Raw genomic sequence first — 144179 nt, forward strand, 5'->3', positions numbered from 1 at the left:
CGTTTGTATTAGTAAAAGTCCCATGGAGCTTGTTGCAGGGAGCTGTTATGATTTCCATTCAGACAGTGGTGGCTGTTGGGTTTTATAAGCTTTGCTGAGGAACAGGGACCCGTGGGACCCCTCAGCATCAAGCCCATTGGTAAGTGGTGTACATTACAAGAAAATGCAGAATTACAGTATTGTGCAATGAGAGGAGAACTGTGCACGGGGAAAGGAAAGACCTTGTGCTTCAGGGCATAACGCTCACTTCAACCTGTGAAAAACAGAAACTTTATAGCTCTCTCCAGTCTTGCAAGGAAAAATTGAAAGGAAATTTTCTGTGAAATGGTTGGTGTTGACAATGGCCTAACACAGCAGAGAGAAACTGAGAGGCTGCTTTTTACGTAGGTGCTCACACTTCAGACTCTTCTAAGCCACTTCTAAATTGTGCTAGACAGATTGAAATTATACGATGGAATGGAAAGCGATGATTTCCAAAGTACAAACACCAACATTTCAAGAAATTTGACCATTTTGGAACACTTTGCCTTAAGATATATTTAATTGACTAAAAAACCTAACACAACAGTAGATAGCATCTGGAGTTCCCAGCATGCTTGCATGTAAAGAACTAGTTGCTTTATTATAAATAGGAGTCCTAAAATATTCCTGATAGAGAGGACAGTGTGGCTGCCATCAATAATAGTATCAGACGCCGACACAATGTGACCTGTGCTTCTGCCAGCTCTGGTGACTAACAAAAACTTTCTATGGATGGAAGTGAAATCCTCTACTTGTGTTATCTAGCGTGGCATATCTCTGTATAGCTGATATTTTGTTTTTTAACTTATCTGATTAGCACTTGTGATATCCCATCATTTGTTACCTAGCGCAGCATGTACACCATGTTACAGTGTATTGTCTCTGGATTTTATCTCACACATTTTACTAAAATAGTCAATAAAATGTTATTGCAGTTTATTCTGCTACATTTGGTCTTGCAAAAAAAAAATAATCTGTCAACTTTTAAAAAATTAAGACTGCTTGGATTATTCTTTAATTTAATTTTTCTATCTGAAAATTCACTGAAAGGAAGGTGTTACTCAAAATTCCTTGAGCAACTGCCTGTGCAGTCGGTGTTTGACTTCTGCCTACTCCAGGTCCTTTAGGTCACCAGACTACCAGGCTACCAGTTAAACTCTGTTTACTGATAAGTTTATGAAAAGTGTGCATCTAAGTAATTCATAAATGTTTCCTTTCTTAACTTTCCCTTTCTCTTAAAGTCTCTCCGATGATCATGCAGCACAGATTACCGGTGTACAAAGCCGGTGGTGCCCTGGTAGGCTGCTGCAGGGAACTGATGTGAGGGCTGAGGTGTGAAGTCATGTGGAATTTGAAATCTGCTTTTTCTGACAGGCTGTCTCCAATCCAGCTATTGCAGAGACAGCCTAAAGGGTTTGCCTTAGGTTGGGTGAATGGAGCAGGAATTGCAGAGATGGAGGTTGAGCATCCTAAAATGACAATATACTCTTAAACTCAAGGTGCAATGGTCTTTTAGATTGTAGTTGCAGCGTTGTATTTATTTTTTTTTTAACATGACCTTAAAAGTGGAGTAATATTTACTAAGAGGCTATGCATTCACATCTACGACTCTGAAAAGGCACATGCAGAGTAATATCAAAAGATAATTTTTAATTTTTTTCAATTTTTTTTTAATTTCTATTAAAAAAATAAAATAGAAAAACACTGCCTGTTGTCAAATTTTTATAGACGTTCTGCTAGGACTTCCTTTTCCCCCAAAAGAAGACATGCACTTGAAAGCATTAGTCTTCCTGACATGGCTTCCACACCACATAGACCATAAATCTACAGACTTTATGCTTTTGCTAAGCACTTAGAAGAAAAGAAAAAAATAAATCCATTTACTGAGCTAGTACTTGAGCAGATAGTTTGTCTATCCCTACTTAGCAAAGGGAAGGTATGCTTAATACCTGCAGCAGCTATTTAATTAAAAGTTTCCCCCATAGGTAAACTACCAGACCTCCTTTGTTTTAAAAAAAGTATTCTACCACTGATGAAAAAACACACTATATTTTTTTCAGTTTAGGACTTGTTTTTGAGATGTGCAGTGAGTTAATTTGGAAGTGGATTGCAATGACAGTGGCAGCACGCTCTGTGCTGATCTCACCCAACACACTCTGAAGCCAAAGCAGCAATCTGACCTTGCTGAAATGAACCTATTTTACCCTTGATGCTTCAAAGGGATTCAGTTTCTCTGCATATATCTTCCAGAGCAACCTTTATATGAACAAAGCTGTTCTGTAAAAAGTAGCTTTCATGGAAATGGCAAATACATATAAAATAAAGGCGATGCATAAATTAAAATAATTGTTAAACCTATTGTGCCAAGCTTTAACTGAGCTCTTAAAAAGATAATCATCGACATTTTCAGTGCTACCACATCACCCCAGTTAACTCTCAGTTAACTAACAGTTTGTCATGGTTTAACCCCAGATTGCAACTGAGCCCTATGCAGCCTCTCGCTCACTCCCCTGCAGTGGGATAAGGGAGAGAACTGGAAGAGTAAAAGTGAAAAAAACTTGTGGGCTGAGATAAAAACAGTGTAATAAGTAAAGCAAAAGCTGTATGTGCAAGCAAAGTAAATCAAGGAATTCATTCACCGCTTCCCATGGGCGGACAGGAGTTCTGCCACCCCCAGGAAAGCCGGGCTCCATTACTGGGGAAGACAAACACCACCGCTCTGAACATCCCCATCCTCCTTCCCCCAGCTGTATATGCTGACCCCGATGCCGTCTGGGATGAGATGTCCCTTGGGTCATCTGGGGTCAGCTGTCCCGGCTGTGTCCCCTCCCAGCTCCCTGTGCAGCCCCAGCCCCCTCGCTGGTGGGGTGGGTGAGGGGCAGAAAAGCCCTGGGCTCTGGGTGAGCGCTGCTCAGCAGCAACGGAACAGCCCTGGATTAGCAACACTTCCCAGCATCAAGCCAAAACAGAGCCCCAAAATAGTACGAGCTATTGTGAAGAAAATTAACCAGTAAAAGTTCACAGTATTCAAGATCCCATCAGACACAAGTCTGAGTCTTTGTGGGTCTTCTCATAATAGTTTACTTTTCTAAACTTTGTTTTGTCACTCAGTACATAAAAGTGTCAGCTATGAGCACTGTAGTGATCAATGTTTCAAGAGGAAGAGTGAGTGGGAGTTAAAGTATCTGGTTTATTTTCTTTGCACCTGTAGTAAGTCAGAATTAGAGCTTCTCTGTGCCTCTGTTCAATGAAAAAGGAACGGATAAACTCCTGGCTCTTGAAAAGCACTTGGAGACTCAGGGGTGGTAAACGGAAAAAAGTAAGTTACTGTGGTTATTTGTTGATATAAAGAACAGTGCAATAGAAGCACATCCCCCAAAAGTGCATATGCATAACTATTTGGCTCTAATAAACTATAATGATTATATTGCTAGGCTAAATTAAGTTTTATATTGGCACAAGGAAACCCTAATTTTAATTATAGTGCCTTTTGGTAACAGATCCCCTTAAATGTAGTGCTTTGAATTATACACAGCTCATGTTTGCATCTGTTTCTGCAGTATATTTGTCCAAAAAGCTTTTGGAAACTCTACAGATAAGATTTGTGAAAAAGACCTGGAGGGATATTATTTATGAGTTGTTTTTCCTCTTCAGCTTTTCCAAAATATAAATACTGAAGAACTACTCGATATTACTGTTTCTGCAACTGGTGAGCAAATATTGGTTGGCTCCCCCAGGATCTGTAGTCTGTATTCTCATTAACGTTCACCTCAAAATGAATGAACTACATTTTCAGGCAATTTCAGGGGGTCACGTTGACTTCTATGCTGTGTTAGAATTTAAGTAGAAAGCCAGTTTCTTTCTTGAACATGCCTTCATTCACAGCTTCCAGAAACATTAACAGCAAAAGTTCAGGGCAGTTTCTGCTTCCTTAGCTAGGTGGGTTTTGTGTGCAAGTAGTAAACAAAAGCACATATCGAATAATTTCCTTTTGCAAGTTAGATTCTGTAGGGTATAATATTGCAATATTGTAGCAAGGCTTTAATGCAAGATGTTATGAGAGAGGAAGGTGATTTAATTTAAAGACAAATATAATCTTACTCACATTCACCCTGTCATGTGTATATACTTTTAAGCACCAAGACGTGTGTAGAAGGAGCCTAAGCACCAGAACATGTATCTGGGGGATCTGAGCAGGATTTTTGCAGTGAAAGAGATGACAAAGGATTCTGCTCAGCAAATCTGTGTTGTATCTCCTAGGTTCTTAGTTTGATGACCGTGTGTTTATTTTGGATACATCTTTCTCTACCTATTAGGAGCTGACAGCAGTTGTGATCTTCTGCTTCCCCATCTTCTCCCTTCATGAACTAGAAAACCTTCCTTGACCAAACCACAATGCAACATGTGGTTTTTTCCTTTTCCTTAAATTCCATCCAAGCAACAACAGAACAGCTTTAAGGCACTAGCACAATGCAAGCAGACAAAGGAACAGCAGGATGGTGCAGTCGACCTCCAGAACCATGGATGCTCTCTGGTCCCTCAAAAGATAGGCAACAACCTTGGCCTAGAGCAAGAAACAGAGGCATCCTCTTCCCCATCACTCTTTGAGTGATCAGGATTTACTCAGTCCTTTGCCTCCTGGTTCTCATGTCCCAGGAGGCTGCGCATCCTCCTGAGAGCTGGGTTCTGGATTACCTGTTAATCCAGGAGCCATCAGCACCTGCCCCTCCTATAGCTGCATTTCTGCTGTTGCTCCCATTTCTTCAACATTTGTATCAATTCTGCAGGGGGCAGCATCGCTGGCATGATGTCCCTTCTAACCTAAATGATCCTGTGATTCTGTGCTACCATACGCAGAGAGGTGGTTCCCAGCCAGCTGACCCACCTTGGGCACGACACCCTCCACTGCTCACATATTCACACTGCTTAGTCTGTTTGCACCAAAACAGGAGGATCCCAAAGTTGTTTTAACATTTATTCCACTAATTAAATTTACTTTAGAAAGTTTTTCAGATAGAAGGAAGTTTCTAGAGAAATGAAACAAAATCATAACTGCAAAGTTTTTAAAATCTGCGTGTTTAAAAAGCAGATTAAAGGATAGTCAGTCTATTCTTTAGTGCAGACAGTAGTATTCTTTATCTTTCCCATGCATTTGGTAGGTAGCCCAGCTCCCACACAGCAGCATTGCCCAGCTTCTGTGTGCTACATTGCTGTGTGAGCCACCTGTATATGTAGTCTTCTGTGAGAAAAGTAGGGGCATTTTGTGACCTCACCTCATTTACTCTCATTTACATTGTATGATAATTTATTCACATCTCACAAGTGCCCTTTCATTTAAATGTTTTTAAGTATTGATATCACATAAATGTATGAAAAAACATGAGCATCATTCAGGCGACCTTATTATTGAGGCGGTAGGGCACAATAATTCCCACTCCCGCTGCAAGCAGGTGAAAAGAGATGAAGTTTATCAGTAAGGCCTTGTACTGCTACTGTGATCAAGCAGCATTTTGTGCATCTCAGAATTTATCTTCCTATCTGGTCTGTTAGCCTTCAAAATAGCTAGTACCAAAATGTTACCATCTTTATTTTGTTTCTCCTGCATGTAGTGGCAGTATCTTAATCTAGCTGATCAGTTGCCCTCGGGGCAAAGGAGGGCAAGTATTAGAGTTTTCATATCTGTACTGATTTAAAGAAAGGAACCAGCACTTGGATAATTAAGACGATCTAATTAAGTGAATCTGAGAAATCACTGGGATACTCACTTCTAGTTGTAAAAGCAGAGTAAGTCTCTAGACATTTGCCTGACTTCAAGACAAAGAAAACTGGCCCAATAAAAATCAACCTTTGACCTGCAGCATCTATTTCTGTTATAGTTTTTTTGGGGTGGGAGGCAGGAGGAAGAGGAGGAACCTTTTCTTCAACAAAATGATGGTATCATTTTCTAAATGCTCTATAAGACAAAATATGTTTCTTGGCAGATCTCCCTTACTTTCACATATGATCCAGACTGAAAAAAGAGCGCCATTAATTTCATGAGCCACAGATGATTGTTTTGCTACAAGTGCCAGCCTCTGATCTTGGGTTCTGTTCCTGGGTCTGGCAATGTTCTTGCTGGTATTTCTACAATTCTTTTTGAAATAACGAGCAAATTAAAAGAGAAGCCGAGGTGGACTGAAAACCACAGGATAAAAAAAGATCTTCTGTAAGGAAGAATGTGTTTATTCTCTTTTCCTTTGAGATTCTATCTGATTATCCTCTCATTCTTAACCCCCGGGAAGTACCTGTTCCGAGTGCTACATACTGGGCAACAAATATTGGTAAACAAATATCAGGATAGCACCATGAGAAAGATGCATGAACTCAATCCTTACATTATTAATGGGCAACTTGGCATTCAGAATTCAGGGTGTATCTCTGGAGATATGGAGGTGGTTGTGTTTTATTTTTATTTCCTTAGTCCCGACTCTCTTTGTTGTCAAAAGCAAGTTTCTGTTCTTCAGCTCACTTTAGATATTCAGCAGCACTGTGTAATAATTCAGTTTACCTGAAGCTGGGACTAAAATAAAGAAATACAAGTGAATGCAACTGCACGGAACTTGTGTGTTCTGGCTTTTATTGTACCTTTCAGCACTGTAAAGGAGCTGTTAGCTCAAAACCTTGTTTGTAGGGAATGAGAAAATACACCTTACGTATATAGTCAAGGATTTGTCATAAGGACAGTTGAAAACTTAATAGTTTAAATCAAGAATCATGCTCATTTTCATGCTTTCTTCTTCCTTGCTTTAGGAACCATTTGGGATCATTTTAATGTTTGCTATTGAAATTTTCCAACTATTTTATTCTACATTGACCTGCAGCTCCATGTAATTTCCAAATGAAGTTACTGCACATGGTTCCTTGTACATGCATTTGATAATTTTCTCTGTTTTCTGTTACCTCCAAACCCCGTTTTGTCTAGTTCCAGGTCTGCGTGGCTGTGTATAGCCGTGGGGTCTCCATTGCCAGCCTGGGCCCCGTTCTCTATCACCCCATGCCCTCTCTCCATGGCACCACATTGTGTGTCTCCCCTTCTCTGAGCCCCATCTCTCCTACCAGCTTGGTTTCTCTATGCTGTGTTGTGGCGTTAGCTCTAAATAACTCATTCTGCATACAACAACTGCTCAGTAGTGCTGTCTGTACCAAACCAGGGTTGTAGCTCACAATGATAAACAAAAGTAAAACAAATTACCCACAGATGTCTGGTCAGTTAGGGAAATTGCTGTTGTTCAACAGCAATTAACAACATGCTATTTAACTAAGTAAAGTGAAGTTGCAGGCAGGACAAGACCCACTCAGGGCAAGCCTGATGAGCCTCTGTCCTGAGGTCTTGCAAACTCAGTCCGTAGCTTATGGCCTGTTACTAGCAATGGTAATACTGTATTATGGCTTTGGAGGATACTGTGAAGAAGGAAAGCAACAGTAAGCCCATGGCATAAGATCACTGGTTTCATCTTAGAAGTATAGAGCTTAAAATACTTGTTTTTACTTAAACATAGCCATACAAAACATGAAAACTTTAGGAAATTTGTTCCTCATACAAAAATCCATGGTTTCTTTAGATAGACATTCACAGATATAAAGCATATTATAAAGCAGGAAAGGCTGATAGCATTCACAGAGGCTGATGAAATCAAACCAACCAGTCATCGTAACAAGTCAAATACTGAACTGGACCCAGCTACAGCTAAATTCATATAACTACAAAATTTCAGTTCAAAAGAGTTGAAACGGAAGTTTAAGATACCTGAACAACTATAAACCTACTTGCACAAAATATTACTTATGGTATATTTCAGTGCTTGCAGTGCAGGACTAGCAGCAAGTGATCTTTCCGTGCATGGTACGTTACATTTTTATCTTTGATCTGAACCTGACACGTGAGTCAGGCAGGCAGCAGGGGCTTGGCACATATGCATTGAAGGACTGATAAGGCAAACTCAAAATCTCTGTCAGCCAGAGCTTCCCCCTAGCGTGACAGAGCCGTGGTGTTGCTACAGGTTATATACGTGTTTTAACAGGGCACCCATTATACAGAAGCATTCACCCAATATCGAGTTCACCTACAACTTCAGGTGAGCTCAAACTTAATAAACGGTTAAGTTTTTTGAAATGTCAGAGTTTATGGACAGAAAGAAAGAGGAATGAATGAAGAAGAGCAGCGAGCGTATTGCTTCCTTTGCTGCGGCTGGAGAGTTAACTGTGGAGTTCCTGCATAAGAGGAAGAAACAAAGGTTCAGTAATATTGCAACAAACTTTTGAGAGAAATGGATGAGTATAGATTAAATGACAGCTTAATGACTACTCATGATAGGGGAAGAAATCTGGTAATACTCGCTCCAGCTGTACTGAGCACTTATTAGATTTATTAAAATATATGTACTTCCATTAAAGTTATATGGAGAAAAGTAGTTTTTCTGTTCAGAATTTTGGCAAAAGAGATAATTGTACAATGTCTTCCATATTTCTTTAGTCTGTCTGATACTATGGTATCAAGAATGATTATGGTGTCCAAATAGATAGGAAGTTTATTTTCTTCCATGTTAAAGAGAGAAATAATTTCTTAAGACTTGACTCCTCTTTCTGATCTCTGTTGAAAACACTTGTCTTGATGGTTTATCCAAGTAATAACGTATCTTTCAGGAAACTTAATTGTGAAGTGTCCTACATTAGTCAGCAAGGAAAGATAGCCCAAAGTTTGAATTACTAAGGTGGGTCTCCTGAAAGGTTGCATCAGTTCCTTCCGTTGTCCCAAGTTCTCTTTTTGGCTTGGACCATTTAGTTTCTCAGTGGCACAATGGCCATCTATGGAGTGTGAACAAAAATAACAAAACCCATCACAAGACGACTGTGAGGCACTGATATGATAACATGCTTTTTCTTTCCACCTACAGTTAGGGTAAAAGGTGCATATGCATATATAGGAGTTATAAAAGTAGCTCAAAATGAATCCTCAGCTTGTTTTATTCTACTGTAAGATACTGTAAAGTGGCATCAGCTATTTCAAGTAACCCATAATCTACAAAAGAAGCATGGGGATAAGGCATGGATGGCTGACTGCAAACAGTAGTGATGAGGATTGAGTAAGAAAGAGAACAAATGTCTCCTGTTTTCCAGCTCTGTCTGTTCTGGTTGACAGGAGACCCCCAGAGGCTCCTGAGGTGCATCCCAGGGACGCTCACTAGCTCTCCAACCGGTGATGTTTTGAAAATCTCCTACTCTTCGTCCAACCTTGAGCAAGCTACCACAATGGGATAAAGACCAAATGAAGGCGTCCAGGTCAGAAACACAGTGGAAGCTTTCTATTTACCAGCCCCCTAGCTAGGCTTGCTCAGAAATTCCACAGGATGATTTCTGTTGCTATCAGCCTCTTCCCTCTGACAGGAAAAAAGCAGGAATAGAGCTCATTTCATTAAAAGACACACTATAATTGATGACTGTCAAAAGTATTTTGATAACTAATAATAGAAAAGTCAGAGTTGAAAATGCAGTAGCTAATACATCATATTTTCCAGAAACTAAGTAGTAGCTATAGGTTATCATGGACATTTGTAATAGTTTCAGTCTAGAAATTGTGGGGAGTTTAAGGGCAGACTCTTGTCATTTAGGTCTTTCTGTGATCTATTTACTCATCCCTCTGGTAAAGCAATAAAAATTCTTCTTCTCTGGTAGTCATATAGAAAATAACAAATATGAGAGTAATGATGTGACATTCTGTCATAACCTGTGATTTGTTAGGTAGCCTTTCTGTGGACCTTTTTTGGAAGATGATATTAAATAAACATATTTGCAAAAGGAAGCTTTACTCTCCTTAAGCAGTTTTCCAATAAATCATATGCAGTCTTTGGATTTTGTCTGCAGAATGTTTTCCTGTAACAGTGATGTTCCATGTCATTTACAATCATGATAAAAAACTGTTATAGAAATTGTAGTTAGCTGTTAACTCAACTCTGGATAGCACTGACAAAGATACCTAGAATATCTGGTTTGGTCATCAAAAAGACATAGTGAAAGGCAAGTAATTAACAATACATTGTGTCTAGTGAGGAGCTGCAGGAGCAACTCTCCCTCCTTTGTGACAAAAACTTCACAAGTGCTGAAAATCTTTGGGCTTGACCCAAAGGATGTGGAGAAAGTTCAAGGCTGACTTCTCAAGAAGGGGGTTCTGAATAGGCTTAGACGAGAAAATGACTCGCCTCAGGAGAGAAAACTTGACTTCAGCATGACTGAAATCGCACTGTTTGGACTGCGGGAGCACAGAGCTCCTTTTCTTTTGTCTGCATTTGAAGAAGTGAGGACATGACAATGTCCTTAAAGTGTCTTTAGCTTCCTTCTATTATGGACAAGGAGCTAAGGCCAATCTGTACTTATTTATAAAATATCTTTAAAACATAGCTTCTTCATACTACACTATGCAGATATTTGCTAGGCATTTCATGTAAGTTTAAATTACTTTTTCCCATAAAAAGGACAGTCAGTTTTTTACTTTTCTGTATTTATAATCTAGAGATGTAGAGACAGCATGTCATGGGTTGTATGCTGCTTTGTCTTCCTTGCTGCACAAAATTTGAGATGATGAAACCCAGGAAAACTGAAGCCCTTCTTAATATAATGCCTTCTGAATGACCAGTTTAGATTTATGTTAGAAGCTTTCTCTTGGAATGAGTTACAACATGTCATTGTAATGATGTCATAAAATCATAAAAAATTGAGGGTATTACAGTTCTGCTTTTACTTCTATCAAAACGTTTAGTTGCAAAAGTGGTGATTTGAGGAGGAACTGGGAAATCAGAGGTTGATACCGCAGCACCTTTAAAGTAGCTTTGTTCCAGAAACTGAGAGTTCAGCGTTTTCCAAAGAAAGTTGTCAAGTTGGCCACCAGAAACACAGGTATCTAAATCACTGCTCATTTTGTCATTAATCTAATCTTGTGCACTTCAATTAAAATTTAATCTTTCTTTATATTGTTACCAAATGCTTCTCTTAATGTGGTTATTTTTCAGCCCACTGAATTATTTCAGTTTTCTGTAGCTTTGATAATTTTGTTTGTCTGAAATGCGCAAAGGTGGTTTCAATTTTATTACAGATAGCAATAGGCAGGGAACTGGGGTTAGATTTGATGGCAAGGATTTGAAAGGAATCCTGAAAACGCTGATATTTGAGAAAGCCCCTTGTATACGTTTTGGAATGCAAAACATCGTACCAGACTTCTATCAAATGTAAAACTGATTAGAAAAAATGAAAATTTTATCCCATGGGAAATTTCTTAGAACAGATGTAGAATTCCTGCTAAACTAAGGATTTATTCTGTCTGCCCTTTCCTCAATAGCATACTCGCTCCATGTCATTAGGGCAAAGAGGGAGAATAACCTGAGGGTTATTCATGTGTGAAGCTTTCCCTTGATGGGGCTCTGCAGGAAATTCCACATTAGTGTGCATTGGCAAGTTCATGAATGATACCAGGGAAATGACTAACCTCCAGGAGTCTACATCTGTCATGAGGAAGATGGAAGAGTTGAACTCTTCTTACTGAAGAGATAACATACTGCCGAACGGCTCATGGCCAGCTGCCAGCAGCTGCCCAGGAATGCAGCCGTCGTGGAAAACTCTGTATGAGGTTAGATCTACCAGCTGGGCATCTTGGAAAGCTAAATGTCCATCCAAGGCATTAGATCTGTTTTCTTTTAAATGTTTTGGTGTTGAATGAATACTCTGCTTTTTTAAGGCTGACTGGTCATTAGTCATCATTACCTTTTGCCCTAGGAGAGGAGCATCACAGGCACAGAAGCTGTCAGGACACCTGAGCTAACCGTGGCTGTCCACAGCAGAGGGTAGCTCAGAGCCCTGCTGATGAGATAGAAAATCATGTCAATTAGCCTCGGGAAAAAGTGCAAGGTTCAAGGTCTGTAAGAGATTATCTCAAGGAAAGCAGAAAGGAAGAGAAATGTCATTAGCCTAGAGATGGTGGCATGGGTTTTCTGGCACACAGCTTCATCCCACGCAGGGGCAAAAACTGGCACAGTTGCTTTAAAAATGTTCTCCTCATTGCCTCCAAAAGGTGAAACACTTCAGATTGCCTAAGCCATCCACTTCGCCTCTCCATGTAGTGGTTGTTTTTTCGTGACCCCTTCCCCTCTCAGTTAGACCTCCCTTCCAAAACAGACGAACAACTGTGGTATGTTGGTACGCCTCCCTGCACCTGGCAATGTGCACCTGTGTGCACAGGCCATGTAGAGAAAATGCTGTTGGTGCAAAATTACCTAGTGGAACTAAAAATACTTATATTTTTTATATATACTGTCCTTATTATACTTGGATAGCTTTATATTCTCCTACGTAAGGCTTCCTTGCTGCTACAAGTTTGTTGTGTAAACATCTATTTTACCTGCACAGAGACAGTATATATAAATATCTCCAGTTTTCCAGCAGGACTTCTTCAGAGGAACCCCAGAAAACCAAAAACATCTTTTAAAACTGTGGGGTTTTTTTTTCACGTGTTACAGTGGACAAAAATAAAGACGAGAGCCTGTAATTTACTATCCTAGTAAGCACATTTTCACATTGTACGTTTCTAGAGGAATATAGTTTTAAAAAGTGCCAGTGTTCTACACTGCGCTTATTTTCATTGTTTCTATAAATGTCTGATGTCTTAAGAGAGTAATAAACCAAATAAGAAAAACACGTCTTACATTCACCTTTCTGGAACCACACTTATATTGCTTTTGGATTAAAAAATATTTTAATGTCGCACCATCTTAATACCTGTTATTAATGTATTTAAAGCCACTCAGTTTTTAAAGAACGATTTTAACATCATAAGATGTATATGTAATTGGAAAACTAATAATTTCTAGCTATACAGGGATTGCTGAGTGATTATTGATTTTTAATTGATAGTGAAACGCTCTGCAACATTCACATGTTGATATTCCCTGTCAGTAGCAACTTGTTAGTAGAATCATTTAGGTTGAGATCAAGTCCAACCATTAATTGAGGGCTGCCAAGCCCATCACTACACCATGTCCCTAAGCACCACAGCTACGCAGTTTTTAAACACCTCCAGGGATGGTGCGACAGAACCGCCTCCCCGGGCAGCCTGTCCCAGGGCTTGGTCACCCTTTCGGGGAAGAAATTTTTTTTCCAACCTCAACCTCCCCTGGGGCAACCCGAGGCCGGTCCCCCCTGCCCTGTGGCTCGTTCCCTGGGAGAAGAGCCCGACCCCCCCTGCCCACAGCCCCTGCCGGGCAGTCGAGGGGGCGATAAGGTCTCCCCTCAGCCTCCCCCTCTCCGGGCCAACATCCCCCGGCTCCCCCAGCCGCTCCTCACCAGCCTCGTGCCCCAGCCCCTTCCCCAGCCCCCTGCCCGGCTCTGGGCACGCTCCAGCACCTGGCACAGGGGCCGAGGGGTGGCCACACCAGGGGACAGTCCCTGCCCTGGCCCTGCTGGCCACGCTGCTGCTTCGTGTACCAGCCAGGGTGCTGCTGGCCTCCTTGGGCACACAGCGGGGGTCCCGTTCAGCCAGCTGTCATGTAATAATTTATGTGAAAATATAACATGTATAGTAATACTCTTTGTGAGTTGTGTAGGGATATAAAGATTTTTTTATTCTTTATATTTCTTCCTATTATTATATTACTTCCTACCCCATCTTGTTGCAAGGTACAAGCCAGCACTTGCGTAGGCCTGTTCAAACTCAGTCTTTAAGTGCAAACAAAGAATTTGGATAGCTAGTGACTTCAGGGGGTGATTTGTGCAATATTAGAACAGGTTTTTAGAAAAACAGTATTTTGTGTTGCCTACTCTGGTGTTCTTTAAGGACAGCAAGACATCAGTGGCCATAAGCAGGATCTTGATGTTGGGTGCTTCCAAATGGGTGTACTACTGGTGCTAACTGCCTGCGTCTTAAACGCAGAAACTCTGCAATAAAACAAAAGAGTATAGCACTTTCAGCAAACCCTTCAGTGTTTGCTCAAATTTTTCTCTGTTGCAGTCAAGATACAAAATAGCTCAATTAAAGATCTTGTCAAAGCAGAAATTGGGATGGTACCTGGCCCAAATTTTAACTGCGATGACCATAAGATGTGTCACTCTTTTAGACCCATTCTTCGCTGGTTGACACAGCAAAAGCTCCAGGGTGGTTTGTTTTTTTTTTAACTGGAATCTTGTAAATACATGCTTTGTGATGTGTGTTGGGTTTTTTTTTTTTGTTTACTGGTTTATGTTTTCCCTTAAGACTTGATGTCATGAGGTGTTGGGGTCAAGAACTCATAAACAGGTGGAAGGATGCTGGAACTGTAAAGAGCTTTGAATCAGACACATATTTAGCAAATACTAGATGTATAAAATGCCAAATGTAATCTAAACAACTTTAGAGGAATTAGGGCAAGACTAAAGAGGATGAATAAGAAACACAATGTTTAAGATCTTCAAGAGAAAGTGATAGATTTCTGATGTAGGAAAAGTTTTTCAGAGAGCTGAAAAGAGAGATCTTGGGATGATAGTTTCCTTTACCTCAATGGCTAGAATGGGGTTTGACCAGAGGTTAAGGCAATATGGGAATTATTTTCAACATCTATAGTGAGGTGTCGCACAAAGGCGAATTCGTAAGTGCTCAGCCTGGTAGTCAGGTGCTCTATGAGAATTGTGCAACTACTAATGGGAAAGGCACCAGTAGATGGTGCTCCAGAATATCAGACTTGTTTCTGGTTCTGCAGGACCAGCTAATCTATGGACACAGTTATGTGTGAGCAGCTTTCTCCATAACTTGCAGAGTACCTTGAAAAAAAGCCAGATCTCAAGAGAAAACCTATGCATCCTGTACATCCTAAATAATGTCTGGAACCTTCTGGGTCATGATCTCCCCAAAAGAAGGGTCAGTGTAATTCTTTCTTCTTTGTCAGGTCTAAGATAAATCAGTAGCAAGTCATGATTGGTGCTGTCAAGCTGTGCTGACATATTTGACAGTGAGGGCACTGCTGATCACCCTAAAACCATATTTTTATCTAAAAAATTGTATTGCTTGGCTTATTCATAGCATTACTTTCCTGGCGAATTGTCAGTGTCAGTAAAAGGTCTCTAGGTTTTTTAGGATATGTTGCCTGTGCTGAAATGCAACTGCTTTCTCACTTCATTTTCACTGTGGCTTTGATATCAGCCAGTCTCTCTGTAAAAGACTCCTCAGTGTTACAGACAGGTTTAAAAATATGTAGGAAAAAAATAGTTACATTTCATGCATTTTTTTAAGGCATTTTACTGCGTATGTTACTATTCTGCCATTGTTTTCATCAGAGTATAGAGAAAGGCTCAGTCTCCACTGAACACAGATTTCCACTCAGGGACTGTCTAGGGAGCAGCACTGTTACAAGCAATTAGAAAAATTATATTTTTTTCCTTTGTTTTTAGAATTTGGGTCTTTTTGTCACTATTTACATTTATTAGTTCTATGAATAGCATGGCATGGCACTGTTTGCACAGAATTATCTTCCAGGATTTTTCATTTCCTACGTCCTTAGGACCCACCAAAATGGGCTTTCTATATATGTTGGGTACATACACGTATATTTAACACCAAGTGAAGGACTTCTGCTGATGTGGGTTCTTTCCTTAGTTTTTCTCTTTATGACTGCCTAAACCCCTTGGACATTTTGGGCTTGTACCAGATCATAAAATAATAAACATGCAAGTGTAGCGTTAACATTTCAGTGTGCACGCTGCTGCTTTGTTATCTTTATTTTTTCACTGTAATTACTGGTATGATGCTGGGTTTGGTATCATTTATAATAAATGGGTTGCCTGAAGCCCAATGTATTGCCAGAGAACTGTGCAAAATAGTTTAGGAAGCTATTGGAGAGACTAAATTTTTTTTAATACTAAGCACTTTATTGTGCGAGTTGCAGAAACATTTCTGGGTTTTCAGAAGCCTTAATGGCCTGCTATTTGAAAATATGTATTTTCAGGCATTCTCTGTCCAAACATCTAGTCTGAAAGTTACTGCCTGTAACACTTGCATAAAGTGTTTTCACAAGAAAATTTATCACAGCTCTTGCTGGTACAGCATGTACAATAGATTGTCTGAAGCACATCCCTAGGCTTGCCATTGAGATGCTTGTCCCTGCTTCACCATGAAGAGTTTTCTTTGAATACATCTGTGAATCTAAAAATGGGTGATAGAAAGATCATGTACTTTTCAGATACCTTCTGAATGATAATAGGAAAAAATAAAGTTGTAAATGGAAAATATCCATAGAAATAACTGCTGAGTGCAAGACTGGAAAAGGCTAGTCTTCTGCAATGTTAGATAGTTCTGTAAAACTATATTAGAGGTAGGTTCACAGCATGTCTACTGCTCTTATTCTATGAATAAAAAACCCCATGTTTAAGCCATGAAACATTTCTTCATTTCATGGTAACAGGTTATGCTCGGTGGTTAAAATCTCATTATATTAAGTATTAAAACAGCATGTTCATCTTTTTGACAGCTGAATCTTCTTCTGCATCAGTTTTGTAGGAAAATGTTACATCTATTTCATGCATTCTTTTAGGGCAACAATGAGGAATAGCTTTTTTTCTTGATCATCTCTAATCAGTGTTTAAAGGAGTACTGTCTTATTCTATGCAATATTCTGGCTGAATACCTGTGAGAAAGCATGTGAACAGGGTATTGCAATGTAGTACAGTTTCTCTGTGTTATTATATCATTTGAAAAGTTTTTAGTAACTACTGGAATAGTCATTTTTTTTGTCTTTCACCACACATTTGCAAAATGCTCAATAAAACATGTTTTTGTGCAAACTGACAACTAGAAGACACAGTTCTATGAATCAGTTTAATTTCACAGTCTTGTTAAATTTTGAAAAGATGGCACTTCTCATCTGTGAAAGATAATCCATATTAGATGCTGTATGTTTAATACTATACTCAGAGGTATAGACTGGATCTTGTTTTTAAAGGTACATATGCAGTAACAATTCTTTGACACTGTGGGTTATGACTAGGGGTGGGCAGAGGCAATTCAGTTGGATGTAAAGGCTGATCCTACTAAAAAGCCATTAAGCATATATTGCAATTTTGATTTGCATAGATGCTAATAAATACAAGATGACTAAACCAAACAGTGACCAGGGCAAGGCTTGGCAGAAGCTAAGCACACAGGAACACAAGGCTTTAAGCTGTTGGCCTGTCAGCTCAATGCATCTGCTTTCTGACTGTTGTGTTCTCTTTTCCCAGTGAGGAGACAAGTTTGTCTGTTTGAATCTTCTCACTGTTTGAGCACCTGTGTGCAACATATTTGATACTCATATTTTTGTGAGAATCTAAGATCACGACTAAGTGACTTACTGCAGGTCTTGGGCTTTTTTGTATTTGAGATCAATTTAAAACAAGTCCTAGCCCCGTAAGCTATTCTATAAACCAGTGTCTCTGTCTCAGTCCTTTTAGCTTATGCTTCCTTCCATACTTTATTTCATAACTCTAATAATTTTCATAATTTACTAGTAGGGCATGTCTCAGAGCAGTCAGCATTACACCATCACCTTTGCCCAGAGAGTTTGCCCTTTCAATAAACAGAACAGAGTTTTTAGAATGTTCATGAAGCAGAAAAAACTTGCTATTTTATTCATATTTTCACCATACCAATCAAGTATATACCATCAAGTCCAGAACCCTCTGGAAATTCATGTTGTACCACTGATGAGCAGTATCCTGAACTCTCTTCTCAAGTTTTAGAGCTTTGGTTCAGATGGGCATTTAATTGACACTCCTGCAGTCTTTTCAAAATCTTTTTTTTTTTTTCTTCCCCCTCCCCCGTAAGTTAAAGTAGGAAGTACAGCAGGACCTTATTAGACTTGGGGGTTTTGTTTCCTCATATAAAAGTTCAATTATATCCCCATCTGCAATGCTTTTCTAAGTTGGATCAGGATATTAACTATTCAAGCTAACCTTGTCATCCCATAGAAACTGGAAGAAAAAAAAAAGAAGAGGAATAAACTGAAAAAATTCTCTTTATTTCAAAGAGAACTTGGAATTTTGGATAAAAGTTTTATCTGACTTCTTTTGATTATAACATCATGGTCTGATATGATAAGGAGCTTTATTCTCCTTGTTTAAAAAGCAAACTTGAAACAGACCTTGCATTCTAAACATAACAGATCAGAACCAGATTGACTAGTAGATGAGCTTGAGAACAGGTAAGCTTCAGAGAGTCCTTCCAGGGGAAGAAAGATTAATCACCTGCCCTTGTTTTAAAAGCAATAGCAGTGTTTAAGGATTGGAGCCAAAGGCTGTGATTGCTCATTACCATCCCAAAAGCATCTCTCTCCTACTTACCATGGGGTAGAATTATGGATGAAGGCAAATCACAGGGGTAAAGCTTCTTCCCTAAACTGAAACTAGGTGCAAGTCAAAGTCATTGGAATAAAATATGCTGAACTTGAACCATTGAAAGGCTGACCCAAGGCACATGGAAGCTGGTAGGAACCTTTCAGCTAATGTTATTAGATTTTGCAGTAGAAGTTTGCAGCTACTTGGTTGATACTGAAGATGGCAAAGGCAACCATCTGAAAGTAATCAGGGACCAGTCTCTTTTTTTCTATTTTCCAAAGTAGGAAAATTGCCCAATTCTAACTGTTGGAACCAAAGTGTGTTGAGATCAATAGTAGTCTAAGTGAGGGCTGGTGAATAGCGTAATGGCAACAAATAGCAGCTGCATGATGTACCTTGCTCCAGGTCCTTCTGGAATGAAAGCCACTAAAAATAGAAATGGCACTGTGCTAAAAGTCAGCCCAGTGAGCGTATCCCAGTTTTACCATTGTAAAATTGCTTTCTTACCAGTGGGGGAATTTGATTCCTTGTCTGTGTCAGAGGAATGAAAACAAACAAACAAACTTCATTATAATTTCTAGATTCTCTTGGGTTTTGGTTTGGTTTGGTTTTTTTACTTGAGCCAAGGAACGGTTAAAAACAGAGTAGTTTTTGTATTCTAAAAATATCTGATGCATCAGAAAAATTACAATATCCAGCAAAAAAAAAAATTGGGGAAATAAGTTAAATAGCAAGATAGCCATCCTCTTTTTTCTCCTCCTTTTAATTAAATCCAAATACCAGCTGACACCAGCAGGTACCTGAAAGACATCACAAAGCCTCAGAAACTTGAACAAAAGCTAGACTGTGCAGGGGAAGTTCATACATCATTTGATTGCATTAAGTTGACTCCACCAAGTTTGTCTCCTCTAAACAAAGCTGACAGAAACAAACAAAAAGAAACCTTTTGATACTGTAAAATATACAGCAGAGATTTATCAGATATGTCTTTTTTTGCAATATAGCCACTTTAAAAACACTGCTGTTGATTCTTATGCAGATAAGGCAATTAAAAAAATATGTTTCAGCAATTTATGATTCTCAGAGTTAATAAAGTTATCTTATTAGTAGAAAAAAATCTCCATGCTGGACTTCAGAGCCTATTGATTTTGTTTGGGTAACGCAGTGGCAGATTGCTAAAGGTATGAGTTCAGGAGAGCTGATGCAGCAAAAAGAAAGGTAGCATCTCTTACAAAAATTTAATTATCTTGACACTAAAACAGTATCTTATTTTAAAAATTAATCTCCATTAAAAAAAAAAAGGCAATGTCTAAAAGTGAAATGCCTGTCATGTGTTATTGGCAAATCTGAAATGAAACTGCAGGCAAGAATGATTGATTATACCTAAAGTAAAGAGCCATTATATGGTAATAAAAGTGGTTTGACAGAAAAGTCTGTGACTGAGAGAGAAACTGAAGTTTGGACTCCAGAAGTGAATGTTCTCATCAGAATACAAGTAGAAGTGTGAAGCTCACATTAAACCTGAAGATTTTTGGTGCTGTATCTTCTGCTGGATGGTAAAAAAAACAACCAACCAAAAAAAAAAAACGCAGGAGAAACGTTGGTGAAATCAACCTGGATCATTACCACGATCATCAATGCTTTTTAACATCTTTGGTTTTCCATCATGGGAAGGAAGCAGAGCTTTAAGTGAGTAGCCTCATCTCTCAGCCATGCAAAGATGCTTTCAGTTTTTCCCAAGCAGGATTTTTGGTTGAGTTGTCCCAGAGTCTATGCTCTGCTCTTTGCCACAGTTTGATACCAGTGTGTATAAAAGTGTAGTTTCCCGGTGCTTATAACGTATTGCTTATTCTCTAGTATGCTATAACATAGAGAGACTCTGTGTGTGCATGCATAACATACATAGACACATGTATATTATTTTATCATACATAACCACATATAAATTCAGTACCCTATATAAAGAAATACACTTTCTATGCAAAAAGCTATATTAGTAGTAAAATATGCACAGTGTATTTGATATTCTCCTTTCCCTTTGGTATTCCAAGGGTCCAAGGTTGTAGTGATGGTCCCTGCTTCTGCAGGAACAGCAGATCTGTGTGCTGAAGTGATACTCTGGCATGATATGCCTGCATTGCCAGTGTCTGGGAATCATCATTTCTCCCTGACCGCCGGTGTGTTTTGAAGCGCAGCCAGATCCTACAGCTGCCATTCACACACAACTCGTACTTCTGCAGGCCAGCCTTGACCTAGAGATTTTAGAGGTAGGACTATGGGTGTTGTAGCAAAGCATGCAATTAGGAAACTTGGGATGAAAGTATAAGAGACTCACCCAGAATGACATGAGCATCTTAAAATAAGAGAGTCTTATTGAAACATTATTAGCAACCACCTATTTTCTTCTACTGTCATGATAATACAAACTCTTTTTAGTGCCAGGAGTGTGTTGCTGTTGCATTCCCACCAAACAAATTCAGAGCCTATTTAATCTTCTGTCTAGGAGGTGTTTAATCTTCAGCTTTTTTCCAGTTCACATATGACTTTGAAAATCTTCAAAAAAATATCAAAAGATAAAGTAAAACTGAACCTGATGAGTTTTGCTGATCAGTAAAGATGAGTAAAAAAGAAAACCAGAGCTCTTGCTAGATTAAATCTTCACATATAGATCCATGTGACTGAAAGAATGGCAATGCTTATCTGCATAGAACAGTAACAAAAGCAAAGACCTGGAAGCCCTATGGTTGGGAGAACAATATGGCCAAGTAGGAGATGCAGAAGCTGAACCGTCTCTTGAACAGTGATGATGAAAATCTTTTCTATCAGATTGAAGCTTACTGACATACTAATTTTCTTGGGCAGCAATGAAAATGGGCATTCTTTGTGCATACAGAGTATGAGCTCTCTTTAAACAGTAAAACACAAAAGACTTTTGCTTATTTGTAAGGTTCGGTGCCGTGCGATGTCCAGGCTTACGCGTAGCTGCCCCTTAGCTTCAGCTTGTGCCGGTGCTCCCCTGAACACCCTCCCACCTTCCTGGTCCATCCAGTGCTTGGGCTAGAGCAGCTCTGGTGGGGAGAGGGCAAAGCGCATAAGCCGTACCTGGGTAGTATGTCTTCCTGAGCGGGGAGGAGAAAGGTTGAGTATTTGTGAGCTGCCTAATTTTTGCCTGTATTTTGGAAGCCTTTCTCAGGGTGACAAAGTCTGGGGATATTTGTCTGCATGCCCATAGAGACAGAGACTTTCCTACAAGGAAAAGACTTTTCTTCAAGGAAAGATCTTAGCCATAGAGCTTGAAGAAGAAAGGACTTTCCCCTGGAGCTGGTTTCAGGTTTTTCCTCCTCGAGAATATGGACTAAGTGGGCCTGAAGCAAAGACCTGTTTACTGTGTGCTGTCTTAGTGACATTGAAAACTCACACTGTTTTGTGTTTGCATTAATAAAACAGCTATAAATTAAATTGATTTCTACATTTTTTGTTTTATGCAGCTCAGTAACAAGATACAGTGGCTGAACGGTCTGGCATTTGTGGTTAGGTGTATTTATAGACGTAGAGAAGGTAAAAAGATGAAGATATGTTATTGGAGATATTTTATCTTGTTTAAGGGCAAAGGAGAGCATAACAGTCCTAGATTTGGATGAAGTCTGTGGATCACATCTTGCTGTTGAAGTTATTCATCATATATATAGTTAGAATATGAAAACAGAATTTTCTGGGCTACGATATTGCAATTAAAACTGATTTATGGACAGAGAGCCTTCAGAGTGATATCCCACTGCAATTTCAGTGCCAAAGATCTTGCCACCAACAGACAGACTAGTGCTACTAATACGTTAACATCAGAGAAGTGTAAATCAAACACCAAAAATATGATTACAAGTTTCACTGCTAAGTTTGAATGTATGGCATGGACCCCCACCCTCCCTGGCAAATAAAGCCCTGCAGCTGTCACTAACACAGAATCCAAAATATAATGTAATTATTAGGGGAAAGGTTATTTATTAGGGAACCTCTAATATAAATTTATCATAATGTCTACTGTCTAAAAAGTTGAAAGAACCTTACTTTTCACTATGGAGGTCATTCAGAAAGTTCTGTGCATATTTTGTCTGTGATCAGGCGAGTATCATCATTCACACAAACACATATCCATACATCAACTTTATAGCACTGAGATTTTCTACAGGCCAAATCAAATTAATATATCCTATTTGAAAGAGACACATTACAGCTAAAATACTATAACCACTTTTTAAAAACACATTAGGAAAAATTATCCTTCTGAATCTGTATTTCTGAGCTGAAGATCCAACTCTGTTCTTATTTGATTTTTATTCTAAATGAAAGCTGAATACCTCAGTTTTCCATGGAGAGCTGTAGGCACTCAGCATGCTTTGAAATTGATCAAGAATTATTTACATGCAAGATTTGAATTTAAGAACTGTGGTACCTAAATGCTTTTTATAATCTGAGCCCAGGGATTCAACCTGATGAAGGACATTGATTCCTACTCCTTGTGTGCTTTGCCACCAAGGGGAATCCACACACCCACTAATGTCTGGGGAACGTTTCCCATATGGAGACCCCCTCTAAGCTATGCAGTGTGCAGTAGCTGCGTGAGAGCTGAATATCTAACACAGGTTGAGGAGATACCTTCCACCTGTCACACAAAAAATATGTTCATTTTACAAATTACATATAGCAGCGGTTCTACCCCTTTCTTTTATCCACAACTTTTATGGGGTCCAGAAACATATCCAAAAGATGCCATCTCTTGCGTTTCACAAAAATGAGTGAACCGTTGGTCTGACAGAGCTCAGGATATCTCAAATACTCCTTTGAACCTGTTGTAGTCAGGAGTGGTTGAATTAGTATTTCTGGACATCTGTTGTGAAATCATGTAGTGTAGTGGTTAAGGCATCCTCCAGAAGCAGAAAGGAAGGAGGGGTGGAAAAAGGAACCTTTTTTTATTTGTTTGTTTTTTTTAATCTGAATGTTATATGTTGTACAAGGTAAAATAGCCTACAGCCTTGTAGCATAGGAGATGGAAAAAGCCTAAGGCATTTGAAGTGCCTGAATAATTTTGTTGGATTTTGGTATTCACGTAATATTTAGAAAAAGACATCTATTTATATTATGTTTTCACTACTTAGTGGCTTGGCACTGTTTGGTAATGGTTTGGGTGCTATTTTCTGTAATTTGTGTTTGCTTTTGTTCTTCCAAAAGATGACACGAAGTTCCTGTTCATAAATTTCACTGTAATTCCCTGACAAACTACTGAGAGGTGGAAGAAAAGTGTACAGCCTTTGTCACTGCATCTCTCACCTTTTCCCTTCTTGATTTATTTGTTCTTCATCTTTCCCCTCTATGGCTGAGTACACTGATGGCTGGAAGACACAGAACAGATAGAATGGTTTCTCTCTTTTCATTATCTTTATTCTGTGATATAAAGTATTTCCTGAAATTTATAAAATAGCATGTGAAGGAGGATATATTTTTAAAGACCTGACTCACGATTTCTATCATAACCTACCAAGGAAACACACCAGGCATTTTCCTAGCAAGAGTTTTGAGGATATGTTCTCCACTGTGCGAAGGAAAGGAGGCGGGGGGGGGGAGAAATAGCAGTAATATCAGTGCTTGCCTCAAGTAATTCTGTTGGCAATAGGGGGTAATTAACAAAATTAACCATGTGTTTTATGCATTTTTAAGTAAACATAGAATATTAGTTCCACAAGAAATAGCGCGCTCATTTGTAAGCACGTAAGGACCATGGGGGTTACGCCAAAGATCCATTTAGCCAAGTGCAGTGTTTCTTCACTTGACAGCAAGAGGTGCTACAGAGAAATCAGAAACTGAGCCTGCCCAGAGGGAGCCTTCCCCCCAGCTCACAGAATGGGGTGTAAGCTCAGGGGAAAGGAACGAGAAACTGGGTTTGAACACTGTCCCATCCTTAGCATTTCTAGTCGGTAGGTTCAGGATCCCCAGATGTCAGATGCAAGATCAGCTCCTGGATCCCTGATTTGCTTTTGTTTCACCCTTTTGCCTCACAGCTCCCCTGAAACTTTGTATTGTAAGCCTAGGCACCTAACTATGGGCTCATGTCTGGCTTTAAATCCTGTATTGAATACAGCCTCTCAGCAGTAAATAACTGCTCGCATGTTTTGAGCCCGGGATGACAGTAATGCTTCTCTATATTTCTTTTCTATTTTCCTATCAGTTGCTATTAGAAGGAACCAGATTCTTGTCTGATACATAATTTAAATGACCCAACTTGATTTTCTTCTCCTGTATTATTCCGTCAAGCTTAGAACAGAATAAATGGACTTTATCAGTAGTCCCCAAAATCCAACTGTGAAAAGGAAACGAGGGAGTTCTCTACCCTCCCACCATCTCTTATCCCATTGCCAGGGTGCAGGAAGAAAACATTTCAAGATAACGCTGGGTGCAGAGCATCAGGAAATCACAGGCATTTTGAAGTCTTGGTCTAAAACATTGCCTACAGGTGTTAACTGCTCATTCATTATTGGATTAGTTTTAAAAAGCATTAGAAATATTGTACCAGGTGGTTGTTGGATACTGCTGAGTGAATATTTCATTTCTTCCCCTCTTTTCTCTGTGGCTCCTGATGACAACTAGATGGCCACGTGGGCAAACTTTCACCGTCCCACTTTTCAGCCATCTTCCCACTCTCCCTCTGTAGGTGCTGCACACCCTCCTTAAGTGCTTGTGTTGATTTTGCTGTCCTTTTGTATGGAATTCTAGTTTCTTATTATCTCTGCTTTATTTTGGGGCATAATACAAGTTCTACTTAATTTTCAAAGCATTATGTAAGGGAATGGGGCACCTTTTCGGAGATCAGCAGGAGGACACCTGTCTTCCTGGAGGCTGTATCTGGCTCTGCAGTCGCGGGGTCATTTTTTCCTGCTGAGAGTCTAATATCAATGACTGGTTTTCCTGAGAGCTTAGCACAGACACATGCTCAAGTCAGGTTGGTATGATGGATTCATATAATTGATTTGGCGCATTCAATATATGTTTGAAAAGTCAGAAGGGTAAAACCAAGAACACGGATGAAATGGTTGCTTTTAGTGGCAATACGCTGTTGCTTTGGTGACAGTCTGTTGAGTCCTGGACCAGCTCTTGATTTCTACAAGCTCAGTGTATTAATATGATTTTGGCAGGCCAAGGAAATGGCAAAGCAGAAATAGAATTTTATACAAAGGCAGTATGTTGGATTTGGGGTTGTTTTTTTATACAAGACTGGTACGAATCAAGGATGTTTTAAGCATTATAGAGCATCATATTTCTAATGATCTACTTTCATTTTCTGTAAATCCTCAAACCAAATGATTTAGATCCAGATTTAAGTTTTCTTTAATGACAGTTTGTCGGGGTGTCATGGTTTAACCCCAGCCAGCAACGAGAGTACCATGCAGATGCTCTCCCACTCTCCCTCTCGCCCCTTTGGGATGGGGAGGAGAATCAGAAAAAGATAAAACATGTGGGTTGAGATAAGAAAACTTTAATAATTGAAATAAAAGAAAACAAAAACCCAACAAAAATAATTGTAATAAAGAGGAGAGGGTGAGAGAGGAAAAAAACCCAGAAAAAACAGGTGATACACAATGCAGTCGCTCACCACCCGCTGACTGATGCCCAGACAGTCCCCCAGCAGCGATCGGCAGCCCTCGGCCAGCTTCCCCCCAGTTTATACTGGGCAGGATGTTCTGGGGTATGGAATATCCCTCTGGCTGGTTCGGGGCAGCTGTCCTGGCTCTGCTCCCTCCCGGCTCCTTGTGCCCCTCCTCGCTGGCAGAGCATGGGACACTGAAAAGCCCTTGACTTGGAGTAAGCGCCACTCAGCAACAACTAAACCATCAGTGTGTCACCAACATTGTTCTCACACTAAATCCAAAACACAGCACTGTACCAGCTCCTAGGAAGAAAACTAATTCTCTTCCAGCTGAAACCAGGACACAGGGTTTGAGAGGAAGAGAAATGAATACTCTGAACTGCTACTGATGCTCTTCAGAGATTCAACATCTTTGAACCCCGATGCTGAAGCAGAATAGTACCAGCCATGTCTTTCCCATTAAATGAGAGCTCCCCACTGGTGTGCTGCTGCTGCATTGTTGCCTTACCCAGCCCAGAAAAGTGGGGAGACTGTGGACGCCTTCTTCACGATATTCTGATGTTCTTTTAATAGAAGGCAACATGCAGAGATTTAAAGGGAGATCGGCTTTTAAATACTGGGTTTAAATACTGAATTGGTCATACTGGTTGAGAATGTTTTGTCACTGTTTTCCCCATAAAGGAAAAGGTACTTGTTTGAAGCCTGCAGTGTGTGAAGCATGAGCCATTTTTTTCCATCTACGCCTCACATGGTGTGAAGAATAGGACCCTCATGCAGCCTTTCAGGTCTCACGGTAAACAGCAGCTGTGCTTGCACCGTCACGTTAGATGAAGATAGGGTTATTCAGCAGGTGAAATGCGGCTTCCTGGGACTCTGGCTGAAGCCACCACACAGAGCACGAGCCGCTGCTGGCTGAGAAAAGACCTAATGGTAACTGCTGCACCTGAACAGGGCTGTTCAAATAAGAGAGCAGCTATTTTCTCCTGATTATTCTCATCACTTTCCTTTTCAGAGGGTTCGCAACAGAAGGGCCACAGTGGCACTGCAGGGCTACAAGTTCAGATCCTCTTCTTTCTTTCCAGTCACTAGAGCTTTGCAGAAGTCACTGGTTCAGAGATTTAGAGATCTGGTTGTTGGGTTTTTTTACGTTTATATATAAGTATATGCACACACACGCTCTTCAGAGTGAATGAGGAACAGCAGCTGAAAGTGATAAGAACTTAAGTGAAACAAGAAGTCAGTCAGGACCAGGATCGTGGTACCAGATGAGGTCCTGGAGCTCTTGGCAGGACCCTCCCTGGCCAGCAGTCTTTGCTGTCAGACAGTATTGCCTTCTCCGCATGCAATGTGCTGGGATGCGTAGCCTGAAAACTATGAAGTAGAGAAGAGGGCGCCAATTTGGGCTGAGCTTGGAGCTAACCTGTGCCAAATCTGGCTGTCCCTTGCAACCCTATGAAAATGTGCTCTACAGTACAGACTGGTGTCTGCAAACACTGAAGATCTAGGCTCTGTCTTGCCGAAGTTTTGTCAAAGCCTTTTTCTTTAAACATGGAAGTCAGAATTTTAAAATGCTCTGCAGAAAGCTGCTTTTATTTCGTTTAGTCTAAAGGAAAACAGAAAGGCTTAGATTTTATTTGAATGAATAATTTTAGGGCTCAGAATCAAGAACAACTCAACATGAGATCCTGATAAATAAATAAATATGTACACACAGATGAAAGAAGTGGGTTATCTTTGGGAACATAAGCAGCAGTATGGTATATGGATTTAAGACATGATTTTTACCTGATTATCCAGCATTGCTGAGACAGATGAAACAATACTTCATACATTTATAGTATCAACATATTTTATAAGCTGCTGAAACACTTAAATTGGTACAGAAAGAACCACAGAAGAGATTTTAGGAGCTGAAAAAATATAGTGCTGTGAAAGACTTAAAGAACTCAAATCTGTTTAGCTTCTCAGAAAAATAGAAGATGATTTGATTCCAGTTTATGTTTTCATGTGGAGAAAATAATGGGTACAAAATGAACCTTTATTCTCACTAAGACAAGTAGGTCAGAATTATGTCTAGAATCTGATCTAGAGAAATTCAAATGATAACTTGTGCAAATAGTTTTAAGTGTGAAGATGATTAATTTTCAGATTATAAAGAAACAGCAAGGAAAACAGTGGATTGTCTACCTCTTGACCTCAAATGAAGACTGGTGCTTTAGGAAAAAGATGGTTGGTACTTTAGGAAAAAGATGGTTATGCTTTATTGAGCTTAATAGAGGAGTAACTGGATGTAATAGGTTGTGGTATACTGGCAATTGAAGGTGATGATCCAGTGGTTCTCCTAGCCTTAAACTTTATGAATCCCTTGAAAATCCATGCAGACAGAATCACGAAAGAGAAGGGTTTACTTTGGCCCCTGAGTGCTGCTACTGATAAAATGTGCTTACCTCTGTTCTCTGCACAAATGGAGTGGCAAACACCATGCCAAGTCTCCTTCTCTGGAGATACTCAAAACCTGCTGGATGCAATCCCGTGCAAGCTGCTCTAGGTGAACCTGCTTTAGCAGGGGGTTGGACTGGATGATCTCCAGAGGTCCCTTCCAGCCCTGACTGTTCTGTGTGATTCTGTGTGAAACTGGCTGGCCAGCAGAAACATACACATCCCGATGTTCTGGTCATCCTTATGTGTGGAACACACCCTGATTGACAGAAAACCCATTTCAAAAGCATGAACAGAGAAGTTCCTGCCAGGTTTATTTGTTGATGAATATGTTGATACGACATTGCTTTCTGAACTAATGGACGCTGGTAACTAATTGGGTGAAGTAAAATGTACTGTCACTTTGAGCGTCCTATGTGATGATCATCAGAGCTTAGGTAGCAGCCTTCAGTTTAGGTCTGATGTTCATTGTCGTATCAGACACACACCAGTCAGTTTATATGCACTTCTGGGACATCATAATTTCATTTTTAAGGCTGGGAATGAACATGGCAGTGCTAGCTTGGACTTGATGATCTCAAAGGTCTTTTCCAACCTAAATGATTCTGCGGTTCTATGGAGCTGATGCAAAGTCTATTATTACTCCATCTCAAATCCTTCCATAACAGGGATTTTTGTGGTGTGACCCAGAGGGGGCCAGTAGCTATTATCTGCTGCTATATTATAAAACAAGCTTTACTTCATATCATTTCCTTGTTAATTAGGCAGGTTTTTAGATTACCACAGGTTATGTATGATTGTGCCCTTCTGAATTATAAAAAAACCCGCCTAACTGGTTTTGCCTTTAGCAATTCACTACTTTATTTAAAATTATTTGAGGAGAAGAAACAGAAAGACTCTGACCAGCAGAGGAATATTTCAGCACTCAGAGTGATCCCACAGTTGGGCTAGAAGTTAGAAGAGTTCATCTCAGCCACATCCTTAGGTGTTTCGTTCTCCAAGTGAACTGTGGTAAGCCCATCTCTTCCTGTGTTCACAGTTTCTTAAAATTCTGTGATACCGCTAGAATTTAAAGGCTCTGCTGAATTTCTTAAGTTCCAGTGCCAGCCCTTGAACTCCACATTGATTTTCCTTAAGAGCGCCCTCAAATAAAATGTATAAAATAGGCCCATGTCTGAAATTCATGTTCCTGCCAGACACAGTTCTTATGATGTATTGCAACAATACGTCAGAGAAAAGCAGCCCTAGTGATCTATTACCATGATACTATATATCCTTGTAGGAGTGAAGAGGAACGCTAAGCTTAAACTTGAACATCTTTTTGAAGTTATCTTCTGGCAAAGGTACTAACACCTATTGTGTTTGTCAAAAGATCAAATGTTAAATTTAACCCTTCTGTACTACTGGTACACCGGTGATTGTTAAATGGGATTCTGCTTTCTGTCTGCAGGAATGAATTACAAATATTCAAGCTTTTTTTCAGAGGTATATTCTGTAATTAAGGGCTAAATACACCCTGGTATTGTAAATGGGCTTTACATTTAGAAAGAGAGAAGTAAAATTTTCTTTTAACTTCATTCTCTGTGACGTCATTTCAGTCGAGCGAATAGTGTTACCCCATCAAGGGTGTAATAAAAACTTTGCCATTAACTTCTGAAATTTGTAGCATCATGAGGAAAAGCTTCTGCAGCTTATTCTATTTTTCTAGAGAGCAAAGGGACCTATAATTCACTGTTACTCTTATAGGCTCAACAGTCCCAGAAATATTTCTCTTGAGTGATCTTTTACCTGGACCTTTTTCAATAACAATGGGATAATATCTTCCCTTGAAGCCACCTTTTCTCAATGCTTTTAGCTTTTTGATATCTTGTTCCACTAACCTGAAAAATCTGGAGCTTTGCCTTAGAGTCCTCCCAGTTTGCCTCCTTGGCTCATATCAGCTGGATTTTGGGAGGTGGCTCCTGCTGAGATCGCTTGTGTTGTTGTCATGGCCCTTTTAGTTTGCATCCTCAGATGCTGGTAACTAACCAACAGTATACCTAAATTTTACTGAATTCACTCAGCCTGAAACTCCTGTCTTCAAACTATGTTCCTCCTTTATTAGAACATCAAATATTCCTGCTATACACTGGACTTTCTTACAGTAAAGGAATATTTCTCATAATATCACCACACTGCAGTCATTACTGATGGTTATTCTGCCTGAATAGTTGTGTCAATATGGTATCAATCGTGGCTGTATACGGGAAGGCTTAGTACTCACTTATAGTCCTCTGCCTCTGCTTATTGAATAAGTGACTTTCCTGAATCATCTAGAAAATGACGTTTTCTTTTGAGGCATCTTTGCTATAGACAGATTTTGTACAGTTTGCTTTCCATCTGGAGCTCAGCTCTGCTTCCTTCAGGCCGAAGACGTGACTTGGTGCTCCACGTCCCGAGTACTTGTTCTGGCATACAGATATGTAAAGGGGATCTCTTCCTAATTTTGACCAGAAGTTGTATGACAGAGCCAAGAAAACATTTCTGGATATAAGCTCAGCTGAAACTTGCATGCTTTCATATGGTTCTGAACTACTCCATCAGCCCTTTTTCAGAGAAAATGTTTTTCCAGTGCTGTTTGAAGACATTTTGGCCACAGTGCTTTGGATTATTTGACCTGCCAACACAGCTATATTGCACTGGAAATGTGTGAAGCTGGGAATGAGATCAGGGGAAAACTCCCGGTCTGGCCTTTTCTATGTCTTAAGGCTGTTTTTCTTCTACAATGAGTTTTAAGCCCGTTTCCCAAGTTCAGTGGGCAAAGGCACGCATCGGATTTCTTTGTACTTTCTGCCTCTCTTTCAAAAAATAAAGGAGAAAAGAAAGGGAGAGGAAAGCTACTTCTAAATTGAAAATAACATAGAAGGCAATATCTAAAAGTAATAGGCCATTTTGGTTTTCTTAATTTCATTTTTCCTTCACAGCCACCTTGCCTGCTTCTCTTCCAATTTCTCTGTCTGTCTTAGTACAAGATGTTGCACAGTGTGTTAACGTTCAGAGCAAAAGGCTGGAGAAGTGCAGACTATTTCAATTTGATTCTTTTACACCATTTCACATTTTATGACACAACTTTCACTTTTGATGGAAGAAAACTTTGGTGGACATACTTTTAGTGCCCCCCCCCTTTTTTTTTTTGTAAAACAATTTCAACTGCTTTACAAATATAAATTTGGTCTTTTTTTAAATAATGTTTTGTTTAATATTGTGGTTTTTTGCTCAGTTGCAAGGACACTCTTTTTTATATCTTCTCAGATGATAAGAAATGAGTCTCAATTTATTGTGTTTGGAAGATGCATAATCAAATTTGACAGTTTATCTGAATTGATGAATTCATTGTACTTCCAGTTTTATCACAAATGTTCTTGAATTGACGCTCGTCCATTTCAGGAAATTCCTAATGGTTGTATATTGTTTCTCTTGAGAGAATATGTACATCTTTAATTAGCATATGTAATACAGTATGCAAACTAAGTGCATGAAGCAGTTGAAAAATAACTGAATATAACTGCTACAAGAATGCAAATACCTAAAGATGGGGAAAGGAACTAAGATGTTCACTATTGTTATAGCTAGAAATTTTAAAACAGCTGATGGTTATTTTCTCAGAGACAGCCTATCTGGCAGCTTGAAATTAACTGCAAGATTTTAATAAGCCTGCAATAGCGAGGTCAGGCAGGTGCTGTAGCCTCTGCTACAGGGACTGCAGAATCAGGAAGAGTCAGTTTGTCACTTCATGAGAGCAGACTGGCTGGCATCAACACTGGCTAGGAGCAGTTGGAGGAAGACTTGACTTCCAGTTGCCACCTAGCTAGCAGGTTCCTCATGGGAAAAATTGCCCAGGTGTAGACTGTGTTGCCTTGGCCTGTTCTAGCTAATTTTGAAATAAGCTGAGACACATTTGCGTGCGTTTAGGCAGGTATTGTCTGATTTGATTTACAGTGCGCTCATTCTTGACAATGGGGAAGTGTTCAGCCCTGGGATCAGTTCTGCATTACAAGAAATAGCTCTGCTGGCAGCGGCGATCACTCTGTAGCTAGGGCAGCTCCCAAACAAGTGTGGCCGGGCAACTGCCCATCAGCAGGAGCGAAACGCAGCAAGAAATGTTGATAGGAGCCTATCTACCTCCGATCTTTTTGTCCTGGCCTTTTTCTGACTGAATTCCTGGATGTGGCCCTGAGACTGCCCTGCTGGGTCTGATCAGTGAATATGGATCAATCTTCCTTAACCATGCTTGGCTTCTCCTTAGCTACTTATATGATTCCTGGTAGGAGAGAGATATTTTTGTATAATTCATTCTTCAGTGCCTCCTCTCTCTGCTGAAGGCCTTAGTTTATGTGGCTCTCTGGGGTAAAAAGGGCAGAGGGAAGCAAATACAAATAAAGAAATCCCATCTGTGTAAAGTATTAGATACTTTCTTACACCTCCTTGCTCCAAGCAGTTAATGTACATGTTGCAAACTTGCCTGAGTCACAAGTTGAACGGGGAGTGCTGGGCACAGACCTCTGTGATGAAGCAATTAGTGATGGAGCTCTTGTTCTGCAGGAGGCAGGCATCCTGGGTAGGAGACTGACACACAACAGTTGAAAATTGCGCAGCACTAAAGGGGTCATTCCTGAAATTATTTCTGAGGGGCTTCAAAAGACACCAGGATCACGTGGCTCTGTGATGGTCTGGTGAATAGCTGAGTAAATTGCAGCCGTAACACTAAATGCTCTTTACTTTCCCTAACAATACAAATGAAATGAGATTTATGTTTCCTCATCATGTCTTGGAGCACATACCCACTTTATTTTTGCATAGTAATTTCCACCGATGTGTGATTTTGCCTTTTTATTCATCTCTTTTTTTTTTTTTTGTTTGGAAGTGCTTCAGAATTAATATATTTAGAAGAATATCTCAGATAAGAAAGATTTTTAGATTAAAACCTACAGGCAAAATCTTTGTTCATTTTTGCTTCAGGCCCTCAGTAAAAATGGAGCATCACCATAATAGCAATTATGGGTGGTTGTTACTCTTGATTAAAATTAAATTAAATTGCAGTTGTCAACCAAAAAAATTTAATTATCACGTAAAAACTGTCAGCCTTTCATTTTAAACATCTGCTGTACAAGCACGCCAGTAGCCGTGATGTGGAGTATTTACTGGATACCTCGTCAACTACCCCCTTTGTGTCACCAGATAATGGAGGCAATATGGTCTGAAATGCTTCGTGGTTCAAATCTGACACTACATAGATCTTAGAAGTCTTTCTTCAGGTCAGATGTAAACAAATCCAATATTTTAGGATTATTTAATTCTTTAGATAAAGTGTTCTCTAGTGATACATTGAAAGTATTGTTGGATCATATCAGTATCCGATGTATTGATATTTGGGGTCTGAAGGATCTATCTGGCTACTCTTCTCCTGGCCCAGGTTTTCAATGTCTGTAAATCTCTACAATCCTACCGACATCAGTTCAACAGCCTGCTTTCTCAGGCTGGCATTTTCAAGGGTATTTAGATGTTTACACATCCCTGAGGACCTCAGACTAACACGAGCCGCTATCTGAACTTCTGCCTGTGCCGCCTCTGCACCAGAGAGGAGGGTCATATTCTGATCATGATTCTGGCATGAAAGGGACATGTCAGCATGTCCAGACACCTGCCTGGAGGAACTGCTGGTTACAGAGACCCCCTCTCTGTGTCCTGCTGTAAGAGAACGGCATTCTGAAACTGTCAGTGTGCTCGGGAGGACTCTGTTATGAGAAGAAAAATTCCACTGCTCAGCTGTTGCAATATTTAGACGGTGATTTTGGTCTCTTGGAGCTACTTGTAAAGAAGGTCACACATATTCATGAAGTGCAAATTTAGAAACTTTCTGATGCACAAAAGCAGAAATAAAAAATGCTTCCAGTTTTAACTAACATGCATTGTTAATTTAAACCAGAGAAGCAGTCCTCAGTATTACTGCAACATCTGAATGTGTTACGAAGACTAGATTTTTTTTTATTCTGAGGGCAATGCAGAAATGCTGTTTCTGATGAAACTGTGAGTGTCTAAACTCTCACACGCACCATTCTGTAGAGGTGTGGGGGTGATCTTTGCTGGGTGGAGGGGCACTGCAACGCTGTGCCCACCTCACTGGGCAGTGTTACTCCTGCTCAATTGATAGTACCACTCCTTACACCAAGTGCTTCTTAAAATTAATTCTTTATTCAGAAATATCTTACCTACTATCACTGGGCTTATCAGTTGTGCTGAATTCACAGCTCAGATGGGGCTTCTGGGTAATAAATATATGAATATTGGGACAATCTTAATAAGCTAGTGGGTTTAGCAGGAAAACTATTGGTACTGTAACACTGAGAACAGAAAGAAACTTAATCAACCTTCCAACATTATAGGTTTTAAAAGTCGATGCAGCATTGGCTTCTTTGCTTATTACCAACATGCAAAGAAAGAACAAAGGAAAATAATTAAAGAAGAAATCGTTGAACAGTCAGTAGAAATTACAGCACTTCACTATTGAGCTTTTTTGTCAATGCTCAGCAAGAGCTGACTGTTCCTCCTCAGTCTGCAGGATTGTGGTCAAGTGGAAATGGTGCTTTTGGATGTTTTCTGAAAGTAATTTGCTATTCCTACTGCTTCTGAAGTTGTGTTTCACATTCCATCTGCTATACTTCCCTTAAGAAATCAAGTCTATAACATACAAAAATTTATATTATTTTTTTTTTAACAAAAGAATCCAGGGCAGCTGACAGAATAATTGTATTTAATAATTTGTTTTTTTAAAAAATCATAGGAAAATCTTGGCTCATCTGTTGCAACCCTTTGCTATCTTCTGTAACATGGAAAGCTAGCTACCTTTACTTATGCGGGATTCTGCCACACATTCTTACTCCCAGTGAAGCAATCTGCCAGCAAATGAGCCTCCCTATTTTAGTGCTTGACAGTCAAGTTAATGCCTTTGATTAAGTTTGGAATGTTCAGACAGAATTTGTAATGTGATACATGATTGGATTATTTATTGATGTACAGAGTGCCTATTCAAACTTCATGGTGTATCATTATTATTATTATACGTTTTATTTATTGACTGTTTTCAGTAGGCCTGACATTTAAAGACTTACAAATCTCTTCACTAAAAGGTTCGACCTAAAAACAGCCCGTATGGGCTGTCAGTGGCGTACCACCCCTCAGGGGAGAAAAAGCCTCTGCTTTTCTAAATGCAGCAAGGTGACTCAGACATCCAGATCAGCGAAGTAATCTCTGTCTGTGACTTGTATTTTATCAGTCAACAGAAATTTCTTCGAATTTGCTTCCATAATCTTGAAAAAAAGGACAAATAACTGAGGATCCTGTACTGCTTCTTGAGCTGGCAAATAGAAGGGTTTAAAAAGTGGGAGGGTGGAGGGTGGGTGAGACATGTTTTTTCGTCTGAGACTGATCTTTCAGATTATGAGTGAGGGCTGACCCTTCCGTCTTCTGTCTGACATAGAATGATCATCCTCTTCTGTCTTGAGCTTCCCTTGCAAGTTTCAGGGCTGTTCGTTCCCATGCCAGATTTCCATCTGGTGCCACGCTTTATAATTCACCTGCTGGTGTTACCTCACCCTTCCATGTTGAAAAAAAAAAATATTTTCAGTGGACTAGGAGTCCAGTGGACTTCCAGTGACCCATTCTCATCTTTTCCCTGTCAGCTTCTGCTCTCTGGACTGTTATGTGTCTCATACCTCTTGGCTGTATGATCATGATATGGATTTTGTACAGTAGGGAATGTTCACCACTCCTGGTTTTATGTACAGCTCTGTGAAATCTAGGTGACTTCACCTAAGGAACTCAGAATTAGGCTTTATAGGTTGTTTTGCAGCTGAAACTCTCACATCTCAATTTTCAACCTAGGCAGACATTGCTTTATATTATTTATGGTTTTTAACACCTTTTAAATGAGAAACTTAAAATCGTTATTCTTTTCTCTTTAAATGAAAATGTGGAGTGAAGCACTGCCTCCTGTGTTAACCCAAAGCTCACATGACTCCATCTGTATCATCAGGTGGTTTTAGTTCAGTTCAAAAGTAGATATTTTTCCTAATCTCTCTTCCAATTGGCTCTACTAGGTTACTTGTTGCAGATCCTTACATAGAGGGGGAGGAAAAAACCCTGAACAAATTGCACAAAGATCGCTTTCATGTCTCCAAATTCTATTTTATGGAAAAAATTCTTTCTTATGCTTACTTACCAGAGGAGTGTTGTAGTACACTCCATGTTTAATCCGAGCTCTCAGTTCTTGGCAAGTGTGTTGCATGAATTTTGTTGCTGCTTTCCAAGGAAAGACAGTACCTTGCTGAATATGCTTTAAAACAGTCCAGGTCTTTCCTATCTGTCCTCATAGCGATATTAAATATGCTACTTAAAAAAAACTTAGGGGCTTCACTAGTGTAAGGCCAACGTGTCTATTAAATTGTTCTTTGCAATATGAGAACTAAAAAAATGCAGTTAGTTAGATATAAAATTATGATTACATCTGGTGTGGGAGTGAAGTGCACTTCCAAAGCAGGAAGGAAATGGTCAGAATACATACAATATCTTAAACTTTAAAATTAACATATTGTACTAAACCAAAATTAGGCATAATTGTAGCACTTAATATAACCTGTCAAGAGACATATTTAATGAGCCTAGTTGAAATATTTCTGCTAAAGGACTGGAATTTTTTTCTTCTATTTCAAAATGTAATTTCAAGCTTTAAAACCTTACTTTTGAATGCTAGTATTTTGGAGTTGGAAGCTGATGTTTTTTGGTCTAACATGATTGTTTTTTCACATCTTTATCTGCATGGAGGCAGATTCTGACCCAACCAAATAAGAGAGGTTTTGTAGGGCATAAAAAGTGTTTTTACTTTTCCTACCTTTTGCTGTAAAAAACTAAATAAGCACACCTGACATATTAAAACCAATAGATTTTGAAATACTAATTGCTTAATAGCTTAACTTTTAACATGTTAGGTGGCACATAAAGTTTTTAAAATCTGGATAAAAGTGCCTGGACAAGTAGTCTATTGATCCATTTTTATTAGGAAAGCTTAATTAGTACAAAACCCAAGCCAACTTCATAAATGACTTAACACATATTTTTTTCAGTTTTTAATTAAAAAGATATTATGATTAACACAATTATGATTTCTTATCTTTATTCTGGTTTTGACTTTTCTTCCTGATAAATTTAAACCCTTAAATCTACTGTTAGTTCCTTGCTGGATTGATACATACCAGTATATACCTTGCTCCTCTGTCATGTCCAAACAATTCTCTTTAATTCTGTAATTCAAATGTACTCTTAAAACCGTTGTACAGGGTGGTCTTGACTGCTGAATCATTTGCACAGCTGGATTTAATAGCCCACCTTTTCATCATGAGAATAACCAAAGAACATCTTTATCTTGAAAACCAATTTGGTCTTGGGAAAAGCAGAAAAGAACCATAGTGAGGTTTTTGTGAGAGATTAAATGCCATTTCTGTCTTTTCTGTTGCAAGTTGTATATCTGTGCAGATAAATCTGCAATACAGTGGAAAGAAACCAGATGCTTTTGTGCAAATACCAGCTTTCCTTAAAAAAGCATTATAGCAGAATAGAACAATATGAGATTCCAATTGAGTGGACTAGTGGTAAACTCCCTCATGCAAACTAAGTCTATAAAACTGCATAAGGTCAAATAGAAGAATCCATTTAGGAGGTTATTTAATTAAAGTTTCATCACTGAGGTCCGCAAGTACCAGTAAATAATAAGTAAAGTTGTGCACTCTCAGGAGTGCAACACACACCTTCAGCAGTCAACTTTACAGTAGAAATAATCTCCACACAAATTACTTTCTAGATATCATTAGCAGAATATTGGAGGGTACATTTGTTATTCTGTGTGAGTCTGCATATCTCCAAGGACAGGAGTTCTTTCTAAACAATGGATATTTATATGCAAACAATCCAATATGTCTTATAGTCAGGAGATTTTGTGCCGTAGTTACAGGAAGCTTCTCTTTCTTAAAAGCCAATCTAATGCACAAACACTTTGGTAGGTTTGTTTCTCAACTAAAGGTATTTCCAACAAAATATACAGGTATTTCTGGGCTTGTAATATTTATGTATTTATTACGAAGATGAATGTAAGAAATTATTAAGGAACTTCTATTTCAAGTTAGAAAGCCTTTAGTTAAGTATCATAGATATATCAAAGGCTTTTTGAGCATCAAAGAATAGCTACAGTAACATTTTTATCCTGTGCTCTTTGATGTCTTTGCTAGATTTTGGTATTTTCAGTGGCTGACAGTTCCCATCAAAAACCAGCCTGATAGATTTCCAAAGACCTTTTGCTTTCATTATACCTTTGCAGATGGATACTCCTGAAGAAGTTTACTCAAAATTACCTTATGACCACAGTCAGGAGCTTAATGTATCTGTGATTAGGAATCCTGTGATCTTCAGCTGTTTCCATCATCACAGTTACTAACTATGCAGCTACATGAAAACATGGAGAAATGTTTCTGTTGTTGGTTGTGGGTTTTAATATTTGAAAATGGAAGTTCAGAGTTTGCAATGTAATTTGTTAGTTTTGTATGATAGTCTCTTATTTTCATTTTTCTGAAGTAACTAAAAATTTACAAATTCTTTCGTACCACAATATCCAAAGCTTTCAGTCATGACAAGCTTGGTAGATACTGCAGAGGAGCTCAGGGACCCTGTGCTGAGGTCTAACAGGCGTCTACAAAGGGCAGACAGGCAGGTGTCCCATCTCACCAGACTGATGCACTTGATGGTGTGTACGTGGAGATTGTTGTCACACAGTCTGGTGTGCATGTGTGTCCTTGTTACATGGCGTGATGTGTGACACTTGCATAGCAGGCATCTGTCCACCATGGACTAGATGCATTTTTCTAGCAGGCTACAGTCCAACATATCAAAAGTTGGATATATTAAGTGATCAGATGAATCAGTGTTAACAGAAATGAAAACCGACATATCAGAATTATTTCCAGTTCAGGGAGAATTAGCTTCAATTTGAGAGTTAGCATTTAGAAAAGTGGATCAGAATAAAAAGAGGGAAAGTAATAGTACAATCAGCACTGCATTTAGACATCAGCTATCAGACTCCTTAATAATCCTGAGAAGGGCTCTGACAATGACTAAATTAAATATTTAAAGTAAGCTTCCAGAAAGTGAGGAGGTGTTAACTGGTGATGAGAAGGCAGTGATTTTTTTGCTTTAAAGTCCTTACAAAAAAAGTAACATGAGATCTGAGAATCTGAAAGAAGTGTTAGTAAGGAAGAAAAGTGTGAACTTCAAAAATGTTCTAATACTATCACTTTTTTAGTAGATTTAGGAAGTGATTATGTCTTTAAAATACCATACAAAGAATACTGAAATAAAAGCAGAAGGCACCGTATCAGAATGCATGAAATTCTTGTAAGAAAATGTTACATTTTTGGTGAAGCTTGGTATAACTTAAGGATCTAAACCCAGTTTAAGGTAGATGTGCTTGATCTCTCCACCTACAACTTCCATGTTTTAATTTCTCCACATGCTTCTCCCCCCACCAGCCAACGGGAATCATTGGCAGGTTAGGGAACTTGTGAGGCAATTTTTAAGGGTTTTGCTGCGTTGGGAGAGAGGAATCATGGAACAGAATCATTTAAGGTTGGAAAGGACCTTTAAGATCATTGAGTCCAGCTGTTAACCTAACGCTGCCAAGCCCACCAATAAATCCAGTTCCTAAGTGCCACGTCTACCCATCTTTGGAATACCTCCAGCAAGGTATTTAAATACTTCCCTGGGCATCCTGTCCCAGTACTTGATAAACCTTTTGAGGAAGAAATTTTTTTCCCAATCTCCAACCTCAGCCTCCCCTGGGGCAACCCGAGGCCGGTCCCCCCTGCCCTGTGGCTCGTTCCCTGGGAGAAGAGCCCGACCCCCCCTGCCCACAGCCCCTGCCGGGCAGTCGAGGGGGCGATAAGGTCTCCCCTCAGCCTCCCCCTCTCCGGGCCAACCCCCCCCGGCTCCCCCAGCCACTCCTCACCAGCCTCGTGCCCCAGCCCCTTCCCCAGCCCCCTGCCCGGCTCTGGGCACGCTCCAGCCCCCCACGTCCCCCCCGCGCTGAGGGGCCCGCACCTGGCACAGGACCAGAACAGGAGGGTGCCCGTGCTCCTACCCAGCCCGCAGGAGCAGGGCATTTGCAAATGAAGGCGCATCGTTCCTTCAAGGAAAACATCACATACTGATGGCCTAGTTCCTTCCCAGCTTCCGAGACCAATACTATCATGGGCTGAAGTATTTATCCCAGTCATGATTCATCAATACAGCATAGTACACACAAACCCTGTCATCTAAGCTACGTTTCAGAAAAAATCCTATCTTAAATCATGCTGTTCTTTAGATAGAAAATCAATTTTTAAACTTAAAACCATGGGAATATTACTAAAGAGAATTGCTAGGGTTAGTCTGCTTATACAGAGAGGTTAAGCCAAATGAAAATGATCATACTGCAGTACAGCAAATGGTGAAATGCCCATTTTTTACTCTTCATTTATCCTGTCTGCCTCTGTTAAGATCATAGTTTTACTCAATAAAATTATTTTTAGGTGATTCCTAATCGATTGTAGATATAGCTCTAGTTAATGGAAAGAGTGATCGAAGTTCTTAAACATTTCTGAAGATTTTGTCACAGGTGATGAGATACTACATTAAACTTAATCACACTTTAATCAGATGTATTTAGTCAAAATAGCATCAAGTTTTTGTGATTGGTACTGTTCCTTATGCATTTTAGACTGAACACTGCCTGACAAATAAAGCAATAATTAAATGTTTATCCAGCTGTTTCAAGTGAATATGTACAAGCCACACAAGCTATTCTATAGCATGTATGGGTGTAACGTATTTCAAAGGGACTGTTAGTTACTACTTCTGCTTTTTGTTTTACTCATGAACATAGTGGTAAGGTGATTTTTTTTGATGCTGTAAAAGAAATATTTTACCTGATCTTTCTTCTGAATTTTCCAAGATCCCTTGCATCCACAGGTTCAGATCATAGCAGGATGTGTATTAGGCTTTTACTCCTCACACAGAGGTAATAAAAATTAACGGATTTGTGTTATAATGAGGTTTTTTTCAGTAGAACTTATGTAGGTGCTTGTTCTTCTGTGACCTTTTCCCTATTTTTATGTAATGCAATTTTAAATAATACAACAATATTTCAGGAGGTACTTTCCAACAGTCTGCTCCTGTGTGACATAAATTAGAATAACTCTACAACTGCTCTGAAATTTTGCTGAATGCCGCTCAACTCATGGGCTGTGCTAAGATTTTTATTTTTCTTTTATTTCACTTTCTACTGAGGCCAAACAAGGACAATGTGCAGGAGATTTTCACTGAAACTCTGTACATAAACCTGAACTCTGTTTTGTACTTCATGCAAGGAATATTTATATGGCACTTGGCCCCAGGTGGAGGACACTTTTGTTTACCCTTTCACACAAAAAAGTAGATTCTGGTATTCAGAACCTGTATATCCTACTAGCTCATGGCACCACAGGTCCTGAAATAGACTCAGAAAAATACACCACAAAAGCATTTTATTGTTAGCAGAGAAACTAGCGCTGAGTAGGCCAAAGGGCTGGGTTATTCTTTATCTGTTGTGACAAGAATAGGATGATGGAATTTAAGCAGAGATCCACATTTGACCTCTCAGCTAGTGCTGTGCTGCAGGAATCTCTGCCAAGGAAAATGTGTAAATGCATAGGGGAAATTATAGTGCAGTTTTTTCCTGATCTGTGCCAGGGAATTAGATACCCAAGAGCTGGAGAAGCATGATTGTCTCATGTCAAGAGATGTGAGGTCAGTTATTACACTGATTCCGTTGGAACGATGTGAGTTTATAAACTCATGGCAATTTGTCTAATTTTATACAGAGTAGATTGCTTTCTGCCCTGTTCTTTCCACTTATGATGAAGGTTGATAATAATGGGAAGCAAGATGGTAGGAGCATGTGGGTATGTGGCAGTGTTAATAAAATGATATTACACGTCATCATTTTTCATTGCTTATCCCAGCTGAGAACCAGACCTTAAAATGAAATACATGTTTAAACTGATGGAACCGTATCTTTTGACAAATAGCAACCCAAAGGATGTCATACTGGATATTTATCAGACCTCATCAATGATGTCACAGGCAAAACAAATATGGCAGCTCAACAGTTTCAGCTTCTGAGGGAGCACTTGTGTGCAGTACTAGGGAGCAGAAGACAATACAAATAAAAGTTAGACTTAAACACAAATTTAATATAATAATGTTGGGTTTTTTTAAGGTTGTCTAATACTAGATCAGGTTGGGAATTCGGACAGCTGTCGCTTGTTGCAAACATTTCAGCTTCCACCCATAAACTGATAAATAGATTTGCGAGGCTTGAGACAAGCCTAGATTTCCAAGGAGTACCTGGAGTTCTCTCTGGTTTTTTTAAGTAACGCCTTCTATTGCTGTTACATTTGCTCGGATGGGGAAATTTCTGGTGCTAAAAACTGATCTTAATAAGTCTTCATACTCAGGTTTCTACTGTCTGAATAGTCAACATATGTATACCAAGAAATAGTATCAAGAGGGGCATATAAATTTCTAACTGGATTTGTATGGTCCTGTGTACAGCTTTTTTTTTTTAGTACTGAAGTCATAGTATTTGTTTCTTACAGATACAAATTGTATTTAAAATTACTAATTCTAATGGGATTGATGAGGAAAGGTTCTTTTAAATTTAGTGACTACAGCATCCAATTTGAATTTTCTTTTTGTTTTAAATAAATGTAGTAAATCGTTTCACATAAACATCAACAGTCTTGTTTTCTACACAAATGAATGAGGACTTGTGTTAACAGGTTAATTAGTTCCAAGTCTATAATTTTTATTCACACTAATGAAAAAAGACTGCATTTGAATACAGCTACTTACTTGTTGCTGGTGCTATATTGAGATTCCAGAAACTTCTCTTCTGTTTGGTCAATGATCTTAGGAAGCAACGTTTTGCACAATGTTATTATTAAATTTGAGTATGTGTTCAGAGCATAATAGTTTTTAGCTTGTGGATTGCAAAGTCTCTTCTTTCATGATAGTAAAACACTTTCATGTTTTTATTTCTCAAAAATTATAGATTAATTCACACCATTTTTGGAAATACTTATCTTAAACATAGCCCTAGCCGTTATAGTTAAAAAAATAAGCAGAATAATAAAGCAGTTCTGTTGCAATATAGAAGAAAATTCCATTTGATTTCATTTCAGCTACATATTTCATTGAAGATCTTGAGGTTTTCCCACAATAGCCTTGGCTTGTCTTTACCTAATCTTAATATAAGTTTGATTCACTTACAAAAATTCTGCTTTGCTTAGAAATGCATTTCTCTCTTTTCAGTAACATCCACTGTCTGCTCTGTCCCATTCTGAAATTTTAAATGACCTTTAGCTGTGTTGTTCCTTACTGTTTGCAACTATTTCCTGAATTACTGTCATTTGCCAAACTACAAGTTTTTCTGTAGTTATTCTAATGAATAGAGCTCCCGCCCCCCAAATACTGACAAAGTTTTGTTTATCTGTAATGACTTTCTGGTTACTTTTCCCTACACTTCTCTAATTACATCTATTTAACCTGAAAGCCTCACTATGACCTAAGTTTTAGCTATATTCCTAAAACACAGGGTATGAATAGCAAATGCCTCTGAAAATCAGGTTTAAGGAAGTTATGAATATAAACGCTTCTAAACCTAGAGGCTTTTTCTGAATCTGTAACATGTTAGTGCAGATGCATTACCCATCTGATGCTTTCTATGCCCTGGATGCTGCAATGGAGAAGATTTCTGCCTCTAGTTCTGTTTTATACTTCATAGTGCAAGAAAGCCCTGGAAATATTATCAGAAATTCTGGGCTAAGTACTGAACAGATATAGCTTGCTTTCCTCCAAAGCATCTAATAAAAAATTCTTCTTATTAGAATGCTTATATACAACTCCTTGTACTGGGTGCTATCACAGCACTAATCACTATCTCTCTAAATTTCATTAGTTAGTATTGACATTGGTAGAGGTGAAAGTTCCTGTTAATGTAGCTTGAGAGATTATAACTTAATAAACTCTGAAGAGTTTATAACTTAAGCAGGAGAAACAAAGCACAGGGAAACGGGGAGAGCAGGCAAAATACACAGCTGGGGTTTTTTTGTGTGTGTGTGTTTTAGTTTGCTGGGTCTGGTTTGTAGGGACAAGAAGGGGAGAAGAAAGACAAAGGTGACAACTGCAAATGATGGGAAGTTAAAGACAAAATGGAGAATAAGAGGATCACAGGCAATGAGTGGAGCTGAGACTAAAGATGCGATGAAAAAATTACATTCCCTCAAACCTGTGGAATACAGGGTGTGGCTTTCAGTAAGAGTGATCTGAAACAGTTTGCTTATGCTCAGGTTTAGGTGTAAATTAGAGAGAAAGAGTTTAACTAACTTAAATTCAGAATTTCATGCATGCCTCCTACGTTATTGCTACCGTTAAATACCCTTAATATGCTTGGCAAGCTTTCCATGTGATGCAGTCCTTTAACTGAACAGTTATTTGCTTTATTCTCCAAAGCCTGCTTTTTCACCATTTTTCCCTTTTCTGTTTTACATGAGCTGCTATTCTATAGGTATCTTCAATGCCAAGATACTTAAACAGGTCTTAGAAAATGAAGGGTTTTGAGAATTCAGAAAAATGTATTTGATTTTGAAAGAAAGTTTAACTTTTCAAAACAATGTGGCAAATAGCAATTTGCAGAAAATGAGAAAGAAATCAAAACCTTGTGGGTTTTCTTGCTGTTTTATAGGACTCACAAATTAAGGACTTTAATTATTTTAATAATATAAATAATTTTGCTTTTTTATTGACCAAGACTGCTTCATCTTGCCTCTGGACTTAGCATATACCTCAGATGTAGCTTGTAATCTGCACAGCCCTCTGAGGGGAGCGTGCTCTGCAGGCAGAGTGTCTCTCTAGCTTCCTTTAATGATGAAGGAGACAGCAAAATTTGAGCTTTCTGGTAGGTTTCTCCTTTTTCTTCTGTTTGCATAAACGATAGCTTGGTTGTTTTTAAGTCCTGTTTAACTTAAAAGCTCCTGAAATACTCAAGAAAAAAATACTGTACAGAGAAAGGTAATGAAAGAAAGGGGAATACTATCAAGACAAATGTTCAGACTGCAGCTTGTTTCTTAAACTGAGGGGGGAAATATAAAAAACTATTTATTTCAAAAGTAAAATGTGTTAAAGTTGACATGCAGTTGCTGAAATATACTAGCTAACTAGAAGGAAAATATCTTTTTCATAAAACTGCTGAACCCAATATACAGTTACTTTTCTGGGACAAGGACTACTCTGATCTGAGCAGGTTTTTTTATCAAAACTAATGTATTGATGCACCAAAGTGTGATCTCAGTGAATCAAATATTTCTGTTCTACCTTCTGGCATGCAGAGGCTTTTTTTCCCCCTACTTCAGTGAGACTGCAGTCCTAGCACAAAAAACATACAGACTTCAGAGGAAATTACGAATTACCGCCACTGTTGTCCAGGTGCAGGAAAGACAGGATACAAATTCTCCTTAGTACTTCACAGATTCCTGAAAGAGAAAGGGGGACATGAAAGTGGGTATTTTAATTAAATGTATTCAGCTTGATTTAGTGTCAGGTTTGAATACTTGTATTGAACCAGCGCTTTTCCACATAAGAAGCACAAATAGCATGGCATTATTTGGGGTACAAGACGCTGCTCTACTTTTCCTAACTATATCTGAAGCTGGCTGGTAAAAACTAAAAATGGGTTATGGCTAATTTTCCCTTTGGTCTCAGCAGGACTGGCCTTTTAGGAAGCACTGTGTAGGTAGTACAGTCCCTCTGGGGTGCTCCTGTCCCAGCATGGTCACTTCACCCAGATACAGGTGAACCTAGCACCAAACCTCCAGCAGCTCTGCTGTTGTCAGCTTTATGCCCCCACAAAAGGCATCCTGTTTTGAAAAGCAGTTACTAGATGCAGTCTTCCACTGTTTTATATTCATTTTGTGATAAAGCTGTTGATAAAGATTAGGTACCAGTTGTGTATCACGCTTCAGTCAAAATAAAAAGATTCTTAATTTTAACAATGGATCTTCATGGACTGTCCCTCCTGACCCTTCCAGCTATGCATCTGCAATATTAGAACCTTATAAAAATAACATTGCTGATATGAAAATGCTTTTCTCCCTCCAGATGCCCCTGAGATATATTTGAGTTTTCTTTGTAACCTTTGATTACTTTTAAAATTTTGTTGAAGGAGGAATACAAGAAGGGAAGCATGGTAGGGAAAAAGCCAGAAAGAACAACCAACCATTCGATACTTGTCAACACAAGAAGCATCTTTGCATCAGATTTTCCAAGATATTTTGCACTGGTATTTGTTAAATCAATGATAGCAGCTCCAGTACACTGAATGGGATCAGAGTTCATTTCAGTGCTGAGTGCTTTAGAAACTCCTTTCCCATTGATACTTAGCAGTGACCTTAATTTTCCTTTCTCTGAGTTAGTAAACTGCTTTAGAAATACTAGTTAAAAACACAACACAAACTTAGGTATTTGCTCACTTCCAGTTGGAAACTGTAGAAAGAGGCAGTGAGACCACCTACCATCGCCTAAATCGCTGTGACTGTATTAGGTTAATTTTGATTTTCTTAAATTCAGTATGCCTCTCTCTCTTTCCATCCAGACAAACATAGGAAGCAGATGGAGGCTTTTTTACTATAATTAGGTGAATTTTAGCAATGCATGAGGCAGAGCAGACTGTGGAGAAGGAGGGCATCACATGCTGGGGTAGGTGGGTACAAGTTTGCTGCCCTTGTATAACATAGTGATTTTAATGGTGTTGAGACTGATCAAACTACAATATGGATAGAATAGGGATAGTTTTATTGTGAATGATAAAATACAAGCTTTATAGTAATAAGTCCTCACATTGGCTGACGATAGGCAACTTTTTCTCTAGAAGTATTTGTAAGGCTTCAAAGCTATACTGAAACTTGGTCTCTCTGAAATCCAGCAGCATTTTGGCACTGTCTTCAGTGTCAACAGGTTTCCCTGGTGTGTTTCCCCTGCAGAGTTGCCAGGAAACGCCACCATGCCATTTGCCTCCCGACAGTCTCACTGACGCCAACACAAAAACCTAATCGGTGCGTCTGTTGTTGTAATGCATTGAATTAATTAGGTCAAGGAAAAGGTGTGTAATAAATTTCTAAAGGCGTTTATTTTCCTAGTCTTCTCTGTGGCTTCTATCTCTGTGCTCTTCTGGAGGAGGCACTGTTTGTACAGTATTTTATGTCTTCTACACAGTTGTCAATGCTTCAAAATTTGTGCAGAATATTATTAAACTTGTAGGACCTTTAAACTGAACAACATAATTTTAACAAGAATTTTTAAGAATATGATGACTTCTTTAGCAATTTTATTTCTGAAGTTAGGTCTGGGGTGTTTATTCACTCTTCTGGTTTTGTCTGTTTGCACACAATAGAGAAGGATATAGCATTTTATAAATCCTTTGAGCTTACAATTAACCAAATGAAATCTGTAAAAGTCACGGACAGTAGCATTAACAAGTGTTTTATTAAATTAATATTTAAACACAATGAAGTTTCTGCCACTTTATGCTAATGAAAGCTATGCACACTTAATAAGTTACTGATAGTGATATCAAGTAGGATTGTAGAATATTATATGCATGTAAATGGAAGAGTTTATTGTTTGTTTATTGGCTAATGAGTTGATTTAACTACTCATTTTCCCTTTAATAATTAAATTAACCAATAATCCCCTTTCCCATTAAAGTACCTTTAACGCTCTGAAATTCTTGATCAGAATGACAGTTGTATCTTTAGTTGTTACCAAGTAAAATAGAAAACGAGAACCAGACTGTCACAGATCCTTTTATAAGAACTAAAAAATAATCCTTCTCCTTTATCACTATCTATAGAAAATGAACTTTTCCTCCTGCACAAGGAAACTAAGTACCCAGGCTAAGAGGAAGAGAATAGTTACTAAATAATAGTGATAATCACACGTGTGTAGCCTGAGAAGTTTCTTTCTTCTCCTAAGGGACCATAGCTCCTGGGCTGGTGTTTGAAATGCTGTTCTTCTGGAAACGTTTCTAAGCCCAGGGTGGCTCACGTCAATAGATGTAAATCAGTCAGATACATTTGGGATAGATCTGCAGTGAGAGGAAATCAACATAACTGCATGGATTCATAGAAACCACACCTCAGGGTCGCTGAGGATCTGGCCCACTACTCATCATGGCAACAGCAGAGACATACATTTATGCTGGGCTGGATTTGTTCCTATGAGACCTGCTTAACATAGAGCTCTGTTCCGTCTTCCAGTATCACAGACTCTCACAATTGATTCGTATTCTTGCAGGACACTAGGAAAAGCACAAGTGACAAATATGTTAATTCACAGGCATTGTAAAAAAAGCCCTGAACATATGGGAACCATTACATTATGTATTTTTTCCAGTTGAAAATCCTACTTTGAGGGGGGCAACTATATTGGAGAGCAAGGTAGTTCTTCTCTAGTAACCATGTATAACATTAAAATAACAAGTTTGTGTTGTAAGGCTAACGCTTAGAAAATATTTTTTAATTTAATTTTTTCTACTCTTTTTTTATTGATAGTATTTTTCACGTTAAATTGGAGGAAAACAATGCAGTACCTCTGCTAATTTTACCAATATAAATAATCTTACTGATATTTTTTTAAAAAATATTCATTAGTTATTTTCTATTACTAGGGAACCTTTGCTCAGAAAAAAACCCAAACTGATCTGTGAATAAGTAAGTAATAATGGGTGTTAGAAAAAATAATTTTATCTCACAGATACTGTCTTAAGCAATATCATCGTATCCTCTGAATTTAAATCAGGAAAATATTTGGCATTTTCATAAGTTTAAACATGGGATAAATGTTTTCAGCAGAAATCTGTCTTTTAGAAAAAGTCAGTTATAAACTTCATCCTGCCCTTCCAACGCTCTTGCTGATCCCAACTCTGAAATAGTACAGGGGAACCAAAACTTTCATCCTTTGCAATCACAGGACCTTGGCCAGGAGAAGCACCTGCAGTCATCTTTGATTCTGGAGATTTGGGATAAGATTCCTTTTTTCCTGTAGGTTTTATATCAGCTTATTAAGGGATGAGCCATCGTCACATATTTAGCTGCAACACTTCAGGGCAGTATTTGAAGGCCTCATATAAAGTTACAAGTGTTTGGAGCTCTTCTTCAAAACACTAGTGAATCTTACTTCCATCATTTACCAGTTAAAGGGAATGTGTTAAGAAAACATTTGAAAAGCCATTAGTTATAAACTCAAAACAGCATATGAAGAAAAAAAACCCCATTGTAGTGTTATTGGTTTGTTTGTTCCCCACATATTTTCCACCGGCACTGTAGTTCTTTTTTAGAAAAAAAAAATAATTTTACAGTTTTCTGTGTGCCTACTTACAATAATTATAATTCCTAGCAATTAGCCATAATATTTTAATTTGTTAATTTTGTAAGTTTTTTCCTTCTATTTCTTCTTGCCTTTCCAGCCTATGCTGTAAAATTCATAAACCTGGTAAATTAAAAATAGATTCACATGTGTTGTGCTTTAACCCCAGCCGGCAACCAAGCACCACGCAGCTGCTTGCTCACTCCCCCTCACCCAGAGGGATGGGGAGGAGAATCAGAAAGGAATGTAAAATTTGAGATTCGAGGGTTGAGATAAGAACAATTTAATAGGTAAAGCAAAAGCCATGTGTGCAAGTAAAGAAAACCAAAACAAAGGGTTGATTCACTGCTTCCCATGGGCAGGCAGGTTCAGCCATCCCAGGAAAGCTGGGCTCCATCACGCGTAACAATTACTCAGGAAGACAAACACCGTAACACTGAATTTCCCCCCCTTCCTTCTTCTTCCCCCCATTTATACACTCAGCATAAAGTCATATGGTCTGGAATATCCCTTTGGTTAGTTGGGGTCACCTGTCCTGGCTGTGTCCCCTCCCAGTTTCCCATGCTGGCAGGGCCCAAGGAACTGAAAAGTCCCTGACTGAGTGTAAACATCACCCAGCAACAACCAAACACATCAGTGTCCTGTCAATGTTGTTCTCACATCACAAACCACAGCACTGTACTAACTACTATGAAGAAAACTAACTCTGTCCCAGCCAAAACCAGGACAATATGTTTGGCAGATACTTTGCATTTGAGCTGCAGAGTTTAGGTACAACAATTCACTTAATATGAAAGGTGTTAAAAACCTTTTCTCAGGGTTTTGTTGTCAGTGGTTTAATGCACTGACTACACTGCACCCTTCCCACCCCTGTGTAAGACCTGATCTTAAATCCCAGTTTTGGTAACTAGTAAAATGTATGACGGTTCCAGCTGAGTTCCAACAGTTGTACACTTCGTAAAACTGCCAATCCGTTAGGAACAGCCAAGTCTTGATCTTCCAGCAAAGCTTTGCCAGAGCTGAGGTGCACTGGGAAACATGAAATCTCCTTGGTCTTCCCTTGGTGTCTTGCCTTGTCCAATTCACTTTTCCAGGAGATTTCTGTGGGGCTGTAACACTTCAGTGGGCAAACTCACAAAGCAATCCCCCCGTTTATGTGAATGCTAAATGCACTTGCACAGTGTTGAAGCAAACATAACCAGAATTTAAAAAGATTTATTGGGAGAGAGCTTTTGAAGAGCATTATAATTAATAAAAAAGTTTTTCTTCTGATTTTTCCACAGTATTTTTCTAGCTGCTTGCTTAGGTCATCTGGCAGGCAGACAGCACAGGGTCTGCATATCAGGAGGGCTTTGCAGGACACATCGATATGTCCTGGGGGACAGCTGTGCCCTAGAATGCACCTCATCCTCCTGGACCTGGGACCCTGGTGTTTATGATTGCAGTGATAGATTACCTATTTTTATTGCCACATTGTTTTATGAATATTTCATTTTATGCAAAACACTTGTCCTGCTGAAAGCAAAAGTACCTGTTCCATATTTTTAGCTTTGGTTGCTAAAAAATGAGTTCAAGCGTTTCAGATACTTGACACAGGAATGCTAATTTATACCAGTCTTTTAGCTGTGGGATTGTTCTGCAGACTTATTTCTTTATATACCTTTACCTTGTCTTTAGATGTCAGAGGTGTTTTCCATACTGCTCTTTCCCACAGTTCTGAATTTTGATTAGTAACTTCGACCATTATTGTAGGGTTTCTACATCACTTTTATACAATATAGAAATTGGAAGAGATAAAGGATGAGCAGTGTTAGAAATACCCAAGTGGTCCTTTCTGTAATTGATTTACCTAAATTATATTTGTTACAGTTTGTATCTTTTTACTTTTGTTTTTTTAAAGCTTTTGTTGTTGGGTTTTTTTTCTTTGATATACTCACACTTCAAATTAAATGAAAGAATTAATAGATTAATGTAGTAAGTTACAAGAAATCAAATTAGTTTTTAGAATTACAGTTTATCACAAGGTATCATTGAAATCTGTTGTGTTGTAGTGGTGATCAATGTCTTTTGATAGCCAAAATGAATATAGATTACTTTTCAGTCTGGACACTGGACTAGAGTCTAGTGCAGTGGGTCCTATAAGCTCCATCTGTAGGAGAAATTGGTTGGTGTAGGATCTTCAAATAATTTTTGGCCTCATTCAGCCTAGTAGTTCTCCATTACGTGGCATGTAATGTTAAAGAATGGAAATGTGACTGTAATTTCCCAGTTTAAAATTTTGTAACGCTTGGATTTGTATTATTCGTATGAGAAAAAAAAACTTTGGAATGAACAATTTGAACATGTGAGTCTCTGTTTTGCTGCTAATTTGTTAGCAACACCAGCTTCTGGTAGCTGCGCCTGGTGCTACTCTGCTCTCTGGTTCTTCCTGATATTTTCAGTGCTCCACAACATGGTGGAATTGAGGGCAGAGTTGCTAGCAAGTTCACGTACACCATGTTTTGATGGTTCTAGGCATACATACATCAGTAGCCTCCCCTGCTCAGGGCTATTGATCCAAGTCGATTGAGCTCTATTCTGCTCTCATGAGACCCCACCTGGAGTACCGCATTCAGCTCTGGGGCCTACAACATAAGGAGGACGTGGACCTGTTGGACTGAGTCCAGAAGACGACCGTGAAGATGATCAGAGGGCTGGAGCACATCTCCTATGAAGACAGACTGAGAGAGTTGGGGTTGTTCAGCCTGGAGAAGAGAAGTCTCCAGGGAAATCTTGTAGTGGCCTTCCAGAACCTAAAGGGGCCTTTAAGAAAGATGAGGACAGAGTTTTTGGTAGGGCCTGTAGTGATAGGATAAGTGGTAATGGTTTTAAACAGAAAGAGGGTAGATTTAGGTTAGATATTAGGAAGAAATCCTTTACCGTGAGGGCGGTGAGGCACTGGGACAGGCTGCCGACGTGGGTGTCCCATCCCTGGAAGGTTCATGGCCAGCCTGGATGGGGCTGGGAGCAGCCTGGGCTGGTGGAAGGTGTCCCTGCCATGGCAGGGGGTTGGAACTAGATGTTCTGTAATGTCCCTTCCAACCCAAACCATTCTATGACTACGATCCATATATTAGGCTTCAAAGAGCCTTATTCCTGTTAGTGAGAATCCTTGGCAGATTAAATGAGGAGCTTCATAAGAATGGGGACCCAGCCTGGTTTCCACTGCTACATGGCAAGAACTTTTTTCAGCTCTCCTTCGTATGTCAGTCACCTGTTCTCAGCTCTGGCCTGTGACCACCTGTGTCTACAGGGCCCCTGGTTTCATGGTGTCCATAAAGAGAAGCAACTTTTTTTATGGGTTATTTGGAGTCGTTATCCTTTTCAGATTATATGTGCCCTGCCATTTTCTAAATGAGGGATATATACAGGTATAAAAGGAAAAGGCAGACAGGAAACATAAATACAGGACACATACTGTTTTGGCTCTTACAGGCACCAGAAGGCTTTTCCGTAAAAGTGCAGTAAGGAAAAATTATAGCTCAAAACCTGCCATCCACCCTTTGTGATCGAAGTCTGGAGTCTGGGTTGTCCACACACATTAAAAAGTGTGCCTGCAAAAATCTCTTCCATGATTGTAGAGAGGGAATCCTGTGTTACAAAGAGGGGCTTGCTGTTGGAAATTGCTGTGGCACCTCTCAGAACAATATTTTCACAGTGTAACACATCATAGTTAGGTCGTGCTGTGTTTCCTTTGTGCACCAGCAGTAATGCATAGCAAGTAGGGTCCAAAGTCAGAGGAGACCCCGATGATAAAAGCAGTCCACTGAACTCTTCCAGTTTGGGCAGCTATTGATGGGAACGGGTGAAGTGTTTGGGGAAGACTCATATTTGCAGTGTAGTTTCTAAGTCTGGTACTGAATAAATCCTTGCAGTTATTTAACAGTTCCAAGAACAGAGTTCTTCATTCTTCCCCCAAATAAGTTGTCTTTGTCACTTGTTAAAGTTACAACTTGAAACCCAGAACTGCAAAGATAAAAAGAGATTACAAAAATGGTGCAAATGTGCTAAGGAAGGACAGTGCTCTGTGTTATGGGTTTTATGTGGGGGGTAGAGGGAAGGTTTGGGGCTGAATTTATTCCAGACTCCACATTAGCATAAATAAAAACAAGTTCTTTCTCTTTGGGATTTGAAAACTTTCCAGAGATTGTTCTGCCAGTGCTGATTTCTGACTCATATTCACTAAGGGAAGGAGAGGAAGGGTACGAAGAGTAGACTGAGAGTAAAGATGATGATTTCCATTTCTGTCAAGTGCAGACCACGAAGGTCTTCTAAACGTATTTAACAGTTCCATCCACATAAATTAGCTACAATGTCTTAAGAGATGCACCTTTATATTCCTTGTCCCGCTTTTTAAATTCCCTCTTTGTACTGTCAATGCTTAAATTGTAATGTAGGCTAAATATTTACTAGAAAAGGAATCCGAACCCCTTTCTTAAGTGTGTTTCATGATTTCTGCCGCATTTACCAAAGATACTCTGATATACCTACGCATTTTGACAACAGGCAAGTCCTTTTAAGTTTTCTTTTGTTGGAAGTCAGCTTCTGTTGAATCCTGAATAGGATCAATAAATGTATTTTTAATGCACAGGAGGTTTCTTTTTATTTAAGCAGCAGATTCTTAAAATATTTAGCATCCTTTCCGTTCTCTAGTGTAATACTCTCCTGTTTCTTTGCAGTACATGTTGACCTTGGTGTTATTGCAGACTGTATTTCTGTTTTGTTCCATAGCAAGAACACTCTGAAAAGAGATGGCTGCTTATTAAACCTATCTGTTGTGGAAGCATAAAACAATAGTATAGCGGTAATATACAGCTGGTTCTACAGGCCAGAACTTTACAGGGAAGACCTTAGAGAATGGCTAAAATCAACAATGCTGTTGTGAATCACATCATGTGAGAGTCTGACCCATCCTCTTAAATCACACAGCACTTGCAGAAAGCCTCCCTCTGAAGATGTCACTGAAGGCTCCCAAGGAAGCCCGCATAGGTGGGCTACTTAAGCTTTTTTTTTCTGCAAACCCTTATTTGTGCAAATAATCCCGTTGAAGCAGATCATTTTTATTACTGGTTTTGGACCCGAGTGTCTGATCACATGAATGAGGCAGCCAGGCTTGTACTCTTTAATCTGGAGAGTGAAAAATTATCACAGTATAAAGTATATAAAAGAAGCTCCTCTAATCCTTCCTCCACCCTTCCAGTGAAGATTTTATTTAGCAGGATATGATGGGTTTTACACAGTTCTGCAGCTGGGTCGTCTTTGTTAACAAGCAGAAAGTATCTGATCTCATTCATTGTTAGAGCTGTATTGAAGGAGCGCTGCTCTTTCCTTCATTCTTTTACTAGGTCATAGTATCAGCTGAGACTCACATATTCAGTTGAGTAAAAGCTTTGTTTATTATTTTGCTGGGATAACCAGAAAGAAGTAGTAGTACAGGAAGCAAAGTATATTTATGGCTCTTATATGCAGCAAAACAGCTGCCAAAGTTTTCAGAGATGATCAGCAAAACTTGGTAGCCAGAGGGCCTGCTGAATCTCAGAAATTGCCTCTTCCTCATGAAAAACTCTGCAGAAGTTTCAAAAAATAAATGTTTCAGAAGTCTGAACATATCTACTGTATCTGTATAGCCTGACCTTCAAAAATTCATGTTATGCCAAAAATTATACTTCCAAAATTGTCTTGTTAGGAGTTTCTCTGCAAAATGCTACAATTCACTTCTTCCAAAGTATTATAACAAATGAGCTAACAAGACACAACAGTCCTCCTGGGACATGACCCAAGACCTGCCTAAAGTGATGAACATTTTTCAGAGACTCCAAAGGCAGAAGGAAACATTGCATCGCCTAAACATACGCATCCTACCTAGACGGCCAAAGGACTTTGTTCTTTTAATTCTCTCCTAGAACTAGTGAGGTGCATTTTTACTAAAACATATCTTTGGCAGGGAAGCTGCAGATATTCCCCTCTCTGTTCCTTTCTCTCTACCTTTTTAGTTTTCAGCTTCAGTATTCATGGCAGCTGTGGACTAGGTGATTTTGTCTTACCACTTTGTACTTTTATGAAGCTATACTATCTACAGCAATTAACATGTACTTTAATGAATTCCTTATTTACGCCTGTTGTAATGGGTAATATTACCTGCAATAGGAGCTCCATACAGCTGGTGTCATTCTGTAGAAGTCTTTTGACCTCAGAACTACTGTGACTCTACGCATCAGCATCTGATCTATCCTATATAATAGCAGAGTCCTGATATTACAAGTGTCACTTGAGAAAACACCATAAGGGGTCGTATCCTCCCCCCCTCCCCCTTTTATTGTTATTGTTGTCTGCCATTCATAAAGCTTAAGCAAAGCAATCTTAAATCTCTTTCATGCTCTGATATTGCTGTACAGTAATCTTGGGATAATTTTTTTTGAAGACCGCAATAAGCTGTATATCACTTTTACTGATGATAAGGATGACTATGACTGTGTGTTGCAGTAAAAAAGGAATTACAAATGGTGCAACTAGATTTACAATGAGATGGATATTGTACTTTACTCTGGGTGGGTGGGTACTAAGTTACGAACCTGAAGGTCAATTGATCCCAGAAAGGATTGTGGAGTCTGAATGCCAGAATGATCTATTCCAGTCTCAGATCCCCACTATAACACATGCGGGGTGAGAGGGAGATGGTGCTCTGAAATAGCAATTTGTTTTCCATTAAGAAGCACTTCCAGGGGGTTTCTCACTGTGTTGAGTATCCACCAGCCCCAGTGCTGCTCCATCTGACAGTGTTTTATGGCCAGAATCGGTGAAGAAGAGAGGTTCCCCTTGATCTCCCACATAATGGATATATTGAATATAGTCTATTTCTTTTAGTCTGTGACATATCCAGACTGAGGAATTGTGGTGAGTAAGGGTAAATTGCTGTTAATCTGAACATTAAGATGCCTGACTGTGTACCACAAAATCTTCTCTGTCTCTCAATTGGTAACCAGTTTTTTAAAATATATTTCTCATGAGAAGAGAAAACGCTGAGCACCTTTTCAGTAGCTTTAGCTGTAACGTTAGACATCCTTGTCTCTTCCACAAGGGAAATGGCTCTCTTGTGCCCCTTGTTCCCAGGTATGATACGTGACGGGATTTGCCAATTCCGAGTTCTTCAGCAGACGGAAAGATGAACTGGGTCGCACTGATCAATGCGGTGGGCAGAGGAAGGGTTCCAGCAACAGGCGAGTGTTTTGTGCCATAGAGATTACATTTCTTGTCCGTTTGGAAAAGGTTGTGTGAAGGTGGAATGAGGTAGAGAAAAAAAATATCCTTTTTTTTTAGTTTATAAGTGTGCATAGTTGCTGTACAGGGACAATAGGGATTACAGGGATGGGACATTGTTGTAGAGTGATGTAGCTTTTGCCTGATGTTTGTGGCATTCTTTCAAGGTCATGCCAGCTATATGAGAAAACAGTTTGCAATACATAGGTGGACATATTTTCAAACTCCTCATCAAGACAATAAATTTTTTCTTCAAATAATAATCAAATTCTAAGCTTTTCATATCTGTTTTTATGTAAGTATGTGTCTCCTGTCATAAATTCTCATTGGTAGCATGAGTTTTGGCTCTATGTAAGTAGTAGTGGCATCACAGACTACTTTAACAGCTCCCTGCTTTCTCATATAAGTATATTTTTATGGGTGTTTCATGAAGTATTTATTACAGGTAGCACTTTGGGTGGTAGAGACTTTCTGCATCAAGTCTTTAAAAAACAGACCGACAGCGGCCTATTTAGAAAATATTTACTTTACAAGCAGTCAGGCAAACACTTAGATAAATGGGTGGATCATAAAAGTAGGTGAAACTACTGGTCCAAAGGACACTTTCACTTCTCTGAGAAAGGGTAAAGTTCATATATTCCTCAGTTAAACTTTTGCTTTATGCACACACCAAAACCTTTCCCACTTTGCTTCTCTTTTACACTTTCTCATTAGCTTTCTTTTATTTTCATTTTTGCTTTCTCTGTCATATTGTTTGTGAAAAGCAACACATTCTTTAATCACAAATGACAGAGGAAAGTGAAGACGCTATCCAATTTCTAAGGTTTACTGCACAATCTCTTACAGCCAGTGCTGTCATTTAGTACAGCCTGATTTAGGGAACCTGATCTGTTGAAATTTCAGCGGCTTTTTCCAGGCTACACCCAAGATATAGGTTCACTTGTCTGCTGCACTGATCTGTTCTTTAAGGCTATTATTTTCAAATGCGTTCTTAGTGATTTCAGATGACTTCTGAATTGAGACAATTAGTCAATATAGCTAAGTGCTGTACATTATGTATCTGGTTATGTGTTTTCCTGGCTCACACTCCATTTTTTCCAAAGTTGTTAGAGAAAGCATACGAAAGGGATAAAAGAAACATAATCTCAAATTGAAAGCAGTTATTCAGCCTCTGCACCAAAGAAGAAACCCCTGAGATTGTGCCTATTTGTCTTTCCAGAGCACCTGGGTTTGCCTCAGAGTGCTCTGGTAATCGATAGATTAATTTCAATGCTCCTGGTCTTCAAGGTATTTTCATATATAAATGCACATGGGATCAAAGTTTTGTGGGCAACCTTCAAGCAAGAAAATAAATCTTGGGGAAAATAAAAAGTCCAATACCTCACTTTTTTCCCCTTCAGCAACATATACAGTTTAGTAGAGGCAGAGGGGATGCAATTCTATTGTCTGTTGTTTTTTTTCCTGCCACACCATTAGATGTATTTCGTTAAAAAAATGTTTTTCCACATTAAATTCCCCAAACCTCTGCAATTGGAATATCTAGATTAATTTCAGCTGAACTGAACTGTTTAATCAGAAAAAGATAAGACTTTACTGCTTAGGAAATTTTAAAGCCCATTACTGCAATTCAATTTAAACAAATTTCCAACTGAAATAGTCTTTTTTCAAGCCATACATTGAAATAGGTTTTGGAAATGTAAAATAGCCTTTTAAAATGTTGTTTGAAACTTCTGCCTGGTCCAGGCTCTGACAGATTTGACTTGAATTCATTAAAAATTGCAGTGATGTTAAACCAGTTTTCAAGAGAGTAAATTATTTTTGTGGAATAGTTCTTCCAGCTCTCATGACCTGCCTGAATTGCCAGGCCTGTGCGATGAGAGGTGTTTGCGCTGAGTAGACAGTGAACCTTGGTCGGTGCCTGAAGGAGTAATGTCATGTCAATAATAAATGGCAATATTTGCTTTGATTTTATTACACAGCATACCTATCAAGGGTATTTCAAGGAGCATCACCCCTCCTGTGCCTGCAGTTCCTTACTAGTGTGGGGAGATGGCATCTTCACGCTCATCCTGCCATAAGCTGAGATATAATGAACTAGGCAACCAAGATTGGAAAATGAGTTCCTGGCAGGGGGGACAAGTGCCGTGGACATATCTGCTCCTGGCTGGTCAGTGTGTGCATTTCACATACTCAGGAGGATGGGGCTGGATCCTCTCCAGCATGGGGCTGGATCTCCAGCTGCTGTAAACCCCATTGCAGCTTCGGTAAAGGCTCTTGGCAGCAACTGCAAATCTGAGCCCCAGGCTGAGGATGGGCCAGGATGAGCTGCTGGGATGCAGGCAGGAACCCAGGCAGGCACGGGGATCCCTGCCTGCTCCCGACCCCAGCAGAGCTGTGTGCTGCTGCGTGCTCTGCATCTGCCTCCTCTCCTGCTGCCAGGTCTGGAGCGCCCAGCAATTGCCCTAATTACTCTCCTTTTAAAAGGTAAACGAATTCAGTGATATAATGAGTCTTTCTGAAGACTGACTCCTCTGAAATAGACATGCCTCTCTGCTTCTGATTTACTGTTCATTACTGTGCACCATTTGAAGGACATATGTGCTACTTAATTACTGGAAATGGCACAAGTAGGTCAGTCCCACATTGCTGTTCATAGTGCCAGTCTGAAACAGGGCTTCCTCTTCAGGCTTGGCTCTTGGCTCTGTCATGTCTGCCACGATGAAAAAAAGATAAATATTTTGTTCTTTTTTAAGCTGCACAAGATTTTAAAGTAATCTAATCCTGCATTTGGTGTTGCTGAGCAAGTGCTTTATCGTTCAGTTTAAAAGTATCTGCCTCTAAGTGCAATATAGTTTGCTTTTAAAGCTTGATTATCTGACGTAAAAACAATCTGATAAAGCTTCAGATCTTCAAAATGTCTTTCCTCTCTTTCCAGGCTCTCTCCTTAGACATATTCTAAAGATAATTTTTATACACTTTTCCAGCGGGTGGTACAGGGCCAGAAAATGTACACACAACAGCTCTGTTTGGACGTGTCTTTTAAAGGTTTTCATGTACTAATGAACTGAGCTTCTGAGGTAATGAAGAATTATCCTTGTAATCCTACAAGAGCTCTTAGGCTACCCTTTCAGCATTTCTCTGTCTTGTTGTTTAATATTTATGCCCAAGCCTGGTGTATATTGATTGTGTTTAGGTTTGACTCAAAAGCTTCAGCAGATTTAGTCCTGAGATACAGCAATGCAGATGATATTGGAAACAAGGATTTACATAGATTTTCTTTTAAAATTGAAGTTAATTGTGCAGGTGCACACACGCATGCAGAGGCTGTGCCCATGGTGTACACGTACCTGCTTTGAGCATCCCTGTATACACACACACCACTTCAGACTGGGCACGCTTGTGTGAGTGTGCCATATTCGTGTGCACTGGCACAGTGTAAAATCTTGATTATGACTGGTTTGATAGATTTTAAGAATTAATTGCATACATTTTAAAAAAAAATCCCTTGTCAACAAGATAATGAAGCTGTTGTGCCTTGCGTTTCTTGCACTATTTCTTAGTTGAAAAGAGTTTTTCAGAGCCAGATTCAAAAGGTCCTTATCTCATGGGTATACACGTTGTGTGTTTTCTCCTACAGATCAGGAAATGTATATCTCTGTCTACCAAAAGAAGCCCCTTTGATGAAAGTAAAGCAAACTAAGAATTTGTAGTACAGCATTTAAAAGTTGGGGGGTTTTTTGATTAACGATGGATTTTGTAGTTGCTTTCTCACTGGACAGTGCCAGCAGATGTCAGTGCCAGCTCCACCGGTGTCCATTGTGCTTGAGCTATGCAGAGGAAATTGCTTTCCCTTACAAAAGAACCGCTCTGTCAAGTTGCTGTTATGTTAAACAATGGATGTAGGTGAAGCTTTTGAGCCACCACTTTAAATTCGGACTTGATGCCAAGAATACTGTCAAGTGTTTCAAAGAAATGCTCCAAAAATAAGTATAATCACCTTAAACACACATACAGTATCTTTCTGTTCAGGCAGCGTTCCTAGGAATCAGGGCAGGAACCTTCTCTTTCTTTTGATCTGGAAGATCATAAAAACAACTTCCAGAAATGTGAATGTGCTCCTCCCATGTGTGATGGGGAAGGTGCCCTTCAGCCTGTGCTGTGGGTGAAATAGGTTCCACTTCAAAATCTTGTATCAGCATCTAGCCTTCATATCTCAAATTCAAGCCTGAATTTCATAAGTTCACTCTAAAATGGGGACAAAGTTTCAGGCTGGAATAATCATGTATTTTGAGCATGTATTATATACTATTTATCTTGCACATCTGAATATATGATTCAGTATTTGGATATAGTCCTAATCATAGAGGGTTAAAATCTGAATAGGCTGCTTAAAAAATAATACCAGGAATAGTTCATCTTCTGTTGTTTTGACATGCATTAAAGCTTCAATTTATTAATATGACCAGCGACCACTCAGTGCTGCAAAGCAAACAAACATCCAAGCAGAAGCAAAATCTTCTCTATCCCTACACCACCATCGATTCTTTCTTATTTATGTTTCTGTGAGCTGCTTTCTGTTAGTCTGAAACTTATCTGATCAGGGCTGCAAAAATGTACATTTATTGCTGTCCTTATCCTGGTCTGTCCTCTTTCCAAATCCTTTCCTATCAGAGATATCTGATTTGCTGGAGGTTATTCCTGCTGCTGAGATTTCTTCCCATGCCAGATGCAGCTGGATTTCTGCAGCTTCTGCTCTCTGTTCATGTCTTCTCCTGAGTGCGGAAGCTTCCCATTAGTTAAAATTCATAAATTATTTCATTTCAATCATTAAATTATTATTGTTAGACATTTTGCCCCATTTTTATTGCACATGCTCATAAGTTGCACAGATGAAAACACTCTTGAAACTTTGAAATGTCTCATTTCCCTTTGTTCAATGAATTTGAATATTTTCATGTCTTGAGTTTCAGCTGAGCTCACATCCCACCCAAATTGTCAACTTTCCTCCCAGATGTTCCTTTATTTACCAATGCTTTATAGAGATTTTTTCCTGTGTCTGAACCAATGGCCTGCATGAGGTAGACAGGGTCTTTAGCACTCCTGCCCATAGTTGTGTATGTGTCAAAAATCTCTGTCTTCAAGAGAAGACAATCTCTGGCTATTCCTAACATATTTGTTTTAGCAAATTCAACTGTGACATAACTTCCAGGCAGAGAAAGGAGGCCAGCTCTCCATAAACCTTTATTGAGTTTGTTCCTTGTTGTTTGTCCTACGTATACTAAATAGTAACTGGTGGCTTGCCATCTATTTCTCTAGAGCTCTGGGAGATATTCCAATATATTCTCATCAATGATAGCCTATGTTTTCCATCAAGTTAGGATTCATTTCTACATATGAGTACAGTCTGAATATTTTGAGAATACTATTAAAGGGCCTAATATTTGTGCCTTTAAACATTTATGTGGTAATAGAAATGCTTAAAATATGTTAGAGAATTCAGCTAATTTTAAATATTTGGAATTGCTGGAAGGGGTGTGATCAAAGTTGTGGAAATTGTACGAGCAAAGGGAAATCACATGGATGGGGTTGCTTTTGAGCAGAGGCTCGTTTTGGATTGATCCCTTCTGCCTCTGAGCTTTGATTTACACACAAGGTTTTCTTTGGCTGTTGTGATGCTCCCTTCTCCCATACTCCAAAGCTCCTGCCCTCCAACAAAGGCATCTGAACTGCTCACCCAAATGCTGAACCACTGCAGTTAACTGTGCTGTCAATGAAAGTAATTCACTCAGGTTTATCTTTACCAGAAAAACCCCAAAGCCTCAAAGGACCATCTCAATACACCTCAACTCTAGAGAGTTTGGATTCAAGAGATATTGAAAGGCGGGGTTTTTTATCCTGTGAATTGGGTTTAGTGGCCAAAGGGGATGTTCTCCTGTTCATACACTAATTTTCCCAATCAATAAACTATTGCACAGAGTGGTAATAAATGGTGTGGAGCTGGGAAGTTGCCCCATTGGAAGAAAGCGCATTGGTACTTTTGCACTGTGCTGCATCTTTAAAACTCCTTGTCAGTCGAGCTGTCATCATAGAACAGGGAAATGGTTTTAATAGCTGTCAGTGCATCAAAATGATTTCTGTGAATATCAGTGTTTCATTTCTGTCTCTATGAATTAGAAACATGGGGGTTTATACTGACATATCTGCAGTTGCACAATATCTTACTTGGTTTGTAATGGTTTGAGGACAGCACAATAGAAAATATTTGATATAAGCATACTAAAGTGCTTCAAAAATAATGTACTGATAGCTTTGGTTTCTTTTATTTTCAGCATCACACGGCTGTTTAAAAGAACCAAATCTAACCTTAACGTTAGGTAATTTTGCGTTGGCAGTGCTTGCAGCCAAAAAGTTCTCTGTAAAATGATGAAAAGAATAATGAAACTTCAAGTATCATGCTGATATGTTCCCTCTTTAGAAATTCTCAGGTTACTGCTAACACTTCAGGAAATTAAAAGGCAGAAAAAGATACTTCCCTTCATGTGCTTTTTCTAATTGGTTCCTATACTGGAGAGTGACTTTCTGGGCTGTGACAGATTTATTTGAATGAGGAGCAGTAAATATCTGTCTGGTATTTGAAACATTGTAGACTGAGAGAGAACGATATGTTACATTGCAAAGGGGCCAATTTTAATGACCCTTTTTGACCTTTTCCATGTTTTCCCAAAACTTCTGTGATCAAAAGCAGAAAAAAACCCCATTAAAATACAATGTAAGTAATAGCACATTGTGGTGCTTTGCTTTGTTAAATGACTCCTGCAAAGTAGTAAATGTCAAACAAAAATGCCAAGTCTAGTTACAAAATAATAAAAATTAAAAAAGATACAGCAGGAGATGGAACAGTCCTCTAGTAAGTATTCTTACCTGACCAGTCCGATAGCCTTCTATGATGGAATGACTGGCTGGGTAGGTGAGGGGCGAGCTGTGGGTATTGCCTACCTTGACCTCAGCAAGGCTCTTGACACTCTCCCATAACACCCTCGCAGGTAGGCTCAGGTCAGATGGGGGGGCAGTGAGGTGCATTGGGAACTGGCTGAACGGCAGAGCTCTGAGGTGAGCTGGAGGCCTGTAGCTAGCAGGGTGCCTCAGGGGTCAGTGCTGGCTCCAGCCCTGTTCAACTTACTCATCGGTGACCTGGATGAAGGGACAGAGTGTGCCCCCAGTAAGTTTTCTGATCATACTAAACTGGGAGGAATGGCCGATACCCGAGAAGGCTGCGCTGCCATTCAGCAACATCTGGGCAGGCTGGAGAGTTGGGCGGAGAGGAACCTGATGAAGTTCAACCAAGGCAAGTGTAGCGTCCTGCACCTGGGGAGGAACAGCCCCACGCACCAGTACAGGTTGGGGCTGACCTGCTGGAAGGCAGCTCTGCGGAGAAGGACCTGGGCGTTCTGGTGCACAGCAAGCTGCCCATGGGCCAGCACTGTGCCCTGGTGGCCAAGGAGGCCAGTGGGATCCTGGGGGGGCATTAGGAGGAGCGTGGTCAGCAGGTTGAGGCAGGTTATCCTACCCCTCTACTCTGCCCTAGTAGGCTACATCTGAAGTGTTGTGTCCAGTTCTGGGCTCCCCAGTTCCGGAGAGACAGGGAACTACTGGAGAGGGTCCAGTAGAGGACTGCGAAGATGATTAAGGGACTGGAGCATCTCCCTGATGAGGAAAGGCTGAGAGAGCTGGGCCTGTTTAGACTGGAGAAAACACTGAGGGAGGATCTTCTCAGTGCATATAAATATCTTAGGGGCCTGTGCCAAGAGGATGGGGCCAGGCTTTTCTCAGTGGTGCCCAGTGACAAGACAAGGGGCAAATGGCACCAACTGCAACACAGCAAGTTCCATCTGAATATGAAGAAGAAATTTACTCTGACGGTGACAGAGCACTGGAACAGGCTGCCCAGAGAGGTTATGGGGTCTCCTTCTCTGGAGATGTTCAAAACCCGGCTGGATGCAACTCTGTGCAACCTGCTGTAGAAGAACCTGCTTTATGAGGGGGTTGGACTGGATGGTCTCCAGAGGTCCCTTCCAGCCCTGACTGTTCTGTGACTCCTGGGGCAGGCTAGCTCAGTTCTGACTGCTGCACTTAGCATCACAGCTTTTAAGTGGAACAGGACATGCATGTTTTATTCAGGAAGGATTTAATATCTAAGAGGGGGATTTGGTTTACTTACTCTCATCTAGGAATGAAGGATAAATGTAGTTTCTGAGACCATACCTTTGTACAGGTGTCCATGTTCCCTTTCACTGAGGGTGTGCTTATTAAAAAGGACCATGCCTATTTCTTTTTCTCCCAAAACTATAATGTGAGGCTTCTGTTTCAGTGTAAGGAAAAATTACCGTTTCTTTTTTCTTTTTTTCCATTTTTTTTCCCCATATCCCAAAGTCAACCTGACAACATGGTAAGATCAGAATACTTTTAGGCAAAAATCTAGTGCTTGCTATTTACTGGTTGCAGATTCATTTTGGTAAATGCAGTTTATACACGTGTTCCTAACAGGCAGCACATCTCTCACTATACCAGTATCTGTACTATTGTATGCTGGTGATAACGCAGCACGATGCCTTACATGCAGTAGGGCACTGATTATTCTAGAAAACATCCAGCAGAGGGACAGAGCGTGTCTGTAAGACTTGAATGAAACATGAATTATTGAAATGTGCAGCTGAAGGTTTCTCAGCCAAAGTCTTCTGCTTTGATTTACTAAAAGCCATTACTAGACCTATTTCCAAATATAATATTATTAGTAACGCAGCTGGGAGATATTGGAATGACCAGGGCTGGGTAGGGGTGAGCAGGGGAAAGGAATTAATTTTGTAAGAGGTTTCTGGCTATCAAGATATATTTTGTTTGGGGAAAAAAAATGAATAAATACTTTTAGGGAGCTCTGCCCCAAAACAGAGAAAGCTGAGCACTGAAGGTGAGTTCTGAGGTAGGGGTAACTGGTTCAAGTACAAGCTGCTACTTGCCAACAAGCAAAAAAATTTCTAACATTGAAAACAGATAAGGAAACCTGGGCATCTGCAGTCTCTTCCTAGCTTTGTTACAGACTTGCAAACAAGGAATGCTTCTGAAAACGTTAGTTAAACTCTATTTCTCATCATCTCGTTTGTTAAGTCTGGTCCTCAGTGGCCTGTCCTGGTTTAGGCTGGGAGAGAATTGGTTTTCTTCCTAGGAGCTGGTACAGTGCTGTGTTTTGGATTTAGTGTGAGAACAATGTTGGTGACACACTGATGGTTTAGCCGTTGCTGAGTGGTGCTTACTCCAAGTCAAGGGCTTTTCGGTGTCCCATGCTCTGCCAGCGAGGAGGGGCACAAGAAGCCGGGAGGGAGCAGAGCCAGGACAGCTGCCCCGAACCAGCCAGAGGGATATTCCATACCCCAGAACATCCTGCCCAGTATATAAATTCGGGGGAGCTGGCTGGGGGCTGCCAATTGCTGCTTGGGGACTGGCTAGGCATCGGTCAGTGAGTGGTGAGCAATTGCATTGTGTATCACTTGGGTTTTTTTATTCCCTTGGGTTTTATTCCTCTCTCTCCCTCTCCTCTTTATTAAAGTTTTATTGTTTTTGCTATTGCTATAATTATTTTCTACTTTATTTCAATTAGTAATCTGTTTTTATCTCAACACAGAGGTTTTACCTTTTTCCAATCCTCCTGCCAGTCCCATCACGGTGGTAGTGGGGCGGAGGTGAGCGAGCAGCCACATAGTACTTTAGTTGCTGGCTGGGGTTAAACCACGATATTGCCTCTTGTAGAATTTGCAATCCATGATCAAATATGTTTTCAGGCATCCGCATGTAAAAAAAGACTGTATGCTAACAGAACTCAAATCTGGTTTGATGTAGTAACACCATACTCCCAATCAGCACTAGAGCACCAGATTTTAGTAAGCTAGTGGTATTAAGCCAGTGGAAACAGCTTTGATTTTTTAGCATTTAAGTCCAGCAGGAGGAAGTGGTCCTTCACAAACATATAGTTGAGGGTGTGGTTCCTTGCCACAGGAGCCTGGAGATGCTGAAAGTTTTGCTCAAAAAGCAAGTGGAACAATCCACAGAAGCGAAACTCGCCCAGGAGATCTCTGAATCACAATTTGCTGAATGGTTGAAATACTCTCGGGATTTTCCACAGCTGCCTTGCCATGTTCCTACACTTCTCCCTGGGCACCAGCTGTTTGCCATTGCCAGACATTGATGCTGGCCTGGAAGGACATTTGGGCTGGCTTGGTGTAAACATGGATAGGTGCTAGGTGCCCTACATCTGTGGAAAAGTATTTCTTGCAAGAGCAACGCCCATCAAATGTCCTTTCCACAACTGGAGCAAGATGAACGTTGTAGATCTCTTCACCTTTTTGGAGAGGAGTACTGTGCATGCACAACTACAGAGTAACCATAGAAACAGACACACATGAAGAGATATTGAAGCCAACGTTGTGAGTGGAATTAGAAGCGGCAAGAAACAAAGATGGGCTTTCATTTATCATGGGAACTAAGGGGTCTTTCATCCCCTCATTAGCTGCCATCTCTTGCCTCCCAGCTGAAGCTCTTGTTGCTCTTGCCAGCATGGCATCAAGGCTGTTTTATAGCTTCTCCTCCCTGAGTTTCAGCTATAGTTTATTAACCTGTTCATCCAAGGACTCTGGTGATGAGTAGCTTGGGAGTGTGTTTCCAAATGCTATCCCCAGCATTTCTCCGTACCCCCTACTTCTCTTTGAGCCACATGTGCTAAAGGTGTGTCCTGTCACATAACCCAGTGTGAGAGCAGTGGACTGCTCCCCTGCCCTGCGTGACACCAATAGGTTGGTCCCAAGTGAATGGCTCATCCCTACTGCCCGGTAGCTCCAGATGACTCTGGCCCAGTAGGGACCATTTGTGTTGTTTTTACCAATGTTGTAACAAAACCTGGAGGCAGCTCTGTGAATCTCTACAGTGGACTTCATCCCACTCATGGATCTTTCCCCTTCTCATTCATTCTTCCCATCAACTCCAATTGACATTGCCAAGCATATTTTACATGAATCCAAGGGGAACATCTCCATGGTACACCAGAAGGAAGAGTGCTGATACACGCATCAAACTACTTTTGGACAGCCTGCAGCTCCCCCAAGGCAAGCCTCTCCAGAGCTGGAAGCAGACCTATCTCACGGTCTCTCGCGTTTTCAAAGTGAAATACTGTAAGCCGGAGAAGCGTGGGAGGACTTGCCAGAGGTAAGAACCTGAGACATGGGAGCGCGGGGAACTGTTTGCATCTTGAAGGATAAGTGTTTTACAGGACTGAGGAGATGTGTAAAGCAGCGGGGTATCAGGACTTAGTCTTGCAATAACACAGGTGGCCTCAGGGATGGCAGGGTTTATGTCACTTTGTCTCACGATTATAATGAGAAGACTGAAGTAAAGCGTGGGCATGTGTGTTTAGGATGACACAGTATTTTTGCCAGTTCCTATTTCTTCTCATTACCCTCCATTGGTGCTTAACGGCCTTTATTTAATTATCTAAACCCCTCAGTTGCTATTTGGTAAAATCATGCACTGTCGACTCCATTTATTCAGAAAGCTCTTAGTAATTGCCAGCTGATTCTACAGCAGTCTGTAAATTGTCTGTCTGGAAAGAGGGTAGTTATACTTGAGCCTCAGTGCCTGCCTTTTTGAGGAAAGATCTTACTTATCACCGTATGGCCTTGTCCTCATTTGCTTGGGTCCTACCCTGCTCAGGCAGATACCTGGCAAAGATAAAATGCAGGATTGAATTCTGCCCAAATCTGTCTACAGTGAATAGTGTTAATTTTTAACACATTTGTTAGTGGAACTGACTGGTCAGAAACTGCCTTGAGAGGCATCATGTAAAGACCTTGTAGAATGTTGTTCTTTCCCAGAAAAGGAAAATGTGCTAATTGTAACTGTCATTGTTTTACACAACATGAAAATGATCACAAAAGCAATTAGTATTTATAAATTTTAAATTACAACAGCAGCTGGATTTCAAATAAAGTACATTACATCAAAGTTCATGCCCCTCAGATGATCAGAGACCTCAAGTCGGGACTTCCTTTCATCATTCCTAGGTTCATTTTGAGCAATAAGTAACAAGGCGTATATAGTCTCTCAGCATCGCCACTATCATCTTGACAGAGCACTCCCTGCTTTAGATAGTTTTCATGAACATCTTAGAAAAAAGCTTGTTGGAAGCTCACTCACTGAAAACTTTGTATAATATAGCAGTCCGACTAGTCAAGCGGTTCTGGGTTCTTACAGTTAACCCAAAATAGTGTGCTCTTCATTTCTAAGAGTTGATCTCCATTTCAAAGAATGGCCTGAACATCTGTTTTATCTTCCTAAATTCATCAAAATCCTGACTGAAAACCACTGTAAAAGGTTCCTGCCAATGTAGGTGGGTGTTGGACAACTGCTAGGCTCTGCCACTGGCACTGGCATTTGAAAAACTGGACTGCAAGAAATTTGTTCAGTTCTGGGCAAGATGAGCCAAGAGACATCCTAACTCTATTTCGCATCACTTCTGCTACTTTAGCATAAGATTTTTAGGGGCATCATCAGACTGCCACAGCAGCTTCTAATACCACTGTGGCTCCTGCTTGTCAGTTTGACAAGGCAGGCTGGGTGGCGATGCCTGGACTGTAGGTCTGAGGCTGACTGTACCACCTGATGGCTGAGGGGAATGCCTTTGCTGACCTCGGGTTTAATACATTTGGCATCAGCTTATTCTGTTGCAAACATGATCCTTTAAATCACTGATGTTAGTTCACATGCCCCCAGAGAAACAGTGTCATACACGCAGCATTAGAACAAGATGTTCTGAGGGACTTAGAAGTATATTCTGTAAACATTACTTATAAAATATATCTGCATTGATTTAATTGTGCTAATTCATGTGAGACTATTCTAAGTGTAAGGTGGATGAACTCTGACTCCTCATCAGGATAATTTGTGATCTGTGACTTCAGGTGTTACCAAGTTTTAACATAAATTTGCAACCAGAAGCTAAGCCTCTTGTGTTTCACTGAGATTTTAAAAATCCTCCTGACCACCTCTGTGTTGTTAATAACCTGCTAATGAACTGACAGCTACTGTACTTATGTAAATGAGGAGGCTGTTGAACTGAGAGTTAGCCTTCCTCAAAAAAATATGAAATCAGCCTTTCCAGTCTGATAACTTACTGCTTTCCCCAGCTGGCTGTAGATAGACAACATGCATCTGCAACCTTGGTTTGCTAAAGGGGCAAAAACAGATAAATGTATGCACATTAGGAAAATGTTTTGCACTATAGGTGACTCCGATAGAGGTTCAGATGTAGATTCAGATTCAGAACATCTGAATCCTTGGCAAAACATAACAATGGTGTATGTAATAATTACGACCTTTTAAGTGCTTTTGTGTTTCTCAACTGTATGAAGAACACAGCTTAAATCGGGATAGAGCCTGTAAGGTGCATATTTATCCTTACAGTCAGTCTTCCAGGGTTTATTGTTCTTTAGAATATACTCTTTATTTATGTAAGTATATGTGCACATACTTACATACATGTAGGCTTCTGTATGAGAATAAATTGTAAAGGTCAAAATTAAGTTTTGGTAAAGTCTGTTGAAACTTCTGTATTTTTTAGCACCTCACTTCAAATAAAATGGGGACTACCTGTAGTCTAGGGAACAGAAACAAAAATGACTGATATGTTAGAAAACATGACCTAAAAATGCATCATAGAAAGATAAATATGAATTGTGGCTGGTTAGCTTAAAGATGAGAAAAAGTCAGGGGATGCAATAGTAGTCTTCAAGGACTTACGAGGTTATTGGAAAGAGGAATTAAATTACCTGTCTGTAGCAGCAATAGACCCAGATTCCAGTTTGAAAGTTTGGTTCAATACTGGGAACAACTCCAATAAAATGAACAGTGAAACACTGCAGTGGAGGAAAGTTCTGGACTGCCTAGTGTTGGAGGTCTTCAAGAGCTATTTAGGCACCATATATAAGTTATAACATAGCTCTACCTTGTCTCGCTAGTGGTTTGGAATAGATGAGAGAGATTCAAGCTTTTTGTCTGATACTGCATTAAGAAGATTTATTCCTTAATGAAGATTTCTGTTGTAGTAGGTAATGATTTCTAAAGTGTATTAGGACTAGTGGATGGAAAATATGACTACAACTTCATAACAGGGCTTGGACACTTCAGGCTTTTATCTTCCCTTTTTGTCTTTTTTCCACCAGTATTGGCTGATACATCTGGTTTTGTGCCTTTTACTTGTTTGTTCTTACAGATTTTTGTTCCATCGGTCTCCCTTCTCCCTAATGGCAAGCTATTTCACTGTGAAACAGGACAGCCCACTGTTTTAGACATCAAAGCATATTGTCCTTATTATCACAAGAGTTTGTTAACCTTTATGCCCCAGTGGGAGTTACCTATAGAAATGTCAAAAAACATTGGTCTGCTCAGCTCCTCAGAGGCAAGATTCCTTTGTTGTGGATGTCTTTATTCACTTCATTTGCTGGGGACGGTGACACCCTTCTGTCTGTACCTGACTGTGTGCTCATAGGAGATGGAGGGGCTCTGGCGGGGTGCACACTGGTCCTCTGGGGGTTGTTCATGCCATCCATCACCTGAACTCTATAAAAACTTCGGTCTGACTTCTGGCAGATGCAGAACAGTAGTGTACCTAATTATGAGATCAAATGGGATGAGCTGAAGAGAACTTTTTTTCTTTCTTATAATACTGCCTAATAATTCTGGCTCAACCTCCCTGTAAGCTTTGTCTCTATCTTACTTCCTCTAATCATGCCACTAGTAAGGGAATAAGGACAATGACAGTGAATTAATGATAACAAGATGCTCTGTGTTACTATGAATGAAACGCTTGTCTCTAGTTTATCTCCACCACAAGGGCACGCATTTGTATATTTGTAGCACCTCATCTCCAGACAATTTGACCTATTCATATTCACTCAAAGTATCTGTGATTTGAATTTGTGTCATTAATCCTTTCACTCAACTAGAATCTTCTGTGACTTGTCCTTTTTTTACATATAATGAGATCAGTATTTATTATTCATCACTCAGTTCTCTTTTTTCTTAGCTTAAATTTAGTCTAATGTTTTGCTGTGGTGTTTTTGTTTGGTTTTTTTTCCGTTTCATTATTTTTCCTGTCCTTATTTTATTTTTCTTTCCCAATAAGGAGTTAATAGATAACCCTTTCTCATTTGAAGCACATGTTTTCATGGCATATAAATTTAAAATAAAACAAATTATGATACATAATTTTTGGTCACTAATTCTATTGTGCAAAGAACTGAGGTTTTTTATGTCAATAATCTTATTGGAAGGTTCTATATACTTTTTGTTTTTGTAATATTTTAATTTAATTTCTATACTAATTATCCATTTTATCTAATGAATATTTTTTTCTATTTCTGTATTTACTTTTGGTGTCCATATAGCTTAGTGATATAAAACTGAACAGATTCTGAATCAAAGCTCACTATACTTTTTCCTATTATTGGGCACATTCTGTCTCCCAGAAAACAGGTCCAAATGTTCATTTCTTTTTTTGTCAGCATATATGCATATAGTATTACTTTATAACCAAAGCTTTTTGCACATCTGAGGCAAGATCCAGAACTCATTAATGTCTTACCTGACTTCAGGGACTTTAAATTAAAGTAGTAGCAGAAGGAATTATTTCAAGATCTAGTCGTGATATCCCCTGTCAGCTACACCACTAAGAACTGTTTCTTATTCTACAAAGAACACGGAAATGGTATTTTAATCATCTTTGCTCAGAGCAAAGAATTGGAGTTGAAGTTCAGCAGTGCTTATAAAACTTGTTTCAGAACTAACAAAGTTTTCAATTAAAAATTGTAACGGACATAGCAGAAAATTAACTAGTGAAGTTGTAGTCTGTGAATAGCAGAGACATCCTTGAAAAATGACTTCAAGGCAGATGATGTCTATTTATTAAGTTCCTGAAGAGTTTCTGATTTTCGGGGGGTGTTTGAGGTTTAAAAATTATTTTGGTATTTTATTGGAAGTTGAAGTCTGAAGGAATAACCTGGTTTTGGGCTTTTTGCATGTGCTTTTCATTCTGTGTAGTTTATCCTGGAAAAGCCTGATCAGGTTCCACCCAAGCCGAGTAGTAGATACGTTGTGGAAAGGAAGCTTTGGAGTGGGGTGAGGGGGAGGGACTGAGTGACTTTTAGAATTCACTGAAACATTAAAATTCTGACTTGGTTAACTGGCACAAGCTTTTCTTCTGGGAAATATTTTTTTCCAATACAGCCATTTTAATTAAGTTCTTAATGCTACCTGTTTAGATATTTTTAGTTATAAGACCCACATATAGAACAAAAGAGCTTGACTGCCATCTTTTTAAAACTGTTGGTAGCTTATCAGGTAGAAATCAGTTTCTGATTCACAGTGTATTTTACCTTATTCCATAGGGGATAGTTACCTCTTTATAGGTAAAATAGAACTGCCTCAACAAAAACAAACAGCGATTCATATATTTGCAATTTTGACTGCAGCAGAGCTCATCTGAAGGGCAGGTTCCTAGATATAGTTGCTGATATCTTCCTTGTATTTTTTAAAAGATACATTCTTACTCCAATGCCTGCCATCCTCTATTAAAGAAACCACTAAATAGGAGTGTGTGAAGATTAAACTTATAATACTCTTTTCCAAAAGAAAATATTTCATTGATTTAACTCAATATTTTGTACTGGCAAACTATACAGTCTTTCTACATGGAGTACTGTAAGATGAAGGCTTATGAATTTGTAAAAGCACTTCAGGCTGCTGGGCTATGCAGACTTTTTGTATCATTTGTCCTTTCAGATATTCACCACCCTCATATTATCTATCAAAAATAATGGTAAACTTCAGTCCTGAAATTCAGTAGAGGAACAAAAATTCTGAAAATTGAACTTTTTCTTCTGCAGATCTTGATCCAAAGTCATTGGGTAAAGGGAGGTAAGCAGAAGACACCTCCAAATTTTCCTGTTTCTTAATTTTTCCTCTTAGGTCCAAATTATTAAGCTCTATATGGGAGAGTAATGAATGCGTTACCAAACCTTGATCAGCTCACTGTTAACTTCTGCTATGCTGAGACTGAATACTTATTCCTAATAACTGATCCCTGTCTCTCATCTTGTTTTTCATCTCCAGCAGAAAGTAACCTCCTTTACACTAACTCTTTTGTTATGAGATCACCATGATAGTCTTTTATGGCTGCTAGAGCCTATTCCAATTTTCTTCTTCTGTGCTGTCCCAAGGTCCTCTGTGAACTCCTACCAGATTCTGTATCTATAGGTACAGGTATCTGTACCCCTTGGCCACTGCTTGCAGAAAAGCAGTTCCACTCCTCGGTGGGTGGCTGGGATGGACAAGGTCTCTGAGCCTGCACCCACCAACCCCATGGTGTGGCCTTATCTCAGACAGGGTGCTAATTTGAATGTCTCCTGTCTTCTCAGCTTCACTTTATGTCAAACTTGTCAGGAACAGAGTATCTTGAAGACTTCAAACCCTGTCTGAGAGTGATTCAGAACTGGACCACATAACACTATTGCATAAGTCTCATTTATGTAGGAACTGTGTTAGATTTGATAAATTAAAATCAAATCCTTAAAAGTGAGTCAATAGATTAAGGTTATTCTAAATACTTCTGTTACTTGCAGTCATAACTCCTATCTATGCACAGCATAATACCAAGCAGTTTCTAAAGTGCAAATTTGTACAAGATATTAAAAAACTCTTTTCAGTGGGCAGGTATTTTAAATTTGAGAGAGAAACAGAGCCCTCTAAGGTAAGACTTGAAGATGTGAGTCAACTTACTAGCTCAGAGGTTGTAAGTAAGCCCAGGCTGTACATATGAAAAACTACCTTATGTCTGTGGAGAAGAGTAGGGAGGGGTTACAGAAAAGGTAGGGAATGCAGGAGGAAATGGAAGGAACACAGATGGAAATGTCTTAGACAACATGCAGAAAAATATATGGCAAAGACCAGATGTGTTGAAGTATCATGAGAAGATGAAATCTACTCGTTGGGCTCTGCATCCAAGTTTTCCTGTCCATGGACTGCAGTCATGATTTCAGCCCAAAGACTTAAGACTTTTCTATGGCTTGCTAGTCATGAATATAATCCTCCCAGCCCTTCATACCATCATAACTTATCTGTGTGGGATCCGATTCCTTCAGATATTGGATGAATCCATGAAGAAGGGAGCTAACAGTGAGGGGCACAGAAGGCTTACTAGGAAAAATTCTCTAACTTCTTGTTGTTGAATTCCTGTTCACATATCACAACATAAATTCCCATAATTTATGGTGAAAAGAAGAGTGCGTAATGGCCAAGTTCTGCTTGCCTTTACTTTGCGTGAAATTCATTCAGATTGTTGTCTTAGCGTCTTACCTCCGCTCAGCCATCAATTTTCATGAAATCTGTAAAAAATTGGTTGTCTTTGACACCTTTATTTTTTTCTATATATGCTCCACAATTAAAAAAATAGGTCGGAATTATTTGGAAGGAGAAGAATTGGTGAACAGACAGACGGTAGATGACTGGAATCATAATCACAGAAACTGTATTTCCTTAGAAAATCAAGCTAAGTAAGAACTTGTTGGAAAAATGGATATCACATTTTTGTGGGTATCTCATTTTGTGCATAGAAATATGCGTTTATGTGAGTCAGTGCTTTAATGTATATTTTCACAGTTTTAAGATGAGGTCTTTATTTTATTTTTACCATGTCTATAGCTGATTGTCTGTGGCACCTAACCACATTTCCACAGTGTTTGGAAAACTATAGCTAAGCTACGTGAATGCGGGATCATTAAGAGCAAGTTACATTTTTCACAGTTAATGTATACAGATGACTATGTAAAAAAAAAAAACCCAAAACAAAAATTGCTGCGTTAAGAGGGTGTTAAGGTTATAAAGTCAAATGTGGAAAAGTTAGAAAATGCTACACTGATAGCTCTATGCAAGTTTAATTTGGCTCCCTTGTGTGTGTGCATTATGATACAGTCTTTAATTACCTGGTCACATACTGCTTTCTCCGTGGGGCTCCTACCTCATTCAGTGCACTGGATGAATGTGTCTCACTAAATGAGTAGCTATTCAGTGTTTCCTTTTATTCTCATTATTCAGTGTGTATCACCATGACTTATTTACTGATCTTCTAATTCTCTTTGTAAATTCAGACTTTTTTATTTCCTCATGGCCTTTTCAGTGCTGTGCTTCATTAAAGTACCCATGTGCTTCTCATATATCAATGCCTTTATCTTCTCAAGGCAGCTGCAAGGTGACATGAAGTTGATACAGTCTTTGAGGGGAAATTGAGGCTGCTAATTCTACCAGTATTCATTAATTTTGAGTATCTGATTTAAGACTTAAAGTCTGTATGGCCCTTTAAACTTTTAAATCAAAGGGATCTATTCTTCTCGGGTAATCCTCAATATTTTATTTTGTATGAGACCTCATAACAAAGAATAAATTAGCTTTTTTTAAAAACCCAGTTTTAACTAAGGTTTTAATCACCTGGAGTTATTGAAGTACTGAAATCAGGTTTGGTCTGAGAATTTATGCTTGTCCTTTTGTCGTTTTAATATTTTGATCAGTGGGCCTCAATGTTTGTACACACCAGCACCTAGGTGTGATTCGGCGGGTGCATCGACAGTGCCTGTGGAATGCCATGTGCCATCAGTAGGTCCTAAAAGGGAACTGAAGGACAGAATTTGCCTTGTGATCCATCGTCTGCATCCTTATAAGTCCCCGCCTCCAACAGGGAGCTCTGTCTGGTACGGTAAGCAGCACTTCTTGGCATGATCTTAATATACTTGCTCCCCTTTTAGTCTCCCTGAGATCCCAATGCTCTAGCTGAACATTATCCCCTTTATAGCAGCATTAGTTTGATTATTTTTATATTGCAAGTAATACATTGTGTACAAATAGTGTCATAGGTATCATTCATCTCAATTTTAGCTGGTATGCATCCTTTTACTTTATAAATGCCTGTAGGAAATATGACTCCAGTGGATAGTTATAGGAAAAGAATGTATGACATAGTTAAAATATATAAACTCTTTTTCATTTTAAGAGAGTGGTCATTTAGCACAATATGCTTGTTATATTATATATTTAGTATTTATAATATATTGTACAAATCAATTCTGTAGTGAACTGTACAGTATTATAAATGGCAGAGAATACCAAAACACAGGAACCTTAGTCATTCCAGGTGTATGCAAAAATGGAGATATATAAGTTTTGTCTCTGGCAAAATCTCAGCTTTGAAATTATTCAGTTCAGTCTTCTTATTGAGCAAGTTGATTTAATACACTACTTTATTTAACCTACATTTATCACTGTCTCTATTTTCATATAACTGTGAAATTGACTTATTTTGGTACATCCCACAATACCTGATTAACCTTCCTAAAGCAATTGTGAATGGAGATATTCAGAAGTCTGTGTGTGATTTCCCAAGCTGCTCCAGTTCGCTGTTCTGCAGTAACAGTTTTTGTGCTGTGTGCATTTTAAGTACAGCAGCCTGCTGTCCAGGCACCCCAGTTTTCTTCCTTTTCTGTTCTATTTGCTGAAATACCTTAGAACAGAGGAGAGTCCAAGGCACAGTTTCTCTTCTTGAAATCAAGGGAGGTAACAAACTCCTAATTTTAAACCTTTATTTGGAAAAACAAAGCTGTGATCCTCGCATTCATGAGTGATTTTAATTCAGAGTCTTGTCTAATCACTCAGACTCTGCAGTCTACATTTAAAGTCTTAAACCTTGAAGATTCCTTAACTTGGGGCTTTACTGGAGGGTAAGCCACCAAATTTGTGTGTGACACTGTAAAACATTTCATTTATGTCTGTTTCCTGTCTGCAGAGCAAAATAATATATGAGTGTTTTATGGGAAATGTTTCCCTTATGACAAGGATTTGTGATATTTCAAAAAGCAAATCAAAGTAGTTTGGTTTTTTTGTTTTTTTTTTCAACTTTTCCATGCTCTAGACATGTAAAACATTTTTAGACCAGAAAAAATCAAACTTTTATTTAACATGTACGAAGTAACTTTTCTGTCTTCTTTTTTCATTTTCTTTAATTTTTAAGAACATAGCACCTAGAAATGTATCTGAACCTTTTAAACAAAAATTATTTCAAACAAAAATAAAACTTTTTTTTAGAAGATGAAGTAGAAGTCTGCGGGATTTTTGGAAAGTGCATTTTTGGATACACTTTTCTTAGAAATTTAATAGTAGTTAATTTTTAGTAGATCTAAATTTCCCTGGAAAATGTCAGCTGAAAATTTCTGGCCACGTCTTAAATGCACTCTTGCCTTGCAGAGGTTGCAGTGTGATGTATTTAACATTTCTGCACCTTTGTGCAGATGTAGAACATTGTAAAAATGTTAAGTACTGGTGAAGAGGGGAGTGACTATGATGCTGTAGCAGCAGAGGGAGAGGATAGAAGTGAAGCAGACATTTCTGTATTGCCTTCAGTTCGGTGTTTATATAGTAAACCTTCAGTGAATGAATCTCCATTGTGGGGAATAAAGGTGAGAAAAGCCTCTGCTGAGGTATTCTAGCTGCTATAAATTATTAGCTGATTCAGCAAGACTAGGTTCTTTGTCAGGCAATAAACAAGAAACCTTATAAAGGATAAATGACTCACCCTGAGGGAACTCCAGGGACATTAAGCCTGAAGGATCAACTTTGAAATTAGCTCCTATGCATTTGCAAAATAATCAGAATTGCGATGTAATATCGCTGCTGGAACTGTTGTGAGACAAACAAGGAAATGTTGAAATTTGCCTTTAACCTGTGCTTGAGCTACGACCTGGGTTATATAAACTCAAAGTGATAGAAAAAAGCAAAGACCCTATGATCTTCTCTGGCTCCTCTATTTCACTTACCTGCTGCAAGGTTTGGACAGTAACAGCAGTGAATGACACAGAGACTCTTGAGATTGGCAGCGAGTGAGTTTCTAAAGCAGAAGGACTGTGGCATAGTGCTGCAACACCTTTAGAGCATGGCAGAGCGTATAGGTTCAGCTGCAGACTGTATAATTCAATATAATAAGTACAAATTTATTTTTTTTTTTGCCAACAACTTTCCAAATCTTGAAAAGACTCTTTTTTTTCTTTAGACCCTTTAGAACATTTTTCAGGTTAAATTGTGTGTTCTGCAATAAGTTTATCCATCTGAAATAATCTCAGTAGAATGGCACCAACAGCACAAGGTTAATGTGTTTCAGTGAACTACTAATAGTTGCTGTGCGGGTACATTGTACCCCTGTATCTCTGAGGATCTGATTTGGTTACAGCAAGTGTGATCTCTCAACCAGTGTCCCATCTAATCCTCATTATTAAGAAGGAGTCTCATGGTGTTTCTGAGCATCTCCTGGGAAGAATTCAGATTATCTTCAATGCCTGCTGAAAACCCCAGGAGATGGTTACTTCTTAGCGCTATCTGACACCAAAGCTGCTAAATATTGGCTGCTAACTGCCAAGAATTTTTCACTTAATTTCTCTTTACTTTGCTTAAAGGGCACATTTCAATACAAACTCCTTACTAAAAATAGAGCTTAAGCACGTTAAAGATTTAGAAGATGTGTGAGTTCAAGGTCTGACAATGAGGAAGGTAAACATCCAAAAAGGAGAGCTGGCAGCCTGGTGTCCAGAATGGGGAGGCTTAGCAAATGAATGGGGAAATTTCTAGGAGGAAAACCAGGAAGGAAGATGGATTGCCTTGTTGAACTGAAGAAGACAACCAGTACTCTATGTTTTGACATTATGTGACTATCACAACTTAAGCTTGTGTTTAAAAAGGCAAAACCAAACAAAAAACCCCAGAAAACAAACCAACTCAAAAAGAACAAAACCTCTCCTTACCTTCACAGTTCTTAGGCAAACCTACAAGTACTATCTCTACATAACAGATGTAGTAGAGCTTGCCTGAGTCTGAATACAGCCCAAAATTGTCACTCTGAAAGTCATAACCAGCCCCAAAGCACACTTCTAAATCACATCGTCCTGCAGATCTACCACCATTTATTTTATCAACTGAAGAATCAGTGGCAGGAGAAGAATTAGACAGGGTATTCCTTGCTAGGCAAAGGAGAAATTTTAACAGATGATACAGGAGTGTGAAGCAAACATGGTGGCAGGTCTTAGTGCTGGAGAAGTTTCCTGTAGCTACTCTGCCTGCCTGGAAAGGGAGGTCCAAACACAGGTCAGTGCTGCCGTGGAGGGGAGGCTGTCCTGCTGCACCATGGGCTCTTCTGTCCTGCATCAGGAGCAGCCTCACCTGAAAGTCTTGTGTTTCAGTGTCAAATGCGAGTGACCAGAGAGGAGGCTTGGGCAGGTGGGGGTAGGTATCTCCTCCCAAGTAACAAACAACAGGACAAGAGGAAACGACCTCAAGTTGCCCCAGCGGATGTTTAGTTTGGATATTAAGAAGAATTTCTTCACTGGAAGGGTGGTCAAGCATTGGAACAGGCTGCCCAGGGAGGTGGTGGAGTCACCATCCCTGGAGCTATTTACAAAAACACATAGATGCTGTGCTTAGGGACATGGTTTAGTGATGGGCTTGGCAGTCCTGGGTTAATGGTTGGACTTGGTGATTTTTAAAGGTCTTTTCCAGCCTAAATGATTCTGTGATTCTATGACTAAATAATCAGAACTCACGAGAATGTGTACGGCTGGGAATGTGGCAGTAGTTCACTGAACTGCGGGGTCTGATACTTATCTGTCCCAACATTTAAAAATCTCCCGATTGTGTGCAATGTAATGCTGAATGAGAATGAATCCTTACACAGTGATATGTTGGTGAATGTCACAGCAACAAATGTATGGCTGATTTTCAGGGACAATGAATACAAACCATCTCTGCTCGGGACATGGCTGTAGCAAACACTGATTATTATTTTTTTCTGTCTTGTTTCCCTGTTTCTCAAATCTCTAAACTTTTCCCACAGAGACTACATGCTATAAACTTCAAAAGTTCATTTTAATTTAGAAGATGCAAGAAGGTGTAAATAATTTTCTTTCCTAATAGAAAATGAAACATAGACAAAGAAAGGTTTCTTTTTTAGCCATTTAATTTTCTTTTAAAAATGCAGGATGCAAAGCAGCTGGTGGCTTCCTTTTACAATTCTGCTAAAAACAGAGGACCTCTCCAGATTTTGACTTGAAGTTCTAGCAAAACACTATCAAGTGAAACGTGTTGGTCACCTCCTCACTTGTTATAATGGGGAGACTGGTACACTGAAGATAAGATAAAGGTGATAGGACCCTTTTAAAGTAGCTTTGCCATTCAAACTGTTGAGTTCTCTATCTGGAAAGGAACGACCCTGTGTATAAGTACAGGCTAGGAGTTGGTAGGTTGGAAAGCAGCTTTGCAGAGAAGAACCTGGGGATGCTGGTGGACACCAAGGTGACCATGACCCATGAACACACTCTTGCAGCAGAGATGACTAGTGGTATCCTGTGCTGCATTAGGCAAAATGCTGCCAGCAAGGCAAGGGAGATGATCCTTCCCCTCTACTCAGCACAGACACATTTGGAGTGCTGTGTCCGGTTCTGGACTCCCCAGTACAAGAGACATGGGTATACTGCTGCGAGTCCAGCCATGATGATAATTAAGGGCTTGAAGCACCTGACATACAAGGAGAGGCTGAGACAGCTGGAACTGTTCAGCCTGGAGAAAGGGAGGTTCACACAGATCCTATCAATGCGTATCAATACATGATGGGAGGAATAGAGAAGATGGGGTCAGAGTCTTCTCAGTGGTGCCCAGTGACAGAACAAGAGGTAATGGGCACAGACAAATATAGAAAATTCCACGGGAACATAAGGAAAAACTTTACCATGAGGGTGATTAAACACTGGCAAAGATTGCCCAGAGAGGTTCTGAACCCTCCATCTTTCAACATACTCAAAACCCAACTCAGCACAGGCCTGAGCAACCTACTGCAGCTGACCCTGCCCTGAGCAGCAGGTTTGGAGCAGTCTCCAGGGATGCTGTCCACCCTCAGCCATGTTTGATATTCTGCCTTTAGGAATAGGTTATAACATTCCTCCAAAAAGCAAAACAATTATTTCTTCTGAATTTCATGAGTTCTTAATCTCCCTGCTTTTCCCACTCCTTAAGTCTTTCTCAATACCCTCAGAAATTACACGTCTGTCATGTTCTTTGATAATTAGTCACTAGCGCAATATAGCATCTGGTGACTTGCATTTTTTGTTGGTTAAATGATCTGGATCTAATGCTGAAACAGAAAAATATGTCTCAGTAAATAAAGCCATACAAGCACCTTGCAGGCACTATTAACTGCTCGATGCTGCTGAACTTCCTGAGGAGGTCCAGGTAGAACGAAGCTGGGATAATGGACTGGAGCTGCACAACAGCCACAGAGGAAGGCCAGTAGCAATTTGGATATTTAAAGGAGACTGAAATTTATCTGCATCCCTGTGCTTTTGTGCAAAAGATAGATAGAGGCCACTGCAGAGCTGATTGAAACAGCAGCCTCCTCTGCAGCACCCTTGGAAGCATAAAATCTGAATTTTTGCTCCATGTTGCCATCTTTCACCTACTTCATAGTTTGCATTTGCTGAGATTTGCTTACGCTCATCAGGCTTCTCCCACTCAAAGAGCACAGCTCTTCTATAAGCAGGTCTAATTTCAGAGCTGAGTCTGTTCAGCTGGCTGTGGAAGAGTAAGCTCTGGAAAAATAATTTTTTGAGCCAAGTTCAGAGATGGCACTAGCTGTGATATTACAGCAAGTTGACATAAATGATCATAAAATGTTGGTACTTGTATGTCCAGGAGATTATGTTGCAAGGCTGTTTTGTGCAGAATGAATAACTGGAAAGCACAGAGTAGCTGAAACTTCCTAAAAGATGATTTCTTTGTTATCGCCAACCTTCTGGTCAGAAAATTTATGGTTAGAATAGACTTCGTTATGAATGTGTTGTTATCATTGCTTTGTAAAGCAGCAGCATCTCTTTCTAAAGCCTACCTTATCTCCTGCTGACCTCTGGAGCTATAAAAATGAGTGTTGTGTCATTTAATGCAAGAGATGTCTTATCTTTATAACCAGCACGTTTTCAGAGCAAAGTCAGCTTCTTATTGTTTGCATTCCAGTATGGAAAAGTTTATTTGGAACAGAAAGGAATCTGATCGCTACAGTGTCTGGTATGGTTACACTACCATTTGCTCCCTATACTTAACGTAGTTGTTGTAGACACGACACACTTGCACAGGGATAAATCCACTTTTATTCAGCTTGTATTCAGTTGTTACCATCTATAAGTTCTCTGTGATTAGAAAAGGATCTTTGATTTTTGTTTAAATGTAGTTTTAACTTATAATTACCAATACAAACAGAAATATGTGCTCTTGAGACGACCTTGTTTGCATGCAAAATGTCTGTGAGATATATACATCTTCGTGTTTATTAACTAAATTACTCATTTAAACAGAATCTCCCCTATAATTTGGGTATACTCCTCTTTTCACATGGTCCATTACGCATTAGTCCCTGAAGGTTTACTTTTTTAGAGTGCCTGTTTTATTGGATACAATTTCCTCATGAATGACTGTTACGCTGAAGGAAACATCATGTATATAAACTAGATGTTTATATACTTCAGTAAGCCTTGAGCAACGTAATATGGTTTACATAATTACATATACGGGGAAAATAGATCAATTAAAACTGAAAGCGTAGTCACTTTCTGAGACTTGCGTAGGGCTGCCAGATGTGGTTTGGAGGTCCTCAGTCTGACTAGTTGGAGAGTTTGGGATCAGTTTTTCAGACTCCCTCTTTAGGAGCAGAGACAAGAAGGTCAGTAACTTCAGAAACAACACACTGGCTTTTCTCCAGTAAGGCCAAAACTTACCCTGGCTTGCAAACCGTGTGTTAGCAAAATACTACGCAAGTGTGATCCATTATTTTTTTATATAAGCATTATTTTTACACAACCACTGTCCATTTGGCTGTTAATCACATTGTACCAACACAACTGTAATTTCTTGCCAAATGTTTCTCATTAATCTATACTATAAACTACTGGCTACATTCAAGAATTTAAAGAGCAGTTATTAGCTTCAGCTACTTGGCTCTGGATTTTACTTTAAGGAGCTCTAAGTCTCTGAGGGTACTTGTCTTATGAAAATCAAACTCTTTTTATTTACTCTTCACCAAGGTCACAGATTTTTAGGGCTAAACACTGAAAAGTGCTTGTTTAAATGAGCATTTGTCAAATGTAGATTACAAGCTCGTCAGTTCAAAAAAGACTGGGTGAGAGGCAAATACTTACCAGTATGAGGAAGTTCAAGCTTCTTGAATGGAAAGAAATATCTTGCTTCAAAATCAGGAGGGACTACAACAGATAAAAGGCAGATATAATACCTGAGCATATGGTGAGCCTGCGGCCACGGCTTGTCCTTCCCCCCAAGAGCATGGATGTTCAGTTTTAATATTTGTGATTAGATGTGTGCTGCAAATTAAAGAAATAGAAAATATTGCTGGAGGATGGATCATAATCTAAGAAGGAAGCATTTTATTGTAATTAAATTTTTTTGCACAATTTAATGTTAAGATTGCTATTGCCAACGTGTTTTTTTCAGCACTCTTGTCCTGTAGTAGAGGAGAGGAACAGTAGACCCAAATTACCATAATTTGTCATAATTTACCTATCAGGTGTCTTGGAGATTTAGGTTTCGTTTTATACTATTACCAAGATTTTTTTAATGAGCTTAATAGAGCCATATTAATTAGTGCCTTTGGGGAATTTAGAAGAGAAAATACTTTTGTGAGAGAAAATATATATGAAATATTTTCAAATGCAAGCAATTACAATTTTTGTCACTTTCTAGGCCTTTTTCCCTTGGCCTGACTGCTGCTTAATGTTTTATAAGATGAAAAAAGAATTACTGTTTTCCTTTTCTTTTATTTAATTCTTGAAAATAAGTACGTTTTGTGGAAAGGAGAGCTGAAGAACATCATGCAGAAAAATCTGCTTTGGAAACTCAATGAGTTACAATTGATTTTTCCTTTTCTCTGAACTGTGTTTGCATGCTTTAAATGATTTATGGTTCATTAGTTCAGGTTAGAGAAAACTTTTACTCTGTTATTGTGAACTGCAGAATTCAATAAAAGAAAAGAAAATGCTTCATTTGCAGAGATCCTGAAAGAAAAATTATGGTGCTTCAGAGTTTAAACTGGGATACGGTAGCAAGCTGCTTTCTTTTTTAATCCTTGCTAATTTAAGAGCATGAGTCTTATAGAAGCATAATGGATTTATGGTCTGAAATCTCTCTAAATGGGAATTTCAAATGCACCACTGACTGTATTAGGCAAAATTGTCCCAGTCCTTGTTTGACCAGTCAGGGGGATAATAGGAAATAAGCCTGACCATTACATCGCTGCTTGGCTTCTGCATCCTTTTAGTGATGCCAAAGAGAGAACCTGAATTTCTTTTAGCTAATCCTGGAGTGATCTCTTTTAGACAGAGTTGACTCTGACAAATCAATCGAGCCCCAGAATAAAAGGAAAATATACATACATATATATATATACCTCCTTTCTTGGAGTCCATTTAGCAAAGTAGGTATTACCACTGCTTTGCGGTAACAAGGGATATTTTCTGCAGGAGGAGCAAAGGGAACACAGGAATAGTGGAGAGAACAAGAGTGCATCTTTCCTGCCGTAAGAGCAGAGGAGGTGCACCAGTTGTTCAGATTTGTGAGCAAAGCAACTGTCAGGTGTCACTAACTAGTTTGTTAAAGGCACAGCAAGGAAACCAGTTACACACTGATTATTAAGCACAAGAGGAAGTTTTGCCTTTCCATTTTCAGCAAACTCCTCAGTACGTAGAATCACTTTAAGTGCATCGTACTTTTTAATTAAGACTTTTGCTTTTGTTACATGTTGTTATGATAAAAGCATCTGATTTTGTACACAAGCACGGTTTCTAGGCCAGATCTTCAGCAGACATAATTTGACTCAGGTTTCATTTGATTCACTGGAACCACCACTTTCTTCTCCCTTGTCTCCCAATTATTTACGTTACTATCTTTTTTTCTCCTATAGGATGCAATATTTAGGGCAAGTGATCACACTACCAGGACAGCAGCTGCCAGCTTTATTAAAGTAATTGGAGTGCAGGAGTCATGCTTATAGTTCAGCAGTTGTTGATAGTAATTCAGCGTTGAAAGCAGTTATTCCAAATTACGGCACAGTCCTCCTCCAGAGGGGCCAGCGAATGCGAGAGAAATGTGTGAACAGACAAGTCTCCCGGCAACAGTCGTGACTTGTTAATGTTTGAAAGAGAAGGCCAGTACATTATAAGTCTGCCTCTAGTTGCTAAAAATAGATTTGCAACTGCTTTGGTTATATCAGCAGCATTTTCTGAAGAATGCGGAAAAGACAGAGGAGGGAATTCCTTTCATGTCAGTCCCAGTTATCTCCTCCCACTGTTTGGTATTGTTGTCCATCTTTCCTTCTTTTTTGCATTGTTTTTAAAATGCTGGTGATTTTGTAAATTAAATTGCTAATTTACAGAAAAAAAGGTTGTAGCAGTATTTTGGAAAATATTAACTCTTTTCTGGTTATTCCCCTCCTTTTCCTCCACATTTCATCCTTTTTCTTTCTCTTCCCCAAAATCCTATTTATCAAATTTAGTACAGAGTTATTGACAATTTCATTGCCCTGAAACTGTGGATTTTTTTCCTTTTAAAAACTGACTGTTGTTGAAAAACAGCTTTTGATGAGCCGCCTTTATTACTCAAATGATTATAGATGCGTATGTGTGTTAGTATCTTCATTAAACCTCTTCTATGTCACTTTACCACCAAATACGTAAAAATTTCCCGTTATTCCTTAGCTACTTGCTGTATTGTGATGGATTCTTTCTAGTCATACATACACTTCATACGATTTGTGGACATGGGGGAAATGTACAGGGAAAAGAAAAATAGTATGAGGATTCAAACACCAGCCAGAGTCTGGGACCATTTGCACCCACAGCACAGGGCATGTGCTCTGTAGACTTTGTTGTGATATGTGCATCCTGACTGTCAAAACAAAATACGGATGCATGCTGTCTGCAACATATTTATTTTCAAAAGAAATTTGAGTACAGCTATAGAACAGATCTGATATATAATTTTTTTTTAATTTCAGTCTGAAATGCTAAGGTTGATTTCAATTTTTATTTGACATGCACAATATAATGTACAGACAGGCTCTTGAGCAGTGGTTTAACTGTTGCTCCACCAGATGCATGGTTCCTGCGCCAAGCAAATAAAAGATCATTTTTAAAAAGTGCATAACTCATTAGCAGGGCCACAGCTGGCCAAAGGCTGTGATGTATATTTGGTGCGTTATGGATGGCATGAAAATGAAAAGACACCCAAGGAAAGTGACTGAGTCAGAAGGTAAGAACTCATGGGAGGAAAGGGGAAATTAGACAATATATTTTGTTTAAAGAAAGGAAACCTTGTGATTTCAGGGATGATACAGAGGTCTTCATTCTTAGGGATGGGTACTTTTCTTGTCCATGGCTTCTTTACTTCTGTCCTAAAATGTTTAGGTAAAAGGTTAAGCTTGAGGACTAACATCTTTTTGTAGAGCTGACCTCTTAAAAGAGATTTATGTCCTCTGCTTACAAAAAAAAAGAATGTTAATATCTTCTCTGACATGTACCTAATCGAATTCATCGGTTGGAACCACCCATGCAGGTTGTCAGATCCAGCTTCTCCACCACCTTAAACAACATGCTAAGCAAAATCAGATAAAACTCAGCTGGAGAAAATGTGATGATTGTAGCTTACTGCCTAATTCTGTATCAGCCCAGATCAATTGCTTTAGCCAGAAAATGGAATTTTTGTTAAAATATACAGTATTCTATTTTAAAGGAAAGTCAGTTCACTTTATTGCAGTATTAGGACAGACTTTATGTAAGCCACCAGAAAGAAATAGTGAGTCATAGAATTATAGAATCATTGAGGTTGGAAAAGACCTTTGAGATCACCAAGTCCAACCATTAACCCAGGACTGCCAAGTACACCACTGTGTCTGAAGAACTATAAGCCAGGTGATAACTACATTTGAGCTCTGGGACCAATGTCTTGGTGAAACTTTTTTGGTCTGCTACATATTTCAATAATGTGACTATTTCTAGTATTGTAATAAGGAGTAAAACAGCAGAGAGAGAGCTGAAAATTTATCCAATAGCAAATCAGAGTTTGATTTGAGTTGAGCAAACTCAAGTATTTGCCTGATCTCCATGTACTTTATAATGCCTCAGTGACTTGGTGAAGAATGACATGGCAACACCAAGAAAATGACTCTTTCTTGACTCACCCTGCTCTGTTTGACAAGCAGCCTCTCGCATGTTTGTAGCATGATAGCTGGGAACCACACGGGCAATGAAACCATTTAGTGCTCCACAGCATCCCCCACTCTTTTTCCCCAGCAAGTGTTGAAAATTTATGAAGCAGTTTATCTCACATGTTGCCGTGGTGACGCTCACTTTAGAGATCAGCAAGGCAGAGCTGTCACCGTGAGTGATTGTGCAAACTTTGCAAACCGATTAATGTGCCCGAAACGCTGAAAATATTAAACTATAGTCTTTAGTTAATCATGGTGCCAGGGGGACAAAATCAGAAAGACGACTAATGCTGTGGTTCAAACAGCCCCTGCAGTGGGAGGGACCCCAGCCTCCTCAGAGTGGTCTGTCACTGAGGTCACCACTCCCACCCACCCTTTCTCCCCCAGCTAGTCAGCATACAGACTTTCCCCTTCTGATGCTGGGAGCCTTTACATCATAACACCAGTGTAAAAACAGGCATCTCTGCAAGACAGATCTTCTCCTGTTGTTCACCTGACTGTGAAAATCGTGTACTGACAATTACATTTTTCAAAGCAAAAGTGAATGATCTACTTGTTATTGTTTGCATAATACATTTTTCCCTGGGGGACCTCATGACCAGGTCATCCATTATTTAAAATTCCTGCTGAAATCAATGGGCCCTCCATGTATGGAATGACTGCCAGAGCATCTCTACATCTGCATAAGTAATTGCTACTGATCATACGCTAGGCCTTTTGAACAGCTTCTTTTACTCGAATGATTTCCAGCAGAGCTCATCTAGAAATATGTTTTCTTGTCATGTCATCAGTATTTTGGAATATCAACAAATATTGAGATATTATGAAATACCGAATGGTAAAACCACTAACTCTAGTTCAGCCTCCTGTGGTTGAGGACCATGCCCTCACACTGTTTTTAAGAGGCACCTTCACGTTGCTCCATCCCCACAGCTCCAGGCTGCTAACGGTTACACAGGTAAATTAGGTAAAGTTGGTAGGAGCATTCATCTAAGTAAGAATTAGCTTGCATGCAGGTAATCAATACAGCTTAAATATTAACTCGCATTTATTAATGGATGTTTTCTCATTCATCATAAACACTAAATAATGTCTTTAGCTGAACTACCTCACTTCAAGCATTTGTTATGACAGTTCTTTGCTATTTAATCAAAATATGAAATAAATTCTATTTATCTAGTTAGAAAAAAAAGCAACAAGGTAACCAACCTGCTACTGTCTGATTTTGTAATTTCCTACCATAACACTGTATTTGGGCCATATTATTTTCTAGATCTTTCAGCTCTTTCCTTTTTTTGACAATTACTTGAAATGTGCTTGTATGAAGGCGTGCATGTACTGTAGATTGATATCTGTCAGGATGCACAGTCTACAAAAAAAGGGTAGAGCAATAACAATAAAAACATAAGGTAACCAGATGTCAACCAGGCATGAAGGCGGGAAAAGGTGATACACAGCAGCTTACAGCAGCTCAGCAAGAAACAGGAGAAAACAAAACTACTGACATTTTATGGACGCATTTTTCTGAACTCTTTAAAAATGCATATGAGACACTGTGTTGGCTCATGGATTTATTTTTCCTGTGCATTCCCAAGAAAAAGCCTTCTGAACTTAGCCTGATAAAGAACTAGAGATGGTGGCTGTGGTATCCAGTGGTGTGGTTCCTTGGCAGAGGGGCTCCCTGCCCTCCTGCAGCCCGGCACACAGTGCCATAGTGCTGAAGATCCCAACGGTTAGAAAAGCTCTGTCAGCCACATTGCCCAAAAGCAGACCTCCTTTCCCTTTTATAGGAGTTTTGTGGGTTTTTTTCTCTCCAACCTACAATGGGGCCACTGTGGGAATATTGCAGACCTTCCGTCATTCAGCTTCAAGAGGTACACTGCAGCTGGAGAGACACGTGTGCTGAGGGGATAGGGGGCTGCAGCTACATTACTTGTTGTCATCTGAAGGGCCCACTGGAAACTGACTTTTACCTCTGTTTAATGCCTTTGAAATCTCTGTGCTTCCTCCTCTTGGGGTGATGTCTGCAAATCTGGTTTCTAGCCAGTGCCTTTCTCGCTTGCTTTGGTGAGCTCGAATGTTTTGCATTTTGTGTGTGGAGCAAAGATGGCAGTCAAGCCTTGAAACTGTATGTTTACATTTCCTGGATAGAAACATTTCTAGATACTCCTGAACAAGAAGTCAATGCAATGCGTTCTCCTATACAGCATAAAAGACTTTGTTGAGCAGTATCTCTTCATAAGCCCAAAGTACCATAGTGTTTTCCCTTGGTGTAGTTAACAGTACTCAATGCACAAATTAGCCCAAGTTTACCTTTTTTAAAAAGGACTGGTTTCATATACGTGTATTTATTCTATTGTAACTATAGGGTAGACAAAAAGTGCTGCATGTTTCAGCCCTTGTACATCAGTAAGATGGAATGGTATTCTTTAACTGATCTGGGGAAGCAGAAGCTGTGTATCTATATTGGTACTGTGCTGTGTACATTACAACCCAGTTTAGTGCTAGCTCAGGTATTTTTTTAATGCTCCCTATTGCACAACATATACTTAATTAACATTGTGCCAGTTCTTTGTCTAGTTTTTTCCCTTACAAAGGGACTACTGACTCTTATCCAAGCTAGTGGAAGTCTTTTTATTGACTTGCAATAATTAGTAAAAGCTCAATTTTAATAATAATAATAATGATAACAACAATAACAATAAAAAATGTCCTTTCTTCTTTTTATCTTATGCACATGTCTTGCAGTCTTCAAGGTCATTCTTAACTTTTTGATAAGGGTAAGTCAGGAGACAGTGCTGAATACATCTTTCTCCTACACCAAGATTCTGTCGCTGATACACTCCTTTTCACATAACAAATAAGACAATATTTCTCAAGTCTGAGAAGAGTGTGAACTATGAAGTGTCAGAAAGATGTAAAGGGCCATGGAAGAAGAATTCAGAAGTGTTCAGATAGGATGAACTAGGAGATTTATGCAGAAAAGTAAGGGAAAAGAGGATAATGAAGTGACACCAGTCTTGAAGCATCATATATTACAGTCAGGAAGGATTATACACCCTTGTTAAGATGATATTTGGAACTTGTAGTGGTCAGCTAGAAATGAGAGGGAGTAAAATCCTAATTATGCTGCTAATGATGAGCGTTTTCCTGTATAATTTGTTGCAAAGAAGATCACAGGGTGTTATTTCCTTTTTACACGTGAAACATAGTTTTAATAAAGAAATGGGATAAAATTTTAAGTTCTCCATTTCCAAATCAAGATTAGAAAGTGTCAAAACATTTTTAGGAATTGGTGATTTTTTTAATGGCTTTGTGAAGAAAGGACACAGTCCCAGAAAGGAGTTCTAAGTGAGGTACTCCAGCCTTTTCCTTCTGTTCAAAATTAAAATTCTGTCTTTAAATTAGCCAAAGACATTTTCTCATGTCCTCTAAATGAAAAGCTGTTGCAGATCTCCTTACCCTAATGCTGAAATCTTAGAGAATGGTAAACTCATAACTAGTTGGTAGTGAACTACTCCATTAATTTTCAAATGAAATCATTATAAACATATCATCCAAGAGAAGATAAAAGCTAACTGATGATAGAGACATCCCATTCTATCTTCAGCAGCAGAGGCTGGATATGGAGGGTATAAGAAAAAAGGAAGCTCAGTAGTTGCCCCATTCCACGGATCCCAAAACTGAACACACTAGACAATGGAATTCATTTTTTGAATCAATAATCTTTAACAGTGTTATAAAAATTCTTGCTCCCTATCCCACCATAAAAAAAAAAAAAGTCTTGTTACTTTATGTTTATTAGGTTTATAAATCACCCACTCTTCTTTCAGAGCCCACAAAGAAGAATGGTCAGCAACTTGGTACAGAAGCAGAGACTGAAAGTAAACTTAATATTAGGCTATGACAAGTAAACTGTTAATATTAGGCTATGACTTGCCGTCTGGTTGGACTGAAGGTTTGAAGTCAAATGTGTGCTGCTCAACCCCAGATCTCCTGCTCTGGCGCTTAAAGGCATGTCTTTGTAGGCATTACCAATATGTATGATTTGCGGTCTTCCAAATGCACTTGTATTTCTCATTCTGCTGATGATTGATATGTATAGCTACATATGTAAGTGTCAGTCTCTTGTAATTTATGCTTCAAAAATAGTTCACTATAATTCAGGTAATTGGGCCATATGTTGAGTCAGCACTTCAAACTCCTGTTCAATCTAAAACATCTATTGTTAGTCCAAGATATATATATATGTGTGTGTGTGTGTATTTTATTTTATTTTGCCCTCCACAAATGAAAGATATATCTGGAGCCAGATCTTACACTGATGTTGAGTCCTGCTGATTTACTGCCAGCTAAGAATCTGCCTTGTGATTTATATTTTTTATTCCTAAAACTTTTGTACTCAAACCAAATTCTGTGGATGCATTTTAAAATGCATTTTTAACCTGTGTGATTTGGAGCTGTGAAATCTGTTAAAACGTAGTTTTGCATGTGGTCACCAGATGAATTGTGATTAGTAGTATCTGTTGGTCTACCTAAAGTTTTTGAGATTAAGGAAATTTAAATTCTTTCTTAATGTAAAAAGAATTGGGCTTGGTCCCCTGTGGTTACATTCAAGCAGGTTATCACTTGTGATAACTCGTTACAAGATGCATAATGCTGCTCATCCATGTGTGCTGCACAGGGCAGCGCTACAACGTAGGGCATGGAAGGCATATAGTTGTGTTTACTCACTGTAGATGATAAAGCATGCTTTATTTGCTACCACATGGCATACTTTGCTTATTGCTTTATTTTCGCTTGATATAACCCTCAAGTCCCAGCTAGACTTGCTTTAGCCAGATATCACAAGAGGGTCAATACAAAGATGAGAAAGAGCACCATAAAATTGTCTTCAGAGAATAGAATAATGACATTAATTAAAACAATGAAAGGTACTGATTTTCTGTATTTGCTATAAAAGTGAGGTCTTCATATAAACTGAGACTACTCAGTAAATTAAAAACCTTTGACTGAAGTTATCAGGGTTTGAAATAATTATCCCTTGATCAGAAACTGCTGCTAATACTAACTAATACTATGTCTGTGCAAAGGGCTTTATTTATTTATTTATAAATAAGTATCTGAAAGCAACACAGAAAAGTTATACTTACTCTGTACACTAATTTTCTTCATTTCTATTTTGAGTATCTGACAGCCATTGGAGTGGCTGAAAACTGCCTGTGATTTTTTTATTCATTTTTTTTCACATGCAGGTATCAGTTTTCTGGGTTTGAATTGTATAAATTTGGTTTAACTTCAGGGGAGTTCCTCCAAACTTGCTCAGTGATAACACACAAGTTTGTGACATTTATCTATGCAAATATGCAAGTCTTTCACAATTAACTCCTCCTGCTAAATGATGTGGCCAATCATCAAAACACAAGCAGCTGGAATATAATTTGGAGGGCTGCATTATCAAATTATTTAACAGGTTAAAGTCATTATCAATTCAATCTAAAGTAATGTGCAAAAAGACATGCAGTTACCTTGGAGGAATGAGCAAGCATATTAAAACTGGCAAGGAAACTCATCAGCAAAACAGGTGATAATCAATCTTGAAGGAGTTTAACAAATGGCCAGCCACATCATGAAATGGATGCTGTCATGAGCTGTAAACTTTTCAGTGATGACTGCAGAAGGGTAAGAAAAAGAAAGTTTAAAACACAATTACAATATAAAAATTTTAGAAAGAATCAGGCAAAGAAGAAATAGCTCTTATACGTTTTGTGTTGGTCACTGCTTTTAAAGAACATCTCCATGAGCAAATACTATTCAGAAATACAAAACATGCTGACCAATCTCTGAGAGGATTTTAGGGTGAAAAGAACTAATTCTTCAGTTCTTCCAAGATAATGTTATTTTCAGTTTCAAATGCAATTTTTTTGTTTTCAGCATTTTCCCCAGACTGTATTTTTCAGCTGTTGCATATAATTTTCATGCTCCAAAACCAGAGCACCAAACTCAGAAATTTGGTTTGGTATTAAACTCCATTAAAAACCCCTTTCAGGTTACTTCAAAGAAATTTAGTTTAGAGAAACAAGAAAGTTAAGGTCAAGGCAACCTGAAACTGGCGTACTGCATTTCTGGTTTTCTGATGGCAGTATGAAACACTTCAGGATGGAAAAAAAAAAAAAAAAAAAAGTGACTTTCAAACAAGTTGCTGATGTAGAAACAGTATTTTCAATTTAAAAAAAAAAAAAGTTTGCTGCAGCATTTCTCAAGGTAGGCTAATGAAAGAATGCTTTGGAACCCATCAGAAAGGGAAAGCCAGACTCAAAACAAAATGGATGGTGATCTTCCAAAAACTCTTAGGGTGCAGCAAAACCCCACCTGTACAGGTTGTCAGGTGCAGGAGGAACTGGAACAAGCCTCCATCTAGTCATCTGAATGCCAGCTGCATTTCCTGATGGTGTCCACTTTTGTGGTCATGTTCTTCATCTTGAGGGTTGGTAAAATGTCAGCACGAATAATTGTCTTTCGGCCTTACCATTTTATGGTGGTTATTTCTTTTTCTTTCCGTGTGTTGAAACCTTCATTGTTTTCATTACATTCAACTTGGAAAGCCATTAGTAAAAAAAGATTAGGTACATTCTAGTAATGTGTTTTTTGTATCTGATCTCTGATTTATTAATGTATTAGTATCATGTAATGCCTCTGTTGTTCTAAAGGCTTATTACTGTCACCTCACCATGGCTATGTTATCATTTTTATTAAGTATCAGAAGCAAGAAGTAAAAGATAAAAAGAAAAAAACCCCGCTAACTTAACAGATCAAGTATTCCTTAAGCCCATGAGAAATATCTGACTCATGGGACTTAAACCAAGGTACAAATAACTTTAAAATATAAATCAGAACTCAGCTCTTTTAAATCCCATATCTCACCTTAGCTCCAGTGAAGCCATTGGAGTTATTGAGTTAAGGCGATTGCAGACTTAATGACTAATATATAATGGCTTAGTTTTTATTGAAAAGTAACAGTGAGCCTCATCTACTGCATCTGGTACTTCCTTCACAAAAGAAATAGATGTGACTGTGGACCTGTTTGGACATATCTTTTTAAAAGATTTATCAATTAAGACAAATTATATTTTTTAATTAAAGTCTTTTCACCTGTGATAAATATAGATAGATTTGAGTATTTAGGAAAAACCTTCTTGTCCTTTCAATTGTTTTGTATTAAATTAAAAAAAAAAAAAAAAAAGAATTATAGTAGCTACTCTAAGTTTTGGAAATTTCATTGCAATCAAGCAATGAAAAGCCTCCACAAACTCAAATGCAAACTCAGATATTTCAGAGTGAAACATTTAATTCAAATTCTGATTGTTTCTGTTTCTTTCTTTGTTTTCACAAAAAAATGTAGTATTCCTAAGAAATGAAAACTTTTTTTCCCTGGTGTCATAAATTAAAGGAAAGATACAGTCAGGCAGACTGCTCTACCCTTCTGCACATAACACTTAATATAGAAAATCCAGTTACATTGACAATTTTTCCACATTTTTGGATTTTCTTTAACATGTTGTGGCTTCACATGTCAGGTGCTGTAGTGCATAAGAAACTGTGGAAAATGGGGAAGATTTTGGTAAAGACAGATAAATCAGGGTGTTTTGTGTTTTATTCCTATATTTGTTATGTACTTAGTAAAACAAACAAATCCACCTCATTTTGAGGAAAAGTTAATGAAGCTCTTCACAGGAATATACCAGTTTGTACCAAAGGATGTTGCCATTTAAAGATACAGCACGACCAGGGTCTCACTGAGTGGTTTACCTATTTACAGCTATAGGGAAAGGCGTATCACAGAGATGTTATGAAGAAAGGATCTATTTCGCAATACTGGTGAAGGTAAAGATGAAAGAAGTCATTGTGGCCATGTGATTTCTATCAGAAACTCATCTGACAGCAGGAGAAGGAGGAATGTTTGGAGGGAGCCCAGACTGCAAGCAGGCCAGGCAGGCGGTGCAGTGGCCGGAAGAAACAACAGACTCTGCAAACGGGATTGAGGAGGTTTGCAGCAAGATGAGAAGAGGCAACGGTTACAAATTATGGCAGAAGGCATTCCAACTGGACCGAAGGAAAAAATGGCAATGTGAGTAATTAAACACCGATGTCGGTTGACCAAAGAGGGTGTAGAAAATGAATGTGGTGTGTCTTATCCATGTGGGTAACATTTCCCACTTTTCTGCTGGTCCTTTAGAGGTTGTTGGTTTTTTTAAGCAGTGTCACTTTATGTGGTGAATTACCAATGTTAAGGAATATTGATCAAATCTAAATTACCCAGGGAGAGCAATGCTGCTCTAGATTAGCCTTCTGCATTGCTTAGCAGTCTAAGAAAAAGATCTGTCGTGGGCAATGAGAAGCATTGCAGGGGAAACAAAAGGGACTAGGTGCCTAGAAAGCACTGAATACTTGCTTGATTAGAAATGGGCAGTTTAAGTACAAAACAAGCAGACAAACTCAAATATATGGAATACTTGATGAAAGATAAACAAGCCCTACATGTTTTCTTAACGGAGTAAGATATTTTTTTCCCAGGAGAACAGGTTGAATATTGTTTGAAAGCAATGATCATTGTATTACAGACTTTTCAGCAAAGTTCTCTAAGATCCTATAAAGTGGCAGTCAATCGCAGTGTGCAATTACACCAGTATGTATTATTGAATTGCACCTGTATCTCAGAAGCTGCACATATTGATGTTTTCCTTGCCTTCCAGTTATAATCAAATGACAAAGTGTTATGCAATATGGCACTGATCTACTAGCTGCAGAGTCCTGCTTTGAGAAAAAGTCCAAGTGTCTTGGTATCACAGTTGATAAAGAACACTCTGCACTGACATAAGAGCAATATTTCATTTAGTTAATGATTTTCAAAATAACTTCCCATGATTTTCAAATGTCTTAGTTTGCGGACCATGACTCCTGAATGTCTGCAAGTGTCTTATCAGCACTTTCTGAAAATCAAACCTAGAACTAAAGTTTCAAATTTTGTCACTTTCAAAAAATTATTCTCTGATTGCATTCATCTGATGTGCTTGCAGGCGAGTACAAATAGTATGTGTACTGCATAGTATACGTTTTGTAATGTAATACTGTGCATACAACATAGACTGTTGCTGAGGACTATATGGCGTAAATCTGTTAGTTCTTATTTTATATGCATAACTCCATGTAACTAGACTCATAAAATCATGCCATGGACGAATTACTTTATTTGATCTGAGTAACCGAAGGGACGGTTTATTACTGTATTTTTTAAGAGATAATCCCCAGACACCCAAAACAGTAAAGGGGTGTTCACTTACTATCTTAGTAAATATTTTCACAATGTTACCTTTCAAACCCAAGTCAATTAAAAAAAGTGAAAATAAATTTTAACATGTTCCTTGATAACCAAAAATTTGAAAATAATGTAAGGGCCTAGATTCAGATTTTAGTGCTTAAAATGTTATCACCGTTCTATCTTACATCCAGACTCTCAGCTGACATAAAACGGGGTCAGACAGTGCTGACTGTAAAGGAGTTACATGGAGAGATACCAACTGAATCGTAGAATCAGAACTATTTATGTTGGAAAACCCCTTTAAGATGATAGAATCCAGCTGTAAACCTAACGCTGCCAAGCCCACCACTAAACCATGTCCCGAAGTGCCACATCTACACGTATTTTAAATACCTCCAGGGATGGTGACTCAACCATTTCCCTGGGCAGCCTGTTCCAGTGCTTGACAATCCTTTTGGGGAAGACATTTTTCCTGATCGCCAATCTAAACCTCACCACGTTCAACTTGAGGTTGTTTCCTCTAATGTTATCACTAATTATCTAGGAAAAGCAATGTCTGGTTTAAGCTGGTTATAAACATTTCATGCTTTCCATTTCTAGAACCATCACATACTTGAACACACTATTGTGTCTGAGAAAATGTCACTTTTCTAATGGGTATATTGATTCACTAACATGGAAGTACCACTTTGTATTTCAGCATCCATGGGGCGGAGGGAGATGGTCTTGTGCAAGACACTGACATTTTACGGCTAATCTCAAAATCAAGTAAATGTTAGGGAAGGGAAGAGATCCAAATTTTGCTGTACTGAACTCTTAGAATTTTTTTTTTCCTTTTTAATCACACAAAGTCATTAATGTTAAACACTTTAGGATATCTTTGTTAGTGTGTTATTTAAAAAGCAAATCTCTCTAAGTATTAGGAACCAGGTGTTCCTTCCCTCCCATCCACCCCCCCCCCCCCAAAAAAAAAAAAAAGCAAAGCCTGAAACATAAATGGATCTAGTAATTATTATTTTTGAAGTAACCTTGTTTTAAATTCTAAGATGGTATATCTCACCCATATGGTATTTTTCCAGCTTATTATCAGATGTGTCTTAGTTTATGAAGGTCTGGATAAGAAAATAACAGAATCAGATTAAGTCAAAAGTTATTAGAGTCTTAAAGAAATTCAAAAAAAGGAAAACAAACTGCCATTTTGACTTTGCCCTTTTAAAAATATGCCAAACACTTGATCTCTGTCTCCTAGAAACAGTGAGCACATTTGAATGCTGAACATCAGGAACATAGCAAATTAACTACGTGATTTTTCTGGTAGCTACTAGTTAAAATGAAGAGACACTTGAATGTAGGTAAAATTTACTCCTCTTTTTTTAGCACTTAGATAGTAGATACACTTGCTGCAGAGTCCTGTAAAACCAGTGAAGAAAGGTGAATCTGCTGGCTCAGCTGACAGAAGGACACCAGTGCTGTTGTCCTAAGGCTGGCAGTGAGGGAATTCTGGACCTGCTTTATTATTTATTATATAAATTCACATTTCTATGTGCATGTGTGGAGTAGCTCTTTAACAGATGCTGTAGCAAAAAGTTGAGTTAGATATTTCTGGCCTTCAGTTGGCGTTTTAGTTGTTGTGAATATTTTCTTCCTGTGAACTGCTGGGAGGGATGTGATGTGGGAAGTGGGTTTCCTGAGTCATGAAAGCTTTTATTGTTTCAGATCTCTTATTCTCTTTGGAACAGCTGGGTAGACACCAAAATCCTCTGAGATGATGGGTAGCCTGAGATGTTAGAAAGCCATACCTGAACTTGCAGAAAGAGACACTGAACCTTTATCTCCCCCAGCAAAAAAGGAAAAGCTTACCTTCTGAGATACCCTCAGGGGACGGACTTCGCTGTAAATTCAGATATGTAGGTACTAGACTGCTATATTGGATCATCTTTGGGATCCAGTTGCTTATATCTTTTTTTGTTCTAAACACTATCAAGATGAAATATTCAAACAGGATTTCTGTTTTCATCATGGAAGTCAGCTCATTTCATGGAAATTGTCCTGGAGACAGATTTTCACAGGTCAATCTTCTGTTGTATATTTTTTTTTTCTTTTCTTTGACTTCAGATACAACTTTCAAAACCTCTGTTTCCAGACTTGTGTGCATACTGAGCATAAGAAGAGAGAAGGTCAGGTGCTTTGACACTGTACTTAAAACGATTTCAGAGAAAAGAAGTATTCACCACCACTCCATTTCCTATATTCCTTCCAAAGAAAGTGCCTATGAATTCATAGAGAATCCAATCCAACAATGCCAGATGCTAAAACCGGGTGTTTCTAAAGTTGCTGATGCTGAGTAGGGTCTTGACGCTGTCTAGGTAGACCCTGTCTGGCTTCGCACGAACGTCCCTAATGGGCAGTGGATACCCACCTACTCATTGCCATCATCAGCAAGGGTCCAGCGCCCAGCCTGAAGGAGGGTTTCCAGCACACCTTTTCACAGTGGCGAAACAGTCAAAGCACACCAGGAGATAAACATCTTTCACTGTCTCTCCAGTTATCTTCTTTCTTGTCTTTTACGTTTGGAGGAGATTGAGATTGAAACTAGTGTCTGAAAACAGAATTCATCCATCACTTAATGTAAACCTTTGGATTCTTCAGTTGCTTGTTATTCTGGACACCTTTCCTAGCCACAGGTACCATGTGACTATTTTATGACTCTGTCCTGAGGTGTTTCTGAATGAATAAAAGGTGCCCAAGTGGGAAGAACTTCAGCTTGGTTAGCTGAATATTTCTGATCTAACCTTGGATTTTGCAGCAGAATCTCAAATATATCACCAATATAATCATGCTGGGGCATAATATCCAATCATTATAGAAAAGAAAAGGTCGTAAATGAAATTAAAATATTTTTAGACTAGCCAGAAATTTGCAAGTGACCTTAGCATAAATTAATATTTGTCCAAAGGAATGTTCATTCAGTATGGAACAGTTGCACAGCTGCTTCTTACTTCTGCCTTGCCATAAAACTGGAAATGTTCTTCTGTGGGGATAGAAAGTCTTAGATTGTAGAGATCTGTCAAAACCCTTTGTAGATATGTTTAATGTGTGCAGTTTGGAGCTACCAGTAACTGCTTACATTTATCTAACATACAGAAGCTCCCTAGGAAACCAGATCTCTGTGACCTGTTTTTGTAACCCTTTTGGCTGTGCTTTTGAGGTTCTTTCTTTCATCATGCAGTGTCTCAAATCTGCATTTTCTAGATTAAAATTCCATTTTGCATAAATCTTTTTAATACTGTTCCTAGGAAGGTTTTCAGCAAGAAGAGGAACTACAGTATGTGTGTTGGTGCTAGAGAAATCACCAGAGGGAAAAATCTAAGAGTAAGCTAGCAATGGCTAAAAACCTAAGGCTATAATCTATTCTCCACGTGTGTCTAACTGCTGATGATGCTATGGGGACTTACATGTGTATCACATTGAGAATACACCTCACAGAGCTTCCATCTAAAAGTCAGGGTTTATTAATATGGTATAATTAAATGAATACAAGAGGGAAATATCTGATTAGTGATATGAAACTATAAATTATGGTTAGGCTCACAGAAAATGTATGGGTGTCAGTAGTTCCTATTGAAGGCAGGAGTTCATAGTGTTCAATGGAATTTCATGGAATAAATTAATAATTTCAGTTTCCTCTGTCCAAGTAAGTGCTATTACGAGAATATTTGCCCTTGAGGAAAAACTACATATGTTTTTTTCGCTTGATAGAAAATTCCTCTATTAGAGGTATGTTTGTGGCTAGAAGTACTTCTAAATTTATATTGGTCATGTGAATCTGATCTACTTTATTTCAATATCAATATTTTCTCAGCTCAAGGACCATCTTCCAATTTAATTCTTAACCCTTGCAGATGGCATGTGTGGATATATCTACTTAGAAAGATGTGTGTGCACAGATGCATGTTTACAATGCTCCAATCTGAACTAGCTAAGCAGAAGTCCTCGCCTGGCATGGGCTTTAGTACTGTTGAAAGGCAAGATATCTTTGGATCGGTGCACATCTTGCTAAGATACTTGCACAGCTGCCAGAGTAGCCCTGACCTACGCTCTGTCAGTTCAATGCACCAGAAACACACACCTACCTGCACGCTTCCATGCACATGTACCCAGGGATTTCATGAGTGATGCTCTGTAGCCCACACTTATTTGCATTCATCCCACCTCACAAACATGATTTTTCAAGATGCTAAGGATGTTCACAACCTCCTCCAGGGTCTGTTTTTCCAATAGTTTTTACTGAGCCCAGGTGAACCACTGACAAAGCTGTCTTGTGTTGGGTTAAAAGAACAGTGAACGTTGGCGGTGACAGAGCTCTGCAGCTTATGTTACTGGCCAGGGCAGTAGCAGAGTGTGAGGTGCTAAACACAAACACAGCCTGGAGCACAGTTTGGGTTGAAACGAATAAATGTGAGAGGTGTTACTAGTGCCTGGAAGAGGGCAAAACAACTAACAGGCTGTGCAAGGGAATTCAGTCCTGAGTGGGTTGAATCTTTCCCTCTCCTCCCACATGTGCAGAATCACAGAATGATTTGGGTTGGAAGGGACCTTAAAAACCATGTAGCCTCCAACCCCCTGCCATGGGGAGGGACACCTTCCACCAGCCCAGGCTGCTCCAAGCCCCATCCAGCCTGGCCCTGAACCCTACCAGGGATGGGGCACCCACAGCTCTTGGCAGGCAACCTGTGCCAGTGCTTCACCACCCTCACAGTAAAGGATTTCTTACTTATTTCTGATCTAAATCTACCCTCTTTCAGTTTAAAACTGTTCCCTCTTGCACTATTACTGCATGCCCTTGTAAAAAATCCCTCTCCAGCTTTCTTTTAGGCCCCCAAGTGTGCATGTAAATATATATATAAGTGTATGTATACGTTCTGGAAGAAAGAAATTTGTCAGGAAAGAGATTCATACAAAATGTATGGAAAAAACACATAAACTACACTTGGAGCACATTTTCCTGGGGTGTTGGTCCAGGCTGCACGCTGTGTGGGCAGCCCTCAGGCATTGTTGGTCATTGCACAATGTTTTCACTCCTCTGTAAAGATGACTAAAAATTTGGCTGTCCCCATCGGCCCCTGTAGAATTCTGAAGAAGCAGCATTGAGAACTTGCTGCTATTTCCACCTATGTTAAGCCTGATTTAGGTCTTTGATTCCCCTTAAGTTTTAAGTGGTGAAAGAGAAAGATCAGTAAAATAAGTAACATTTTTTTTTGGAGCTGTTACTGGATTTCTTTTTGTGTTGGCTGCAACTGATCGTTGTAATTTCTGCTGATCATCTGAGGCAATTACACTAGAAGACAGATACTTCTCTGGCCTTATAAATTCAAATATCATTTTTTTCATCTCCCTAATGTCTGTCCTCCTGTCTACTCCCATTGGCTTGCACAAAACATCAACTTTTTATGCCAGATTCTCTTTTACAGGGAGACACTGCTAACTAAAACACTATTTAATGTAACAATTTTGAAGAATCTATAGTTCGATTAAATTAAAACAGAAGATGCTTATGACTTTTTCTGTTGATAAACATGGGTAAAACTCAGCTGAAATGAATGGATTGACATCATTTACATTAGGAGAGATTTTGGCCTTGATTTGCAATCCTGGAAAGAAATGTGGCATTATATTGCTCTTCCTCCTCGTAGTGACAGAAGCTTTCACAATAAAGATCTCTCTTAATTTATGACTTGCCATAAAAGACATTGCATGACAGGGTTCTCTGGTACCATAGTTTCCTGCCAGGGACAGAGCAACTATTCATTATGCATTATACTGTGCAGTCACTTATCATGCTTCTTACCCCACCAGTCTATCTCATTATTCTCCAGGAAAACCATTTTAGGAACTGCCAGCAACTTACTTAAATTATAAATGGCTTTATGCCACTTCTGGTTTTGAACAAGGAGACAGACTTTTGTGAATTAGGAACATGGGGTTGTGCCCTTCGATAATGCGATGTGATGTAGTGACTCATCTAAACAACAAAATATGCTTTCTATATCAAAATTTGAAGTGGCATCGTTGTATGTATTTGTTTCCTCAGATAAATTAATGCAGCCAGAAAGACATAACCAAATAATCTTGATCTATAAATTGTCTCTTAACATTTCATTTCATTCTTTTTCTTTTTTTGGGTTTGGTTGTTGTTTTTTCTTTTGGGTTTGGTGGTTTTGTTTTTGGTTTCTGGGGGTTTTTTGGTGAATAACAGGGTTTGTTTCTATTGTAGAAAACTCAAGCTTGGAAAGTCCTATGGATGATCATTTAACGTGGGATGAAAATGGCAAGATATAATTCCACACCAAAATGGAACTGGAATAATTCACTGAAGTGAGTAGAGTTACTCTGAATTTAAACACCGTAAATAAGTCTGACATCTGGTCTTAAGTCTGGCTAGTCTGACAGTTGCTCTTAACCTGCCTTGGTACCAATACACAGAGGGGTGATATTATCCTGGCTGTCTCAGGAGCAACTAGAAATTATTTGACAGCCTTGAAAGGAGAAACTTTAAAAGGTAAAGCAGCATAATACAGTGAAATCTACCTGTGTACCATGAACTCCAAAGCAGGGTGAGCTGGGTGTATTGCTGAGCAGAGGAGTGCCACTGATTGCAGTGGTGTAGCAGGAAGGTGGCTTCATGTTCTACCATCTACATACTGTGGGCCTCTGGGCTTCACCCTGATGTTAATTCATCATGGTAGGTTGAATAGTTATTTTTTTCTGATCTGTTTTGCAGAAATGAAATTGAAGTTGTAAAGCTGTCTTGGGCTCATTGAATAACTAATACCGGAACTTATGATAAGGGATGTGTTCAACCCATTTACAGCTGTGGAAATAAAACCTGATTTTTAGTCTGCTAGTAATTTAAAAATGTGTTAAATTATAATTTATGGGCAAGAGAATGGTTAGTTTGATGCAAGATATGTTTCTTATCTGGTGTCTTGGAAACATTTTTTAACATAGATTTTGAAGTGCAATATAATCTCAAAAGTAAAAAGGTGTCTTTTAAATTAAATTGGAGTTATTTTATGCATCAGTCAAAATATTGCAGTCAAGTTAAGACATATTTATCAAAAGCTTTGTTTGACTTAAATCTGCATTTTCTGTTTTGGCAGAAAAACTGCCGCCTCTAGTGACCTCCAAACTGAAAGCAATTTCCAATTACAAACTGATATACTTAGCAATCTCTGTATTTTGCAGGTCAATTCTGATAAAGTTAGGGCATTAAGATGTTGTTTCCATAATTGGGTGCTATACTTTCAATCTAACATCAGTTGTGCTAAAAAATGATTTCATGTGGGACAGTGACATCAGAACAATAAATTTCAAACGCTTATTTTTACACTGTGTGTTTTAGTAGTAATAAGAAGCTTATAATTTCTTTAATATAAAGATATAGTTCAGTCTTTAAAATTGCAAAAGACGTTTCTGTTCCTTTGAAGTGAGGGTCAGGTAAAAAGTTTCAGTTGCCATATGTTTTTGAAGTTGCACTCATCTATGCTAATTTCATGTGAAGATCTTCGCAGTGAAATCACAGTGAGATTGTCAGTTTGGAAATCTGTTTTGATATCTGTAGCACTAGGAATCTCTGTGCACGCCTGGTTCTGATTTCCTTGTAACATGTTAGAAACTGGAATTCACTCCAGTGACATCAGGCAAGTTTGTTCATGTCATCCAGTGTAAACGGTGATCTGGATTCAGATTGTATTTGTTCTCGGTCCTGGTATAGGTCTCTTCATCCTCAGGGTCCCCCATCATGGCAGTAGGCTGCTATTGCACTCCCTGTAGGTGAATTTAATTCTTGTGTGGAACTTAACATCCTGCATAGGAAGATGATAGCAAGAAAAAAACATTCTTGCTGATATACAATGGTAACCTACAGGGTGCCACTTCTCCCCTGAAGTTCCTTAGCAGCTGCCCCCCTGGTTAGTGCACCTTTCTCTCCACCTACGAAGCCTGCCTCCAGAAAGAAGAGTGACCTTGTTCACTTTTTTCTGCTGTGGCAGCTACCCTGTGATGTTTTTGCTTGATGTCTTTCTTAGGGAAAAGAAAGAAAAACAAACAGCAATTGAGTAAAGAAAGGGGAACTGCTTAGTGATGCTCCCTTCCTCAGCAATCAGCATTTTCAAGCAGAAAAGGCTTTTATTGCAAAAGGGGGAAAGTTCTAAGTATGGCTCAGCTGGACAATGGGTGAAGTGTGTAAATCCTTTTTAACCGTGTACTGCAAGAGGAAAGGCAAATATGTGTTTTTCCTGGTTTTATATACTCTTTACTCTGTTTATAACGTCCTTGAAAGTTGGGAACTGAAATGCTTCTTTCACTCTCATCTTTCCGCTTGATGTGTGTCTAGGTCTGCTGGTGTATGAACGCTTGGCTGATAGCTCTGATTGTAATATCAGTGGCTTTGTCCTTTACTAAAAAATTAAAAAAAAAAATGAAAAAGTACCTTAAATGTGAGCACTATAACTATGCTAATTTATCTGTGTAAGTAATAGGGATAATATGTTTTTGAAAAGATAGGAATAATACTGCTTTGAACTTATTAACCTCTTTCATCTGAAATTTAGAAACATTAACTAATTAAGCATCATAATCCCCCCATGAGTTAGAAACTTCACAGTAATCGCTATATTTACTTGACATCTCTACTACTAGAGTTATCCATTGTGATTTTAGGAAGGCTTTAGACTAGTTATTTAATAATGTATGACATTACAAAACAAGTTGGGCTAGAAAGTGAAGGGTACAGAAATAGAGCTGATCCACAGGAGTGAACCCAGGAAACTTGCACTGAATACACTCTGAAAGTCAATTAGTCAAAATTCACTAAACCCCTGTGTGGAATTTGAGAAGCACCATAGTCACAACTGCAGCAGGAGCGAATATAAGCACTGTCTAGAAAATTCCCACTGTAGCTTTTTCTCTCTTCACCTTCCTGACTGCAGCCATGCAGACAGTGAGATGATGGAAATGACTGGGAAGTATGAAACATTTCAAGCAAAATGATCATATTTTGCACAGTTCAAAATATGATGTGAAAATTTTGAATATTTTTAAACAAAAATTGAATTTTACTTAAGCAGCGAGGGAAAATCTTTTGTATGAAGTGAGAGAATGTGATTTTGTTTCACTATTGCAATGAAACTTCCTGAACATTCCAATGGCTTTTGAATTTTTAATTTTAAGAAGAGGTATGATCAAACAAATAAATGTCACTGAAAATTTTCATTTTGGTAGGAACAGCATTTTCCTGTCAGTTGCTTATTTTTATGAAAAAGAATTATCAGCAGTTCCCAGTCAAGGCAGCCCACTGCATTTAGAGACATCAAGTATTGGTGGGAATAACATCTACCAAATTCCTTTTTTTTTTTTTTATTTTATTCTGACAAGTGAATAGTTTTTGTCTTGTCCTGTATTGAATATGAAGCACTGATCAATCACATGTGGGGTTTTTTTCTAAGAGCTAAGAAATAATTGGTGGAAAATTGTTGAGAGAAAAAAAAAATCCATAGGTAAAGTCTTTTTGCAAAACCCATTAATTAGATTTTGACTTTTTTCCTAATGCTTCCTTGTTTCCAAAACTTTTTAATTATCTGCTGTTATCAGTTACATATACTGTTGTTGTTTATGCACAAACCAATAACAGAGTTAGACAATTGCCCTCTGAAGAGAACACCCCACATTTTTCAATAATTAGAAGAAAATAGCTAGTTCCTATTGAAAAATATTAGCCTAGTGGCTTCATTAACACATTTGCTGGCTGTGTTAATAAATACTTCTTTAGCCAGTTTACCCTTTTTAGCCAAATCCAGGCAATGCAGAAAAGAACAAATCATAACTCTTAGCAGTCTTCAAAGGGTTTCCTTCTAACAGTATTTTTTATATATACACACACACATACATAGACATAGTATAAGAAATGCTTATCTTCACCGTATTTGCAAATAGGCCATGTGAGGTATCCTTGTGTTTTAAGAAACAAGGCATTACGCTATTCTAAAATAGGTAAATAATTTTGTTGCAGTCAGTAGAAGAGCATGGCAGAAGAGAAATCCAGATAAAGACACTAATTTTCCTCTCTACAGGGAAATAATGGGGAAGATAGCTGGAAATTTTTAAGATCTTTAAATACAGCATGTTTTAATCAACTCTCACAATGAATTACTTCCTATTATTGTTGCTTTTGGGCAGTTTCTGCAATGTTTTCTGTTAGATGTCGAAAGAGACAGCTCCCAAGAGCTGCACAAATCCAATTTTAGCTCTAAAGGAATGAGTAAGCTACAAGTAATCACTGACAAGAGAGGCTGTGAAGCAAAGAAGAGCCAGTTTCACTGTGACTTGAACATAAACAGTTGTGGTGCAAATGGAAGAAAGGCGAATGGCGCAAAACAATGAGTGTGATACGTATTTATATCTTGAGGATGTAAAACGAGCCTGGCATGGCAGCTCATGCTGCATCTGGGCAGTGTCCCCAAGGCATTGCAACCCCCTGGTGCTGTTGTCCCCTCCTGCCCATTTAAAACATGTATTTTCCCCAGTCCTGCTCCTCCCGTGAAGGACAGTAATGTGCTGGAGGAGAAATGATCATTCCAAGCAGCATCAGGCAGAAGCTGTTAAGTATGGCACAGTTTTGCTGTGGGACAGGCACTGACATTTGCAGACAGGCTGGACTGCAGACTAATGTCAAAAAGACATGTCAGGGAGCTGTGAAGTGCTGTATCTGCAAGGGCTAGGGAGAAAACAGATCGCTGCTGTGCCAGAAAGGTGTATTTTGTGTCAGGTTGCGAAGAAATACCCAGAACAAGCATATTTTTTCTGGAAGTGGTCAGGGAACACTCTGGATGGAAGTGAAGTGGAAGCACACTGAATACGCAGTGTACTGGAAGGTACACCGGTGTCATTATTGCACTTTGTCATGTCCAAGTGGGGAGATCCTGAGGGTCTGACTGCATGTTGGTTTTGGCATTCAAGATTTCAGCCTATAAAAGATGTTAATGGAGTCGCTTTTCATACTAAGGGAGCTATATCCACCTGCCTTGCTACACTCAGTAATGCAATTGAGCAGCACGATTGTTCTCTGCATCACACGCAGTGATCTTCCTAACCCACCAGGATGTCAGACTCACTGGGATGGTCCAGTGGTACCCAGTGCCTCTAGCAACACGATCAGCAAGCACATAAAGTTGTATTGTGGCTCTGGATTTTCAAGGGGAGTGTTTGACTTCTCTCCTTGATCTTGGCTTCACAGATAAGCAAGCAAGCAAACTACACCAGCTTTGCTTTCCTTTTCTTTTGGCATGGTACTCTGCTTCTGTTTTAAAGTCTCAGGAGACCAGAACTGTTCACCTGTGAAATACAGATAGCTGGTCTATAGAAAGAAACCCACAGTCAGCTCTCTGAGAGTCCCTTCCCATGCATAACATGCTGCATTCGTCGCTCCACACTTTTCCAAGTCATTTTAGGTGTAATCTGAGAAAATTCCATCACCAACCGTTTATGGTATATTCTGTTTTTTCTTCCAGTAGATGTGAATAATAGGCATGAAGAATTGCCTGGAGCTCAGAGGATGGTGTACCATCTTGCTTGTCCTTGAGATGTGGGGTTGAAAAAGCCCAGACATTCTTATGATTTCACAGGGCTTTGAAAGGAAGAAGAGGGGAGGGTCCTGGGGATCCATAGAAGGGGTTTCTGAGCCCATAATTAAATATAAGTAGCCTGCTTTACAAAGGGAGAAGGTTGTTGAACAGTATCCTACAAACAATGAGTACAGCATGGCTGATGGACTGTATTAGGAAAGTGTTGTTGTTGGCTTTCTTTTTACTTCCCTAGCTGTCTGATGTTGACGGCTGTTGGAGTCTTTTGAGCCAGACCATCCGCTGGACTCTCCTGATACATCCATTGCTATTAGTAGTCTCTGCACAAACCCACCTCTGAACTCCATCAGCCAACTGTGCTACCAAAGCAGAGAAGCTGCAAATATTAATGGATATAAGAAACATAAGAGGGTAGTAGATCCTCTTCCCTGTATGCTTCCTTAAGTGCTTGTGATGTCACTATTAGCTAGAAAACTGCCTGTCTACAATGTCAACCATCCACGTGGCGGTAGAAGACATGTTTCAAGGCAAGAGCTTGGATTATGGCTCTGAAATCTTAGCATGACCTTCCTGTCTCCTCAGATTTATAGATTAGAGCTCTGATGAAGGCAGTGTGGTTGCAATGCTAAAGACTCTCAAAAAGCTTTTAGCGGCTTGAATTCTACAGTCAATTTATTGCTGAGTTAAGCCTTGAGTTAGTAACAAAGAAAAAAAAATTAATGGTTGATTGACTGAGCATATTGGGCTGTACAAGTGACTTAATTTTCATCACACTTCACTAATGGCAAAATTACATGTTAGAGGTACAAACAGCCTAGGGAAAAAGGAGTGTCTTTTTTCTAATGCTGCTGTTAGAAAGTTATTCTGGGACTCTCTGCACACTGAAAACTGATTACATTTCAGCACAGTACCGCAAGCTGTCCTGATTGCAAAGTCATACACTTCCCTAGCACAAAATAAAGACTCCTACTTTCATAGCTGTTGAGAATCCAGGCATATTGCCCACCCCTGCTCCACGCTGTAAAACAAAATGCTTTGACTGTTTCCATAGTGAAAGGTGCCAGGCCAATCTGTGTGTTTCAGTGTTTTCTTTATCTGGTTTTCCTCATGAGGAAGATTTGTCACAAAACCATTGGAACAGAATCTAGGAGACTGGATTTGAAATTTTAGCTCTGTCTCAGATTTGTAATGGGTTCTTTGCAGAAATTGTGTGCTCCGTCTTCTGTCTCTTTGGTAGGGCTGCCGGACACTTTTGGATGAATCATATTTTAAAACACAGTTATTAGTATCAATGTTTTAATGACAGCTATTAGTAGTTTTAATATATTAACCAATTTTCTAGACTGTAAAAACTGAAAAGAATGTGCTTTTTTTTAATCCTTTGGGAAATTTTGACAGCGCTAGTGTTTGTAAGTTCTAAAGGACCGGGGAATGTCCCTGGTCACTGGAAATCTATTACCTGTTAAACTTTTACAATGTGGTTTTGCTCATGGTTTTGCAGCCTTGAACAGAAGAGTTTGGTAGCTGCACACACCAGAGCTCTTTGTCACCAGGCAGTTTGCCTGTGGTTACTCTGGTCTTGGGGGCTAAAAAGTGCTTAAGAGGATGGATGGAGTTCAGTTTGTGATAGCTGGCATCAGTGGCAAGGAATAATTCTGGACTCTTAATTTACCAGTGAAAATGTAGGTGTTATTCTCCCTTGAAAAGAATATTTTATTTCTTCATTAAAAAAAAACAGGAAGAGTAGAATAACAAATATCATTTCCTCTAAACTGAATAAAGAGTTTCTACTGGCCCAGAGGGTATTATTTTCAGTTTTCAGCTCATAAAATTTGGAAGAATTTAACTTTAAATATCATTTTTTTCCCCTTAAATTAAAAACAATAATCAAAGCCTGGAAAAAATGTTGATATGCCCATCTATAGCAGTTTCTCTCCAGGCATCATGAAACTTCATGTTTACACCATAAATTGGATGAAAATTAAATTTAGGTAGACAAAAATCCTGATCTTCGCTGTGCTTCTGACCTGGTAGAAGATACTGGGCAAGTCAACAAATTTAATACCTCTATAAACGTTTGTTTTCTTTTTAATTTAGAGGGAAATAAAGTGTTTATTCAGGTTTTGTTTGTTAGTGCCCACCACAATGGGACCAGGGTTTAAGATGCTAAGGTAGTATAGCCATATATGTATGTATGTTGTTATAATATGCAAGGCATGAAGTTTGGGTGACTTAAACTGACAACTGGAACAACCCTAACTACCCCTGTGCAGATTTTCCCTATAGTGCTAGCAAGTTTTCTGTATTCTACCTTTCTTCTATCAGGTACCAACTGTACAGAACATTAATTGGATCTTTCCTACTCCCAGCAGATTGAATCAGGGATTAAATCTTAGCATCTCAGTGCTGCCTACCACCTTGGGAAAACATTTAAAGAAAATATACACACCTTTACACCTTTTCCCTGTCACTGTCAGACGGCATCACACACTATTTTATTTTAAAAAGAAACCCACATAAATTCTTAATATGGAGAGTGTAGGCAGAAAAGTCAGTATTTTCTGTCAGATTTTTACAAAACATTGAGACAGAAAAGTTGTGAAGTAAGTGCTTTGAATCTCATATAAACTGAGTTTTTTTTCCTGTACCTTGGTTCAGTTCTTGCTCAGTGCTTGCTAAAGCCAAGACCCCAGATATGCCATCAGGTGCCTGGCAACAAGATTTAAAATTTGGGGCTTGAATGCAGAAAATCTAGATTCACATATTTTTCCTTATAAATTTTCAATACACTTGCATGAGTCAAACTATATTTTCAATTGAAAAATAATGAAATCTTTCATTTATTTTTTATTGGTGGCTTTTTTAAAGTTCAAGTTGTTTGAGTCCTTGAGCTGATTTTCTTGCTAATATGTTGGAATACTTCAGGGCAAACACCTCAGGATACCCACACACAGTTTAAGGCAAGCTGGGGGCACCACTAAGAATGTGAAAATATTCTGTTATTTTTTAAGAAGAAGTAATTATTAAAAATGCCCAAGCATGAGTAACAGGAATGAGAGGTAGACATTCGAGTAATAAATTTAGATGGAATATCAAAACCCTGTAGCAAATATTTGAAAGGATATATCCTCTCACTGAAGGGGAAATATAATCACATAGTATTAAACCAGCAATATATGTAACAGAACATTAATTAGTTAATTAGACACCTTATAAATTCTAAATTTCTAAACATACTCATGTAACATCTATACTTGCTTTTTCTTGTGCTAGATATGTTCTAGGTAGCTCCTCTTCTCCCTTGGTATTTGTCTTCCAAGGTAAATGTATGGAGGCACTCCATACATTTGGTTACTAAATAAGCAGAGCTCTGTTCAGCTGAATATGGTCCTTTTTCCAAGGCAAGCACAGCACCATTTGTTCGTAACTTCTGAAGTATCTACAGGCAAGATTTGGGAAGCACAATTTCTGTTTTCCAGACCATCCTTCTAGTTGATAATTTTTTGAGCAGTTTTCCAGAACTGTACTGTCTCCCTGGAAGTCTTTCAGTGACAAGGAGAACTGCAGGGTAGGAGAAATCTCTTTCCTGAGAAGGTGTTTGGGGCAACAGTAGTAAGATGACTCACATCTTGCAGAGCATTGCACAACAGGATTTTGATCCTGACTTTAAAGTGTGACTTTAAAACAAAAACTTAAACAATACATGAATGATCTAATCCTTGACCCTTTAGATAATGGTTCTGAAATTTGGCGTTTGGATACTTGCCACAGAGGCAAGTAACAAGCCCCTTATTTAACTTGTATGGCTGAATAGCTGCTGCCCTGATGCTGCCTACTAGCCTCCAAGTACATTTTTATTTTAGTTCTTTTTCTGCTGAACTTCTCCAATTTGAAAGAGTTTGGTTCCACAGTAAGTCTCTGAATGTCAAAATACATCAGGAATAAGAAAAAAAAGAACATATAAAGCTGTGAAATAATTTCACATGAAATCAAAGAACAGAAATATACAGTAAATGTTTTAGCTACATCTCAGAAATTGCACAAACCCATGAGGGACATCAGGGTTTGATGAAAATGTATACAATTAAAGTAGAGAGCCTGAGGCAGTGGTTGCCTCAGCACCACGAGGCTGTACGTTGAGATAGTTCAGAGGTTTGGGGCAAGTTTCTAATCAGAAAATATCAGTTCATTAGGACTGAAACTTTTAAAAAAAAATGTACTGGTCTTGATGAAACTCTGCTGGGAAAAGTATCTAAGCTCAAATATAGAATTTTTGTAAAAAGGATGATACACAAGTTACCTTAAATATCTGAATATTAAGGGAGTCTTGCCCAGCCTCATACATTTCAAAGGCAACTGTAAACACTTTTAGAGCTTACTTGGACACATACTTAAATAACTTGTTTTTATAACGTTATTCATTCACTCAATTCTTAATTTCCCTAGCAAAATCCAGATATTCCATCTTCAGATGTAGATTTTAGCAAAAACGTAACGGCCTTAAGCTTCTGAATATTCCGTAACTATGAAAATTGGCTTGGCTAGGGAAAAAAACCAAACAAACAGCAACCACAAAGAAAGATTTGCAGAGTCAATAACAGGTCAAAACTGCTGATTTCCTACTCTACAAGAAAAAAATACCAAGGAACCTCAGGGAGGCTAAAGGATTTTATTCATAGAGGCTTTTGTCTGGTAGCTGAAAATAATGATTTGGAGGAGTAGGGTGGAGGTAAAGCTAGCTGAAAGCAGGGAGCAGCAGTTAGATTTCAATTTAAATAAAGCAGGAGCAGAGCCAGGGAGAGCAGGGGCAAACCAGTCCCAACGAGAAATATAAAAAGTGGGAATTGCTGGATGTTTGTCATAGGTACATACAGTGCAATCATTTTGGGTGGTTTCACTAGGGTTTCATTTTCATTTTAAGTGACTTTTGAAATGAATGTGAAGTGTGCAAAAGACTATAAAACTAGATATTATTTAAAATAAGAAATATTTTTTGTCTAAATATTTATTAATAGAGCCATGTTCTTAAATGAAAAAATGATAGTGAGATTTTGTGTATAAACATGAAGCCAGTCTCTGTGCTGGACACTATCTAATACGGATAGAGAACAGCGTTACAGCAGTACTCAGTGACTCGCACGGGGAGCCAACAGCAAAAATAGGAATTTATCCCCGAGCTCTTGAACTTTATTCTAGCTCTTTTGTCAAGTGGAAAACCATCCTTCATCTTCAGCCTTGCTTACTTTCAGTGTTACTATATGTGTCTGTAAGTGACCAAACCCCTCTGACTTCAGTCTATGATTACAAGTATGTGGTAGTGCAAATTAGATCTATCGCAGCTCACATGTCCCCCAGAGACTTACATCTTTTTTTAGCACTTGTTATCACTTTTCTGCATTCTTCTCACATGACACAATGCTCCATCACTACATTGGATTTAGCATATTTTTACAGATCATGTTCATTGGCAGTTGTTCTTATGCGCCTTGTATGTCTGTACCCTTGGCTTTGCTAGCAAGGTAGAGGACCGTGTGTTGAAGCTTTGTGCTCTGGGATCAAGTTATGTTTGGAAAAAATACCACATACGATCTAAGCTGACTTCCATCATGTCAAGGCAGCAGCTACCTGGCAGCAGACATTCTGCAGGGTTAATTAACACTAATTGTGACTTTCCCATCCTCTTTTCAACCTCATCTCTTGACAGATGCCACTGAATGTTCATGAGATCACAAATATCATCTATACCTATATAGTGATCTACATCAATAATAATGAAGAATCAAAGTTAATTAACTGGTAATGGTGACATTTACCTGTTTGTAACTGACTCACAGATTTTCAACAAAAACACCCAAAGTTTATATACTTGTGAATAAAGATGACCTCTGCACTTATGCTATCACATTTACATATTTGACAAGAGCTATCAGTCCTACCCTTCACCGGATTGCATCTTGCTCACCACATGGTGGGAGAAAATAGTATTTCATGCCTGTTTCATGCCTGTTTCATACCTGAAGCAGTGCACCAGGCGAAAGAGAGATGTGAAAACTTGCTGCAGTAGATGCCAGTGGATTTGTGCCGCTTGCAAATCTTTAGGCCACCTTCAGCAAGTTATTTTTTTTCAAACGTCTTTAACTCTTGCCGTCACAAGTTTCCCGTGGGATAATGCCAGAGAGTGATCTGACTTCAAAATCTACAATGCATTTAAAAGCTGACATTTCAGTGTCTTTCTTTTTTTTTTTTTTTTTTTTTTTTTGCAAAACTGAGGCGCGAGGTGGCATATTAAGAAGGTTTAATCATTGTGCCGCTACTTTTTGCATGTTTGGGAGGTTCTCTGCTCCCTTGATTGTATTTTTTGGTCATTTTTTCAATTATAATTCTCAAACTTTGTGAGTTTATTTCTTTGATTTGATTTTCTTCTAGTTTCAGTTTGAATTTTTTACAGCAAAAGAAGATGGCTACTACCTTTAAGCACTTCCATCTGTCAGAGTATGGCTGAAGGTTTTATCTCTTATTCAGCAATGGTGGCTTAATGATTGTGGTAGAAATGAGCCTTACAGGCAGCAGAATGGATTACTGGAGATGGTTCAAGAACTTAATCATGACAAATTTCTAAAATTACTTCAGAAATTTTCAGTTAACTATCCAAGATATACTTTACAGTTTTGGCTCTCTCTGTGTTCCCTTTGACTGGAAAAAGAAGCGTAGAAAGTTCTAGCCCCAACGTTATCACTTAGTATTTGTTGTCTTGAAGTTTGTTCTTGTTATGTGCTTAGTGAGAACTGGGAGGGCTGAAAATAATTTAGCTAAACAATCAAGCTGTTGGTTTCTTCATCAAACTGAAGTGGATTCAAACATTTGTGAATTAAGTTTCTATAAGCAGCAGTTGCGAGATAATAGATCTCGCTAATGATCCTTGCAGGGGAGCTTGCACTTCAGAATATAAATTCTTCAGGTCATTATTGTCGAAGCCACTAGATTCCAAATGTCTGTTGAGGAAACAGACTGATGTCTTTAAATTAAATGGTATGACAGTGTACTTACTGAACACCGATGGCAAAGACAGAACTGATAGATGGCAGAAAGAATGTAATGGATATTACCAGTTACAAATTTAAAAGAAATACTAATGGCAACACAAATTTTGCACGGCTCTTCTGTTTGTGTTACTGATGGAAATTTTAAACAGTACTTTTCCACTTCTGTTTAAAGTGCACAACTATATTTTTTTGTCATTTATCATCTTCTGTTGATGCCCTGTTGGGAAGCCTGTAATGCTTCTCTGGGAACTTTCTACTTATGCTTTGTTTTTTGCCTGGCCTTTTATGCTGTTGTGTGTAATCATTACACAGAATTCCCAGACGATCAGCTCTCACTGCCTAGCTGATTGCATTGATTTTGTCGAATGTGTGGTTCTTCTACTGCACAGCTTGTAATAGGAGAGTGAGACTACCCTGGATTTTGGATATGTATGAGTACTTGGATACATTTCCATGCACACCCTTTGTCTCCTTCATCCACCCACTCACATACATTTGCACACACGCCCCCACACATCATTTATGTTCAATTAGATCAGACAGAGAACTAATATTGCTTAGCGTTCCCTATCTGTTCATTACCTTTGGATAAGATGTGTTTTATTTAGGTATTTATGTCGATAGTCTTGTGAAGCCCTAGACTTCATGTTCGCTGCTTCTTAGCCTGCATCCAGAATGTTCTCCCAGGGCTCCGCACTGACAGGCGGTCTGCACTAAGGTGTGAGTAAAGGGCAGTGTGTGTTTGCTTTTCCCCACAAGCAGAGCAGAGATCAAATTATAGCCTCTTCTCAGTCACTCGGTTATTCCCTGGGGAAACCCAGCTGATCTCCTCCTCCCCAGCAAGGCTCTGCCTTCTCCCTGCCCCTCCAGCCAGGAAGCAGTTGTGCAAGCAGGTTTACCTCTCATGGAGCTTTACGTTCCTTTATTCCCTATTTAGCTACACAGGTAGATCACAACTGGCCCCTTGGTATCTCCTACTCACCATGTTAGAGTTGAGATGCTGGAAACCTTGAGACAAAGGAGGAGCTGCGAGGGTGGGTTTGGGATCTGTGGGAGCCACTGCAATTCTGCAGCTGTTCCGTGCAGCATCCGTGGAGCAAATTCATTGCTGGCCCGCAGGCAGTAAGAAATGTTTCTGGCACCCGGATCCTGCAATTCCTGTGGGGCACCGAGCTGTTATTGGAGTGTGTGCTTTGAGAAGGAATTTTAATGGCTATTTAATGAGCAAACATCAGCTCAGACGAAGTCTCCCTTCCAGCCTGCTATTCACACTTAATTGTGGCTGGTCTTTTCCATTTTCTTAACTTGCTTTTAACTTGCTCAAATCTTTGGAATGTTGCTGACATGCAAAGAGTAGAATTCATCCCCTTTGAAGATCAGGGCTGCTCATTATACCTTTGTTTTACATGTGAAGAGAAATCTGATTTATTTCATTTTTAGCGTTGTGTTGTGCTAACTATCATGCATCTTTTCTCCTTATTTTTTATTTTGTTTTTTGAAGGATAAGGAAACTGGAAAAAGGTTTTCTTTTCCTTCATTAACTTTAAAACACACTTGTAAGCAATTATTTGCAAACAGTCTGAAAAAGTGAATCCACAATCTGTTCTTTAATACAATTTATTTTCTTTACTCTTGCTATGTACAAGTTTATCATACTAATGTTTCTGTACATAGCAGCTCAGCTGTCGTTTGTTAGAAAACCAAACTTTGCAAAAAAATTCTTTTGGAGAATGAGATAAATGCACAGAATTTCATGGGTTTCAAAAAAATTGGAGGAAGAATAGGCCAGACTTTGTTCTGGCCAAGCTAGAAAAGTCCTTCAACAAAGTCCTTCCTTAGGTGAGCTGCTTTTAAGCTTATATCTAAAACTAGAATGAGTGGTGGCATATGTATCCTTTACAGCTGGGTAGCATAGATTGTATTTAAATCCCTCAAGCTCTGATGACCTGTTGTCTGTGCTCAGCTCTTTGGAGGGGTAGAAAAAGATACATCGCCGTGGGCTTTTCTGTGGTCATATTTAAAGTACTGGCAAAAATGTGCACGTAGGGTGCAATTGTGTTTTTTCCTTCTATTTAACAAGTTCTATCAGGGAAAAAGTAGTTTACCCTAATTATTTAAGATTTGGCAAGTACTGTAAGGAGCAAAGCTGTCTGAATAAAATTATGAGGCATGTATGTGCTCATGATGGGACCCAAGTCATTGCAGGCTGAGGTGTACTAATTAATCCCAACCAAACATTTGTCCTCTCAATTAGCAGCCCCTTAGATGTGCTGTCTGGTTGATCTATGGCTGCCTTGTGGGAAACATCCAGGTTATGCAAGTTTTATGATCCTGACCCCCTAGGCCAGTTACAAAGTTATTTCAAGGAGATGAGCTGATCTGTTTTGCAGAGTGTAAAAGATGCATGCAGTGCTGTAGGGCAAATCCAGGTATCCACAACAGAAGGCTGGAGCTAGCATCCAAAGTGAGAGGAGAAATGTTCCCTCAGCCTGGCACACTGCAAATTTCACCTCTGAACAGCACGAAGTCCCACTCATAAACACTGTATTTTTGGAAACCTGGAAAAGGGCGTTTATATGCCTGTGAATGTCAGAGAAAGTGTTTACTGTAGCTGTCTTAAAACCCATTTTCAATTCCACCTATAAAATATGTTTATATGTAAAATGTCCTATGATTACTTAGTATCAGACAGTATAAGTCAGGCCTGCAGAGTTGTAGTAACCCTTTTGGTATGTATTTCCTAACATAAAGGTACAACACACCTTATCTGCAGAGGGATGATCACGAGGTGCCAAGGGGGTAAGCAGAAGGGCACGTACTTTCTTGCGAGAGGGGCTCAGGCTACTGAACTTGAATATAGTTCAGTTGTGTCAACCTGCCTGCCCATTTTCTTCTCCGATTCCATTTTCTCCTATTTCTCCTAGGCATCATTATAACACTCCATTTCTGTCAGTGGCTTCACAGAAAAGCAAATTCAGCCCTCAGGTATGACACACACAGAAGCAGCCTGTCTCCCCTCTTTATCCAGTCTAAGATATGAGGCCAGATCCTGTGCCTACTTAAACTAACCCTTTAGAAATCGAAGACGTGAAAATGGAGTGATGGAATGGAGAATGTTGCTCTGAAATCTCAGCTGCGAGTCCCTCTGAGGAAGTTCCTCATCCCTTCTCAGCACTCATAAATGGAATCTGAGTTTAGTGCTTTTCTCTTGCTCCAAGCCCCGGCTGCCACCATGAGACCAAAGCATAAGAGCGCTGGGATTAAACTGTATGCTGTAATACTTTAATGCTATCCTATTAGCACGGTGCTTAAATATGCTGGGGAATTTAAGGATGATTCAAATTACACACTTGAAGACTTTTTAGCACTTGGGAAAAAAATAGAATGTTTGACTGATGGACCCAGCTCTTCTCCCAGCAGTACCTTTGTGACCCGCACATGCTGGTAAAGTAATAGAGGGGGCTGCAGAGCCTCCAAGGGATTTTTAATTTCAGAATGGATGGTGAATATCCGTTCACTAATAAATCATCTATAACAGTTCTGCAAGAAAGAAAAAAGGCTGAAGGCATCTAATTTTGGTCGTGTGTACTTTTGCCCACCCTCTGGATTCATGGAGTTAAGAGTTGTTTGAGGTAGGTGTTGGCAGATGGCCAGCCGCATGAATAGTTGAGACTTATATAAATTCCATTTTAATTGAGTGCATAGTGAGAAATGTATCAGTCAGTATGATTTTTCCCTAGGACCTTGTTCTTGCACTCCTGTTTCATGGCAGTAGTTTCTTTTGGGCAAGAAAACTCGTATAGATTTATTGCCTTTCTCTTTTCTGTGCAACCTTGCCTAATAAGACTGTTGCAGTGGCTGCAGCCTGTAAAATTAGCCTGTGAACTCTTTGTATCCTTCTCTGTCTGTCTCAATCTCCCTCAGATCAGCCTAGTAAGAAGACTTGACTGTGAACATATCTGTCTTTTTTTGTTATGGACTAGTGTTGGTTTAGGTGGCAGACGGGTGAAATGCAGCAGGGGCTTCTGCTTCACATTCAAATTGAAGTGCATCTCTTTCCCTTTCCATTCAGTGGGGTATCCACTAAATAATATCCCTAAAATGAACAACTACAGTGTACACGTGCATCACATAACTATGATGTGCCTATGACTTTTTGGATGGCTTTGTCAGGGTAATTTAATTGTCTCATTGCAATAACACCCATTTGCACAAATTCCCATTTTATATCTACAGTTCGAACGTGGCAATAGAAACAAAAGAGGATTAATGGGTTTAGATCCAACACAGTGATAAATATTGGCAGTAAAGTGATTTACTGGCTCTCTACTGAGTTTTTTAATTGATCTACAGGTGTTTTATGTACTTACAGCTTGTTCTTCAGCAAGTGGATAAAGTGACACCTCTGTGCCAATGACTGGGATGCCAGAGCTTTATTAAATATTCAGATGCCTGGACACTACATATGCATATTGGTTCATGCCTTATTTAGTTCAAACAACCCCCCGAAGTCTCCTTTCGTATGCATATAAGTGCTATGAGATCTCTCCATCTCCTAGTTTGCATGCACAATTTGTACTAGGCTCAAGGGAACTGACATATGCTCATGGGCAAGGAGAATTGATCCATTTTAAAATTATGTAGCCTGTCATTTTCTGGAGTTATAGAGTGAGTCCTGTGGCTTTTTTTACCCCTGACTACAGTATTTTGGATAGTTAGTCTCAAACCTTAATATGGTACATAATGCCTATATAGGGAGCTTGCTTTTCTAACAACTGTTTGCACCGCTTAATAATGTCTATTAGACCTACCGAGTGAGATGACATCCAGAATAACTTTTTGTTTCAGAGTAACAGAGTGAGGATTGATGCTTTGTCCTGCAGGCACTGGCCTGGTGTTGAAAAAATTGGGAGCTTCGTTCCTGGCTATGTCACAGAGTATATGTTGGTAGGTGAATGTTCTAGGGCCAGTATTTTACAATGCCTAAAGTACCAAGTGAGTATCTATTGGCATTTTCAAAAGCAGCAGGGGATTGGCTTCCATGGGGCTTTTCAGCATTCCTCTGGAGAGCACAGGTCCTAGCCTAGCAAGCCTCCCAGGAGTCACCCCTCCTGCCCTCCTCCCTATGTGCTGGTGCCATGCCCAGCAAAAGGGCATCCCAGGCATCTTCAGAGCTTCAGATTTAACTCTTAAAAACCAAAAGAAATGGTAAACATAGAGGTCTTAAGTCTACAGCCATCCCAGAAGGTACCACAGTTATTTCCTTTTTTAAACCAGACTCAAGGTAAAGGTGTGGCTAATATCACGTCCGTAAATGACCACTTGGAGCAACTAGTGGTAATTTCCATTGCAAGCTCTGAATGAGGGGCAAAGCGGCCCCCCACGGTGGAAAGCTGCGTTCTTGAAGACAGCCAAGTAATAGGGTGTCAATAACAAAAAACCTCCAGCACTGTTTTCTGGTACAATGTCTGATTTTTTCTTATGAGGCAGGAGTTATTAAAAGTGTTTTCATTGATTTAAGCTGGCATGACAGGTGAAAACCATTTTCATTATTTTCCTGTACTGGTTCCATCAGTCTTATCAATTTTTTAACAATAATAATAAGGACAGTAATGATAAAATCCCACCATTTTAATGCTAAATAACCAGAGCAGAAAAAAATTATCTATTACCCTGAAAAGTTTACATCTACTTTAACTTGAGAGAAGAGGAAAGTTACTCCATGTACAGGACAGACACAACTCCTGTGCTCTCTCGTTTCCTGCTAATCTTGCAGTGATTGGGAATTCATTGTGCTTGAGTCATTGCAGCCCTGTTTAGGTAGTGCGTTTCACATCTGACTACGCTGTCAGGTACACTGAAGTGGCTGCTGAAATAAGATGCCTGAGAACCCACTCAGCCAAGACGTGCCATCTGCTTCCTGATGACTGACAATAGCAAAAGTCTCTTGTGCTACTGCCAGCAGTATTCTCCCTTTCAAATAACATTGTGCCGTGCCAGAGTCATTCCGTGCCATGTCGTTAAAGCTGGGAAGTACTCAGACTTTCTGTTTCACTAGCAATTTTGCAATTTCTACTCTTGTTCCTTTGGTCCAGAAAAATGTGGACAACCCAAGTTCTTATTTTCTACATCTATTTTTTTTTTTTGCATTTTTTTTTTTTGTTCAAGGAAAATAATATTTTGTGAAGTAACTTTAATTTAAAAAATTTAAAAGGTTTCATGTTGATATAAGCACGATGCTTTTTTTTTCTGAATGATCTGGGAAAAGGTGTGTTTTTTTAGTAGCTTGTTATGCAAGATTTGTAAATGAAAATATTCACTCAGTTCTAACTCTCGTGTTGTTATGTATGTCTCTGCTTTGGTGCAATAGTGAGGCACACTGTGGCTTGTTCACATATCAAGTGTAAACTGGTAAAATATAGTAGGCAAAAAATGTACTAGATTCTATGTTTTTTTTAACAGACAATATGTAAGATAAATGATTTCTGCAAGCAGAACATTATTCTAACCTCTGTCAGTCTCCAGCACCCCAAGGGAGGGACTGCCCTAGTGAAACTCACATCAATTTCCTATCAAATTTCTCAAAAACAGAGCATGTCAGTAGTCCTAAATTGGGAACTTAAGAGGGGAATAACAGAAACACTTTGTTTCCTCGACCAGCACTTGCTTAACAAGTTGGTGACATTCACTGAAATGAATACCAAATGGGGCATTTTTCAGCCGTGGCTGAGGAAAATGAAATTGCAAGCAACCATCAAAAGAGATTGGTGTCCCTGGCTCTGTGTCCTTTCTGCTCCCTACGCCTGTTTGCATGCCCCCACCTTTTCCCTTGCACCAGGACTGGGGCTTATTTCACCTGATGAGACAGTTTCAATCTCTAAATAAACAGAAAGCAAATTGGTTTGTTTCTCTTTTGGGTGGTAGGGGTTTCTTCTTGGTTGGGTGTATATTGCTAAACCTATTTAGCAGGGTGAGAAGTTGATTGCAAGTGCTGCCTGCCTGTTTCTATTCCTTCACGTCCCCCTCAGCTGTGCTAGCTAGCTATTTTTGCATCCACGTCTTGAGCTACCTCAAGGGATTGGCACAGGTTTAAAATAACCTAGTAAAAAATGGCTATTATTATTCTGGATCTGTTCTCCCCACAGTGTCACAAACAATTGTACCAGGATGCTTAAAGGGGAGGTGTTGGAAGAAGCTGGGTGGTATGGAGAGGGAGAGGAGAAGGGCACAGGCTGCCGAAACAAATGGGTGTCGAATCCGCCTTTAGCACGCACTTGGTATCCACAGAGGGAGGTAAATTGCATAGCTGGTACGATACAAATTCACACCCTAGCTTGGCATGCATTTTTCCCCCAGTGCAGATGAAGCCTTAGCTACAGTGATAATAAAGTTTCACTGCTGGAGCCGCTGTGAAGCACTTGAAAGGGTTTGTCATTCTTTACTGCATCTGGAGTAAGGAGCACAAAGGAAGCTATGCTAATACACTGCTATGTGTTCTGTTCTTTGGGATTTATTTATTCTTCCATATAAGACATCTTGCAGCTGCGAGGAGCTGAAGTGTGGACTTAAAAATAGAAGGAGACTAAGTATATTACAGAAAATAACCTTTAAGTAGACTACCATGTCTGGCTTGTTTCTTTGCAGTGCTCTGTCTAATAAAGCATCGTATATTTTGAACTCTCCAGTGCTTTCAGCCTGAAACTTCTGTGTATGTCCCATTATGGAACATGACAGGGAATCCTGTACAAGTTCTGAGTTTTGTGAATACATAAAACCACATACAGAAAATTACTGAAAGTAATCTGGATTTAGAGCTCTCAGGAAGAGATATAGAGGACATGTTACAAGAGTCTCTGAGCACTGGCAACACCTCTTAGGTTGCTTAACAAAATCTCTTGCATCATTTAAGGCTGTTCCTTCATTTCAATCTGGCTTCGATCTCATGATAAGTAGATGCAGGCGAGACATGTTATAGGGAAGATGACAGACTCATGTCTAAGTTTTCCTTTCTGCTCCTCATTAAGTGGATTTACTATTTTAACATACTTTAAAAATATATTTTTCTTTATTTTTTGTTTGCATATTTTATAGTTCTTCTTCCCGAGACTTGCTCGTGGTCATCTGCTAATGGTGTTTGGTTTTCACATTGTGTGGTCATACTGCTCTTTGCTACTTTTGTATAGTTACACAACCATCTGTCCTGAAATGCCGGGAGCTGGAATGCATGTCAGCTGCATCATCTGCAAGTCTGTCCTAATGAAATGTGGTTAAAGTGGTCAAAATTGAATCAGACTATATGAAACTGCCATGTGTTTTTGACAGTTGAGATGACAGACTAACACATCTCTCCTAGCTCAGGATGGTATGCACCATTAGATTTACTGAACGTGAAAGAGAAGCACATGCCAGAAGCTGCTGTCCTTCAGGCTTTCGTGTAATTTTCCTGTTTCCCTTGAAATTCAAAGTAGCCAGCCTTGAAAGATCAAACGTGCAGAAACATGGTTGGTCAGCTACTTAAAAAACAAAAGCAGGAAAAAGCAAAAATCCGAAATGTAACTGATGGCGGTTTGTTCTTTAAACAAAACCCTATTGTATTTAGTTTCAGGGGAGTGGGAAGGATCGTGAAGGGAAAAAACATCTGGACACTAGTGACTGGTGTTGGTTTAATACCCAGAGCGGGAGATGCAAAGCCGTTGAGGGCCTTCCCCTTTTGCACCTTTTCCTACTCTTTCACAGTCTTTCAGTTGGCTGTCCACTCTGAAGTGAAATGTGCGTCTAATTGAATATCCCAGATTATACGTTATAGGTGAAGTTCTTCTAATGCAACCGCTCAGCCAGACATCACACAGCATCCCCTCCAGCCCAGGCTCAGCATTTGAAATCTTAGGGTAAGAACAGTACAACTGCAAATCTTTAATATATCTTCTATGCCTTGTAAGTCTCCTTGTAGACTCCAGAGGTTGCAAGTCTGTCATCGTGACTATCAGCAAGAATAAGGTGAAGGCAGAAATACGCTGTCACATGGGAATTTTCTTCTCAAGGTATTCAGTAGAGTACTACCTCAGGTGTGACTCATTGTAGAAGTGATCTTTAACAGTAACACTCTGTGTATCTACTATCACTCACATCACCTCAGTATTTGTAAGAAGTGTTTACAATCTTAATCTCCTCTATTTTTCTTTGAGGTGACAGACGCATGAGCAGGAAATGTGGCAAAAAAGCTCTTCTGCTACGCAAGGTATCATGCAAAGAACATACAAAACCTAGAGAAATATGTCTTTTGTGGCTTTAGTAAATGGGTGTTTGGAAAGAAACATGTAATAAAGTAATAATAAATCTCTCTCAGAGTGAGGTGACAGTGGGCAGACTCCTGAGGTGGAGTAAAGAGCCCATCTCCATTCACGCCAAAAGAATTGGGCTGATTGACATCGCCACAGATAGGAAGGACCTGGGGATGTACATCAAACATATTCTACAACAAAAACAGAGAAGGAAACAAAAATCAACCTCTGAAAAATTCCCTCCTGCTTAGAAATGCGCACTGGGGAAAGTAGTTATAAATAATAAATCTTTAGCTCTAAGAATGGTGGTTTTCACTTAATTTTCTGTAAAATGAAATATTTCAATTTATTTCTTTAAGACCTTGATTTCCCCTCCCCCATGTGCTTTTCCCTTAAGGAAAGCTCATAAATATTTCCTTGCTATTTCACTTTTTCTGAAGTTGGTCCTTGTGAAGAGCTTAGAGGAATTTGTTTATTCACTGTGAATCCTTTCTCTCATCTGTTTTGTTCCTTTGGTCGTGAACGTGAAGCAGTAACACAGGGCTTTTCTTGTTCTTTATTCTGTAATTTCCTTTATTTTTCTTGTTCCGTTGTTAGGTTCAGTATTTCACCCTTGCGCTGTCTGTTCAAACTGCATCCTCAGCACACTGGGCACTTAGGTTTGGCATGACATCTCACATGAAATCAGTACATATTTGTTTGCATTCTGACATTAATTTTATATCGCCATCTTTTTATCCCTGACTGTTCTTATAGAAGAATTAGAATTTTCTCACCTGCTGTCAGTCTATTCAATTTATGTTTGGGATGTTACATTCCTCCTTTGAGAAGCAGCAGCACTTCCTTGTGCATCACCCCCCTGGTATTTGGCTGGGAGAAGGGCCCTGAACAAAATTTTTTATATTTTTTTTTAATCCTGTAAAATTTTGTGTAGTTCACGTTATAAAATAGTTAAAAAGGTTGATTTTTCCCTGTTGACTGACTTTCTCAGGAACGTACAGAAGACCCATTCAGTTGTGCCTGCCCCACACCACCACCGAAGCGTTAGGCTAAGGCTGACTCCAGAGACCGTGTCCTGCTGCCTGCTCGTACCTTTGCCTACTTCTGTATCTGAGTTGGCTCTGAGCTCAGGCTCCACCTCGTGCCTTTGCCTACTTTTCTGTTTGAGTGTGGCTAAAAGCTCAGGCTTCAGCCCAGAAAATCCAACCAGCTCAGCACTATTCTGTCCAAAGGCAGCGGGGAGCAGCAGGCAGCAGCCTGGCCAAGAAACGGCTGTTCACCACAATTATCCTGTCTCAGCCAAATACAGCGCTGGATTGCAAATCCTCTTGCTCCGCTCCAGCAGTGGTGAGGGCCGGAGTGCCTGTAGGCAATAACATCTCAGAGACAGGAGGCACTGGCAGTCTCTGCCCCCAGCGGGTCTCAGCATTGCAGTCAGGCTGCTCATCATCCCGGTGGCATGAAGAACTGGAGAACCTGTGGGGACAAGCCTGTGGGGACTGGCCACACCTGCCTTATGCAGGCAGAAAGTAGCTCCAATTTCTCTTTTAGCCTGTGGGGCATGGCTGCAGGAAAGGGGAGGGAAAAGCATGCTCAGCCCTTGTGTTCTCAGCAAAGGGACAACAACTAACAACTCTTCCTCTCAGAAACAGAGCAAAGGAAGGATATGAATGAAATCTGGATTAACCCCAGGCTAAAGTTCTCATGTAGGCCCCAGGTGAGGTTTTGGAGCAGCAGAGCACTCCACGAGGGGCTGGCATGAGCCATTTCTGCATTGAGCAGACCAGCCACGCTGCTCCTTCCACATCTTCCCCACACAGGTCTGGACGGAGGGGCATTGTCCTGGCTTCGGCTGGGAGAGGATTGGTTTTCTTCCTAGGAGCTGGTACAGTGCTGTGTTTTGGATTTAGTGTGAGAACAATGTTGGTGACACACTGATTGTTTAGTTGTTGCTGAGTGGTGCTTACTCCAAGTCAAGGGCTTTTCAGTGTCCCACGCTCTGCCAGTGAGGAGGGGCACAAGAAGCCGGGAGGGAGCAGAGCCAGGACAGCTGCCCCGAACCAGCCAGAGGGATATTCCATACCCCAGAACATCCTGCCCAGTATAAACTAGGGGGAAGCTGGCTGGGGGCTGCTGATTGCTGCTGGGGGACTGTCTGGGCATTGATCAGTGGGTGGTGAGCAACTGCATTGTGCATCACTTAGGTCATTCTTTTATTCCCTTGGGTTTTATTCCCCTCTCTCCTTCTCCTCTTCATTACAATTATTGTTGTTTTTATTATTACTATCTATTTGTTTCAATTAGTAAACTCTTTTTATCTCAACCCACAGGTTTTACCTTTTTCTGATTCTCCTCCCCATCTCACCAGGGCAGCAGGGGAGTGAGTGAGCAGCTCTGTGGTACTTAATTGCTGCCTGGAATTAAATAACCACAGACAGACGTAATTTTGAACAGTTAAGAGTGGCAACTGTGATTTTAAATTCCTTTAGCAAAAATATGACAATACTGTCAGAAATTAGTCTTGTTTTTCACAGCATTACCATCCTCAGTTGTCCAAAGAAAACAAAAAGTTACTCAAAAACACAGCAGCTCTTTAGAAATGACCGCATCCTATTAAACAAATCAGAAACACTTGAATTCACTAAAGGACTATTATATTCATGAACAAGAATGATGAGAACTAGTTCTTGGACTTTAAAAAATTACAGAGAATTTGCAAACAGGTGGTTTAACGCAATCACCTCTGGTAGCAGAACAAAGTATTCTATTTTCTAACTGTTAACATTAATAACTCTTGTAGATAAAAGGCATTGCCTTCCTCAAAGAGTCAAGTCCTCTCACAGCACCCTTCAAAAATAATTTCCAGCACCTTTATAATATGTTTTTTCTTAAGTACAAGTGGTGGCCTGATCCAACCCTTGTTGCAGCCTGGAGAAAGATCCAGTTTCATTGAAACTGGAATAACTTCTTGAAGAGCTTAGCAGCAGGAGTGCAGAAAATAGCTTTTTGGTTATATTCTAGAACTTAAAAATATTTTTCTGTTTTCTACTGGAGTTTGCCTGCTCTGTAGTCCTAACATCCCACCTGTATACATATTAACATCCAGGCTGTCTCCTTTTTTTCCTTCCAGCTGCACTGAGAGACTTTCAATTGCTAGTTGGAAGTTAGTTTCCCCCCAGTTTAACTTTATTCTTGACATCACTTCACCAATTTAAAGTACAAAAAAAAATTTTACATCACACTTTCCATTAGGCAGTAGCATCTTGACATTTAAACAAGTTCATATTCTCGCAATAAGGGCACACTGATTTGTTTTGGAAAAGAAAACAAGAAATACAGAATCGTGTGAAAATTCAAAGGACTTTTATTCTAAAACCCAGCCTGCCTGTTAGAAATATTTTTTCAGGATAACTTTTTTCCTCTTCCCAAGTGATTTTGATATTAATGTGGGACTTTGCTTCATCACAACCCTGCTCCTCCCCCTAAATTGAAAATCAAGCTAGAGCATGTATTGCTACAGACAGTAGCTGCGTTGAAAACACAGTTTCAGAGCTGCAAGCATATCTGCTTAAGGATATTACTAAGGAACCAGATGGAGAATAGTTTTCCATAGCTAACCATCTGGGTCCTGCAATGATACATCTGCCCTAAGCATTAGTATGGGAATCGACTTCATGATGGGAAAAAGCAGAGAAAAAGAGACAAGCAGAGAAAGAAAGAGCATGCTATTTTATATTGCAAAATGCGCAGCCAAAGAGTCACCATTTTGTCACACGTTGCAGTTTCCTCATGTTTGTTTGTGTTTATAATCTGTGGGATAAAAGGAAGAGAAAAGAAGACTTTAATGGTTAATATAGCATGACAGCCAGCTGTGATGGATATCAGAGATGGTAAATTGTTTTCAGTGAAACTTTAATTAGGTTATTGGAAGTCAAAGTGCAAAGGACCTTTCTGACAGGGCTACTAGTTGTCTACACATATATGTAATTTTTGGTCTTCTAGGTTATTTTTTAGAGTTCTGCACTTCAGGGCTTCCAGCCAGTTGTGTCCACAGATGAGAGCTGCAGTGGTTTGCAGAATCAGAGAAAGGTAAGAAATTGGGGACGTGCCATTAGGTTTGTGGAAAACACCCAATCCCTGGTAACTAGATGGAGTCAAAGCAAAACCTAGAATGATCAGATGCTTCTGAGCAGTCCTGCTGTGTGCTCTTAACATGAAATCTATAGGTGAAAGGTTTTTAGGTGTTAGATATATGACAGTCCTGGAACCAGCAGACCTAAGAAAGGTCTTTTTTTCTCTGGTCATGTGGGTCTACAACCTGCATTGTTGACTGTAAATTTTACTGTTATTAAAATTTTATTACAATTAAAATTCGGTTTTATTAAAACTTAAGTTTTCCATGCAGTTCAGGCATTCTGTTTTTTCTTGTTATGTTGATTCTTTTACCATGTAATATTATGTCATCTTTTGCTATGGGCTTTTCTCTGCTAAGGCAGTTATAGGATCTTTTCTCTCTATCTTTTCACCTGCTTTTGCAAAGCCTGTAGGAAGCTACTGGAGACCTCTTTCCCTTGTGTCACATTTTGAATTAAATTTGACAATGGCTTTATTTTCCTTAGTAAATTTGGCTAAAATGGTAAACTTAAAAAAAAAAAAAAAAAAAAGAAAAAAAGCCCCACAAAAACCAAATAAACCAAAAAAAACTTCTTTCACCTTGAAATTCTGCTGAGTTTTGAAATACCCAGGTGCAGGTTAGCTCTAGTGGATTCTTTCATAGTGTAAATCTGGATAACAAGTTAGTGAAAGTCACTGAGAAGAAGTTGTCAACCTGCATTGAATATCAGGACCTTACATAGGTTTTCTAACTGTAGCTTGCTTTTTTATGTATGACAGGTCAAGAGAAGTATTAAGTAGTTGTAAAATCCCAGACACCAGTCCATTCAGCATATTTCTAGGTTGGATCCTTGGAAAGAAGTAAAAAGTTTAAAAGTTTCATGTCCTCTACCTAGATAGAACTGTCAAGTCTTCTTGATAGATTTATGTTATAGCTGTTCTGTAAAGGGAGACAAAATTCCCTGTAACGGTTTAAATCACTGTTGTATCTTATACTTTAACAAAGTCCCACAACGCTTCAGCCTGGCACTGTGCATGTGCGTTTATGTGCGTTTATTGCATCTGGATGTTCACAAGCGAGTAACAGAGCTAGGACTGGATGTCAGGTAATCAGCAGTTTATGAGCAGATTTTTTCTTTTCCCAACAGAAAATCTATATGGTAAAATATGCAATGATTCTTTTTTTGTTAGTGTGTGTCACTGCTGTGGAACAGGCTCTGTGGTTTGTTTAATTTTGAGATTGGCTTCAGGTATTAATGACACAAAGTAGTTTACGTGGGTGCATATCACAAAGATAGCTACTTATCTCACTCTTAAATTACTTCTGTATGAGAATGTGATTAAGAGGAAAAGAAAAAAAAAAGCCTAGCATAACTTGCCTGCTTCCACGCATTGGTCCTTTTCTTCATCACTGTTGAACTGCAGAACTGGAAAATGTGACTTCTATGAAAAGCTTGGCTTGGCAACCGCAATAGGTGGTTTGCAGGAGATGGGGAGCTCATGTAGATATAGATCAATGTTTTGCAAAATATTTACTCTTTCTTATCATTAGTACATTTTCTTCTTCTGAAATGTATTGATTTGTTGGACGTTTTTGCAGCTAAGGCCTGTTGGAAGGGAGAGGTATTGCCCTCCTAGGACTGATACTCTTCCCAGCTGTCTGGAGAGCAGAGCTCTCCTTTGAACCTGTGGTCTTCCTTGTTGGCTTTTGGTCTGTTGGTGATCAAGCAGTGAGTTCTGTTTCTTAATGAGCAAAAAATATAGATCTTAATTTATATCTTAGAGCACAGAATACCATGAAAAGTGTAAGGAAAACTATTCTGTCTATAAGAAGAAAAGCTTTTAGGTTGTGAAGAGAGACAGAAATCTACCATAAAAAGGGAGAAATGTCTGTTCTTGCTTTTCTTGCATGCAATCCTTGAGCCAAAAAGGATGCAGCAGTGCAAACAGCTGCTTTGAGGTAACTCAAAACACCTTTGTGTTTGAAAAGGTAGTATTTTCAGTAGCTTTGCTGTAGAATTTTGTTTTTTCCAAAGGTCTGTTCCTCTTCTGTAAATCTGACTTTGCCCTCTACTACCTGCATTGCACAGAAGTTATAACCCATAAAAAGCATAACTGAGTTGCTAATGACATAATTCAGGAAATATCTTTTTTAAATGCAGCTTTAAACACTTTTTGTGTAGTTAAACTGTGCTTGGCTATTAGTGAGAGTCTGTCAGGCAGATTGCTCTGCATGAGCTGCTCTGCAGACTTTCACCAGGGATGCAGGAACCTTGGCCTGATGTTTCTCAGTCCTGCAGTGCTGCATTGCTGCAGCACTGGTCCTTCGGCAGTGCAGCTGGGATGACAAACTCATTCAATAAAAAGGGAAGGTGACATATAAATTAAAGCATCAGTAAAAAAATCCAAATAAGGCAGTGTCACCTATGAATATTTTTCTGAAAGGATACCAAGCAAGATGTTGACAAGTTTCTGTGAAAACATACACCATGGTTCTGTTGTTCACCTACTCCTGAAAACTGCTTTTCCTTATACAAATAGCACAGTGCAAGGGACAGTTCATGGTTACAAGCCTTAAGCAATACTTCACAGATGGCATCTTAAGAGATGGCAATAGATTCTTGGTCTCCCTGGCTGACCCTGCTGTACAGTGAGTAAGAACAAGCCAAAAGTCTGCCTGCTTTACACGTCTCCTCATCCAGCAAGAACATGTGTGGGAAGGTCCCCAGGGGGCAAACCCTGCAGCAAAGATATGAAGACATTGAATTTAGAAGTCAGCACAGCCCTTATTCTCTCCCTTCCTCTTTTTTTTTTTTTAGGGTTTTTTTTTTTTTTAATTATTATTTAATGCAGTTCTCTGGCTGCAATCAGGCCCCAGCTCTTTCAGTTAAAAATTAAAATCATTTAGACAGATATTTTTTTGCGCACAGAAGGGACAGACTTTCTCCAGAAGCACTTTATATTGTTGCCTTTTTGCCATTCATAAATGGCATTCATGAATCCTCTGAAGCGGCTGCTGAACACGTGACACTGACTCAATGTAAGACCTGCATTGGTTCAGCACCAGCAGCGTGTGCCGTGCTGCCGGGGGGTGGGTGCGCGGTGAGGTGAGCTCAGTGTGCTCACAGGGTCCGTTGTCACTAGCGGGAAGTGGCGTGAACCACTCAGTCATTGTTAAGTGGTCAAAGATCTGAATCTGTTCATAAAATTGCATCAAGAGTCATTGAGTTGCTGAGTGCGAGTGTCTCATTGGCTTATCGCAGTGTTCTGGCTCCGGAAAATGAGAAAAGGAACAACTTTTGTGAAAAGACATAATTTATAGTAATTTTAATCTAGAAGCCTAAAGCCTGCACCATCTTATACCGTGACTGTGGATTTATTCTTTCTGATGTTTGTGTAAAAGTTCTGTGAACATATTGAAAAAAACCCTGATGCTACATCTAGAAGCTGTCTGAGTTTAGGTTTACAAGCAGTGTAGGAAGCGTGATTAAACATTTTCTGATCCATAGAACAGGTGTGGAACTGAATACTCCAGAATTTGTGGTACTTGAAACAAGGTTTGATATCAGAGATTATTTCAAAATCCTGAACCAAATACCCAGTGAAAATGAACCTCCTGCATTTCATTGTATTTTTTCTTAACAAACTATACAGCTAAGCCAGGAGAATCATTGCCACACAATGTTGTGTGTGCATGAAAAGTTTACCTGTGTTAAAAAACTGTTAAGACATGGGCGGGGGGTGGGGTGGGGTGGATTTTCCTGGCTGACCATTAAACACCAACTACCTTGGGCTTGGGTTTGAGTAACAAACCTCTGGAGCTGAGAGAGTGTACAGAGGAGGCAGGGTTGTGTGGTAGCATAGGTCTGATCCTCTTCCCTCAGCCTCCACCGCTAGCTGCTGTTCGGGACGTGACACTGAGCTAAAGGCATCTTTCTCATGGGCTAGATGCTGCTGGTAGAGCATGGTACCATTAAAGCACCTGAAAGTCTTTTTATGACATGTAGAATTCATTAATGACAGCTTTAAACTATTTTGGTTTCTCTTCATGATGTTAAGCAAAATTTGCCCTTTTAGTTTCCATTTTCTACAGTCCCGTGTTTTCTGTTATCTTTTTTCTCTGGTCCTACATATTGTGCTGTTAATTTTTTCTCGTCATGTTCACCTGCTTTACCTTAGTTTGGCTGGTAAGATTCCTCCAAAGGGAATGATCACATAAAAAGTATAGTGTGAACACTTACCTTTTATTCTTGGACAAATTGCTCACTGCAAGGTAGAGTGTACTATGGAATTGCTATACATAAAACAATGGCATTTTTATTGTGTTGTGATGAGAATAGTTCACCTTGCTGATGACCTCAGGAAAGCAGGCTGTTTCACGCATGCAATTTTAGCTCATTGAGATTTCAAAGATCCCTTTCAAACATATATCACAAAAAGCCTTCTTTTAGCACGTTGACTCTTTGTTCCTCTGTTCCATCATTGAGTTTAACATGCTGGTGAAGGTCTGCAGAGAAGGCAGCAATGCCAATATATTGGGCTTGGAGAGAAGTGGACTTTGAAGGAATGTGAAATGAGTAAAGAGAAACTTGGCTGAAATTCAACAATACATAGAGGAACTGGGAGAGGACTCAAATTTTCAGATATTAACAGCAAGGCCGCAATTAAATTCCAGGCTACCAAACCTGAATAAATAATAAGCTTAGAGCCAGATTGCAGAATCCGTATTTTTATTTGTGCATTCATACTGATCACAGGGTAAGTGCCATTCACGTCTGTGAGATTGCTCAGTCACAGACATAAAAATTAAACCTATGCTCTCTACATGGTTATTTAGCAGGCTCACATTCTCCGGGGAGTGGGTGCCAGCAACATAAGCAGAGGTTTACACTAGCTCTTGTGGAGCCAGTGGAAAGTTATTCACCAAGCAAGTACTCAACAGCACAGGTGAGAATGGCAGCTTCAGAAGACAAGTTACTGCAGTAGCCTCAGGATTAGAGGGAAGCATGACAAAACTTATAAAAAGTCAGAAGCATATAACTTGCAAGATCTTTTGATGCTCCCAATCACAGCTGGGGACATACCTGTGAGGTTGTCTAAACCATGTTCTGCAATTCATTCCCTTCAGTGTAGCTTTGGCCTGTATTTTTTCTAGCTTTGCTTTAAAAGTCCCAGTTGAGAAGGACACCATAGTTTCCAGTTTAAGACACTCATCCATGACTTAATTTCTCAACTTTGATTCTGCCTTTTCTGTCCAATAGAGGGAGAAGAAGGAAATGAATTCATTCCCAGTGCCAAACAAATGTGTATGAAAGTTTCCTTCATATAAATGGACAAGTGGTAACATCGAAGTCTCAGGATAAAATGGATAAAAATGGAGTTTTCCTTTCAGGTTTTTACAGTGGAGCCTCTTTAGAGGTTCCAACCATTTGCTTCATGCTGGATACACAAAATTTTCAGGCTGTTTTCCCTCTCCACCACTGGAACAAAAGTCCTAATATCCTCAGAAATCAGTTTCTGTTCTCACAATGCCCAAGCTATCAATGAAGGGAAAGAGAAAGGAAGGAAGAGATGTTTTTTATTTATAGTGTCTTTTTATATTGTTAAGACCCTGCATATGCAGTCTTTGTTCTGCTACATCTTAAGCATTTGGCTTGAAGAGACTGATGTATGCAAATGCCGCTGGGGAAAGGGAAAAAAAAAAAAAAAAAAAAAAAAAAGGAGACACAAAGCACTGAAGGCAACCAGGAGATATTTAAGAACAAGTAAAAAGAGATAAAAGCAAGCAAATGACAAACTGAAATTGGAATCTCAAAGGTAAGGAATCTTCAAATCCAGATGTACTCAATGAACAAAAGAGAAAGAAAACAGAGTTCTTTTAAAATTTACCAAAAGTTTGTATCAACTCTTAAGCGATCAGTAAAATTTATTAGTTACTTTTTTTCTGAGGAAGTCATGGATCAATCTTTGAAAGGCAGCAGGGAAAGAACTGGAGATAATAGTACAGGACAGAAGTGTGGACCAGGGGGTTGCTCACAGTGTGGCTGGGAGGGCTGGCTGCAGCAACAGGCACAGGGAGCACGCACACACATTAGTTTTAGAAAATGAGCAAAGAAATCAGCGAACCTTTTAACTGACATTTAGAAAAGTTCACCATTTCAGGAGTGATTCCTGAGAACAGCAAAGCAGAAAATAAATCTATATCTAGAGAATAGACACAGGTTTCTGCTTTAGATTTATTGCTTTGAAAAAATAAAAGAATTTAGGCTGGACTCTTCATGCAATTAGTTACACTGAGTGTCTGCCGGGTTGGGTCCTTGCTCGCAACAGACATGTCCCTGTTTCACAGGATCTGACTTCAGTACTCAGAACGTGTTCATCCACTGAGTCCCACTGAAGCCGGGGGAGAAAAAGGTCGAGCTGTGACCTGTTTTTCATCTTTCCAATGACAAATTGGTCAATACGCTTAATGTGAATAAGAGACCTTAGAAACCAAGAAACAAAGAAATGGTTTAGCTGTGTGCTGTTTCCCTGAGTGGTGAATACAGGACTGTAATTTGTCATATATAAGCTGCAGGGGAGTCTGAGAGACAAGACCCCATCATATCCTGAGTTAAAGCCTCATTGCAGATCATATATGACCCCAGAACATGCATTGCCACCTTTCCAGAGGAAATATTGGAGTGGTGACGCAGAATGCACTAGGCAGGTAGATGATGCCTTGATGCTGATGATGCCCTACAGCCAGCGCGGCTTGTGAGAGACTTAGCAGGCTCAAGCCACTGTGTATTGCAGCGTTTCACATGGGTTTGCTCTCAGCTGTAAGCTTCAGTGGAAGCAGGAGCAGCCAGGCTGCTTTGTCTGGTGGTTCACTTCACAGCACAAAGCAAATGCAATGGTGAGGGTAGGCACAACTGGAAATGAAAGGGGGTTTGACCCATGCGCAAGTGAAGGAAAAGTGACACTCAGCCTGACAAGGTTAATATGGGTGGCAAGAACACACCCGTGTTACTGCTGTCAGGCTGTGTGCTGGGGATGTTCAGGGAAGATGCACAAGCTAAACCTTGGGAGGGGTCCCAAAACTGGTAGTTTTCAAAGGCATGGATGTACCCATGCCAGAAAACAGCTGCCACTGCTTTCTAGCCTTGGCTTTTTGGGACTGCTAAGAACTAAGTATTCATTTTAAGTTTGTTCATATGTACCACAATTAGAAATTTGTTTCTAGATAGCTAACCTGGCACAGAGCCTTCTGTTACTGCAGTTTCTTTATAAATATTAATATTTTACCACCAAGTATGACCATTGTGAAGCTAAATAAGCTAATGTGCTATACTCACACATCAATCTTACTGGGGGCTCAGGGGGAAAGCAGAAGCAAAATACTTCAGTGGCAGATTAGTCTGGATTATTCTCAATGGAAGATTAATCCAGAAATAGTCTCCACAATGCTACTCATTTACTGAGCACAAGATTTTATTAAATACTTCTTAAAACTACAAGAGTAGGGGAGCTTTCTTGTGACAGTTGTGCCACAGTTCATTCCTTTTCTGTTTCACAATTTTTCTGCTTTACATGACAGCTTTACTGAAAAAAAACTTTGAGTGTAAAAGACTTGGAATGTTCATATTTTTCAGTAGACATAAGAAAATAAAGACAAAACGGACTTAATATTTTTGGTTTATTACTCTCACTTTAAGAAAATCTCTCTCTTTTTTTGGCTGAATCATTACTACACCTTGCTTAGAACAATGTTAGCAAAGGATTTTTTCCAGAAGTGTGTAAACTTTATTGGGTTTTAATAGGGCTTTTAATAGGTCACATTCAACAGAATGTGACAGGTTTTTTTGTGGGTTGGGTTTGTTTGTTTTCCTCCCATGTGGAAATTGATTTTAGATTTTAGACCTGTAGAAAATTTGACTTAATGTCCCATGAACAAGCTTAAGGAAATGTACTGTGCATTGAATCCCATAGATACACATCAGTGATTTGAGATACTGTTTGTCATAAGGAGTTTCTGAGGTTCTGTCACTGTGGGACAGGGAATACCAGATACTGCACCATTGTGTAATTCTTTGTCATGGAGCTGTGTACTTTTAAGACTAATAGGAAAAACTTATTTCTTTTGCTGTTGAGAGGAGTTATTGGTGACTTGGTGGTCTGGAAACATCCTTCCATTCCTAGAAAATCCTTCTATTCTTTGGATCCCCTGGTATTATTGAGGTTGTGGCTAAGGACTAAGTGGAAGGCAGGATGCTCTGCTGATGAAGCCCTGGCTCTGGGAGGTCTATGCTCGGATCCCTGCACATGTGTATTGCTCACCTGTTGCCAGTCTCATAGGTACAGACCTGCAAAGAGGGATCTAGAAGAGGGGTGAGGTGTCTTGGCATCCTTCGGAATTTCTCTAATCTGTGCTTTCCAGGCCAACAGTACTTCACTGACCCCATGTCAGTGTTACAAGAATAAACACATTGTTACCAAGAATTCAGGGAAGGGACTGTGTGGACACGGACAGATACAGAGAAAGATGATTCACAGTTACCTTAACAATGAATGCTGTCATGGTGAGGGTTAGGGATAAACAGAAAAACAACCCTGTGTTTTCACGGATGAGTATGCAAGGAATCACACTTACCTATGCTTATCCTAAAACCTGATCCTGTTGATATGAATGAAAAAAAATATCTAACTTTAAAGGGTGCAAGATTTAATACTCAGAAAAGGGAATACTGACATTTGGTAATTTTCCTGGTGATAATTTTTCTTAAGGTTATTTGGCATTGTGCAAAGTAAGCAGCTGTGTAGATGTCTTTCTCCATGTACATAATTATTTTATTATATAAACAGTAAGGACAGAGCTGTGTTTGAACAGCCAGATGCACTTCATCACTCTTTTGATATTCTTGGATAATTTGTTGTATTATTTATTGTGCTCAGGCTACTGCTTACAGGGCTTTAAGATCTTGCTGTGATTTAGACAACATTTGAAATACTAGTGTGATAATACCTCCATACAGATTCAAGCAACTATGCTCTAATTTATAGTCTTAAACTCAAAATCATCTCAATTGAAAAAGAAAATAAAAAGGAAAGAAAAGACTAAAAGAGCTGTCAGTTTTCATAAACAATTATTCTTATTCACGTTCGGAAAAGGACAAGAGGGATTTCACTTGTCCCAAGTCATGGATAGATGACCTGAGCAGCTGCTTTGCCTGATTTTTCTGAGTTACCACAGCTTTGCCCATGGCTCCAAACCAGAAACATTTACTCCCCCAAAACAGTGAAGTCAGATTGTGAATCTATTTGTTTCTAAATTTCCTCTTGTACAGTTGAGTTGTTTACCCATCGTATCTGGGGAGAGGTCCACAGTCTCTCATCACCCATCAGAACAGGGATTTCAGCTCCAAGGAGTCCCTTCCATGAGCAGAAAACCTCTTGTACATCTTTTGACTCCTACGTACAACTGTGTGAGGAAGACATTGGTTTTCTGTATACCAATGTACTACTCTGCAGACAATCTTACTCACATAGCCTGGACTTTGCTGCACAGTAGTTAGTCATCGCTGTAGTGGTGCCAGCTTGAAATGATACCAGCCAGCCAGAGGAAAAAAAAAAAAAAAAAAAAAAGGACTTTCTTACATGCTGCACCCGCACTTATTCTTTAAACATTTTCAGGAAAAAGAAATATTGCTTTAGCATCTCATTTTTCTCTGTTCACAAGTATTTGTATAACTGGGGTTTTTTTACTTGTACAGATTGGTAGAAAGCTCAGGCTTTTCTTCCTGCATTAAAACTCATTTGGAGATTATTACTTATGTGAACACGTAAATGCAACTTGTGCAAAATAATACTTGGACCTCAAGACAGTTACTGGTTTTGGTTTCCTTACTGGCAGTTATCGGAAGTTGTTATGCTTTAGGTGAACAGTTCACATTACATTACATGTAATTAACAGCAAATATCTAAAAAAGACAGGTTAAAACAGGCATGCCTGGACTAAGAAGTCTGGAAAAACCAAACACATTTCACAGTCTGTTTGGAGTGGCTAACTACAGAAAATTGTTTATTAAGTAAAAACAGTTTGATGATTTCCATTGCATATTTATTTCAGGCTATAATTGATAGAGATATTTTTCCATTAAACATCTCCCTAAATCTTTCAGCTGATGGAGTCATGGTGTAACACTACGAACTTGCCAATAAAATGACTCAGCTGAAAGCTTACAAAGAGATATAGAGATGGCTGTTTAAAAGGAGTTTAAATGTGTAAAATATGCCTGATATAAATGCTAAAATGACTGTGTACTAGTTTTTAAGTAAATATCGACATGTAGACCCTTTTACCCACGACCTCTTTTCTTACTGTTTTCTTTGTTTCTTCACTCCATCAGAAGGTTGTTCAGATGCTCCATGGTAGGAGCTGTGTGAGTACATAACAAAATGTATGTGGTTTCCCATCAAACTTGCATTTTACACAGGTTTAGAAAAACATACAGAATATAAGAAGCCTCTCTTATACAATCATTAACAAAAATTGAAATATTTTTCTGCATGTTAAGGGTCTCAGAGCATATTCCATGCTAAAATTCATCAGCATTTCATTCTACTCATAAGTAATTTTTGTCTCATTCGACATTAAGCTATGAATAAGGTGTAACACCATCAGCCCACAGATGAACAATAGTGTTAATTACCAGGGAATGAGCATCATAACAATGTTTTTGCCTTTTCAATAACTAGCTTATCTGCAACTCTGGTAATGACAGATGCCAATATGATTATTCATTCAGTTTCCCAAACAAGTAAAGAACTTACTAAAAATGCTAGTATGTTCTTTAACTGGTAGGGTGTCACTAAGATAATACTCTGGAGATGTGCAGTAGTATAAGAATTAACATTAACATTCAGCCTGTAACCCTTGTCAAGGTATTTGCTTTCCATGAATGAGCACACTACTCAAACATTTTAGTATTGAACTCATTGTTCCCATTTGTATCATTTTATTGTGAATGTTATTGCAGCACTTTTTAGAAGTGAACAGAATAGAAATTTGAATAACAGGGGATGGTACTTGGAAAAGGTAGTATGCTATTAATGTATTTTTCTGATAATTCATCAAGATGGATAAGATGTATGGGCAGTAAAACTAGATGACAATGCTTGTTCTGGAAAGTACAGTTTGAAATAGGGTTACAACATGTTGTAACCTTCAGACCTATCTTGTATAATAATATTTGCCAGATCCTAGAGACTGAAAATGCATCTCTAGTTAGATGTAACTCTTTTGTCTGCTACTGATAACAAGATTTGGGACCTCATGCGGTTGTTTCAGTATGTCAGGTTAAGCCTGTTTAATCTCCTTATGATCAAACTTCATCCTCAGAGCAGATAGTTAAGGCTGAGTTTATCATGGATAGGATTATTTTTCGTTATTTCCTAAAAGGGCAAAGCTTTATATCACAGCTTAACTAGTAGATAATAGAGTCTCTAAAAGGCTGCAGTGGGAGTAAGGGAAACAAATGACTGTTTAGACATGTATACACACGTGTGTAAGTACCTACAGACATCTCTTAGACTTTCTGCCTGCTATAATAGCTCTGTAAGAGAAGGCGAAGTTTATGGTTCTGGAATCAAGAGTTTCTGGCATAGTGATGCCCTCCATACAATCAAAAAATGGCTCTTGCAGCAACACCAGTTCCTGTGCACATCCCATCAACTTCATCTTTGCAAAGACAGAAAACAATATCTTCTGCATCCAAGAGATAAAGGTGCTGGAGAGGGAATCCTGAAAGATAACTTCTTGCAGCAGAGTGATAGCTCAACTGTGTGCCTTCAATGACAGGAATATTTTCTTCCCTTCTCTCTGAAATGACACCTTAGGGGACCTTTGGTAAGCATATATTGCCAGCTGCAATGGAGAGGCTGTCTGGTGGCTGACAGGTCACTTCCCTTTGGTGAATGCCGTAGCAATTAGTACGGCAGCCAGGTCTTAATTGCCTTTTTTAAAAATGTTTTTTATATTTTTTTTTTTTTTTTGAGCATGAGGTAGATGTTCCGTGCAAAATGAAGTGTGTTCAAGGCTTGGAAATAAGACCTTGAGAGCTCTCTGATTTTTATCTGTCCCTGCAGAGCCCTGTTCTCTGAAGCATTTCTCTATAGAGTAATTTTTATCCATGGCATTTGAATTTTCTTGAACAGAAAGCAAAGAAACTGATTTTCTAGGGTGTGTATTACTTTTGGTGAAACAGCAACCTCTTTGCCTACTATATCTTATATTCTGTATACTATAACCAATAGCAAGTTATGTTACCAATTATAAAAATATGTTTATTACATTTTGTATTTCATTTCAGTTGTCAGAAGGTCTTTATGTGGTTCTAACAACAACAACAACAAAAAAGGTACAACAGAATTTCCCTGAGTCCTCTCAAGAGCCCATCGCTACCTCATAAGGTAAATTAAACAATTTATGGAAAGAAAGAAATGAACGTTACATTTTAAAAGATGAACCTTATTGAATTCATAGAACCTTAATTCTTATTTAGTTACAGGCAGGTCTGGTCCTATATATCTGCATCAAAGTACAGTGTCAGGAATGTAATACAACTATTGGTCTTGCAGTGTACACGGAGGATAATCAGGAATTCTGATTAGTCAGATTTATTTGGAGAGCTCATACCTCTGCTGGATCTCTTGCCTGATTAGGTTTTATCTCTGGCTCCTACATCTTTGTCCTGGGCTCTGTAAACTGCCTTATCCTGAGAGGCAGGGCAATCTTGGCAGTTCTCATCACATTATATTGCTGTTCCTGTAAAACAATTAAGCTCAAACAGCAAAATTAAGAGCTTGTGCCAGGTAGAGATAACAGCTGGAGGTGAGCACCTGGCAAACAGCAGGGACCTTAATTGATAAATATCACCCTTTTGGTTTTTGTGATCCCAGAGTACTTGTGAGTGATTTTTCCTGATACACTTGATGTTTGGCTTATTTGTTGAATTATACCGCAGACTGACCATGAAGAATCAGAGTCTTATCCACATTGTTTAGTTATGATGAACAGTTTGTACTGAAAGATATAGTATCCATTCTCTAAACTGATAAATACACATCTATAATATATTTCCACATCACACCAACACCTTCTTCTGCATTCTGCTATGCCAGCTAAACTCCAGTGTTCAAAGTTTATTCAGATTAAACAAAAAGCAAGTCTCTGGTTTCAGGAAATGTTTTCAACAATATTGAAATAAATGCTTTGAAATTTTCACTCTGTTCTCAACCTGGTAAATATTTCAGGCATCCAGTGACAGAACATACCACTTCCACATGTTTCCAGTGACACTATTTTATGATTGGTTTTTTTTTCCAATTCTATATGTTAGTACCAATTTCCAGAAAGATTATTTGCTTACTTTGGGAAAGGAGGATATTAGAATGCTTACAAACCCTTACAAAGAAATGTAAGATCTCAATTGAAGGTTTTTGCTAAACTACACAGAAGTGTAATCATATGTGTATAGCGAAAATCACATAATCAATCACATTTCACATTGTGAAATCCTTGCACAATAAAACCCGAGCGGTTCTGCAATGAATGACAAAGAAATCAGGATTTCACAAGATCCAAAAGTAATTGAGAGATTTGTCATTTTCTCTCATTCTTATGCATAGCTATATTTTTTTGCAGAATCCTGATAAGGGCAAGCTACAATTTATGTACTGAAGGCAGATTTTGAGATGCACATGGCATTTAGTAAACAAAGCTCCATGTATACAACATTATGAGGCTGTCATGGTGCCTTTCATGTTCTAGATTTGGCATATTGAAATCAACATTAAAAATGCAATAAATACCTTTCTCTAACCAAGCACATACGAATCCTGAATACAAAAGAGAGGAAAGTATATTGGAAGTACATCAAGAATTAGTAAGTAAATCAAAGAATTCTTAATTAAATTTTGAACATAAAATGGAGAATATAGGCATTTTATAACCTGAACAGAGTTCCAGAAAGTACTGTGTG

This window comes from Falco cherrug, chromosome 8, assembly GCF_023634085.1.
Source record: "Falco cherrug isolate bFalChe1 chromosome 8, bFalChe1.pri, whole genome shotgun sequence".
Classification (NCBI taxonomy): domain Eukaryota; kingdom Metazoa; phylum Chordata; class Aves; order Falconiformes; family Falconidae; genus Falco; species Falco cherrug.